The sequence below is a fragment of the Mus musculus genome, chromosome 4, assembly GCF_000001635.26.
Source record: "Mus musculus strain C57BL/6J chromosome 4, GRCm38.p6 C57BL/6J".
Lineage (NCBI taxonomy): Eukaryota > Metazoa > Chordata > Mammalia > Rodentia > Muridae > Mus > Mus musculus.
The window spans coordinates 55,331,469-55,475,647 of NC_000070.6; the positions used below are offsets into that span (position 1 = coordinate 55,331,469).

The 144,179-nt window shown below is 43.5% G+C and overlaps 1 protein-coding gene, 3 long non-coding RNA genes, 1 other non-coding gene and 1 pseudogene across 5 annotated transcripts; 1 reads left to right on the forward strand and 5 right to left on the reverse strand.

Moving 5' to 3' along the window:
- Positions 1-9,759: 9,759 nt before the first annotated feature.
- Positions 9,760-16,734, reverse strand: Gm42290. Its single transcript, XR_881289.3, has 3 exons — positions 16,527-16,734; positions 13,849-14,006; positions 9,760-10,990 (listed from the first exon to the last, which is right to left on the reverse strand). It is a non-coding gene; the product is annotated as a predicted gene, 42290 (long non-coding RNA).
- Positions 16,735-18,573: 1,839 nt separating this feature from the next.
- On the forward strand, positions 18,574-60,769 carry Rad23b (RAD23 homolog B, nucleotide excision repair protein). Its single transcript, NM_009011.4, has 10 exons — positions 18,574-18,959; positions 35,309-35,390; positions 36,577-36,656; positions 38,736-39,004; positions 46,766-46,821; positions 49,521-49,648; positions 51,012-51,147; positions 52,119-52,246; positions 53,942-54,133; positions 58,416-60,769. Exons 1-10 carry the CDS (start codon positions 18,894-18,896, stop codon positions 58,527-58,529), a joined length of 1,251 nt encoding a protein of 416 aa, NP_033037.2. The 5' UTR covers positions 18,574-18,893; the 3' UTR covers positions 58,530-60,769.
- Positions 60,770-60,801: 32 nt separating this feature from the next.
- Positions 60,802-61,665, reverse strand: Gm12516 (annotated as a pseudogene).
- Positions 61,666-62,332: 667 nt separating this feature from the next.
- Positions 62,333-67,917, reverse strand: Gm34290. Its single transcript, XR_390582.4, has 3 exons — positions 67,586-67,917; positions 67,235-67,350; positions 62,333-62,646 (listed from the first exon to the last, which is right to left on the reverse strand). It is a non-coding gene; the product is annotated as a predicted gene, 34290 (long non-coding RNA).
- Positions 67,918-78,974: 11,057 nt separating this feature from the next.
- Positions 78,975-87,374, reverse strand: Gm12505 (predicted gene 12505). The gene is made up of 4 exons (NR_040674.1): positions 87,213-87,374; positions 82,441-82,667; positions 80,339-80,493; positions 78,975-79,187 (listed from the first exon to the last, which is right to left on the reverse strand). It is a non-coding gene; the product is annotated as a predicted gene 12505 (long non-coding RNA).
- A 50,182-nt stretch (positions 87,375-137,556) lies between these two features.
- Gm22150 lies at positions 137,557-137,691 on the reverse strand. Its single transcript, XR_003955499.1, has one exon. It is a non-coding gene; the product is annotated as a small nucleolar RNA SNORA17 (small nucleolar RNA).
- Positions 137,692-144,179: the final 6,488 nt, after the last annotated feature.

The following is a 144,179-nucleotide window of genomic DNA, read 5'->3' on the forward strand; positions in this document are numbered from 1 at the left end:
AGAATTCAAAGCCAGACTAGACAATGCAGAGATTCTAAGACCAGCCTAATCTATATAATGAGAAAATATTCAAAAGAAGAAGAAGAAGAAGGAGGAGGAGGAGGGGGGGAGGGGGGGAGGAGGATGGGGGAGGAGGGGGGGAGGAAGAGGGGGAGGAGGGGGGGAGGAGGAGGGGAAGAGGAGGGGAGGAGGAGGGGGAGGAAAGAAAGAAAGAAAGAAAGAAAGAAAGAAAGAAAGAAAGAAAGAGAGAGAGAGAGAGAGAGAGAGAGAGAGAGAAAGAAAGAAAGAAAGAGAGAAAGAAAAAGAAAGAAATCAGAAAATGAATGGTTCCCATGGGCTCATATATTTGAATGCTTAGTCTTCACAGATGTGACACTCCTTGAGAAGAGTTAGCAGGTGTGGCCTTGTTGGAGTAGGGTTGGCTTTGAGGATTCAAAGGCCCATACTGGCCTCAAGCTTTCTCTCACACGCTCTCTGTCTACAAATATGGATGTAACTCTCAGCTGCTGCTCCAGTGCCTGCCCACATGCTACCATGCGCCCCACCATGATGATAATGAACTAAATCTCCAAAAGTGTCAGCGACCCTCCAGTGAAGTGAATATAGAACAGTTAGATCAAAGCAGAACACAACACCTACAGGACAAACATTCAATCCTGTCATTTCACGGCTGGTATCAAGCACACAGCATCGAGACATGGGTCACAGAGGGCCCTGGGCACATTCATATGGCCTTGGCGTTTGCAGCACACAGAGAAAACCTCTCTTAGGCTGACTCTGTTCATTGCTTATGGCTTTTTCCTGGCAGATATTCTACATTCCTAGCATGTCTAACTTCCTGGAGTCTCCGTAGCTGTTCAGAATTCACCGTCAGAGCTTCCCACTTCACGGGCATCCTTTGGAAATCTTGACTCTGCTTTCTGACACTGCTTCAGCCTCTGACACTTCCTTTAAGATCTTGGTCCTGGCCTCCTTGCCCCCTTAACTTGCGTTCACCATACACATAAAACCAGCACTAAGTGAGCGATGCCAGGATCTGCCCTCAGCCAACTCAAGCAGCAGCTCGTCCCACTTGAACAATGATTGCTGTGGATTCTAAGCGCTTGAGCGCCTCAAAATGGCGAACTTTTCTAGACATTTCTGGCCAGTGACACTATCCAGAGCTCCCTTCTCCAAGCAGGAATTTGAAGTGAGTTTTAAAACAAATCTTTAAACCTTTGAGCTCGAATTGGGTAGAGTTGGCCAGTTTCAGAGATGCCCTCGTTGCATCTTTTCTATTGTTTTTATGCAAAGTACTTGGCTTCTTTTTTTAAAAAATGTTCCCAGTCTCTTTCATAACCATGACTTCCTTAGCCCCAACTTTACACAGGCTTTTATGGACAAACTATAAATCTGTCAAGTCTTTCTGCTCTGTTTTTTGGTTCCTGTTTCTCACTGTAAATCTGGCCCAAACCAGAAAAACAATAGGTATGCCATCCCCCGAGTGCCGTAATGTCTTGACATTTCTTACATTAGGTTAATTAGTTCATAACCCTTAAATTCAGCCTCCCAAACTTAGGATATGGAAAATGTATAGACAAGTTCTTTGCCAGAATATGACACGAACAGTCTTATATCCCGAGTAGAGTTGCTGCTCTCATCTGAAACCTCATGAGCAAAGTCTTCACTACCAGACTCTCGGTCGGCATGCGGTCTTCTGACCTCCCACCAGCCACATACGTCAAGCTCCATTTACAGCATTCCAGGGTTTCTCTATCATATGACACTTTCACAGATTCCTCCTGCTGGCCAGTTCCGAAGGGGGCTGCCGATAAATACTGACCTTACCTACAGGAGGAAAGATTTATTTTGGCTCACAGCTTCAGAGCTTGCTGTCACAGTCTCTGGCTCTGTTGATTCTGGGTCCCAGGTGAGGCGGACCATCGTAGTCATGAGATCACAGGGCAGAGGTGCTCGTGGTGGAACGCAAGTGAGAGAAAGGTGGCCAGGGAGAAAGGTAGGAGCCAGGACCAAAATAAGGACCTACTCCAGTGGTCTCATTTCTTCAACTAGGCCTCACCTCCTAAAATGTCTAACATGCCCCAAAATTGTGCCGCCAGCTGTAGATCAAGCCTTCAATTCATGAGCCTTTTTGAAAATATTTCATATCCAAATCATAAAAAAAGATTTTTAATTAAAAAAAAAGACGCATATAAAGAGCCTGGTAGTATATGTAACATATAGTAGGTATAGTGGGTACATGTAAAAAGGTATAATTTTTTTTTAAGATTTATTTATTATTATACATAAGTTCACTGTAGCTGACTTCAGACACACCAGAAGAGGGTGTCAGGATTAAGGATGGTTGTGAGCCACCATGTGGTTGCTGGGATTTGAACTCAGGGTCTTCGGAAGAGCAGTCAGTGCCCTTACCCCAGCACTGAGCCATCTCACCAGCCCAAAGTTGTTGTTTCATGGTAAAATACTGTTATGATAGTTCCACTAGTCAGTTAGAGAAACTTTTCTGATCATGGTTAGGGTAAGGAACAGGTATGGTGTGAGTTGACAGATTGAGTTACGGTTGATCCTGCCTGAACTGGAGGTCTGAAGGACATGGTATTGTAGAAAATAAGCAAATTCTCACACATTGTTGTGATGACCTATTGGAATGCTGGGGGCATGTGAGCAAAAGGCATTAAAATCCAGAAAATGAATGCAGTAGCATGCCCACTGTTACAATGTTTAGCTTGACTCTCTAGGAAACGGACATGCTCAATAACTATGGAAATACAGGTTTGGACAAACGCTGGTGACTTCTCACTTATAAAAAGTGTCCTGCAGGGGTGGTCAGTTTGAATGAAAATGATCTCATCTCCTTACACGCGTGTTTGAAGACCTGGCCTACAGCTGGCGGGATGATTTGGGAAAGAATAAGAAGCATGGTTTGGTTGGAGGAGATGTGTCACTGGGACTAGGTTAGGGGTGTTCAAAGACCCACACCATTCCCAACGTGCTCTCTGCTCCCTGTTTGTGCACCAAGGCCTGAACTTTTAGGTGCTGCTGCCTGTTGGATGCCATGCTTCTTGTCATGATGGATATGAATTCCTAATCCTCTGGAACTGTAAATTCTGATTGACCACCTCCTTTAATAAGTTGCCTTGGTCAGGATATTTTGCTACAGCAGTAGACAAATAGCTAGTACAGCAGGTTTGTGAAATACTAAATGAATGAAAATCAAACCTGAGACCTATGAATGTATTACTGCTAGGGTACACTGTGTTTTTACACACAAGATCTTAGGAAATCACCCCCAACAACTTTTCAAACTCACTACAAGGTCCTCGGGATGGATAAAAGTCCTGAGGCTTACCGAGTTCCGCTTAGGTATTTACCCTTGTTAGCAACCCAGGCAAAAGCATTAAATCAAGTTTCATTTCAGCTATCCTGCAAGTCCCCACTTAAGGAGCCTTTCTCACAGAGAAAGGTATGGAATGGGAAAGTTATGGAAAGAAAGTCACATGTTGGAGCCTGGAGAGTCCCTAGGAAGGACACAATAATGTCCATGACTGACACCATCTAGTTATATGAGGAAGCAAGTTACAGCTGGGTGTGGTCATGCACACCAATAATCGAAACACTTCAGAGAATGAGATGGGAGGATTACAGTAAACTCAAGGCCAGCCTGGGATAACTGCTAAATTCGAAGTGAGCATGGGATACATATGAATAGCCTATTAGTTAAAAAAAAAAAAAGAGGAAGAGAAAAGAAGGAAGGAAGGTAGGTTGAGGACAGTAAAGATCTATTTGTGCAGAACCTACTGAAGTGGCTGAATGACATCAACTGCTAAGTGTCAAGGAAATAAAAACACACCCAGACAGCAAAGGAGCCTCTGGAGATGCTGTGAAATTTAATAGATAAAATAAAAGATGGCAGGGAATTAATGTTGAAACCAAAAATACAATGGAAAGAGAGAGAGAGAGAGAGAGAGAGAGAGAGAGAGAGAGAGAGAGAGAGAGGAATGATTAGATATACGACGGGTGCTGGCTTTCATTTCAAGGTCATTGTTTCAAAAGTAGGAATGATGGCTATTTGGCTAAGAAGAAAGATCATTTTCAAAGACTGAAAAGAATGTGTTTAGTCAGAGACTAGCTCCTCTGGCCAAAGGATTACAAATGGAAAACAGATGGAAAGGAGGGGAAGGAACCACCTAGACAGAACTGAGATGGGCTTCCAGGTATGACATCAAAGAGGGCCTGGGAAGCGTTTCAAGAGAGAGAGAGAGAGAGAGAGAGAGAGAGAGAGAGAGAGAGAGAGAGAGAGAGAGAGAGAGGTTCTGGGTAGTTCTTAAAGATGACTGGGAAAGACATCACAAACAAGCTGTCCACCCTGTTTTTAAGGTCAGGATTTCTCATCAGCCTAGAGCTCGACCATTGGGCTAGGCTCCCTGGCCCAAGAGCCATAGGAATTCTCTATTTTCTGACTCTCCAGCATTGGAATTACAAGGATATACCACAATGCTCGGCTTTTTTACATATCGTCTAGAGACTGGATTTAGCTCCTCATGGTGATGTGCTGAGCATTTGCTAACACCTCAGCTCCCAATTTTGTGTTTTTGATTTTCCCCCCTTTTTTTCTTTGTTCCTTCTTTCTCTCTTTCCTTTTCTATACATATCTGTTGATATCTGTCTTCTCTCGGCATTGCCGGGCATCAGTCCTCACGACCCCCTACATATACAGAAATTTACAGCTGTTCAGACCCTTTGTATGTAGTAGTATACAGTTACCTGTTACCTGTGACCACACTCTCATGTACTGTAGGTCATCTCTAGGTTACTTGACACTTAATGCTATGTAAATTCTATGTAAACACTTACTATATTTCCTTGCTTAGGAAATAATAACAAGAAAAAGCACCTCCACATATTCATTATGGACAACTTAAAAAAAAAACTTTTATTTTATTTTTATGTATAGAAGTGTTTTGCTTGCATGCCTGTGTGTTCAGTACCCACAGAGGCCAGAAGAGGGTGGTGGATTCCCCAGGATTGGAGTTAACAGTTTTGAGCTGCCATGTGGGTGCTAGGAATCGAATCTAGGTACTCTAGAATTGTAGCCAGTGCTCTTAACTGCTGAGCCATCTCCCCAGCTCCTTGCAATTATTTTTGATCCGCAGCTAGATGAATCTGTAGATGTGGAACCTCATCTATGGTGATGTCTCTAAAATATAAATTCTCTACAAAGCAGATCAAGACCAAGAAAACACACAAGTGTGAGCAACTTTGGCAAAAATCGTCTTATTGTCTGTCACAAGAGTTAAGACTTAGAACAGCCCAGAGTCATGCCAGGACTACAGAGATATCTGTCTATCAACAGAGTTTATTGACTAATTGTCTTTTTCCTATGGGTTTTCTATATAAGGCTTTTGTGATTTTTCCTAATTGACTCCTAACACCCTCCCCCCAACACACACACACACACACAAACACGAACAATCTATATGAACAACTTGCATATTTATATTTCATTTGTCACATGTTAGGAATATTTTAGGTTCGGGACTAGAGACATGGCTTAGTGGTTAAGAACATTGGCTGTTCCTGCAGAGGGCTGGGTCTTCTTCCCACCCCTATGGTAGCTCACAACTGTCTGTAACTCCTGTACCAGGGGAGCTGATGTCCTCACACAGACACACATGCAGGCAGAAAACAAAAGCACATAAAATAAAAATAAATATTTTTTTAAAATAGAAACATTTTAGATTTGTTTCATTTTTCTGTTTATATTCTTATTTGATAATGAGATAATAAATTTCTGGGGTTTTTTCCCCCCTACGGCTTTGCTGGCTTAAAACCAAGATCATTCTGCCTCAGTCTCTTCAGAGTGCTGGGATTATAGGAGATATGAGCAATAATAATAATTTTTTGTAGTTAATTATATTCTGGTTTTTAACATTGGGATGTTCGTTGTCAATCGTAAGAAATTTGATATTTGCTAAACCTCCTCTGCTTCTACAGTTTGTTTTTGTTTGTATTTACTAATATGGCTGATGCAGTATCAATATTTGCATTAGTGTCTTACACCTAGCATAACAGATTACCTCAAGTTGAATGGAGCACATTATGGTTTGAGTCTGAAATTGCCCCCCACAGTCTCATGTTCTAAATGCCTGGTCCCAAGCAGATGATGTGATGTTGGAAGAGAAAGAGAACCTCTGTGTTTTACTATGTTTAGGAATTCATTCCATTCAAAGCTCTCGTGTGTGTGTGTGTGTGTGTGTGTGTGTGTCTGTGTGTGTGTGTGTCTGTGTGTGTGTGTCTGTGTGTGTGTGTCTGTGTGTGTGTGTCTGTGTGTGTGTGTCTGTGTGTGTCTGTGTGTGCCAGAAAGAAAAAAAAAATGTGCTTGTACCCCAGCAGTGGTGGCACAAGCCTTTAATCTCAGCACTCAGGAGGCAAAGGCAGGTGGATTTCTGTGACTTTGAGGCCAGCCTGGTCTAAAGAGTGAGTTTCAGGACTGCTAGATCTGCGCAGAGAAACCTTTTCTCAAACATTAAAATAAACCCCAGGCAGCTAAACCTCTAGAGAGATTTAAAATGCTAATCTAATCACATCTGGTGATAGACTGTTGGTCCCAGAAACCTTTTCTATTCTCTTTAAGATAATGAGCAATGAACTAGGGGTCCTATCCATTTACAAAAATGTATTTTATTTTATTTTATGGACATTGAACTATTACTTTTATGCATCCTCTCTATAACAGCAGTAATACTACCATTCCATTGCCTAGCTGTTCCAGAACAGTCAGGGCTATACAGAGAAACCCTGTCTCAAAAGCAAGCAAACAAACTAACAAAAAGAACACAAGAAATAAAAACAAAAATGTGCTTGTATGTGTTTGAGTGTGCATGATGCAGGTGGGTAGATATTCAGGCCGCTGTTTGTGTGTGGGGGGGGGGAGAGGGGGGGTTTGAGGACAACTTTGAGGTGTCAATTATCTCTTTCCAACTAACTTTACGTAGATTCCAGAGATTGAAGCAGGTCACCAGACTTGCATGGCAAGTGCATTTACCTGCTGAGCTATCTTGCTGGCTCCATTGGTTTCTATTTTAATTAAACAACAATGGAAACTATGTTTATCTTATAATAACTTGAACTTTCAGGGAAGAAACAAAGAAAAATGAGGCAGATACGAATATAAGAGGGAACCTTAAACTATAAAACTAATGTCAACAGTACAAGGGTAGGTAGAGTAGTAGATCAAACTGAATGTCAGGCACTTGTAGATGTAAGACTCTTTTGTCTTTGGTACAAAGCCTAGTCACTACTGCTTGTATGAATGGCACGTATTACACACCACACCTGGTCCTGAAGCTGCTCTTAATTCATACAGAGTGGAACAGCTCTGCAAAACACAAGCAAATTCACACTGCAAAAATACAAATAGCAACATTAGGTCAATAAAAAGGAAACCTGCATTATTCATTTAAAATTTAAGAAGAAGGTTTTTTTTTTTTTTTTTTTTTTAAGTGCTCCAAAGTTTCTTCCAGGAAGCTACAGAGTTATGTAAATTTTTCGGAATTTACTTTGTGAGAAGATGATATTCTAATTCCAATAGAACATTCAGAACATTCTGCCAACACATAGATTAGATAACCAGCTGTGAAAGGCCAAGAGCTGAAGCAGACACCCACCCCCACTTTCTTAGAGCCAGTCAAGGCTTCCTGGCTTTCTGGAACATTCCTCCATCTCAACATTAAAACACAAATCTTTTACTTTTATTTTGTTTTGTTTTCTCTGCTACACACCTCAGGTAGAGATTCAGAGTACTATCTGATATGGCACCCCACATGCAAATATATCCCAATAAATGCTAGAGTTAAATGATAACAAATTAATTAGCAAACACACATGATTTAAGCAAAAGGCCAGCTGTGTTTTTTGGCTAAAGAAAATAAGCCAGGCATATTTAATTTACAGGTAAATTACGTGTCGAAGTCAGCTGTAAGGAAAACTGAGACCCCCTTCTGGAATGAGAAAGAGTGTTGGGGGTTGGGAGCAGAGGGAGGCCGTTTAAACACACTGGACTTTAGCAGACTATCTATTTCACAATGTATTGCCAATAAGTTTTTAACTCTCTTGCAAAACTGATGAGAAAATCAGTTCAAATAAGAAAAAAAAATGTTGAGTTGTATAAACAGTACTGTTTAAACAAAGTGTGTGTGGGGGGGGGGGTATGCCAGGCCTTTGCCCCAGTAGCTGCTGCTGATGCCATGAACAAAACATTTACTATAAGGATTTGTTAAAGAAAATCGTGCAAAGGGGGCTTGCTTGGTTTTTTGTTTGTTTGTTTTGTCTTTTTTTTTTTTTTCAAGACAGGATTTCTCTGTATAGTCCTGGCTGTCCTGAAACTCACTCTGTAGACCAGGCTGGCCTTGAACTCAGAAATCTACCTGTCTCTGCCTCCCGAGTGCTGGGATTAAAGGCATGCGCCACTGTCCCGAGCTAATGTCTCGCCAGCAAGAACACACTCTGACAACCGGATTCTTTTGCAGCAAAGCTTTATTGCTTCATCAGGAGGAAGACCCAGAACCCCGGAAAATGGTGCTGCTTATATACACCTCAGCATGGCATGTCAGCACCTGATTTGTTGCTCGCCCATCGCCTCATTGCTACGCCCCGGGATGGGCAGTGACTTGGCACGAATTCACTCTTGCACCTGCGCACATTACTTGTTTACCAGTTAGGCACAGAGGAAGCCGGTGCCATCTTGTAATGGCGATTGCTCACGGCTCTCCACATGCTACCACACCCGGCAAGGGCTAGCTTGTTTATAGGACTCTTATGTTCATCCTTAAGGTTTCATTGTGCCCAGTGGCTATAGGGAGTAGGCATTGGATTCACTGGGATGAGGAAATATAGGGAACTCTATTTCAAATGGGCAGGGGAAGTTTTAAGTTGAACAAAGGCGATGATATATAACTATGTTTAAAATAACTTACATCAGGTCTGAAACCATGATAAAAGAGTGACTGTTTTAAACTTATCTCGGTTACATTTCCTATGAAAGAGCATAAGTAAACAATTGCTTCTTTTCAGAAAACGATCAAATCACATTGGGTATATCATTGCATTTTCAACTGAATCAGTTTTGCCATCGCTGTACCATCCGAGAACAATACATTAAGAGGAGACATTAATTTTAGCTCATTAATTTGGTTTCAGAGGACTCAGCTTGTGGTCGTGTGGCTCTGTGTTCTAGGCCTAGATAGAATCAGAATAGCATGTTTGCACAAATAGATGGACAGGGGCTGCTCAAATCATGACGGACAAGAAGCAGGGGTGCAGGAAGGAGCCATGGCGGGAATGACCCTGCACGATTCATCCCTAATGATACTTTTCTTCTATCCAGATCCTAGCTCCTAGAGTGTACACCACTTCAAAACAGAACCACCAGCCCAGGTCCATCATTCAACATGTAAGTCCTTGGAGGACATTTCAATTTTAAGCTGTAACATTCTGTTATGAACCTCCAAAGGCTCATGGATTTATACATACATAATAAAATCTATTTAGTCATCTCCAGGAGTCTCCAAATTCTTTTCTTAGTTGGTTGGTTGGTTTGGTTTTTAAAGACAGGGTTTGTGAATTCCTGCCTGTCCTAGAACTCGCTCTGTAGACCAAGATGGCCTTAAACTCACAAACATCCACCTGCCTCTGCCTCTAATGTGCTAGGACTAAACCATGTGCCATCACCGCCCGGCAAGTCTCCAAAGTCATAAGAAGTCAATTGTTGAAGAGTTTATGTCTCAATACTCAAAAAGAAAGAGAAAGAAAAAGAAAAAAATTACATTTGTACCAAGGCTCATGGGCTAGAGAAGTAGCTCAACTGGCAGACATTTGCCTAGCATGCATGAATCCCTGGGGTCCACCACATAAACTGGGTATGGTGGTGTGTGTCTGTGAACACCTGGAGTTTAGGGTCCTCTTCTACAACATAGCAAGTTCAGTGCTAACCTAGACTATATGCAACTCTGTCTCAATATATATAAAACAAGACACAACCATACAAAGTAAATAATAACTTTTAAAAAAGGAAACAATGATGACATAGAAGAAATGGTACAAAACAAGATGCCAATCTAGCAAGGCAATCATCCAATTTTGTAGCTCTATAGTCAACATCTATGACATATGAAAGAATGGTGTAAGCTCTAACAGGCTGGGGCAGCCTTATTCTTATGGTCTTGCCATTTACAGCCCACATAGACGTTGTCATAGACTGACTGTTACAGAATATATGACCACACTGTGAACTCCTAGGATGTATTAAAAAACCTGATTCTTAGTTGTGGTATGGCTCAGCCCTAGCACACATCTTTAAAACAAGCTCTTTCTGTTTATTGTAAACAGGACTAAATAAAGTCAACCTTAGGTCTAGAGGTGGAGCATGCAACCAGTTGAAGGGGAGTGAACATAGAAAAAAAGCACAGAGAGTTAGGAGTCAGGAGGACAGAGCGATGAACAGGAAGTAGAAGGGAGGAACACTTAGTTTGAGCAGTTTCTGAGGTGGAGTGGAAAGGAGATCTTGCTTCTCCATTTGGGACACTGGATGAGGAGGAAGATCAGCTTGCTTTCTCTGCTTCTCTGAGCTAGCAGGCTTTTACCACAGTATCTGGCTTCCAAGTCTTTTTTGGTAAAATCAAACATTTGAGAGTCTGGTAACCACCACAGTTGACTCTATTCATTGACTATAGCCTTCATGACAGACACACCATGTTCTAGGGGGGGCTTCACTGTGGCATAGGCTTCATCTTCACAGATCTGTATGCCAGACTGTCAGGACTTCCTTCAGAGATGTTGGTTTGCAATAAGTTGCTTGATTTGGCACGCCTTCCATTGAAAGGCAGATAGCAGCTTCCATGACCCTGTGGCTCTTGCATTCTATATGCTTGACAAACTAGCACCACCTGGATGGTGACCAGATTGCAGCCATCTTGAGCAGTAGCCAGGCCTCCTGAAACCAACACAGGAGTGGCCTCTAAGTACTTGGATGGCTGAATACTGTTAAATACTTACCTGTATGCTCCTGTGTCCCTGGGTGTCTTGGTTAGGGTTTACATTGCTGTGAAAAAACACCATGACCAAAGCAACTCTTATAAAGGACAACATTTCATTGGGGCTGGCTTACTGGTTTTGAGGTTCATCATCATGGAGGGAAGCATGGCAGCGTCCTCACAGACACTGTACTAGAGGAGCCGAAAGCTCTACATCTTGTTCCAAAGGCAGACAGAAGGCTGTTATCTTCCAGGCAACCAGGAGGAAGATCTCAATGCTAACCCCCACAGTGTCACACTTCCTCCAACAAAGCCCCACCTACTCTAACAAGGCCACACCTCCCAGTAGTGCCACTCCCTGCATTGAGCATATTCAAACCACCACACTGGATGAACTCTCTTCAGAAAGACAGTCTTGCCTGGCGTGGTGGTGCACTCCTTTAATCCCAGCATTCGGAAGGCAGAGGCAGGAGGATTTCTGATTTCGAGGCCAGCCTGGTTTACAGAGTGAGTTCCAGGACAGCCAGGGCTGCACAGAGAAACCCTGTCTTGAAAAAAACAAAAAGAAAAAAAAAAAAGCAAAAAAAAAAAAAAAAAAAAAAAAAAAGCAGTCTTCTCTGGGTTACCTGCATGCTGCCCAATCCCAAAACTTGTGCTCTGCATTTTGCTCCTAATTCTCACTGTAAAGCTGGCCTCCAAAAGCCAGCAATATCCATGCCAAAGCCTAAAGGCTATGCTGTCTTAACATTTCCTCTGCCAAACAATCCCTGTGCGATTTAGATTCAACATTCTGCAAAACCCTCAGAAGCCAGGTGAGCTAGTGTTGCTGGGGCGCACGAGGTGTCCCACAAACCACACGAACACTGTTCTCAGTCAGACAGGGTATTTTGTTGAACACACACCCTAATGCTGATTGATAGATCAGGGCCCTAGCTCAGAATTCTGGGGCTGAGCCACAGCATTCAACATCTTTCTCTGTCATCTTATAAAGGAAAAGAAAGAAAAAGAAAACCACAAAAACCATAGTGAGCTCATATGCAGGTGCAGGAAGTGCAGCCCAGTGGTCAGCTCTGACTCAAGCCATTTTAAACATAACAGACCTTTAATTTGATGGGTTCTACATAAAGCTTTGTGGAATTTAAGATTAACAAACCTCACACAGAGCATAACAGGATATGTGACCAGTATGTCCTTGCTCTAAGTTGAGTTATTTTCTGTGTCAATGACTGGCAGGCATATTACAGCAATGATATGAAATAGCTGGCAGGTATAGAATAAGATAGGTAGCACAGCTACAGCTATGCTAAGGTGGGTAGACCTCACCACTATAAAAGGGCCTATCTCTTGAGGCTTCAATACTTGGGGCTGGGGAGGGACTGGAACATGGCCAGAACATATGTAGAACATATTTCCTCTCCTGAGCAAGGCTGATCCTTTCCACGGGCTTCATGCTCGTAGCAAATGCATGCTCACCCTCATCTGATGCGTTGCATACCTTTTGTTTTTAGCTTCTCTGATTTATCTGATACATACTTTTTAATCCTACTAGAATACAAAATTCTGAAAGGTGGTTTAGTCTCCCTTCTATCCCCGAAGCCAGAACAGTTCCTGGCATGAAGAAATTATAAAAACTGAGCCAGGCCTGGTGCTGCAATCCCAACACTCAGGAGGCAGAAGCAGGTGGAGCTCTTGTGAGTTCAAAGCCAGCTTGCTCTACAAGGTGAGTTCCAGGATAGCCAGGGCTACAAAAGGGAGGGGGAGGGGAGAGGAGGAAAGGGGAGGGGAGGGAGGGAGGGAGGGAGGGAGGGGAGAGAGAGAGAGAGAGAGAGAGAGAGAGAGAGAGAGAGAGAGAGAGAGGAACTGTCACGGGAGTAAATTATTTTCAAGTCTGACACTTTCATCCTGGTACTAAAAGGCAGAGGAAAAAAAGAGGGACTCGGGAGAAAGAGTAGTGCCTTACGTTTTTATCTTTTCAGACTGTTAACTTGTACAATGCACTCCATAAACCATCAATAATCATGTTTACTAAAGAAGCTTAGATAAAAAAGAAGTGTACCAAAACATCTCACTTAGTCTTTTAAATCCTTTCAATATTATCACTACCAAACCTCTTCAGATCTTATACGGCTATTGTTAAAACACTTCGGAGGTCATTCTTGGGGTACAGTTATATAGTTCAGTGGTAGAATGCTTGTGAGACATGCCTAGGCCCTAGGGTCAATCTCTACTAGAGCAAATGATTGTTTAAAAAAATGTTTCAAGCTGGGCGTAGTGGCGCACGCCTTTGATCCCAGCACTCGGGAGGCAGAGGTAGGCAGATTTCTGAGTTCGAGGCCAGCCTGGTCTACAAAGTGATTTCCAGGACAGCCACGGCTATACTGAGAAACCCTGTCTCGAAAAACCAAAAACCAAAACAAAACAAAAAAGTAAAAAAATGTTTCTCTCACCCCCTTTCCTTAATGCTTAAATCTCCGTTGAAACTTGTTTTTGTTTTAGACAGGGTCTCACTTTGTAACTCTGGCTTTCCTTGGACTTGCTGTAGATCAGGCTGGTCTTGAACCAACAGATATGGCCTGCCTCCACCTCCTGAGCACTGAGGTTAAAGGTGTGCTCCAGTGTCACTACGCCCAACTAGAGTATTTCCTAACAGACTCCTGCTTTGCTTTATACTCTTCACTCAAAGCCCCTTGGACCTCACGTACAGTGCTTTAGATACAACTCGAATGCGTCTGACAAAGGTTCTTATGTTGTCATTTACTTCCCAGTTTGAGGCATTATTAAAAAGGGAGAAAACTATTTCAAGTATATTCATACTTACTTTTGTTTTTGAGACAGGGTCTTGCCTGCTGCTTAGCCCAGGTTGGCTTGGAGCTCAAGATCCACTTCCTCAGCTTCCCAGATGGATAATAGATGTGCACCATAACAATGAGCAGGGCCTCGGGACTTTAGGGTGGGGCCTCCATGGGATATTAATGGCTTTATATAAAAAGAAACAGCAGAGACACAGAAACACCCACCCACTCATTGGTTTCAGTGATGCCTCGTACTACTCCCAACATGACCAATAGGAAAATCATTGCTAGATGAGGTATCTAGACCTTCTGTTTGTATAAAACAGAGCCAAAAAACAAACACAACAACAAAAAAAAAACTTTTAAAAAGGTTAATTTCCAAGCCTCAAGCATTTCATCACAGTAATGGCAAAGTAGACTAACACACCTGCATATCTTATTATTAATTCTATTCTCTGAAACCATTTGAGTGGTTTCCAAAACTGACAGTGGTAAGGTATTGGTGGTATAGAGGCACCATAGCTGCCTTCTGAGAATGCTAGTAAAACCCCCTGCACCTTGGTGGCCTTGCCTTTGTTTCAGCCTGGTAACTGCAGAACCTACCTGAGCCTTTGCTGACTGATATTTCCCCTTTACAGCCTTTCTGTTATGCATAAGGATGACATTTTATTATCTAGCATGTGAACTATGGTACCAAACTCCATGTTCCAACACGGAAGCAGTTTTATGAAGTGTGTATACCTTTACAGAACTGAGGAAGTCATAGACCATGACAAGTTTAAGATACATTGGTGGGTACATCAAGAGGCAGGGACAATGAGATGGGGAAGCTCATCTATAGGTGTCACACATCATCTGAAGGCGTTCTTAGGTTTTGGATTGGGACATGCTAGTTACCTCCTAAGTGAATAGATTCTAGAAGGCTTTTATTTCTTCTGAGGTGTTAGTAAGAACACACAAAAGGGCAAGGAGAAGCTGTTCTGGAGGGCTAGAACTAGGCTGAGGTAAGGTAACTAACCTCTGGGCCTGCCACATTCCAGTCTCTGCACAGCACTGAGATTCTAATCAGCTGCTCTCCGCAGACACAGATCCCTTTCCTGACTTTGCCTTCACAGCCAGATGCAGCCTCTCTTCAAAGTGTTGGAGTACAGTAATATGTAGTTTCTCCAGAAATAAAAGAATTACTCCATTCACACACAAAGCCTTTCCCAGTACACCACTCAGGCTGCTGAGGCATTAGCACGGCCGCCATTAGCCTGGCTCCAGAGTTTCTCTCAAAACGACAGCAAGGAGCTCCAGAGACGGCTCAGCAGGGAAGAGCATTTGCTACTCTTCCAGAAGACGTGGGCTTAGTTCCCAGCATCCATGTTGGACAGTTCACAATGGCCTGTCACACCAGCTCCATGAGATCTGTCACCCTCTTCTGGACTCTGAAGTCACCCACACACATGTGGCATCTACTTTGACAAATTAAAATATTATTTGTTTATTTGTTTATTTAGAGACAGGGTCTCTCTGTGTAGCCCTGGCTGTCCTAGAACTCTCTTTGTAGACCTGGCTGGCCTCCCAGAACTCAGAAATCCTCCTGCCTTTTTCTTCCCAAGTGCTGGGATTAAAGGCCCTCACCACCACTTCCCAGCCTAAAAAAATAAAACTTTCCCAGCACTCGGGAGGCAGAGGCAGGCGGATTTCTGAGTTCCAGGCCAGCCTGGTCTACAGAGTGAGTTTCAGGACAGCCAGGACTACACAGAGAAACCCTGTCTTGAAAAACCAAAATAAATAAATAAATAAATAAATAAATAAATAAATAAATAAATAAAATTAAAACTCTTAGAAAAGAACTAATGACAAAAACTAGAGAAGAATCTGAAAAATGAAAAATAGTCATTTAACTATTGGGAAAGACAGAGTTTCAGGCTGAAGAAACCTCTTGCACAGAGGCCCAGAGGACAAAACCAGGTGTTTGAGATGATGAAGGAAAGATGGCCCGAGGACAGCAATGAATAGCAGGGAGACAGAAGACACAAGCTCAGAGGATTTGGCAAGAGTCAGATGATGAGGGTTCTCCAAGGCCAGGGAGAGTTTGCATTTTATTCCAATGTACAACTAGGTATTGTTAGTGTTTGGCTCTTAAATGTCTCACAAAGGCTTGTGTGGTAAAGGTCAGGCTGCCAGCAAGTAGGTAGAGCTATGTGAGGTGGAAGTAAGTTGCTGGGGGTGCTCTTGAAGGGAGTTGGAGACCCCCGTTTCTTCCCTCTCTTAGCTTCTGGGTACCACAAAGCAAGCAGCTCTATGACTGTGCCTTCTTGATACAACATACTGTGTGGCCATAGGTCCAAAACATGAACAAGCATGCCCCGACTTAGACCTCTGAAACCATGAGCTAAGAGACCTTTCCTCTTACGTTGATCACTGTGACATTTTGTCATGCATGGAAGTAAAACGCAAATATAAAGAATGTGACATGGTGCAGGTGCCAGCACGCCTTTGATCCCAGTACTTGGGAGGCAGAGGCAGGCGAATCTCTGAGTTCGAGGCCAGCATGGTCTACAAAGTGAGTTCCAGGACAGCCAGGGCTGCACAGAGAAACCCTGTCTCGAAAAACAAAGAAAAAAACAAAACAAAACAAAACAAAAGAATAAAAGAATGCGACATGGTTTATGTTTTCAAAAGACAACTCTGATCTAGGGATACTGGTACATACCTGTAATCTCAGCACTCAAGAGGGCTGAGGCAGGAGAATTGCAAGTTTCAGTTCTGCTTGGGCTATATAGTTGAGACCCTGTCATAAGAAACAAAATCAAAACTAAAGCCCCCAGTTTAACATTGGGTGCTTTGGCTGCTGGACTGTTGTGGGATTGGATGCGAAGCCTCCTTAGAAGACAGCCACTGCTGATGGTTGTAGACATGGAAATCATGGGGGGAAGTGGGTAAACGTGTGGGTACACAGTGGAGAGTAAATGTGATAAGACCTGACCCTGTTTTGGATGTGGTGGCTAGGCAGCAGGAGTCAGGGAAGAAAGGGACTTAAGGATGATGACGATGTTTGGATCTGAGTACCTAAGAGGTGGAATGTCATGAGTGAGGGGAGAAATGGCTTGAAGGGAAAGCCCATAAGGAAGTCAGTTGCTACCTTTGCCCATGTTTTTTTCCAGCATCTGGTTACGCTGAAAACAGTAATACTGCTTTGCCTTTGGCTGACCCTATAGCTAAAGGGAGAGATCCCAGCTGCCAGTTTTTCAGAGCAAAAGTTGAGCATACCTGGTGACTAAGACTAGTTCCACAGGAAGACAGCCTAGCCGGCAGAGAATTCGATATTTATCATAGTTCAGGGACATACCTTGTCGGTGGAGAGGGGGCTTGGTTAGGGAAAGTTCCATGACAAAATTATATCCTAGCTTCTGGAATCATGAAAATCCAAATAGCGATACTGTAATCATTGATGGTGCTGGCTCAGAGATGGGGGATGCTCATAATTGTCCTCACTGTGGTCTGATGGTAACTGCTTTTTCTTCTTTTTAAGTCTAACAGGGGTCACTGCACTATTAAGAGGCAGCATACAGACAAGCACCTAAAGTGTCACTTACTATTGTGGTGCTTATTACCCGACACCTCTGCACTCTGGTCTTATCGCTGTGTAAATAATCATACAGCTACAGCCAAGCACTTAACTTTGTGTTCCTGACTCTAAGACTTACATGCATTATCCCACCCTCTCCAACCACCAATTAGCTGAGTGACATCTCACCCTTACTGCCAAGGAACCAGAAGCACGTCTACCTATTTTTCTAATATTTACCTTGTACCTACAATGTGCTAGGCTTATTCTGTAGGCTTTGGGGCACAACGTGGGCAAAACAAAATGCATGCCTCTGTGTAGCTTCAGCCTGGGGACCAGAAAAAGAAGAGAAGACACACACGCTAAATACACATAGTGTAGAGTACCCAGAAGGTGATGAATGGTTACTGAGACAAGTGGAGCTGGATAATGAGATCCGAATAAGATACTTTAAGTTGGATAGGCAGGATAGAGTTCAAGAAGGCGACATTTGAGCAAAGATTAAAAGGGTCCACGTGCAAAGGAAAGCAGCGCTTGGGGTGAGGCGGGGGGGGGCGGGGGAAGGGGGTGAGGAGAGGCAACCGCCTAATATCTACCACCAACACCTAAACGAAGCAAAACGATAGAGGGAAAGGCGTGACACAACTAGGCCTCCTTCTTAAATCCGCCTTTCTTTAGAGGTGGGAGGTCCCAAGGCTGGTGAGAGAACACAAGACTGGCAAGCAAGCAGTCCATGGCTGAAGTCAGTCTCAGAATCAGGGAAGCAACCGGCATTACACATGCTCGACTGGCGATGTGCGCCCCTCCTGGGCCGGCCCTCGGCAATCCTTGCACTAAGGCTCCGCCCGCTCCACCGCCCTCAAGGTTCCGCGCTCGCTGAGCCGCAGCCACTGAGCCGGGACTCCACGTAGCCGTTCCCCGGCTACGGGTTGCGCAACTCGCGCCGCTGGGCGGAGCCTGGATGTAGGCGGAGCCACTGCAGGACCGCGGAGCGGACCAGGCCTCCGCGAGCGCCTCTGCTTGCGAAGTGCGCCTGCGCACGCCGGTGCCGCGCCGCACGATATTCCAGCCCCACCCATCGCCCCGCCTCCAATTCCCGGGCGGAGTTCCTGTTCACGCCTGCGCACTGCGTCGCCGCACCCTGCGCCTGCTCAGATCGCCCGAGTCTGGCCCCATCCTCCGGGTTTTTTTCTGGTGGGGGAGGGGTCACGTCTCGGCGAGTCACGGTGATGGCGGCCACCATCCTGTGGTGAGGTAGCGGGTTCTCTGCGTCTCTCGGGGAGTCCCTCGCGCCTCCTGCGGGCCCAGTGGCTGGCGCGTGAGGAAGCACCGCGGGTCGAGCTTACCGGGAAAGCCGCGGGAGCGAGCGGCGGCGCGGCCAGGGGAGACGCGGGGCCCGGGGTGAGTGCGACTCCGGGCGAATGTGACAAGCCCCCCCACCCCCACCGCCTTCCTCCCGAGAGCGCGAGGATCGCGGCCACCCCGGGGCGGCCAGGCCCCGGCTTAGGCACCATGCAGGTCACCCTGAAGACCCTTCAGCAGCAGACCTTCAAGATCGACATCGACCCGGAGGAGACGGTATGCGCCGCCGGGTTAGGGGAGCGCGGGCCCGAGTCGGGGCGGCGCGGGAGGGCCCCAGAGGGGCGTCGGGTCACCGCCGGCTTTGTGGCCGACAACGAGGAAGGCCCGGGGGCAGATGGCGTGGAGCAGCACCGGTCCGCGTGGGCGCTGGTGGCCGCGGCCCGGAGCGCGTGGTCGTGGGGACGGAGGGGGAGGGGAGACCTGGCGGCCTGGGCGCTGGAGCCGGGCCTGACGTGCACAGGTGGGGGAGGGAGGGAGACCCAGGCGAAGCCACCACCCTCCGGCGACATGGCTAGGTGCAGAGGTCTAAGGGGCCGGTTACCCAAGACGGTGGGCCTTAAACGCGCCTAGTTTTGTCTGCAGCCGGGAGGGATGGTGGGGGAAAAATGAATTTTTTGGCCTCTCAGAAGGAGCCCTTTTATTTATGTCTTATTTTGGATTAGTTTTTACGATCCTTCCCCTCGCAGCCACTGAACCCACACCCACAGGTGGATTACGTTCTGAGGCCACGTTGGTGGTGAAGAATTTTGCATTAGAAACCTTCAGATCCGGATTTAAATGCGTTCTTTCGGTCGTCTTGGGAACCTGAACGCTCCTCGGACTCCTAGAATAGTAGTATTTGAAGGGAGGGAGAAAAATATAAAAACTTGGTGTTCTACAGTTAAAAAGCCGACTACTACACTTAACGAGTTCACGTGATAAATTCTAATGCAGTGGTCTCCGGTTTTGCCTGTAAAAAGATCTGTGTTAACTTTAATACAACTTTATGTCAGGAATCTAAAAAATGTCATGCGAATAAAATTTTTTCTCACGTGGAATTATGACGCTATGTCAATAGATTACTGCATATTTGTGTGGGGGGGTTTCCTTCTTCTTCTTCTTTTTTTTTTTTTTTGACTGATTGAGTTTGTAATTGAAACAACCAGGACGTGGTGTTAATTAAATAGATCCGAGATCCGAATTCTATTTGTGGCTCTATAACTCGTTTTCTACAGCGGGACAAACTACCCTGTTTGATTTTCTGAAATGGGAACTGTACCAGCTGAGATGGTGAGGATTAAATGGCATTTAGTTGATTTCTAAATAAGGCCTACTATGTAATCAGTATATGTTTGTGTGAAGACATGGTGTTTTGTTTTACCTATCACATCTAATATTCTAAAGTCTCCTTCAATCTTTAATAAGAAGCCAAGAATTCCCAACCTTTTTGAAATTGTGGCACAAAATAATTTTATAAGAAGTTATTTAATTTCCAGATATCTGCAATAATTCTTGAAAGTATAGAAAAACATTTACATGAGAGCTCTGCAATCTTCACAGAAGCAGTTGTTAACAATTAGTGGACAGAGGCCCTGTAGAATCAAATTTCTTCCTCACCCCCCCCCTTTTTTTTTTCTTTAGGCTTTTGAGACAGGGTTTCTCTGTGTATCTCTGGCTGTCCTGGAACTCAACTCTAGCCCTGGCTGGCCTCAAACTCAGAGATCAGCCAGCCTCTGCCTCCTGAGTGCTGGGATTAAGGGAGTGCACCACCATTTTCTTCTACTACTTAAAGTACAGGGCTGGGATATCAGACAGGTGTGAGACCCTGAGTTCATCTCCAGCACCTTCAAAAGGAGTCACACAGTCATCTCTTAAGTGATGATATGCAAATATGTAAAATGCCTCCTTGGCATTTGGCTCAATGCAGGTGATAAATGATGAGATAAATTGTCCTTACTCTTTGGGCTTTTAATTTATCCCAGAAGCACTAAAACATGGAGAAACATGTTTTGCTTTATTTCTTAATATATGAATGTGTTAGAGTTGTTCAGTAACTTCACACTACTGAAATACACACACACACACACACATACATACATCTGCTGTTATTTTGAGCTAATACTTCCTAACTGCACTTATTGTTTATAACTTTACAATTATTTACAGGGGGTGTAATAGTTTACATTTTTAGAAATACATGTTTGGTCTTTTGTTACTAGAACAAATGTAATTTGTTGCTATTACTGTAATGTAAAAACTAGTATTGTGAAATGTTTTGATTCTATATTCCATGCCTCCCTTTTCACTTGGCTAGGGATCCAGGACAGGGACTTCGGGCTTTATGCATACATAGACAAACTTTGTACCAGTGCTTACACCATAGCCCCTTTATTTATATCTGTAGTGAGTCTGATTAGTGTATAAACACACACATCGTCATACATCTTCTCATTCATTCGAGACAAGTTTTCACTGATCTGGAATTCACAGAAACCACCTGCCTCTGCTTCCCCTGTGCAGAGTTTAAAGCTGTGGCCACTACCCAGTAGAGTTTATGTTAATTGATAATTTTTTGACCCAGTGCTTTAGAGTTCCAGTAAAAAGAAAAAGTAGATGATACGAAATATTTTCTAATTTGTTATAAAAAGTAAAAAGGGATTTTAGAAGTAGATCAGTTTGGGAATTTGTAAGTGAGTCAGCAGATAACAGTTCATGTCACTAAGCCTGATGGCTTAAATTCAGTTCCTTGGACCTGCATGATGGGAGAGAACTGAGTCCAGAAGGTTGTCTGGACATGAGTGAATAAATGAATGAATGAAAATGTTTTAAAGTAGATTTAAAGTTAGGGTTTTAGGAATGCCTGCAATTTACAGACTTAGTCTTTGGAAAATTATATTTTGTGGTTTCAGGTTTGCTTTTAACTAGTTTTTTACTTGAAGGGACTGAGGAAGTTAAGTGACTTAAGCTACCTTGTGTAGAAACTCTTTGGGACGTAACATACACATGAGCTAAGGGCAGCTCTAGAGTGACTCATTGCTGGACCTGCTGGGTGCAGAGGTGGCTCTGCTGGTGGCACCAAGCATAGGAACATGGAAGCAATGGTTTGGGGTTTCTGGGAGCCTTATCACCTAGTTGAGGCTCAGTGGCTAAAGGGCAAGGGCATGTTTTGTTTGCTCTTGTTTTTTTGAAAGCTGAAAGTTTGCCTCTCTGCTTTTTAAAATGGCAAGATTTAAAAACAAAAACGGTATTATATATTTTGCTTGAGTGTTTTTTTTATACTGTTGTAAGTAGATGATTACTGTTAAACCGATAAAGCAAATGTAAGCAGCTTATTACATGCTGATGAATTTTGAAATTTCTAATATAAATTTTTGTTATATTTTTGGCATGGTTGGTTTTGTGTTTTTAGGGTCTGTAGTAACTGTATGGATCAGGCAGGCTTGACCTCAGCTTATGGCTTGTGATCCCCTTTTGGGGTGATGGTGGGGGTCAAACAACCCTTTCACAAGGGTTGTATATCAGACATCCTGCTTATCAGATTTATAACAGTGGCATAATTACAGTTATGAAGTAGAAATGAAAATAATTTTATGGTTGGGTAATCACACTATAAGGAACTGTATTAAAGTGTCAAAGTATTAGGAAGGTTGAAAACCATTGCTTTAAAATTTTGCAGTTTGGTGTCAGTGAACATTTTGTAAGAGATAGAGCAAAGTTTTTAATCCAAGTTCCTGAGTTGATTCAAAAGTCTTGCTGTTGATAAAAACTGTTAAGAGCAGGGCCAGGGATTGAGAGAGCTGGCTAGTCTTCCAAAGGACCCAGACTCAATACCCAGACCCATAGGGCAGCCCAGAACTGTCTATAACTCCAGTTCCAGAGATTCCAACACCCTCACAGACACATATGCAGGCTAAACACCTAAATGCATTTTTAAAAAAATCTCTTAAGAATAGGCAAATTAAAGAAAATCACTTAATGGTAAGTGCTTGTGTAGAAACTGAAATAGCTGAGATGGTGTGATAGCCCTTGACTGGATGGCACTTGGAGGCCAGAAAGGCTCTTCTAGAGAGTACTTGAGGCCTGAATATAAAGCACATAGCAAGGTAAGGAGTCTTTTCTGTGGGGAACCTTTACAGTACAGACTTTAGGATTTTAATAGTGTGTTTGGGGAATCTATAAGTCCAGTGTTTCTGGGTTAATGTGAGGAACTTAGGGCTTGAGGCGTGTAGGCTGTTAACTGGTAGTTTTTCAAAGATAGAAGAGAAGCCTTTTGTAACATTATTTGTGTGCATGCTCTTTGTGTCTGTCTGTCTGTATCTTTCTCTCTGAGCCCATGCCCTACTCTGTGGTTTTGGCTGACCTCAAACCTATGGCAGTCCTATTCTACCTGAGTTCTGGGATTATAGTCATGAGCTACCTGCCTAACTTACTTAGGATCTTTTTACTAAAGGGTACCTGATCTTGTATGGGGAAAATGGACAAGAAAGAAAGCAGGGAGGTTAGCTAGGGCTTGTGCAAAAATTTTAAGCAATTAAACCTTTGGCCAGGGTTGGATATGGAATTGATATATATATATATATATATATATATATATATATATATATATATATATATATATGTATGTATGTATTTTAAAATTGGGTATTTATTTCATTTACATTTCCAATGCTATCCCAAAAGTCCCCCACACGCTCCCCCACCCACCCATGAGATACATTTTTGCAAAGTAGAATTGTGAGGCATTTTTTGTTGGGTAAGCATTGTTAATTTGGTAATGTAAATTTGTGAATACTTGTATTCTTCCCAGGGATGTGAAAGACTGAAAACAGAATTGGGGGTTGGAGTAGGAACATTGCTATTTGTTGAGTCTGGATTACAGAGAATGTTAGATTGGAGATTGTATGGAGATGTGAAAATAGCGAATATTCTCCTTACTTTAATTCACGTGAGTGGATAAGGTCTGTGTCAGTCCTTTCGGGGCCTGGTCTTTGAGAAATATGAGCAGTATCATTTGGCTATACTTTGTAAGTCATTTAACTTGTGTATGTTGGTGATTGTGGGGCTGTGGTAGTAGTAGCGTGAGACTTGGGGTAGGCTAGGATCCTGGAATGCTCTCATGTGTGCAGGAACAAGGTCAGTCAAGGAGCAGGCTTTGAGACGGGGATAATCCAAGGGAAGTTTCAAGGAAAAAAAGGGGGTCAGTTAGATCTGATGCTTCAGAGGTGTAAAGGATTAAAAAACCACACCTGATAGTTAGTTTGGGTGGCTTATAGGTCATTATTGACCCTATGAATAGTATACTAGTAGAAATGGAGCCAGACGCTGGATTGAAGTGAATGGCATGTGCAGAAGTAAAATAGTAGCTATGGATAGCTAGTGTTCATTATCTTTTTTTTTTCTTATTTGTGGTTTTAAAAATAAGTTGAGTGTAGTACTTCTCAGCTTCATAACCTTGGAGGAGTTATAGTTTAAAAAGGAACGTCATATTACAAAAAAAGATTAATATATGTCTTGAAGGAAAGAAAAGTAAATGACCTTAGTTTCCTTATCTATGAAATATGGTCTTGCCTGTATCTTTCCATTTGTTTGTTTATTGTACACGGTGATCTTTATTCTGTCTCAGCTTCCGTCCCATTATTAGAAGTTAGTTCTCAGTGTTACTGGTAACTGCCTGCTTCCCCAACTCCAGTGTATTAGTGACTTTCTGCTACTGAGACAAGACACTCATGACTAAGAGCAGCTTATGGAAGAAAGTGTATTTGGCATATGGTTCTAGAGGGTGAATTCATAGTGGCCACAGAAACAGCATCAGAAGACCAGAGCAGGAAAATGAAAGACCACAGTTCATACACTTGCAGGAAGCTGAGAGTGAACCGGAACTATAGTGAGGCTATAAACTTTTTTGTTGTTATTGTTATTTGGTTTTGTTTTTTGAGACTGGGTTCACTGTATAACAGCCCTGGCTGTCCTAAAACTCCCTTTGTAGACCAGGTTGGCTTCCAACTCAGATTGGCCTGCCTCTACCTCACCTCCCAAGTGCTGGGGTTAAAGGTATGTGCCCTCAAGACTGCTGAGGCTATAAACTTTTTTTTTTTATGATTTATGTTTTGTATATGAGTACACTGTTGCTCTGAGGGCATTAGATCCCATTACAGATGGTTGTGAGCCACCATGTGGTGGCTGGGAATTGAACTCAAGACCTCTGGAAGAGCAGTCGGTGCTCCTAACCACCAAGCCATTTCTCAAGCTCGAGGCTATAAACTCTTTAAGCCCATCCCCACATATGGACTTCCTCCTCAAGGTTCTGCTTCCTGAAGATTCCATAACCTCCACAAACTGCCACCAGCTGGGACCAAGTATTCAACTATGTGAGCCAATCATCTCTCTCTCTCTCTCTCTCTCTCTCTCTCTCTCTCTCTCTCTCTCTCTTTCTGTTTTTCGAGACAGGGTTTCTCTGTGTAGCCCTGGCTATCCTGGAACTCGTAGACCAGGCTGGCCTCGAACTCAGAAATCTGCCTGCCTCTGCCTCCCAAGTGCTGGGATCAAAGGCATGGGCCACCACGCCCAGCTGAGATTTTTTTTTTCCAGGCATTTGATAACAATTTCCCTTTCACTGGCTGTCATTTTTTGTCACTTCTAAGTTTGCCTCTTGAGAGTAGTAGGGTCCGTGAATACTCACATGCCTGAAGCCAGACTGCCTGAGTCAGTCCTGCCCAAATAGCTGATTTGTGACCTTGGGCAGGTTACCCAGCCAGGGCTGTGTCTTCATCACAGTGTGGGAAGTGTTACAAGATAGCCTTTTTGAAGACTTGAAGATTATGTGCGTCTGAAATAATATGTACATAGAGTTTGATGTCAACAGTGCTTGGCAGCATGGCCTCATTCCTGTTTTCAATTGGGAATCCCTGGAATCTGTAAGACTCACCTTGATATTTCTACTTGTAGCAGTCAGGCAAATACTTTGTTGCATAGAATTGTCTCAGACTCATGCCTGCCTGTTTATGGATGTACCATGTAAGACTAGTCTCTGCATGTTTTCACTCTACCTATCTCCTGTCTTCTGAAAGGGTGATACACACCACCTACTTACCTATGTTAGTCACCTTGTGTAGCTGTGACTAATATATCCAAGAGAGTAGCTAGCATAAGAGAGCAGTGCTTATTTCCTTCAAGGGTTCAGAGGATTCACCCCTTAGTTGCTTGGCCTTATGTACTTGGGTAGAAGAACATAATGGCAGCTGGAGCTAGTGGAGGGAGGAAGCTGTTCACCTCATGGAATCAGGAAGCAGAGAATAGAAATTACAGGTTGGACTTTAAAAGGAATGCCCCCACTGACTTCTACCTGAGAGTTTTCAGAATCTCCCTAAATAGTGCTACTAGTAGCAGACTGATTCTAACACATGAACCTGCTGGGAACATTTCAGTCTTGACCCCAGTATCTCTCTCTGCCTTTTTGGTTTCCAGTTTTAGAGTATGCAAATGTTGGTCCCCATATTACCCCGTATAAAACCCTCCTCCCTCTCATCCCTCTTGAATTATGGTTTTGTTTCTTGGTTCCACCTTACAGTAAAACTAAAAAAACATTGTTTTTGTTTCACTCTTTTCTGTGTCTCTCTCCCTTCCAAGTGCCCTAGACAGTGTTAGAGAAGTGTCTCTCACCCCTGCTTTCTGTGTGTCTGTCCACTTGTCTTTTGTCCTCGAGCTCAGTGTTTTTAACTTCTCTTTAGTTTAGAAAGAGAATATCATATACATTACCTGCTTGCTTTAAATAAAGTTGATGTAAAAAATCAGGTAATTTGGTGCATACAAGTATATAGTGAATTGTGGAAGAAATTGTGCTGTTTTTAAAATCAAAATCCAATTTTCATTTCGGCTTGAAAAATTGGATTTTATCTATCTATCCATCAATCCACCCTTCTCCCCCTGCCCTGCTTGGATAAGTAATGTATGTAATTTGCTTTTTAAAGAAATGTGCTAAACTTAAATGTGCTATAGCAGAGTGTGTCCTGCCAAATGATGTTGTGCCATGTGTTCTTTATAAACGCCTGGGCAGTGAAGCCAGTCTCACTTCAACATCATATAAGCTCATTCAGCAGTGGAGGTAGATCTGCTGCTGCAAATGACTGCGATCAAATCTTAGATGTGCAACATGAGGAAGACTATTTCTCATCCCCTGCTTTGGTGGGTTCCCACACAATAAAATGGGTTATTGTTGTTCTTCTCTAACCTTTAAAACCTCTAGACAGTGTGGGATTCACCTTACACACTTTTCCATTTCCATTTGATCTTGTTAAGATCATACATAACATCTGAAATGCATTTTAAAAGCAATTAAATTGATGTATACAGGTTTACTTAGAACATTTTACATAGTTTCTGTGGGAAAAATAATAAAAAATTGCCGATTTAAACTAATAGCTTTTGGGTAATAACGCCAGTGAAGATTGCCTTTTAAAATAATTACATTTATTTATTTGTCTACAGATACCAAAGCTTTGTGTGGGGGTCAGAAGGCAGTCTGGGAATTGGTTCTCTCCTTCTGTCTGTCGCCTTGTGGTCCTGGGGATCCAGCTTTAGGTAGCCCTGCTTGGTAGCAGAACCTTCTATAGCCTGAGCATTGATTACCTTTGTTTACTGTATCTTACTTGAGTTTAGTGGTGCAGTTCCTGACCTCCCACCCCTACTCCACACACACACACACACACACACACACACACACACAAAACCAGGTTTTTTGTGTAGCCCTAGCTATTCTGGAACTCAGTCTGTAGACCAGGCTGGCCTGTGCCTCCCTAGTGCTGGGATTAAAGTTGTGTACCACCGCTGCCCAGCAGTAAAAACCTCATAATCAGTTTTGTTTCTATAATTATCTAGAATCTTTCTTTAGAAGAGAAATTTAGAAAATGCTCATTGGTGCCTATGTCAGGTTTTTTCAGATTCCAGGGATACTACACAAAGAAATTTGGGTAAATCTGAAGTCTTTGGTAAACATATTTGACTTTGGAATTTTTTTTCTGTGTATGTGTGTGTATCTTGGACAGCATGAGCATGCCATGGTGTTTATTGGAGATCAGTGGATAGCTTACTCTCCTTCCTTATGAGTCTCTGAGATCTAACCCAAGTCCTCAGGATTGACCACTGTACCTCCTCCACCCCCCACCCCAGACAGGGTTTCTCTGTATAGCCCTGGCTGTCCTGGAACTCACTTTGTAGACCAGGCTGGCTTTGAACTCAGAAATCTGCCTGCCTCTGCCTCCCGAGTGCTGGGATTGAAGGCGTGGGCCATCACGCCCGGCTTTTTTTTTTTTTAAGATTTACTTATTGTATGTAGAGTACACTGTCGCTATCTTCAGACGCACCAGAAGAGGGCACCAGATCCCATTACAGATGGTTGTGAGCATCATGTGGTTGCTGGGATTTGAACTCAGGACCTCTAGAGGAGCCGTCATTGCTCTTAACCGCTGAGCCATCTCTCCAGCCCTGACCACTACACCTTTACTTGCTGAGCCATCTTTCTGTCCCAGGCAGGGTTCCCTACTGTTTGCAGATGTGTTTCACTCAGGTTAGCTGGCCTGGGAGTACTCTTGTGCATGGGTAGTTTCCTTTCTCCCTTTTTACAGCTACGCTGGGATAACAGGAAGATGCTACCGTGTATAACTGGCATTCCAGGAATCCAAATTCACACTGTCAGGGCTGAGTTGAGGTTATCATGCTTGCTTGTGCTTTTACTCTTTGAGCCATCTTCCCAGACTGCTATTTTAATTTTTAATTTAGATTATACAATGGTAGTTGTCCCCTTTGCCTACTTCCTCTTTTTTAATTAAAAATGCAATTTGCTTGAATATTGCTAATAAGTGTTGAGTGACAAAAACATTTTATTTCAAACTCTAGTTCTCTTTAGTTAAGTAACCTAGGTCTGTCATGGGAAAGTGGGAGCTTTGTCCTTAGTTGAGTGACCTCTTTAGACTCCGGCTTCATAATAGGTTTGTTTTAAAAAGTAAATTGTGTAGCCACTAGGTTTTTTTCCTTTCATGATTTTGTAAACATTTCATTCATTCACTCACTAATACTGCACAATTTTCAAATGAATGTTTGTGCAATAATTACTATCCCAGCTTGATGAGTGTTTAAGTTTGTTTTCAGGTTTTAATGTTAAATGTGTGTATATCTGCCTTGGAAAGACAATGGGTGTATCTCATTTGAGTTGAAGTACTGGCTCATTGAACATTGCTTTTAAAATGTCTGCATCAGTGGTTGTAAGTATTAACAGCATGTTCATAGATAACTTTTATATGACCAGTGTTGTGTGTTGGAGGAGAATTCCTTCTAAAGTGTCTGCCTTGGGCTTGCTGTTGACCAGAAACGTCTTTCCCATATCCCATACAAACCTCTCCTGAGCTGCTTGGGTATCTCCAGGATGGAGTGCCTGGCATCCAGGTAGCATATCTCATGCAGGTGTAATGTAGGTGAGAAGTAATTGCATCCTGTCTTGTTATATGCAGAGAGTTCCAAAAACCTTCCATGCATACATTTCACATTATCCCTGTATTGTAAATCTTTCCTAGGTTACGTGGATACCCAGTGAAATGTAAATGTTATGTATATAGTGAGTATACTTTTTCTCTCAGACTAGAAACTAGTATCTCAGTCATTGTTGAATCTTTTTTTTTGTTTGTTTTCTTTTTTGGTTTTTTGGACAGGGTTTCTCTGTATAGCCCTGGCTGTCCTGGAACTCACTCTGTAGACCAGGCTGGCCTGGAACTCAGAAATCTGCCTGCCTCTGCCTCCCGAGTGCTGGGATTAAAGGCGTGCGCCACCACGCCCGGCTCATTGTTGAATCTTTTAATGTGGAACCTGCAGATGTAAATGGCTGCCACATTGTGAAGCTCACTCTTTCCTGACACATGGCAGGTTTACCACTAGTTAACCAAATTATCAGCTCCTGTCATTTTACTGTTTTACTGCAGGTGCAAGAATATATTGTACCGCTTTTTTAATTTCATTTGCATTTCTTTTTCCTGTTTGAGTTGCATGCTCAGATAATGGGTTTTTCTTTGTTTAATAATGAATGTGTTTAGTATTACTCTTATTCTTTAGCCAAATGGTATAATATTTATACCTAGAACTCTCAGTGTTAGACTCTTAATATTTCTTTTCTTTCTTTTCTTTCTTTTTTTTTTTTTCTTTCAAGACAGGGTTTCTCTGTGTAGCCCTAGCTGCCCTTGAACTCACTTTGCAAAACCAGGCTGGCCTCGAACTCAGAAATCCGCCTGCCTCTGCCTCCCAAGTGCTGGGATTAAAGGCGTGCGCACCACTGCCCAGCTCTTGATATTTCTTAATCATAGTTTTAATTTCTTTTAAGCATGAGTCATAGAGCAGTAAATAATTGAGCCTTTTGGTCTGCATATATTTTTGTTGTAATTCACAAGGGTTTCTGTTTGTTCTTCCTCTGATATACAAAATTAGAAAGTGATTTGTTAGCCTTTAAAATAAAATACATTGCTCTAAATTTCTAAAAACATTGTGTTTATGAGAAACAAAAGGGCTAATGAGAAGAATCAGTGGGTTAAGAGTTTGTCTTAGTTAGGGTTATCAAGTTAGGGTTGTCATAGCTGTGATGAAATATCACTTCAAAAAGCAGCTTGGGGAAGAAAGGGTTTATTTGGCTTGCTTATCCACACCACTGCAAATCTTTCAATGGAAGTCAGGACAGGGACCTGGAGGCAGGAGCTGAACCAGACTCCATGGAGGAGTATCCGTTAGTTTATTAGCTCCTCATGGCTTGCTCAGCCTGCTTTCTCAGAGAACCCAGGACCACCAGCCCAGGGGTAGCACATCTCACAACTGGCTGATCCCTCCCTAGTCAATCACTAACTAAGAAAATTGTGCCTGGCTGGAGAGATGGCTCAGAGGTTAAGAGCACTGACTGCTCTTCCAAAGGTCCTGGGTTCAAATCCCAGCAACCACATGGCGGCTCACAACCATCCGCAGTGACATCTGACGCCCTCCCCTGGTGTGTCTGAAGACAGCTACAGTGTACTTACATAAAAAAATAGATCTTTAAGAAAATTGTGCCTACAGCCCAGTCGTAAGGAGGCATTTTCTTAGTTGAGGCTTTTTTGTCTTTGATGACTCTTGTGTCAAAATGACATAGAACTAGCCAGTACAGTGCTGATAGCGGAAGCATGAGGACCCTCTTTAGCATGTAAATGCCAGGAGAGTGTGGTAACTGTTGACACTAACTCTAGTACTCAGGAGGTGGATTTGGGGGGTCCCTGGAGCTATCTGGCTAGACTAGCTACATCTTTAAGCAACCCTCCATCAGTATGTAAGGTAGACCATAATTGAACAAGATGCTCAATGTCAAGTTGTGGATTTCACATAGTCATAATATATACATGCATATGCACAAAAATCAAAAGTTTTTTTTAAATTGCTTATGTTAGGTGACTATGCATGTTAAGTTTTCCCTTTTTCCCCCCTTTTTCTCCTCACTCAGTATAAATTGTCAGGAATAAGATTCCTGCTTTGTTTGACCATTTTCCTGTTTCCTTTTCTTCACATATTGCTGCATAATATTGTATAGTGTGTTTGGAAGGAAACTTAACATCTGTATTAGTTACTTTTCTGTGGCTGTGATAAACACCATTTCCAAAAGCAACTTTAGAAAGTGTTTATTTTAGCTCATGGTTCCAGAGGCAAGAGCTGGGAAGGAAGGCATGGCATGTCAGGCGGCTGGAACAGGGGTCTGGAACAGGGGGCTGGCAGTTTGCACAGGAAGCCAAGGGGAAAGCAGGAAGTAAGACTATAGTGCTTCAGAGCTCCATCCCAGTGGTCTACTTCCTCCAGCAAGGATACACTTGGGATAGGTTTCATACTTCTCCAGACAGCATCCCCATTGGGGGACCAAATATTCAGCTACACAGGCGAACTTAGCGGGGCATGCTTCATTCAGAGCACCCCAACAGCATGCTGGCTGTTCTCGGCTTTCTCATCTAGCTGGCTTTGGGCAAGTAATTCAGCATGTTATATGCTAGTTCTCAAACTTTATGTCTACCATATGAGCCACTGTACCATGCCTGGCTGTTTTCCCAAAGCAGTCTATGTCAGTACATCACAGAGATACTTGACTCAGTGTTTTCTATGGCACTATTCACAAAAGCTGACTTAGGGAGCCATATGGGGGCTGCCTGTCAACAGAGGTATGTGTAAAAGAATTTCATAAACGTATACCCAATAATTTTTGTCAGCTATAAAAGAACAACTATATTGCTTGCATGACAATGGATACAACTCAAGATAATAGTATTTAAATGACTGAAGTCAGTTTCAGCAATGCTGATAGTACAGGTTTTCTCTCATTTGTGGTTTCTAAATTTGTTGACGATAAATCATATATGTATATAGGGCATGGAAGTAGAGGTGAAGCTGTCTAAATTTTCAAAAAAGACCGGAGGAAAGAGGTGTCCCAAAAGGGAAGCGGTGAGGGAATGTGTCCTAAGTGAACTGTATGCCTGTATGGAAATGTCCTAGTACCATGTGCACTGAATACGTGCCAGTGGGGAAAAGTACAGTAAATAAATGTTCTCATAAGAAGTAAGTAGTAACTTAATGTAGGGATAGGTCACAGCTGTTAAAGAGCTTGTAGACTGAAAAATTGGGACCTACGCTTAGGTTTTATATCACGGGGAAGGTATATTAAATTGGCTAATGACTTGTAATTTATGAGTTTATTGATGCTGAGATTATTGCCTGAGATTTTTTTCTTTTAATGGTGGATTTTAGAACAGAGTTTTGTGATTTTGGGTTACATCAGAATAGCATTTAAGGAAGTGAATGTGACACTGGCAACTGAGAGTGTTTCTAAAATGCACTAAAGCTTGGAGTCTTGGGGAACCGCTTTGGGTTCCAGCTAACTGAGAGTAAGTAGTGTGTCGTCCACCATAGGGCAGACAATTTAATCAACCTTTGCATTTTCATTTCCTCACTTGTAAAACTGAGTGGGTAAAATACCATTATCTTAGTGTTTTAAGTATTGCATTCACGTTAGTATAGTTACATAAACACTCCAGTCTTTCATTTTGGAAAGAACATCTCTATTCACTCATTTTGGGAAACAATCTTGCTATGTAGACCAGGTTAGCCTGTGGCTCTCTATGACTTTGTAGCCCAGATCAGCCTCAAACAGAATTCTCTTGAGTGTTGATATTACAGGTGTCCACCTCTGTGCCCGGCTCTATGACATCACTTCAATTACATAGAGAGGACTAGAGAGATGGCTCAGCAGTAAAGAACCCTGGCTGGTCTTCCAGAAGACTGGTATTAGATTCTCAGCATCCACTAGGTGGTTCATAGCCATCTATAACTTCTGTCCCCTAAGGACTCTACTCTGGTGCCCTCTTCTGGCCTCTGCAAGTACTGTATGCACATGGTGCACAGATACTACATGCAGGTGAAGCACCCATACACATAAAAATAAATTGCACAAAGAACTCTTATCTCTTTTTCTCAGCTAAGTTTTCACGAAAAGCATAGGACCTCTCGGCCTAGACAGTTTCCAGAGGCGGTCTAGGAAATTGAAGAAAATGGAATTTTCCAGTTGATCTTGTCCTTGGTTTTTGTGACTTTAAAGTAATAGAGTTCCATTAAGATAGGAGGGGGAGCCATGTCTGTCTTTTCAAGTCATAAGTCTCTCTACTTTCTGGTCAGATGAAGGAGTAGATTAGACTCATTTTCTAATTCTTTATCAGGAGCCTGTTATCACATTGTTTTAGGAATTGAAATGCCATAAAGGTCATCCATTCCAGCCCTCCATTATAGATGAGGCTGATGGTGAGAGAGGCTGAGCCACTTGCTGAGAATCATTTCAGTGACCTAGTAGCTCTCAGCCTGTGCTGAACTTGGAACTAGCTTGTGAGATGGGCTTAAAAACACTGCTGCTTAAATGGCATTATGTCATTGGTCTTCTGATTGGTTATAATAAAGCATTATAATAAAATTGCCTTTAGCATTGATGTATTTTATTTCTTAGAATGTTTAACTTAAAAGGCTTTTGTTTTCTTTTTTTCATTTAAAATGCTTTATTATAAGTTTTTGAGATCATAACATAATTACATCACTTCCTGCTTCCTTTTTTCCTTCAGTCCCTTCCATTTATTTCTCTTTTTTTTAATTAGATATTTTCTTTATATACATTTCAAATGCTGTACCGAAAGAGGCTTTTGTTTTCAATTGCACTTATTTTGTGTTCTTGTATGCTTGTTTGTCGTGGAGTTAGAGAACAACTTACGGAAGTCCTGTCTCCTCCTACCACCTGTGTCCTGGGGATTTCACCCAGGTCCTCGGGTTTAGCTGCAAGTACCTCTACTTACTAAGCCATTGTGCTAACCTCAGAAACCATGTGCTTTTGCTCTCTTGCTTTTGCTCTCTTGCTTTTGCTCTGCTTGTTCGAGGGCGCTTTCTCTAACTTTAACTCGACTATATATTTCACTCTGTATACATAGAGCAGGCTTGAGCGGGGTTTTTAGTGCTGTGATGAAACACCATGACCAAAAGCAAGTTGGGGAGGAAAGTGTTTCTTTTCTTTGGCTTACACTTTCACATTGTAGTCTATCATCAAAGAAAATCAGGGTAGGAACTCAAGCAGGGAGGAACTTGAAGGTAGGAGCTGATGCAGAGTCCACAGAGGGATGCTACTTACTACTACTGGCTTGCTCCTCCTGGCATCCTTGTAGAAACCAAGACTACCAGCCCAGGGATGACACCATCTGCATTTCTCCCTTTGAATCACTCAGAGAGTCTTTTTCTCCTCATTAATTTATCCACTTTACATCCCAATTACAGCTCCCTCCAGGTCCCCAGTATCACCCCACCCTGGCACATCAAGGTGCATCTTCTCCCACTGAGGCCAGACAAGGCCCTTCAGTTAGGGGAACCAGATCCACGGGCAGGCAACAGATTGAGTGACAGACCTTTCTCTAGTAGTTGGGGGACCTACTGAGGGACCTCAATTGAAGTTCCTCTTTTCAGATAGTTCTAGCTTGTGTCAAGATGACATAAAGCTTGCCAGCTCAAGCTCCTAAAGTGCTGAGATTAAAGGCATGCACTGCCATGCCAGGCAAGGATGCATTTCTTTTTTTTTTTTTTTTTTGTTTCTTGAGATAGGGTTTTATTGTGTAATAGCCACCACTACTGCTACCACCCAGCTAGAAGGCATTTCTTAATCTGAGTGATAAGTTCATAAATTTTGTAAAATCTTTAAATTTTGAAATTTTTATTTTGAAATGATTAAGTCAAAAAATAAAATTTTTTGTTAGATGTTTGTCTGTTGTGCTGAAGATTGAATCCAGGCCTCATGCATGCTTTAGATCTATGTAACTGCACAATAAAGCTCACACCAGAGGTACCTAATGATCCAAGGAGGGTCTCTGAGGAAAATATTAGGAAGACAAGATCTTTGAAGTGCTTGGATGGAGCACGAATTAAAATACACTAGAATTTTGATCTTGCATTCTGTTTTCAGTATATATTGTAATTTTTTGTTTGTTTAGGTTTAATTTTCTTGTTATTTTTAACTTTTCCTATAGGTAAAGGCATTGAAAGAGAAGATTGAATCTGAAAAGGGGAAAGATGCCTTTCCGGTAGCAGGTCAGAAGTTAATTTATGCAGGTATGAATTCAATTCTGAAATGAATTGCCATTTCTTGCCTATTTATTGTCTTAGTTTTAGAAATGTTATCTTAGAAAAGACAGTATTTTCCAGTTGATTCTGTCAGAAACAAGACTGTAGATAACAGGAGTGGAAACAGGTATTTATGGTTTAATACTCAGTCTTCTCTTTACACATTTTCCTTTTGCTCCATGGAGTGATGTTCCTTAGTCTGTGAGCATTGTGGCTGACTTCTGTGCCGTTCAGAAACTGAGCACCATTATTTTAATCTATTAGTAAAGTATGTACTAGTTCACTAATGTGCATGAAATTGTTCCTGTCAAAGAAAATCAGTATGTATTTCTAAACTACCAAAGTAAAAGAATCAAAGTTTGTTGTATTTCAGACATCAAAAGACCTTCATGGTAGTATCAAAAACAAAAAGACCCAAACAAACAAAAAACCAAATTATATAGAATACTTTGAAATTAATAATTAAAAGAGGCCCAAATAGAAAAATGCCCAAGAGTATGACTAGGAAATTGCAAATTTAATTAGCATCATTAATAACCCAGGAAAATAGACTTGATAGCCTCTTGCTGGGCATGGTGGCACATGCCTTTAATCCCAGCACTTTGGAGGCAGGTGGATCTGATCTAAGTGTGTCCTTGAGAGTCTTCCCCTTTCTTATGTATTATGCTTTCTTTCTGCAAGGTTTTGTTTGCTCACTTGGCTTGTTTTGTTTATAAGTATTTTGCTTTTACAACATTGGAACATCTCTGCTTCATCAAGTGTTTGATATTTGAAAATAAGAAGTTGTTCATTCCTTCTATCAGGGAAAAAAATACTTATTTCCCAAAGGTGCCTAGGCAATTGAAATGTTTAATTTTCTTTGCCTTTAAGATATCCTTGTTTTCAGGACTTACTTCAAATTTCTTTGTCTAATAAATCTTTAATACAGTTAGTTAATAAATTAAAAACTAAATCAATTGGTGTTTTATATACTGAAGATGTTAGACATTTTCTTGTAAGACATCTGTGCTTTTAAAGTAGTACATGTCTGTTTATATATTTATCTTATCTGGTTGTTAAAGGGTTTTTTAGAAGTTTTACTTGGTAGAATTAATGTTGCCAAAAAAGTAAGAGTAGTTTCTTTGTAAGAAGAAGCTTAATATGTCTTTAACATTTTTCTCCCCTGAATTATTAGGCAAAATCCTCAGTGATGATACTGCTCTCAAAGAATATAAAATTGATGAGAAAAACTTTGTGGTGGTTATGGTGACAAAAGTAAGTTTCATGCTACTTCTGTATCTTCATGCTTGTGAATCATCTCAAAGGCAGTGACCAATCCACAATAGATAAAACTTACATGTTTCTATAGCGCACAAAGCATGTGTAATAAATAGCATGGTAAACTTACCTGTTTTCCAAAGGAGGTAGGTCTCCCATGGCCCATTATAAAGATATTTAGATATTTGTAGCCGTAAAGTTGTCTTTATGTAAGATAAAACAAAGTGTCATATTTTTAAAAGGGCATTTCTCCCTTGACACCCCCTTAAGAGTTTCTTACTTTTCCTTAATCTGTGTTTACTGCTTTAAAAAGAGGTGCTAGAATAGTTAAGTCACCGTGTGTTTATTTTAAAGTAATCAAGTTAATGTCTTTTGTTGTATAGCTTTTAATATGTAGCCTTTCGGGTTCTAGATAAGGTATGTGTTAGATTTAACAAGCTCGGAGCCAAAAAAATAAAAAAATAAAAAGGCATGAAATGAGTGCAACTTTAGTTTTTAATCAAGAGATAAGAGTTTTATAAAATAAAAAAGGAAAAGTCAACTAAAAAATAATGGAATGACTTATGTTGAACTTGATTAAATATGTTAGGTAATTTTATGAAAATACACATTTTTTTCTAAAGTACAGCTTGAGGGCTGGGAAAGCTCAGCAGTAAAGGAAAAGTAAAGTTTGCCTTGCAAGCCCACGAACCTGAGTTCTGTCCTCTCCAGAACCTTCATTAAACGGATGCTCACACACTGCTGTAAACTCAGTACTGGGAGACAGACAGGCTCCAGGCCACTCAGAGATTTTCTTTTTAAAGGTGATGGCCCTTGAGAGTTGACGAACGTCAGCATTGATTCCTTAAAGAGACTGATTGTATATGTGCTTAAAGGTGGATAATCTAAGAAAGAGTAGTATATTAGTCATCTTTGCTGTAGTAAAATATCCAAGGTATAAGTGTAAAGTAGAAAAAGGTTTATTATTAGGTCAGAGTTTTGGAGAATGGAAGTCCAAGCAGCATGGTGAAGACTGCACAAGGACACCTTGTAGCATGTTGTCACTGTGGTGATACCTGTATTTCTGTCAGTGTGTGTCCTTATAAAGCCACTGGAATTATTCATGGAGGCGCTGCTGTAATGTAATCTAAAAGACCCTACCTTTAATACCACAGATAAAATTTCTTCCTTCCTCATTGGTTTATCATAAGACTTTAGGGTTTATGCCAGATTTGGTGGTACATGCCATTAATCCCAGCACTTTGTAGGCAGAGCTGACTACTTAAGTGAGACCCTGTCTGAAAACAATAACAAAGACTTTATGCTTTAAGTACCTGAGTTTGGGAGGGATCAAACATCAAAAGCACTCTTTTGGTAATAATGAAAATGAGTTAAGTGGATGATTGAAGTTGCTTCATCAAACTAGTCAGTAGTGGAATAAGTGGGAGTTTTCTCCAGAGTCACAGAATAACCATAGCAATAGGAAATGGTGAAATGGATGATGAAAATTAAGTATAGATAAAACAGGATATTATTCAGCTCTAGAGAAAAATGAAATCACAAAATTTTAAGAAAAATAGAGTTAGAATTAAGTTATGCTGAACTCAGTCTCAGGAAAGAAAAAAGTATGCTCTCCCTCATGGATGCGAGCCTGGTATCTACACATTAGCACATGGCAGCATGCAAGTCCTTAGCACCCGGAGCTTTACAGTGAGCAGGAGGGGTTTCCTCCTAAGATACAGAGTGTTTGGAATGTTCGTAGGCAGCCTACTTCAATCCCAAAAAGTTATTTTGCTAATGCTTTTAAGTGGCAATACAATCTTTATAAAGTTACAATTAAGATACATAAGTAAAGATTTGTAGAGAATTATATGGTACTTTTGGGTATGTGTATTCTATATTTAAAACAGTGACTTGTTTGGATTCTTTTCATATTGAATTGTGAAGACTGAAATGAGCGTCTAATGCTAATTGCAGTCGATAGTTAAGATAACTAAGTTATCATAGGTACTTAGACAGAGATGTTCAGTTCACTGGTTATTGGGTTGATTTGTGGCTGTCAGGTGACTTACTTACTGTGCTGTTTAACACATCCAGCCCAAAGCAGTGACCACAGCAGTGCCAGCTACAACCCAGCCATCAAGTACTCCCAGCCCCACTGCAGTCAGTTCTTCCCCAGCAGTGGCTGCGGCCCAGGCTCCAGCTCCCACCCCTGCTCTGCCTCCCACTTCCACTCCTGCCTCCACTGCTCCAGCCTCCACTACAGCCTCTTCTGAACCCGCACCTGCTGGTGCCACTCAGCCTGAGAAACCTGCAGAAAAGCCAGCCCAGACACCAGTGCTTACTAGCCCAGCACCAGCTGACAGGTAAGGGCTACGGTTTAAGAAGGACATCAAAAGTAGCCATATTTTTTAATTTTTAAGAATCAAACCTCTTTCATTTCTAAATGAAATCTGAATCATGCACTTGTGTCTGTTTTTCATGTTTGTGCATGTATATATGCACACTTGTGTGTAGGATGCAGGTTGATGTAATTTCTCTCCCTCTATTGTTCTCCACCTTATTTATTTATTTATTTATTTATTTATTTATTTATTTATTTGTTTGTTTGTTTGTTTGGTTTTTCAAGACAGGGTTTCAGGATTTCTCTGTGTAGCCCTGGCTGTCCTGGAATTCACTCTGTAGTCTAGGCTGGCCTCAAACTCAGAAATTCACCTGCCTGTGCCTTCCAAGTGCTGGGATTAAAGGCGTGCACCATGACTGCCCGGTGTTCTCCACCTTACTTAAGACAGGGTCTTTGGCTAAATCCAAAGCTTGCCATGCCAGTTCAGTTAGGCTGTCCAGTGAATCTTTGATATCCACCACTTACCACCCTCACAGTGCTGGAATTACAGGGGCATGCCTTGGGGGCGGGGGGATCTGAAATCAATTTCTTTTTTTTTTTTTTTTTTGAGACAGGGTTTCTCTGTATAGCCCTGGCTGTCCTGGAACTCACTGTGTAGACCAGGCTAGCCTGGAACTCAGAAATCCGCCTGCCTCTGCCTCCCGAGTGCTGGGTTTAAAGGCTTGTGCCACCACACCTGGCGGCATATGTTTTTTAATGTAGATTTTTATGTCTTTGATTTTTTTTAAAAAAAACTGTTTAACATAAAGCTACTACTTATTTTGACTAGAGATGTTTAAGAAATATATAATAAAAGTAATGACTATAAAGCAGCCAGTCATTATAACAAATAAGCAGTTATTTGTTGTGATTGTGGCCGTTGTTCTGTGAACAGAAGCATCCTTCCATATCAGTGAATAATCCAGTTTTTCGATGCACTATATTTGGTTCTGACGTTTGTTAACTGTGATAAGCTTAGAATGGCATAGTTAAGATCTTTGGTGTTTTCCTCATCTTTAAAATGTGTGGGTCAAAGTCCGACAGTCTAAAGCAGGTGGGAAGTGGCACGTGTGCACAGAGACTGCTGGGGAAGAGTGCAGTGTAGCTGCTTCCTCTGACACCTTTTGTTGAGCCAACAGCTAGCTGTGAACAATGCGGACTCAATTATTCAGAAGTGCTGTCACAGGAGCTGAGTGGTACCTGTAGCTTTTGTATAACACTCTTTGCCACCACCTCCTCGACAGAGCTGCTCCCTCATTACTGCCAAAGTGACTGCTCACTGAGACCCAGTGAGTCAGATGAGAGGGGGGATTGCAGTGAAGATTAATGAGCAGGCTTCTTGGACAGGATTGTGGTTTTGTTTTTTGTTTATTTGCTTGCAGGCAGTGGTTGGTTGGTTTTTATTGATAATGATAATAGCCAAGGCAAATGGTTCTGGCATAGTAATTCGCCTAAAAATCATAGAAGGGATTTCCTGCTTTATCTAAAATATGACTTCTATTACTGCTACTCTGAAACTGGCACTAAGCTATTTTTTGTTTTCTGACTTAGTACAACTTGTAACACCAGTAGCAGGAGCTGTGTGAACTTAGAATCAGAGCCAGTCACAGTGGAAAATGGGCAGTAATTGGAAATGCTTTGAAAGCATGTTTGAAAGCAATTATTTATGGTATTCATGACAATATACACATGTTTGCCCCTTATACAAAGATGTGTTCCAGATGTCCAGTGGGTATGATGTTTTTTCCTTAAATAAACATGCTCCTGATAAAGTGATCAGGCATACTAAGACATTAGTGATTAATGATACTAGAACAATTAAAAAATTACTGGAATAAAAGTTGCATGTGGGCCAGCTATTGTAGCCTATGACTAATCAGGGAGCTCCAGAGGCTGAAGCACAAGTTCAGACAGAGTGGGCCTACAAAGCCAGTTCTTTCTCAAAGAGAAAAGTTGTTTGAGGGGGCATAGTTGCACATGCCTTTAATCTCAGCACCTGGGAGGCAGAGGCAGGTGGATCTCTGTGAATTCCAAGGCCACCAAAGGTATGTAGAGAGACCATGTCTCCAAAAAGTAAGTATTTTGAAGTGTTCTCAGGGGCTGGAGAGATGGCTCAGTGGTTAACAGCACTGACTGCTCTTCTGAAGGTCCTGAGTTCAAATCCCAGCAACCACATAGTGGCTCACAACCATCCGCAGTGAGATCTGATGCTCTCTTCTGGGGTGTCTGAAGACAGCTATAGTGTGCTTAAATAAATAGATCTTTTGAAAAAAGAAGAGGAGGAAGGAAGAAGAAAAGGGTTTTCTTAAAATGTCTGATGGTCCTGTAGATTTGTCAGTCTGTATCTCTTCCATCCCCATTGAGAACATTTATCCCAGCACTTAAAGGAGGCTGCTCCGGGGGATTTCATTCCTTAGCATCATCACCACTCTTGCCTTTGGGGCCATTATTAAATAAAGGTTTCCTAAACAGGGTACTGTGTCACCTTAACAGTAGCTTTGCTAATTGAGACTGCAGGTGGCATATATATATATATATATATATATATATATATATATATATATATAGTATGGATATAATGGACAAAAGATGTTCCTGCAGGTAGAAGCTGGCAGTACAGTATTTCATCATGCTGCTCAGAATGGCACACAGCTTGAAATGGCACACAGTTTATGAATTGTTTCTTCCTGGAGGTTTTAGTAGTTTGAGAAAATGGTTTGACATGTGTTATGGAACACCTTTGTTTTAAATGATCTACTCCCAAATGTGGCTCTAATGTCTGACCCAGACAACTGTGTTTTGGAAGAGTCTAGAATTTCCTGTTTGTTGCTGAGAAAATAGCACAATGCTTAAGAAATATAATTTTTGTGTGTGTGTTAAACTAGAATACTTTTCTTTCAGCATCTGTGGCACCATTGCCTAACTTAAACCCATTTCCCAATATATAGCTAGGATGCATTCTGTTCTCTTGGTAAACATTTCATCAAAGTCTGTGTTCAGAAAGGAATTTAGGAATTTGACAAATTGGTTACCCCAAAATCTAGATACAAATTTAATGTCTTTAGTCAATAGTACAGTGACTTTCTTAATATATTTACAAAGCTCACAGAATGAAAATCTTATATCTGAACAAACATTAATGTGCTAATTAGATTAATTTTTGCATAAACTCAAGCCATTCATCATTCCAAACTGGGTGGGGGGTGGTCATGTGGCCCTCCTCTAGTTGAGGAGTTACTGGCAGTAGATGGTTGCTGGGGAAAGGAGTCATTTTTCAATGGGTAGGGGGCAGTTATAGCCACAGATGGTTGTCCAAGCCCTAATGGATGGCATCACACCCAGGTGCATATAGGCAGTACTGTTAGACTCAGAGGGTTATTTTTAAAAACGGGTTATGAGGGGGGCGGGGGTTGAGGGACAGGTAGGTAATAGCTGAGAGTTGGGTAGATATGATCAAGATACATTAAACACATGTTATATATTTATTAAATATATACATGCATACAGTTTCCAAAGAGTAAAATTTTAAGTTAATGTTTTTAATTCTCCTACAAGTTATGTAAATTAGGAAAGGATCCCTAGTGATCTAGGAAAGCAGACTCTATACTTCTTTTTTTTGTTTGGATTTTTGAGACAGTTTTTCTCTGTGTAGCCTTGATTGTCCTGGAACTCACTATATAGCACAGTCTGGCTAGAACTCAAAAGATACCCTCCTGCTTCTGCTTCTCAAGTGCTGGCACTAAAGGTGTGCTTCTCTATGCCTCTTAGTTGGACTTAATACACTAGCTACTTGAGTGTCATCATTGTTCAGGGGTTTTATGATATGTGCTGCTGAAGCAAGCGCTTCACTTCGCTACTTAGTCTTTTTTCTTAATTGGGTATCTTCAAGGGAGTATGACAGGAGGTCTAGAAAACAGGATTTAAAGTACAACACTTGGTCAGTAGGCATCAGGAGCTATACTGGAGGCTCCCTCTCCATCACTGCTGGCTAGACATTTTTTTTTCCTATGATTTGTTTTGTTCAGGTTAGTTTTGTTCTTCAAAAGCTACCTGTTAGCAAAGCAATATAGATTGTGGTGTTGATCACTGCCATTAAAAAACTGCACTTGTAGCCGGTTGTGGTGGCGCAAGCCTTTAATCCCGGCACTTGGGAGGCAGAGGCAGTCGAATTTCTGAGTTTGAGGCCAACCTGGTCTGCAGAGTGAGTTCCAGGATAGCCAGAGCTACACAGAGAAACCCTATCTCAGAAAAACCAAAAATAAACAAAAAAACCAATGAATATAAAATACAAATAATAAATTTAAAAGAAACTTGCACTTGTGGGCTGGAGATAAGTCTCAGTGAGAGGACCTGGGTTCAATTTCATCGTTTACACAGTGGCTCTCAATCTTCTGTTGCTCTAGTCTTAGGGCCTTCTCAGGCACCAGGCACACCTGTAGTGTTGCATAGCAGTATATGAAGGCAAAATAAATTAGATCTCAAAAGGAAGAAGGAGGAAAGAAAAGTTAATTTCACTTGTGCTTTATGAATAGAGGTCATTATTGATGGTCAAGGACACATTAGAGTCAACCCAAAATTTATCTTACCATTCTGTTGGCGAGGTAGGAGCAGGTCTCCTGGGTGCTGAGAGTACAACAGTGATCCACCACACCCCGTCAGTACTTTCTGACATGGAAAGTGCACATGGAACATAAGTCAAGCATTGTAGAGCAGCGTTGTATATTTTCTAGGAGTATGTCTTTCACAATTTTTATTGCATTTTTTGTATGTGTGCATGAACATCCATGGCATACATGTAGAATTCAGAGTACAGCTTGTGGCAGTTGGTTCTCTGATCCCAGGGTTCAAACTCAAGTCCTCTGGCTTAGGAGGGTGAGGGGGAGTCTTTCTCATCTGGACATGTTTATTAATGTATGGTCTGATACATTCAGTAATGAGTGATTGATTGTCTTTATAGTTAGGAAGAAGCAGTGAGACTGAATCAAGATTGAGGAATAGTGTTTTAAGTATACCTCAGTTTAAAGTCCTTAAAGAGATAATTCATCCTACCAGGTTCTAAACTATCGTGCACTGTGGCAACTAAGAGTTTGAGTAGCTTGACATCAGCATTTGTTGGATTGCTTGGTGGGATACACACTGTAGACATGCATCTAAGTAGAACTCAATGTAAAGATGGATTAATAATGTGATACTCTGTGGGGGAAATACTGTTGATAAATGATGCTTCATCATCTGGAGGTGGAAAACATGGATTCCACATTGTATACTAACAAGAATCAATTCTAGCAGTACAGAGATTTTATGTAAGGTAAAGTTAGAAACTAGTAAAGGATGAGGGGGGAAATAAAGAAAGTTAGACACCAACTACACCGGAACTTGTTTGAGCTTGTTTGATCCACTAGATAGACGAGTATGCATTTGTAGGAAAATGTTCACATAGACCTGGGCATATTGACATGGAATAATCTTAAGTTAAACTTTAGAAACTAGTTGGGAGGGTTTGTGTAGTGGTACATGATTACAGTTCTAGCACTTTGGAGGCTAAAGCAGGAAGATCATGAGTTCAAGGCCAGCCTAGGCAATATAGAAAACAAAACAAAAACCCTATACTAGCAAAACTAAAATAAAGTTATTCTTGAAAGTAGAAACTGGTATATTTGTGATTGTCTCAGTGGGGTAAAAGCCTTGGGCAGGGAAATTACTTAGTTTTTTTTTTTTTTTTTTGGTTTTTCGAGACAGGGTTTCTCTGTGTAGCCCTGGCTGTCCTGGAACTCACTCTGTAGACCAGGCTGGCCTTGAACTCAGAAATCCGCCTGCTGGGATTAAAGGCGTGCGCCACCACGCCCGGCTACTACTTGGTTTTTATATATTCTTTTGAGATCTTTCCTCCTTTACATACTTGCTGTTTTAAGTAGAAACTGTAAACGTTACAGAGCAGGCTTGGTTTAGCTGTGATAATCACTGTGCTTGAGTACAGCTTCTGTTCTTAACAACGTTGGAAGGAGGGATGCTGAGATGGCTCAGTGGGAGAGCCACTAGGTTCCAAACCAGACAGCCTGAGTTTGATTTACTTGCCCTAGCCCAGAGGGTAGAAAAGGAACCAGCTATGATTATATTAATTGTAGTTATATTAGAAACAACCAGTACCACCCACCCACCCCCCAGAGCTCTTGTCTCTAGCTGCATATGTATCAGACGATGGCCTGGTCGGCCATCAGTGGAAAGAGAGGCCCATTGGTCGTGCAAAACTTTATATTCCTCAGTACAGGGGAACGCCAGGGCCAAGAAGTGGGAGTGGGTGGGTGGGGGAGTAGGTGTGGGAGGGTGGGGGGGACTTTTGGGATATCATTGGAAATGTAAATGAAGAAAACACCCAATTAAAAAAAAAGAAAAAGAAGCACAAACATTGAATGCATCTCTCAGTAGTTCTTATATACTGCACTGTTATATAGAATTATGCATACATATACATAGGATATTTAAATGAAATTGTCTATTAAAGTAAAAAGTAAGAGCAAGAAAAAGAAAGATAGAGATTATGGGAAAATATTCATATTGTACACAGTGCACTTTTATGAAAATTCTAAACGTATATAAAACTGATATATTTACAGAATTTAAAAAAAAAAGAGCCAGCTGCTGCTCATTTTCCTTTACCCACTGTGTACTGTGCATATAACAGATACACCTATGAACACACATGCATTTAACTCAAAAACTGAAATTGGAAAGAAGTATAAATGTATGGAGTGCATGTGATAATTTATTCTTTCTGTCACTTTAAAATTTGTAGTAGTGCGGCTGGTGAAATGGCCTAGCAATTGTAAGCACTAGTTGCTCTGTCAGAGGACCTGGGATTCAGTTCCCAGCACCAGCACCTACATGGTGGCTCACAATTGTCTAACTCCAGGCCCAGGAGATCTAATGCCTCTTCTGACTTTCAAGGCACTATACCTGTGGTACACATAGCTACACTCTGAGATACTAAAATTGTAATTGTTACTTATGCTTGGTGTACAATATTTATTTATTATATTCCACCTTCCCTTTCATTGCTCTTCTTCATTCCTCCAGATAGCTTCACTTCTACTTTGTTATGTATATAATACAATCATATATATATCCATGTCTGCATTTCCATGGTGGTTTATAATCTTGTTTGTCAGCCTTTATTTTGAACTTCATTTTCTCAACAGAACAGAAATGTCTGCATGCATGGTTTTGCTGCTTAACCTAGGACCTTATGCCTAAAATTGGTTTTCTTTAGGTTAGCATAGGTTCTATACCCCCACCTACCTTTTTGCTGTATGCTGTATAACTTGTATGCCTTCTTTCCCTATTCATTGTTGAAAGCTTTCATAGAAAACCTCACTGAAAGTTTGCCACCTGTTTGCTTTCTGTATGTGTGCTACTTTTTTATCATGTACTGCTTTTGAGGTTTCTTCTGCTGTGGCTTGATTTCTAGGGTATTCTAACTGCAGTGCTGTTTTCGTACTTAGAGCAAGGTTTTTAAAGGTGTTGTATTTATAGCCCTTTGATGTTGTTCACAATGATGAAATCTCAGAAGTCTAAGATTGAATTTTTTTCCTTAACTATAAATCCTACAGGTACAGCTTTGGACATAACCTCTTAACAGACTGGCTTACCCATACACTTTAATATTTGAAGTATTCTTTAGAAATTAGTTACTGAAAAATGAATCTTGCATACTTTTTGAAATGATTTTTCTAAAAATTCTTTACAGTACACCAGGAGATTCTTCCCGGTCAAATCTTTTTGAAGATGCAACAAGTGCCCTTGGTGAGTGTCTACCATAGAAAACCCGTTGTCCGGTGTGCAGGGTCATCTTGTAGATCACACTGACAATGTCAGCTTCATGACCACTTACATACAGTTAAGCTTCAGAATGATGTATTTATATCCTTAGTGCTAGAGACTTTGATGTGTTCCACCGAATTCTTTAAAATCTCTTACAGTTAAGTACATCCTTTGAAGCAAATTATTTTCCCAATGTGAACATTATGTGGTTTAGTCTGTGGATGGCCTATTATAGAAGAGCCTTTGGAAGACCTTACTGCTTTCTTTTGTGTACCTCATATTTGTTTGTTCACCTCCAGTTTTCATCCACTGTACTGTCTTTCTAGATTTCCAGCTGCATCCTGTTGCTTATATGGGCACATAATGAAAAGGTCTTCTTGCCCCGATCTTTGATTTGACCTGTTCTAATAAAGTCTTTCCCTTTCCCTTCATCTCCAAACTGTCAGCTTTTCCCTCCCATGATTAAACCCCTGATGTACAGTTCATGTTTTTATTGTTTATTGGCTAATACTCCTGTTTCTGTTTTGGTACAGTAGGTAAAAGGCTGGGATAGTTAGCAGCATTCGGACAGCTCTAAAATCTCATGGGATAGCACATTGGTCATGAACTATTTGGGCTTTAGCTCCTTGATACCCTTGTTGTATGTAGAGACAAAAAATGTAGATGTTTTGTTTAAATAGCCCAAGATTGCCTGGGTATACTAAATTCAGAATTTCATCTTTGAGAAACTGTCCTGGGGTAACACTGCTTTCAGAATACTTCCAGACGCATCCGTTCATGAGACTGGAGGTATACTACTTCATACACAGAAAGCCATAAGTTGTAGAGAAGTGTTAGTATAAAATGGAAGAACTAGACAAGAGGATTACTAAGAGAATGGTAAACCATTCTGTGGGTTCAGAGCTAGAGCCAGCTGGCACCTGTCACAGTGTTACTAAAAGTGCAACCTATTCTGGTTGTTACCAGTATCTCCACAATAGAGTGCTTTGGTGTTGTTGATCAGGAGCCAAGTAGATGGTGCTTTTTGCTGCTGCTGCTGCATCTAAACCTCAGCTGCTGGTGATGTTTTTACTTATACACTTTTAAAGAAGCGGCATATTTTGCTCATGTTTTAGTCTATAGAAAGCAGGACAATTTATGACTTAGTCAAGGAGCCAACAAATAGATAGGAATAGTACCCCTTATATTTATATCTGTATGTCACTGGGTCATTCTACCTCAGCTTTATAATCCCAGGGTCTCTGCTCTGTTGAATTTCTGCTTCTTTAATTTCCCATTTGGCTTTTGTGATACCTTTCCTGTTCTATGTATGCCTCAAACCATTCTTCTCAAGCACTCTAGTAAAATACCATTCCTGACTCTTAATTATGTGCTTTCTGTGGTTCTGGTTTAGGCCATAGTTAAACATTTAAATTTTGGTAATGGCTGAATAGCATGCATATGATGTAGGGGTTCCCCACATGAATTGTGTTTTGCATGCAGACTTATTTAAACTTCCAAAGGGAAATCTGCAGCCTCCCAAGTCTTTGTTCACTTACTTGCTTGCACCAGTATGCTTGCTGTTTTCATAGATGACAATATGACTGCTGGTCACTTAAACTAGAGGGCAGAGTTGGGGGTGGAAAAGGGAGATCATAACCAGTGTACTTTCTGAGGTGGCAAGAAATGCAGTGTGGTGCCCAGAACACAGTGGGAAAGAAAAAAGTTTAGACAGAGTTGAGTTGAGAGTGGGATCAGCTTTCATTCAGGCAAGCTCCTATCCATCTGGGAAGATTAGAGATAGCCTGACCATTACTGCTCAGGTACAATACTTGTAACTCCATCCCTGGTACGAAATTTTCCTAACCTTTTTTCCATCAGTTTGAAAATACACGGTGTCAAAAGAAGAAGCTGAAACACAGTCTTATTGTACCAGAAGTGATTGTTTGAAATATGTACAGCAGTGGACTTGGTCTTTTGTGCCACAGCATTTGTCTTTATGTCTCATGCTGTCCTTGACCTTGTGTAGCTAACACTGGCCTTCAATGTACAGCAGCAGCCTTCCAAATGGGATTATAAGAAAGATCCACAGGTGCTGGCTCCCTGCTCTCTTAATAACAGGTTGCCTCTCCTGACCTGTAAATTCCTTCTTGTATTGGTACCTGGTATCCCTACTAGTTTTCTGTTACTTTTGTAAGTTGCCACAAAGCTAGTGTGGTATAAAACAATTTGTTACCTGGCCATTTTTGTAGGTCAGAATCTTTGACATAGATCTTGCTGACTGATACCAAGGAATCAGCAAGACTGTATGTTATTTGGAGACTTGGTAGAGCCTAGTTCCTTATGACTTCTAGAAGCTTTCAGGCCTTTTCTCCACCTGCCAAAAAAAACAACAGCAGAACTCTGGTCCTGCTTTTGTCGTTATTGTCTCTAACCCTGTTTCTGTCCCACTTTTAAGGACCCGGACCCTTGTTGATGACATTGGGTCTATCTGGAAGGTCACTTCCCTTTATCATACATATTTATAGGTTAGGTAGGTTCTGGGGGTTAGAACATGGACTTGGACTTCTTACATTGTTTATTGTCTAGCCTAGCCTAGCAGTCTATGGACCATAGACATTATGCAGTCAAGAACTATGCAGAGAATGTTTGTTGAATGTTCCTGTACTTTTCTTCCCCTTGTCCCCCACACACCGGTTTAGTGACAGGTCAGTCTTATGAGAATATGGTAACTGAGATCATGTCAATGGGCTATGAACGAGAACAAGTAATTGCAGCCCTGAGAGCCAGCTTCAACAACCCTGACAGAGCTGTGGAATATCTTCTAATGGTGAGAAGTGTGTTTTACTTGTCTCTTTCAGACTCTTTCAGAAAATTTAATAGATGAGTTAACAATCCAGTGGATAGCGTCATGCTAGAAAGTTCCCATCCAATGGTAACATTTTGTGTTGTAAGATGGAACCTTCTGGGAAAGATTCTGAAATGATTTATTTAGAGAATGATGTGAGGTGATTTATGAAGTGGTTTTTCTTTGGAGTGGTACCTTTCACACTAGTGAGGCTCTGCTGAAGGTGACTCTGTAATAACAGGCCTTAGATCTGTTAGGAATTACTTAGGGCAAAAGTTTAGTTATCCTCTGAGGAAGCAGCATGAACTTTTTCTGTTTGAGAATTTGATGGACATTCTGGACCCTGAATCTGCTAATAGTCTTGTAATTCCACGTGAACAATAGCTGTTTTGAGTGCTTTAGTGCAGCCCCCATTGGCCACTGCTTTTTCTTCTTTAAGTGAATTTGGCTTTGGTTTAATAGGAAATGAACTCATTACCATCTGTTAAAGTCTAAGAATTTGATGGATTTTTTTTTTTTTTTTTTGGTTTTTCGAGACAGGGTTTCTCTGTGTAGCCCTGGCTGTCCTGGAACTCACTTTGTAGACCAGACTGGCCTCAAACTCAGAAATCCACCTGCCTCTGCTTCCCAAGTGCTGGGATTAAAGGCATGCACCACCACGCCCAGCAAGAGTTTGATGGATTTTTAAATGGGTATAACTGCCATTTGTTTAAATCTTCTGCATCAAAGTAGAAACTCTGAGTGTACCTTTTAAATTGTAATAATTTCAAGATGTGCTTGAAACATAAGAAGAGCATCATTTGAAATGTAAACTATTTACATTACACACCATTTTGTCTATTTGTTTATTTTTAATGTGTGACATTTTCTAGGTGATACTTGTTTAGAAGCACTAGGTCAGTAGAGGAGACTTGGTTGCTTGTCCATCAGTTGCCTGATTCATGCAAACACAGTTCTTTGTGGAACTGTGACATTCACAGTGGAATGTCAGATTATGAAAACCTCTGCAGCAAAAGTCACCTGGAACTCATGGGCACTGAACACCTTACTTACTGATACTCTTAGAGTTTAAGTTGACATGGGTTGTAGCTGTTACTGGATAGTGCATCTGTCTGTCACTGGAAAATTCCGTTGACCAATGCTACCTTGTAATGCAAATGCTACAGTGCATTGTATCTGGGCCACTTGTAAGATTTCATAAGCAGGCTTCTATTGTACACAGACAATGTTCAATAAGCTACAGATGTTTTGCTGTTTCTAATTGTGTGTGTGTGTGTGTGTGTGGTGTGTAGGAGGGAGGGAGGAGAGGGAGAGAGATCTTAAAATTTGGAAATTGTGTTGGCAGGGAATCCCTGGAGATAGAGAAAGTCAGGCTGTGGTTGACCCTCCTCCTCAGGCTGTGAGTACTGGAACTCCTCAGTCTCCAGCAGTAGCTGCAGCTGCAGCAACCACGACAGCAACTACAACAACCACTTCTGGAGGTAAAGTGACAAATGACAAATGGTCTTGAGTTTTTAGTATAAGATTATTTAATACGAAATACTTCAGTGGTTAAGCTTCATTCCCAGAATGCTTGAATAAACCTTATGTTTTTTTTTCTTTACTCACAGTAAAGAGAGCCTCTGGCTTTTAGTGTACACCAGTGTTGTCAAAGCTACACTACTAGTTCACTCTTAGAAACGCCTAGTCACAGATTGAATTCGGTGTCCGTTTTATGTGGATGCCTCACCTTGCTAAGAAAGTATCATTTCAGGCATGGTGTAGAGGCACACTCCTTTAATCCTAGCATTGGGAAGCAAAGGCAGACACATATCTGAGTTTGAGGGAACATTCTCTACGCAGCAGAGTTCTCAAACAGCCAGGGTACATAGAGGGAGAGAGAGGCACTGTCTCAAAAAACGGTGGTGGTGGTGGAGGTGGTGGTGGTTGAGCTGCTAACTTCGAAAAAGCTGGGGTTTTTTGTTTTGAATTGATAGCTTCTTGCTCATTTTGGCAAACAGTTGGGACTCATGAGAAAGAGGAGGCGTTGTTCTGGCTCAGATTTTAGTATTTCCTATTCACCACCTACTAGGTAATTTTGGTCCCTGAGTCTCACTTATTACACATAATTATAGGACTGAATGTCCACAAACATGCTTATGTTTCTTATTTGTGAGCAACTGCAATAATATGACAACCTTTTATTTTGATATAGGACACCATTTTTTGTGTGGTGGCTCACAGGGCATTGTGGGTGGGCTAGCCTCTCAGTGTTCTATCCTTTGCTAGTATTAGTATAACTTGTCTAGAGCAAAGGTAGCAGGCACATTGGGGTTTGGAGAGTTTGTGACTTGCTTTCTCTATAACACTCGAAGGCAGGTCCTTTTCATATATAATGTTTTCTGTCCGAATGGTTTAGCTGCTTGCTGTTACATGTACTTATTGCTATTGTTTTGAAATGTGTGTATTTCAGGCCACCCCCTTGAATTTTTACGGAATCAGCCTCAGTTTCAACAGATGAGACAAATTATCCAGCAGAATCCTTCTTTGCTGCCAGCCTTGCTACAGCAGATAGGTCGGGAGAACCCTCAGCTGCTGCAGGTGACTGATCCATGTTAATTTGGAAAATGGGATTGGAATGTTTTACTTTGTACCACAGTTAAACCCATGGCCTGTGTTCTACGTAGGCATAGTGAAGAACGAATTGAGATAGAACGATTGATCAGCTTACATAGGTTAACTAATTTAGTTTGGGAAAGGCTTACTTCCTCTTCCAGATTCCCCAGGTACATTAATTAATGTATTGGAGAATCTGAGAGGGTGTTTAACTTTGGAAATTGCTTTTCATAAGATTGCTATGAGTGGAACATTGCCTCTTAGAAACTTACCTATGGGCATACTTCATGCTCAGACCAGAAAATAGTTGAGTTTTATACAGCACAGAATAGCCTATTAGTGTGGAAAATACAATATGTACATGAAGAGTAAGTTCTCTACTTAGGTCCATGGTAGCTTGCTTTCTTTTTTAGTTTTTTTTTTTTTTAAAGATGTATTTATTTATTATATGTAAGTACACTGTGGCTGTCTTCAGACACACCAGAAGAGGGCATCAGATCTTGTTACAGGTGGTTGTGAGCCACCATATGGTTGCTGGGATTTGAGCCATCTCACCAGCCCCCCTTTTTGTTTTTTTTTTTAAAGATAGATTTATTATATTTATATGAGTACACTGTAGCTGTGTTCAGACACACCAGAAGAAGGCATCATCAGATCCCATTACAGATGGTTGTGAGTCACCATGTGGTTGCTGGGAATTGAACTCAGGACCCCTGGAAGAGCAGTCAGTGCTCTTAACCATCTCTGAGCCATCTTTCCAGCCCCCATGGTAGCTTAGCTTAGCTTTGCTTTGCTTTCTTTCTTTCTTTTTCTTTTTCTTTTTTAAGATTTATTTATTTATTATATATACACTGTACGTGTACAGATGGTTGTGAGCCTTCATATGGTTGTTGGGAATTGAATTTAGTACCTCTGCTCGCTCTGGTCAGCCCTGCTTGCTCCAGTCTGGCCTAGTCAGGCCCGCTTACTCTGGCCCAAAGATGTATTTACTATTATAAATAAGTACACTGTAGCTGTCTCCAGACAGCACCAGAAGAGGGCGTCAGATCTCATTAAGGATGGTTGTGAGCCACTATGTGGTTGCTGGGATTTGAACCTGGGACCTTCGGAAGAGCAGTCAGTGTACTTACTCACTGAGCCATCACACTGCCCCCCCCCCCCCAGCTCTGTTTGTTTGTTTTTTTCTAGACAGGGTTTATCTGTGTAGCCCTGGCTGTCCTGGAACTCACTTTGTGTAGACCAGGCTGGCCTGGAACTCAGAAATCCGCCTGCCTCTGCCTCTGCCTCCCGAGTGCTGGGATTAAAGGCGTCTGCCAACCCCCCAACCCCCAGCTCTTTAATGTTGTTTTGGGAGTGGAGTATTTTTGGAAGAATTTGTATTTTCTCCATCATTTACCTTTCAGAACTGTTGTGTTTCTTATATTTATATTTTAAGTGATTTCTTAATATAAGAAATCACTTAAAACTAACTTTCTTTCTGACTCTTAGATAGAGCTGGTCTGGAATTGAATTTACTATATGACTCAGCCATGCCTAAGATGATCCTCTGCCTTCCCAGTGCTGGAATTAAAGTGTGACTCCCCGTGCCTGGCTTATCTTTTTCTTGTTTTTATTTAGGTTTGCTTTTTTTTCCACAGACAGTAATTATGTGTTATTTCTTCCATTTCTCCATCACTACAGCAAATTAGCCAACACCAGGAGCATTTTATTCAGATGCTGAATGAACCAGTTCAGGAAGCAGGCAGTCAAGGTGGAGGAGGTGGTGGCGGAGGAGGCGGTGGCGGAGGAGGCGGTGGAGGAATTGCAGAAGCTGGAAGTGGGCACATGAATTACATTCAAGTAACACCTCAGGAGAAAGAAGCTATAGAACGGGTGAGTTTAGGTACAGTTGGGGTTCCTTGGTCACCCTGGCACCTGGGCTAGTGGCTCCTGCTACCATGCAGCTGTGGCATTTCTTTCCTTTGTCCCAGGGACTGCAGTAGAGATTGTTTCTCTTAGCCACATCCCCTGCTTTTTGTCCTTTCTTGGCCCCAGTAACAGCCTCCAGTACCTTAAAGTACTTCAAGTACTAAATCAAGTATGACTAAAGCACTAAACATCCAAACTAATTAAAAATCCTTCATTTCCCATATTTTAAATTTTACTTTGTTACTGTCCCCAAAGTGTTAAATATGTATATGAATTATGTATATAAATTACGTGTGAGTGGTGTACAATAAACATGAGACATTACCCATCTCTTTTGTCGTAACAAGTGGACTGGTACAGCCTTAGGCCCTGCAACAGCCTATGTCTTGTGTGTAATGCTGTGATCAGTAGCTCCATTTCCCCCTCCCTTTTTACATTGTTTCACATTGTTATGAAGTGTTTGGGGATGCTAATCAGATAGAGCCCTGTGTTCTCAGAGACCTCTGCTCTCTTGCTGAGATAAAGATGTGCTTGCCCTTGTCTGGCTTTAATTTTCTTCTGTACTTAGGCTTCAATTGGTTTCTCATTGTAGCTTTTTTCCTTTTCTGTTTTTCTGTGATTATTATTATTATTTGGTCTGTTTTCTTGGTGTTATATAGAACATTACTTAATCCATGTGAAAGTCAGGTTCAGGTCTCCAATTCTTTCAAAGAGCTCACAGGTCGCTCTTACGTGTCGGGCTGTGATCCATCCTGAGTTCTTGTGGTAAGGACTAACTGCCGGTCAGTGGTGCATGGATGTGTCAGGGTTATTTTGGGGCTCAGTTTTAATCCTTTGCTTTATGTTTATCCATAGCCATCGAGGCCAGTCCCTCATTCCCCACCACCTTTACTGTACATTTCCAGGAAGGTTTCAGGCTTTCAGGCTTCAGACAAGTGGTCTGCAATATGAAGTGCATATTTAACATATCAAAGTGTACCAGGCCTCCAGTTTCTCTCAGCATCCCTCAGTCCCTACCTGTTACAGGCCATGACTGGTGTACCCCACTATGTATGCTGAACCTTACAACCCATGGGCTGGGCTTCCTCTCACCCACCAGCTCTTCACTATATAACCCAGACATTTTAGTTCCCTCCCCTCCCCTCTTCTTCTCTTCCCTTGTTCTCCTCTCTGAATTCTCCCCTCCAACACCCCAAATCAATATTTGCCCCCCCCCCTTCTGTCTCCCTGTCTGCATGTCTGCTTCACTCCTGTAAGGTTGGTGAACTTACCCCAGAGCTTCCCCCAATTTGGCTTGAATTGACTCATTTCTCCGGCAGAGAATGACTGATCAGCAAGTGTGAAATCAGAGGGTGTGGAGTGCTGCAATTTTGTTTACAAAATAACTGTGGCTGTTTCAGATCCTCATTCATTCTTCTGTGTAAGCCTCAGGGTCGGCTTGTCCATTTTCAGGGGGTGAACTCTGGCTGAGTGTAGAGCCCTTATTATGCTTACTCTGGAAATGAATTTGAGAAATGTCCTCTATCTTTTCTTCCCCTCTTTTTGGTTTTTGGGCTTGTCATTTGAGCAATCTTGATATAGTAGCCTATGGTGGCTTGGTATGTAGGTGAGGATAACCTTGAAGTCTTGATTCTTCGGCCATCATTTTGCAAGCACTGGGATTGCAGCATGCAATACCCGGGAGGTGCAGTCTTAAGATTGTAGTAAGATCATTTCAAAACAAAACAACTTAATTCTTACCAAGGCATGGTCAGTGATATATTGTAGCTGTAATAATTAAAAATTAAAATTTTAGGCTGGGCGTGGTGGCGCATGCCTTTAATCCCAGCACTTGGGAGGCAGAGGCAGGCGAATTTCTGAGTTTGAAGCCAGCCTGGTCTACACAGTGAGTTCCAGGACAGCCAGGGCTACACAGAGAAACCCTGTCTCAAAAAACAAAAAAAATTAAAATTTTGTATTACTTTTGAGTTTATTTCCTAAGAACTATTCTTTTTGATGCTGTTAGGAATTGTTCTTTTTATTTTCAAAATGTTCATTGTTAGTTGCAGAGAAGAACAGTTTGGTTTTCTGTGGTGATCTTATATTCCCCAAAATCTTGCTGAACTCATTGTTAGTTTATTCCCATGGAGCTTGCTGGTTAGGGAAGTTCCTCTTCAGTGTCAGGGTGTGAAGATTTTGTCATAACAAGTTAAATACTTTCTCTAAGTTTATCAAAGGATCATCTTTCATTCTTACAAGTAGTTTATACTATATGGAAGCATCATTTGCATACCTGGGATAAAGCCCACTTTTTGTCTGTTTTATAACAACTGTTACTTTGTAGTTTCCTGATGGTGGATATATTGTTTCAGTATTGGGGAATTGTGGCCCCACAGAAGGAGTAGAGGGTAGTTTTGGAAGAATTTAAGAATTGGTCTTGATTGTTTAAGGAGCTGGCAGACTTTATTAGTTGCCATCTGGGCCTCGTTTTCCTATGGGAAAGTTCTGTTATTCTTACTTCATTACACTTTTCATTTGTCAAAAGGAATGTTTCTAAATTTTATTTCTTTGCAATTTGAATCTTTAGTTTTCTGTTTTTCCATGATCATCTTAAATGTTTGTCAGTTAATGATTTTTATGTGTGTTTAAAATGTGCTTGTTTTTGTCTTTTATCATTGAAATATTGGTATTTTCTCTTAGTCAACAATACATCCTGAAGTTTCCCCTGCCTCCACTGCTCCCAGCCCAACTCTTTTCAGCTTTTGTTTTGTTTTGTTTTGTTTTGTTTTGTTTTAATGTTACTGGTTTTCTTGTTAAAATTAATTGGTTAGTTTTTCTCTTATTAAGGTAGATTCAATCATTAAAGAAACACACGTTTGCTTGTACACGCTGCATATTTGAGACAGTAATATGTTCTTATTAAACATTTTCTGCTGTCAAGACCAGTTGCCTTACAGTGCTGGTTACTCTCTTTGATTGATTTCCTTGTTGGTGCTCTGTACGATTGTACACTATGACTGACAGTGGTGGCATTGCAGTCTCCAGGTACAGCAGTATTGCTGATTTTTCTTTTTTTTTTTTTTTTTCTCTTTTTTTGTTTTGTTTGGTTTGGTTTGGTAGTTTTTGGCCCCTTGTTATATGTGTCTATTGTGTTTTCATGGTTCCCTTTCTTTGAGTCGTAAAAATGTCCATCTCTGGTAACAGTTTTGTCTAGAACTAAAGCGACTCTAGTTGTCTTTTGGTTATTGTATGCATGATGTTGTCTTTATAATTTTTAACATCTTTGTGACTTTAAGTCTTAAGTCTCTCTGAGGTGTGTCATTGAATTGCCCCAACTCTTTACTATTACTTCAGCTACCCCAATTTTATTTTGGACACAATTTAGATAACAAATTCATTTTTGGAGTTTTTCTATTTTTAATTTATAAATAGCTTCTTTTGCTGAATTGGGGTTGGGTTTCTTGGTTTGTTTGTTTTCTTGTTTCCAGTTCTTAATAGTCTTTTCTGTAGTGTGCAATAGAAAGTTTTTGAGACAGTTGAGGGGGGCATTCATCTGACTGAGAAGTTATAATTCTGTAGAGTAGTCAGTCTACTTGAGAGTTTAAAGGCTTTAAAAGCAGTGTTAGATCTTAAGTAATTTTAATAGTTTTTAAATGAGATTAACTGATATTGGTGATTCAAATATGCTATAAATTTAATAACTACAGTCATCTTCATTTCACAATACATCATTGTACTTTTCTATTATGAAGTGTTGACTAAGGCAAGGAACTGAAGAGCAACATTGAAAGGCAAGCTATGTTAAAAAATGAAACATTGATATTGGGATATAAAGTAAATAATTTTAAAAAAGAAATGAATCCTTTGCTTTTACAAAAAAAAAGTTGTGCAAGTTAAGGTATTTCCACATGCTCTCTCCCTTTCTTAACCCTCCTGTCACTAAAGCCACTTTATACCCATATTTGTTAGTGACCATTTACTTTTAAATCAGGTCAGTTAACTACTGGTTTTTAGTGTAGAAACCAGAATGTACTGTAACAGAAGAGTGCCTGTTAATTTTATCTCCTTAACTCAGAGCATTTTAAAAACCATCTTTGGATGTTGTAAGCGTTCTCTCCACCCTGAGTGTTGAACAGTGAAGGCTGACCTTGTCAAGTTAGTGTCCAGGGGCAGTGTCACAGTCCCTAGGGTATAAAGCAGACTTAAATCACCATATCACCATAATTGACGAGTTGAATTTAATTGCTTCCTTTTTTTTTTTTTCCAGTTAAAGGCATTAGGATTTCCTGAAGGACTTGTGATTCAAGCATATTTTGCTTGTGAGAAGAATGAGAATCTGGCTGCCAACTTTCTTCTACAGCAGAACTTTGATGAAGACTGAAGGGATTTTTTTGTACCTCACACTCACACCAGTGCATTACACTAACCTTGTTCACTGGATTGTCTGGGGTGACTTGGGCTCATATCCACAATATTTGGTATACGGTAGTAGGTTGGTGGGGGTGGGGGTGGGGAGCTAGGATATAGGGCAGGGATACATACAGTTGCATGTCTGCTTCAATTAGCAGATGCTGCAGATCCACACAGTGTAAAATACTATACAACCAAACATCCGCCTTTACAGGTCGTTATTCTTCTAAGCAGTAGGTAACTTTTCCTGGGTTTCATTCTTTCTAGTGTACTAGATCCAGAAATTTAGTGTGATGCCCTGCTTTCTCTTTTCTTTGACTTAACATTGGTTTCTGAAAGAATCTTTGCTACCTAGAACCTGCAGTCTGTTTTATGGCAACACTGGATAATGGCTTTTTGAAATTGAGGGGGAAAAATTGGAGCATCTGTAAACAGAAATGCCAAATTATTGATAGTCATCGTTGCTGCTTCACATTAGTATGAGACTGATGCAGAAGGAAGCCCATTCTTCGTGTTCAGTGCTGGGGATGGGGTGGGGACTTTTCTTAAAACGAAAATAATTACTGCTATTTTAAAATGTCTTGATTATTGAATGTGAGACCCTCTGACATGATTTGAGAAGCTGCACACATAGGCAGAGTCATTTTCCTGTTTACATTGTTTGTTTGGGGAAGATTGGTAGGGGTCTAATTACTGTTCACTTCCTTGTTGTATTGCAGTAAAAGATTTAAAACAACCATTGCATGTTTGCTTTTGATGTATCCCTTTGTGAAATCAGCACTTCTGGGGCCAATGAAGAAACTGTGCAGCATTCACTCCCCTCCCCCCTCCCCTCCCCTCCCCTCCGTAGAGATGTGTTTGATCAGCAAGTCAGGAGTCAAACTGCTGCCTTTAAAAAAACACACAAAAAGCTGATTCAGTTCAAAATTAATGCAAATCTTTCAAAACTGGGTTTCTGATACTTGTGGATGTTTTTCTTCATTAGATAAGAATGTATTACCATTAAATCCATTAGTATTACATTGCTTTCAAAGAGAAGGTGGGTGGAACTATAATTCAGCATCTTTTACTGCATTTAAAGATGGGAGCAAACTTTTGTATGGTTGGGAGATGTGGCTGGAAAGTACTTTGGAAAATATACAATCAAGATATTTCGTCTCATATTAAAAGAGAAATCTCAATCACAGTGTTGGCTTTTATTTGGATTTTGCTCATCTCGGTCTTTGTTTGGAAACTCCCTCATCGACATTGCTATTGGATTGTAAAGAGGGGCCCAGTATCAGTTTGTTGAATTTGTCAAATCTTTTCCTGGACATAAATGAGACTATTGAAGGAAGTAACGTCCCACCGTCGTGATGCTGTGTGAGAAGATGGCTTTGCAGACCTCCTGCGCAGTCTCTTGCACTGTGTCCATCACCACTTGGTGAGGACTCTTAAACTCTCTCCTCATGTGCTTATACCCTGTTCCATGAAAATAAATGAGACCATGATTTTCCTTCATGATGTACCATGTTTAACTTTCATGTATTATTCTGCAAACTTGGTAGGCTGTTGGATGTTATATTGCCCATGTGCTTTACAGTGGGCAATGTGAGATGTCTCAGAATGAAACGGTGCATCTTTCAGGGCAGAAGAGCAGTGGGTTGGGGAGAGGGGTAAGGTCCAGTGGAGTGGGGGAATGCTTCCATTTGTTCTGCCCTCCCTTACTGCCCAGAATGTTAGCATAAAACAACACAGGAAGCTGATAAAAATAGCAGCTGTTGTTTCTCTTTGGAAAGTGACAGCAGAAGTTGGTGGCATGGGACTTTTTGTCCTTGGACACAAACCTGCAGATCCTAGGAGTAATAGTTTCCCCCAAGGACAGCCCAGCCCATGGACCACTTCTTCCTCAGTGGAGATACCACACATGAGTGGAGAGATACGTTAGATAGCTTTGGTAAATATCTTTAATAGAGGTGACTATTGAACTGTTGAATCTTGCATTTGCACAGTACAAGGTGTAACTAGCATCTTTAGTATTTTTATTGTTTTGCTGCTCTATAGGAAATATGAGGAGGCTGAATTTATATTTGTAAATTTATTTTGCCATCTTTAAGTCACATTTTTGTTTCATTGTTTAAAAGTACTGAAATGTTCCACCCTGTTATGTTTTCCTGTACTAGATGGCTAGGATTCCAGAGAATTACTATAAAGTATTTTCAACACACCTGACATTGCATTTCTCATTTTTTAAGATTTTTTTTTTAATTTTTAATGACGAAAACAATATACCTAAAAGTGAAGCTACGGAAAAACCATTTGTTCTTCCCTGTCTTGTATCACTCCTCAAACTTTACTTTGGCCTCCCACTTGGCCTTGTGTTTCAAAGCTGGGTCCCTGAACACATCCTTGTTGACAACGGTTTTTTCCAAGGGGATATCCAGAGTACCTTGTGGGCATGAAGTGTGTAGTTATAAACTTCCACAAAGGACTTGATCTTGGATCACTTGGCAGTTTTCTTCTTGCCCATGGCAGCTGTCACTTTGCAGGGATAGCAGTCAATTCCAGCTACTAGGTCATGGCTATAAGGGTGGTCTGAGGTGCCATTGTCAATGTTCTTCACGATGACGGCTTTGCGTCCTGAGTAGCGTCCAGCCAGGACAGGACCAGCACCACTTGCCCGGGTTTCATGAACTTGTCCATTTCGACAGCAAGCAGCTGGCACCCAGCAGAGAGAAGACACTTCGACTTAAGGATGTTGCTTCCATCACCAGTACTTGGCCTGGATAGAAGTTGGTTGCTCTATCATTTAGGAGGTCAGCTTCAGGGTCCTGGTTCTCAGCTAACACGTGGACTCAACGGCGAAATACCTGATAGGCTGTAAAGATACTTAATAGGTGGCACAGAATTAACCAATTCCTGTTTCTAGTACCCAACCCAAAAGTGATACATCTAACAAGAGAGCAGAGATTGCTTTCTGAAGGTTGGACACTTACTGATCACATCTCTCCCGCCCCCACCCCCCAAATCAGGCTGGAAAGCAGTGCTCATACAAGTAAAATCTGGTTTACCACTCAAGCTGCAAAAGGTCTTTACATTTTTTTTTTTTTTTCCTTTTCAAGACAGTTTCTCTGTAACCTTGGCTCTCCTGGAATTCACTGTATATCAGGTCAGGCTGTCCTGGAACTCAGATCCTCCTGCCTCTGCCTCCCAAGTGCTGGGATTAAAGGCCTGCACCACCGCTGCTGGGCCAGTCTTCATATTTTTAAATGATACATCAGGTTCTGTGGGGTTGTTTGGTGAGCCTGGAGTAACGTCTGTAACCTCTCAGCATTTTGATGTATAGTTTTGTTTTTGTTTTTTTTTTAAGATTTATTTATTTATTCATTGTAAGTGCACTGTAGCTGTCCTCAGACACTCCAGAAGAGGGAGTCAGATCTCGTTACGGATGGTTGTGAGCCACCATGTGGTTGCTGGGATTTGAACTCCTGACCTTCGGAAGAGCAGTCGGGTGCTCTTACCCACTGAGCCATCTCACCAGCCCTTGATGTATAGTTTTAAGTGTATAGTCTGGAACTTACTATGTAAGTCACAGAGATCCATTAGCATCTCCCCACGGGCACTTGGACTAAAGGCATGTGCCACCATGCCCAGTGACTCCTACTCGTTCTGAAATACTGCAATTCAATGTGGCTTTTATAATTTTGCACCGTGCCTGGCATGGTGGTGCATGCCTTTAATCCCAGCACTTGAGAGGCAGAGGCAGGCGAATTTCTGAGTTCGAGGCCAGCCTGGTCTACAGAGAGTTCCAGGACAGCCAGGGCTACACAGAGAAACCCTGTCTCAGAAAAACCAAAACAAATAATTTTGCACCGTTTTTTCAAATGTAGTCCCATATATAATATAATAAATAGATATTTAATTCGCAGAAAAACATGGAACTAAACACTCTGAGAACCCCTTTCAGTTTTGCAGCTGTCCCAGCCAGTTACTAAGCTGCCTTTAGTTTGTCTCAGTGCTGGCCCATTCTTTGATCTTGACTTTGCTGCTTCATATTCCCAGGCAAAGGTGCCAGAAAGTGTTGCTCATCACTGGACTTGGGCTCAAACCTGTTGGGAAAAAAAATGAGGATTGTTACTGTGAAGTGAGCAGTTTATTTCTCCTGATGTTTCTTTGCTTGAAGGGGGTGGCCCTGCCAGGCTTCTGCCCTCCAAAGCTAACCTGTGTCATAGCTAACAAGTTAATGGGGAGTCAAGTTAACATTTTATAAATACCTTGTTTGTCACCTACTCACTTTAGTGTCTAATGATGCCTCTGTATTGGTTATTACTGTCATGGTTGCCGTTGGGGATTTTCAGACCTATTGAATTTGTGAGTTACTGTCCTGTATCTTTCATCTTCCTCCTGGTAATCTATACTGTTCAAGCCTTGGCCTCCTGTTGTGCTCCTTAGTATATAATTTGTTACTATCCTTATTCCAGGGGTGGACTTGTCAGGCTTCAGAAGGTGTGCTGTGCCAATCTGACTGGTTCTTCGATCCCTGGCATGCCTCTACCCTCCTTGCTACTTTGACCACTAATGCTGGAATAGGAGCTTTCTAAAATGTGAAATGAGGACTACTTGTCTCGGTGTCCCTGAAGTCCAAAGTCAGAACACTATGACTCCATAAGCTGTTTTCAGTTGCTCTCATAGCTTATTTAGCACATTTCACATAGGGTAGATGAGCTGATGCCATAGCCCCTGAGCAGACCAAAAGAAATGAGACTCCAGCCATCCTTGGTGGAACCAGAAGGCACAGAGATCGGCAAAGCTCCAATATGATAAATGTCATACTTCTCTCTGATTATTTGAAAGTTGTTTATAAAAAGATTTGTTCTTATGCTTTTTAAAATTATGTATATGTGGCTGGGCTGCCAGCGCTTGAGAAAGCTGGAAGCCTGGGATCTCTTTGAAGTTCAAGTGACAGCAGTTGTGAGCCACCCTGGGAACCAATCTTGGGTCCTCTGAAAGAGCAGTGTTCATTCTTTACCATGGAGGCATCTCTTGAGCCCCTGCAAAAATGATTACTTTTTATTAAAGATGTTTTTAAAAATTCATGTGATTAATTAATTTTAGGTAAATGTTTTTTTAAAAAAAACTTTTTGGAGCTGGTAGCACTGGCCTCCAATCCCAGTACTTGGGAAGCTGAGGCAGGAGGACCATGAGTTCCAAGTCAGCCTGAACTCTTGTTTCAAAACAAGGAAACACGGTGTCTTGACATTTAATGTCGGGTCAGTGGAAAGTGACACAAGCTGAGACCTTGAGGTTTTTGGAAGGGAAAGGAGTGCCTTGGACACATAAATTAATGTTGCCATGGCAGATGGCAGGTTTTCCCTTTCGCACTTAAGTGACTCAGGAAAATGAGATGTTACCTCCTGTCTGCAGAGCCTGCTGGGAGAGCCCCTGAGATGCTCATGGGACTGCAGGAACACCACCACCCCTTTCCCAGGTGGAGGAAACCCCTCAAAACTGCTCCACCAGGCTCCCTGACACAAATTCATTTTCTTTGCTTTTTAAAGAAATGTTGGGGGAGAGGGGCGGCTGGAGAGATGGCTCAGCAGTTAAGAGCACTGGCTGCACTTCCAGAGGTCCTGAGTTCAAATCCCAGCAACCACATGGTGGCTCACAACCCTCTGCAATGAGAGCTGGTGCCCTCTTCTGACCTGTTACCATACATACAGGCAGAACACAGTATACATAATAAATATAACTTACAAAAAAAAGAAAACAACTTAATACCTTATCTTCCTTAGCCAGTCTCTCCTGGTTCCCTTCTGAACATGATATAGAAGCTTGAGCTCCTCCTGCGCTATGCTCCCACCTTGATGGTAATGGTCTGAACCTCTAAACCTGTAAGCCAGCCCCAATTAAATGTTGTCCTTATGTTAGACATTCTTAACTTAATAGTCATATATATATATATACACCACACTAAAGTGTATTTTACTAAGTAAAGGTTAATGTCTTATGATGTGTATGGGATGTTTCTAATTAAATCCGAATAATCAGGAACAATGCAGATACTTGTGGGTTTGTTTGTTTGTTTTTTGCTTGTTTGTTTTGTTTTCTTGTTTGTTTGTTTTGTTTTTCTGTTTGTTTTCTCTGTGTAGTCTTGGCTGTTCTGGAACTCACTTTGTAGACCAGGCTGTTCTCAACTCAGAAATGTGCCTGCCTCTGCCTCCCAAGTGCTGGGATTAAAGGCGTCCGCCACCACCCCGGGCTTGTTTTGTTTTGTTTTTAACCATTATCTGTTCCTGGCTAATGAATACAAATTGAAACAAGTCTTGCTTTTGCTTTGGAGAACACCTTCCAAATGCATATAAATAGCTATGTAACTAAAACCAGTCTTCAGCAGATTTCGAGGCAGCATTCCCCAACTTTTTACAAAGTTGGTCATTTCCTAATTAAGTCCAAACATCTTTAGAAAGGGGGAAATGTTGATAGTATTTGCAGGTCTGTAACATTATATATATATAGTATCACCTTTGATACAAGCTAATTTTATTTAAACCAGAATCAACAAAAATCTTGTTTGCCATTCACAGTCTGAATTCTGGTCCATGAGGTAGATCATGGTTCATTAAAAGGCAGAAGACATTTGTGTTGGGATAGAAACAGCAGTGACTCTCTCGTTAGTGGCCTTTTAAAGGTAAGTCACTAACTCTGCCTCTTCCTACTGGTGGAGCTCTTTTCCAGTCCTGGGTTGCACTGTTGGGTTTTGCAACCCTCCATCAGGGTGTCCTCTTGAAAGCCCCTCCTCAGGCCTCAGGACAATAGCGGACACCCAAGAACTCATGATAGACCGAGCTTGTTGCAAACCACATGAGGCTTTATTCGGGGAAAGCCAGAGCTCTGGGGACGACTCATATCCCACGCAGGGGTAGAGGAGTCGACCTCGAGGGGAAAGAGGTCCCAGTTTTTATAGGCCCTCAGGGGGGTAAAGGAGAAGGGTGAGAGTAGGGGATTTCCAGATCTAAACAATGTCTATTCTCAAGAAATGGGTATGGGAGGGGTACAAGGAAAGAGTCTAATGAAGGTGCAGCAATGGGCACACACCTGGTCAGAACATTGGCAGACACACAGGTTCGAGGAGTGGCCAGAGCATTGTGCACCTCTATTTTTCTAAATCAGTGAAGCTAGTTCTGCTAACACTGACATCTATCTTGCCAATTTCAGGGATTCTGTGACCTTTTACATTCTGTCAGGATCTTTCACTCTCTCCAGATGAGAACTTTGCTCTTGGCATCTATGTTAGAGAATCTGACTTGTTTCCCACCCACACTGACCATCAAGATCTGGTCCTGTCTTTTTTCTTTCTACAGTACAACATTCGGCACACTTCTGAACAGAAATCTCCCCTTTCTCAATGTGGCCCATTTGGTCTGTCCTCAACCCACAACTGTTATGACTCCCAGGTCAGAAGATATCGCTCTCTCTCTCTCCCTCTCCCTCCCTCCCTCCCTCTCTCTCTCTCTCCCTCTCTCTCTCTCTCTCTCTCTCTCTCTCTCTCTCTCTCTCTCTCTCTCTCTCTCACACACACACACACACCTCTTTATCTCTCTAGCTTTCCCTCTACCTCATCTTACCTTCCCTGCAGGGCATCAGGTGCCTGAATCCCAACTGGCCTTAACCTTAAACTCACTGTGTAGCAGCCAATGGTGACCTAGAACTTCAGTTTTCCTGCTCCCACGGCCTAAATGCTTGGATTACAGGCACATACCACCGTACTCAGTTTATGTAGTGCTGGGATTCAAACCTAGGGCTTTTGTGCATGCTAGGCAAACAGTACCGATGGAGCCACGTGCTTGTTCATGGCTTGCCTTAAGCCTCCTCTGTAAACCTTATCCAGTGGACACTTCCACACTGTCTATCCAGGTCTTTGTACACCCTGACATATGTATATACTGACTAGAAATTATCCTGTAGTCCTTTCTCTAATGAACTCCTATGCGCCCTTAAGATCCCACTTGAGCACTGAAGGCTCTGTGGAGGGGTTCGTGTCTAGTGCCAGCAGAGGCTTTGCTTCCTTGCTATACTCTCTGAACAAGCCACAGGAAAACCGCACTTCTGATCATAGTTCTTTGTGTACTTGTTTTTATGTGCAGTGTGTCAAAGTAAAAAACCAAAACTTGCTTTTATAGACAGTGTCTCAAAACAGAAATCAAAACGTCTTCTTTTAGTCATACGGAGGCTGAGGACCCCAAGACCTGTGGATTGAAGTTTTGAGTGCTACTGGGTTGGATTGGTTCACCTGCCACTGAGGAAGGAAACATAAACAACCCAAATAAGTGGTGTTCAGAACAGTCTGAGAAAGGGGAGGGAGAAAAACTACTCATTCTGCCCCGACTCGCCCCCTTGTGGTGAGGGCCAGTTTCGCAGACTCCCGTGAGGTGCACGTGAGGGGGTGGGGGGGGGAGGACTGAACAGGTGAGGAAGAGCTCTGGGGCCTTGGAAAAGTGGGGTCATCTGTCAGGGGAAGGATGCTTGCCTGAAGACCTGGCACACAGCAGGCTCTACTGCGGAAGGGCGGTACCTACAGGGCTGCAAGCTGAAGACAGAGAGAGACACAGACAGAGAGAGACAGAGAGAGTGAGCGAGAGAGCGCTGTGTGTTCCGGCGATCTTAATTAGAATCAGCAGATAGAGGGTGGAAACTCACCCCTGGCTCCTGGCCTCCACTTTATGCCGATCTTTCCAGAGGAGGTGAGGATCAAGGAGCAGTGGAATTTTCTTTTAGTCTTTGAGATGGTCTTAGACCTTTGCCCTAATGCATGCCTGGCGGAAGGAACGCACAGAGGGCTAATGAGATCTGCAATCTAATGGCTGCTCTCTCGCTCTCTCATAGCTCTCTCTTGTTTATATTGCTGTAAATTGCCTGCCAATTTAGAAGAACTAATCTGTTAGTTAAAATACATCCACAGTGACTCAAAGCTCATGCAGTCAGACGCTGGGCTTTGGTGGAGTGGGCATGAGTTCACGACCAGATCCCCCGTCTGGCCCGTGATCCTACCGAAAGTCTGTTATTTCCGTTATCCGTTCCTGGCTCAGCCCAATGCCATCGTCCAGCTGGAGCAATAGCCCTCTTTTGACTATGTGGATTCTTTAGGGAGAGGCGGCTGAGCAAAGTGGACCCAAAGTACTTCCAAGTAGCCACTCTTGTGGCCCGGAAGACGTAAGTAACTCTGTGTATCCATTAGCACCACTGCACTCCTGGCTTGTGGCAAGCCAGGAAATATGCCTTAGGCCTTGTTGGGTGCTCAGAACACTCGTGTACATAGATGCATGCATCCTAAAAGTGCAAATGGCAGTGTGTGTGTGTGTGTGTGTGTGTGTGTGTGTGTGTGTGTGTGTGTGTGTGTGTGTGCGCGCGCGCGCGCATGCTCATGCATGCGCGTTCCAAGGATAAGATAAACAGGACTAGACTTTCAGAACCTTGTTCCTCTGGACATACCTTCCCATCATTCCCCCTTTAAGCCTCAAAGGCTCACCCCACTATCCTTTCCCTCTCCCCAGCTTTAGGGATCTCCGTCAATGCATCAGAGCTTCTCATGGCTAGGGCTCTATGCAACAAGAACCTAACATGACATCCTACAGTGGCCTGGAGTGCTCTACAGCCTTCCGTGCTAGCCTGGTACCCTTACATGGCTCTCCTGTAACATTAGCTCTTGGTGCAAAGCTGCAACCATAACCACCTTTATCTGATCTCTTTCTGCATTAAGGCTTGGAGATCCTCTAGGGCAGATCTTATACCTTTGTGTGTTTGTGTGTGACTGTGTGTGTGTGCACATGTGTTTTCTGTGCACTCCAAGGTGCATTCACATGTGGAGGCCAGAGACCAACATCTGGCATTCTTCTCTCTTAATTTTTTTTTTTTTTTGAGAAAAAGTCTCTCACTGTTTCAGAGAAACTAGCTGGCAAGCAGGCCTCCAGGATCCATGTCACTTTTCATTACACCAGAACCAGGATTAGAGATGAAGGCCAGCGAGTGTAGCTTTTACATGGGGGCTGGGAATATGAACTTGTTTTCCTGGGCTTGCGCAGCAACCTTTACTCATTGAATTATATTCTCGGCCCCCTCTTATGGCTCTAGTGCCTGGATGAATAAATGTAAATTTTTGGAAGCAAAAAAAAAAAAAAAGTCAATGATAAAAGATTTTAAGTGACAGATTAATCACATCCCTCATGGCTTCTATGACCCTCACCTTTCACAGTGAATAAAAGAATAAAATCAGTGACTGCCTTTTCTTTTCAAAGCCCCTGAAATAAAAGGGTGAGTGTTCTGACCAAGCAACTGTTCATTTAGCTCTGACACTGGGGTAAGCTGTTCGTGTCCAGAAGCCTCATGGCTCAGTTTCTTTACTGTTGCTGTGATCAAATACCCAGACAAACACAATTTAAAGGTGAGAGGGTTCTGTTCGTTCTGGCTCACAGTTTAAGGTGCAGTCCATCATTGTGCTGGTTGGTTTTATTGTCAACTTGACATACGCTAGGGACATCTGAGAAGAGGGGACCTGTTGGGGGCTGGGAATAACCTCACAAACCGCTCAAACACAGATCTCAGTCAAATAGGGATGGGTTGTTAGATGCCACACCCACGACTGATCTATCAGGGCCACAGTCCAGACTCAGGAGCTGGCTGTGACATTGAATTAAGATCCTAAAGGGAAGTCTGGGATCTACAAACATCTGTGCTGAGTTATTATACCAGTTAGGTTTTAGGGACAGGGGATTTCCTTAGGAACATATCCTGGTTGTACTTTTATCCTGTTCCCATTGGTTAGGACTTGCCCCATGTGGCAGGGGACTTGCCTTGTCTAACATTCATGTCTTAACATTCATGCCAACCAGAGTGTCAGTTACCATGTACATGCCTCTTTCTGCCAAGTAAGGATGTCAGGTCCCAGGAAGGTCTTGGGAACTTTTACTGGATCACTACTCAAAATGAAATTTCTTACCCTAAATAGGTGCATGTGTGTCTCTCATGTTGGGGTCTATTCCAGGGGAAGCTTATAAAGGCAAATACAATGAAAGCTCACACACAGGTGTAGGAAGTGTTTCTGGGTGGTTGGTTTGGTACCGAGCTTATTGTGGCTAACTATACAAAGTAGTTCTAACTGACTTCTGTTGTGATTGGCTTCCAAGAACACCAAAGCACAGAGCATCCTAGTAACAGCAAATGAGACCATTTCCTTATGACATTAGTAACAGCACAAAATGGTAGGCTAGACAGGTAACAGTTACCTAGACCTTAACTTTTCACCTAGGCCTTAACAGAACCTACACCAAATTAACCTGACAGTAGACAAGTCTCTAAGAGCATTTTCTTGACTAATGATTGAAGTGGGAGGGCCCAGCCTACTCCAAGCGGTGCCACCCTTGGGCAGGTAGTTCTAGGTTGTATAAGAAAGCAGGGTGCGGAAGCCACACAGAGCAAGTGAGTAAGTAGCATTCCTTCATGGACTGTTCTAGTCCCTGCCTCAGGTTCCTGCTTTGAGTTCCTGCCTTGCCTTCCTTTCACGATGGACCACGGTTGGCAAATGTAAGGCAGACAAACCTCTTCTTCTCCCAGCTGCTTTTAGTGGAAGTGTTCTACGACAGCAATAGAAAGCAAATTAATACGATCCTGGTGGGAAAGGGGAAGCGGTGGGGGTGGGGGTGAGGGTGGCTTGAAGCAGTTGATCGCATCATCCCCACAGTCAGGAAGTGATGATGAATTCATTTTACATTATGACATGGTCACGAACCTATGGACAAGTGCAGAAAAGTACGGCTTAAAGATGATGTGTTTGAGCCAAGTTGACAAGGGTGGAATTGTAGTGCCTCACCGGGGTCTGTCATCAAATTGACAGAGTCTAGAACCACATGGGAGATGGACTTCTAAGGGGTTATCTTAATTGCATTAATTAATGGCTGCAATCTAGGACCCTAAGTGTGACCCGTCCAGCAGGTCCAGTTATTCGAGGGTCTCGAGGGGACCTTCTCCTAAGAACCAAATGGGGGGATAGAGAGAGACGAGGACCAAGTGCAAGAAAGACACGGAAACATTCTGAGTGGCATCAAGGTCCCGCTGTATTGAGAAAGGCTCAAGGCTTAAATGCACAAGCAAAAGGGGAAGTACAAGTACTTATCAGCGAAGGGGTGGGGCAGTGGAAATTTTTCTTTTGGCAGTTACACGGGGAAGCAGGAACTTGGTGGTATCAGGGTGTTGTCAGGACATCTGGCGCTGACTTAGGGCTGGAATATTCTGTGGTTGTTCTTGGAACCGTGTGTCCATGGCCCGCTTTTGACCCCCTTTTCTTCTCGGGGTGAGAGGCCCAATTCAGAGATCAGGACAATTGTGTTGTGTTGTGTCTGGCCAGTAGATCACAACCTGGGATCTAGCCTGGAAAGGCATTTTGGAAACCTGGAAGAGAAGAGGGGCTAGGCGGCGAGAGAAAATGATGCAGCTAAGACAGGCATTCTGATCAAAGCTCAATTTTACTGTTCCGCACGCAGTTATGAAGCAGGGGAAGGGGGCCCAATTCCCGCCAATTAGTCTTGGGGTCCAATAGCAGGGTGACCACGTGCACGGCTCTGAACAGCAAAGCAGCACCTTCCAGCAGTGGGCGTGGCAGAACGATTGAGCGGGAAGCTCCACCCCTGAGCAAGCAGGTTTCAGGCTGGGGACAACACTACAGTGTTGTCTTAATGGCTCCCAACATAAGTGGAGAAAGGGAGTTGGGTACTTGGCATGTGCTGGTCGCTGTGGTTGAGGGTGTGTGGCTGGGGCCTTGCTTATGTTCATGACTGGTGCGGGAGCTGAGTGCTTGCATGGGTTCATCACTGTTGTGTGGGGCAGGACATGAATAAACTTACATACATATACATTCATTGCTCTCTGCTTCTTGACCGTGGATGTGATGTGACGAGCTGCTTCAAGTGCCTGCCTCCTTGACCCCTCCTGGCCATGTACCTTGAACTTGAGAGCTTTTCCTTCCTATCAGTTGCTTTCATCAAGGTATTTCTCTACAACATCAGGGGATAGAGAGATGCTTGTGCCCATCCTTCAATAACCCGATGGTCACAGATCATAGCAACTAGCATCTAGCATGCAATGGGTGCTTAATGAAAACTTGTCCAGGAGCAGAGCCTGCCATATGGCCTGTTTATGGTGTCTTCCATCAGAGGGGAGCTCCACCTGGCCACCCTGGAGCTGCTGGAGTATTGTCAACATGTCCCCAGAGGTTCGCTGGGTGTTTCATTCTACCTGACTGAAGAAGCCCCTCATTAGGCAGCTCTATAGGCAGCAGCTAACAGTGAATAACCACTCTTGGGGAAGGGGACTTGGAGTCCTAAGGCACAGTGCTGCCATTAGTATCTTTGGCAATGGCAAGAATCTAAAAGAGATGCTGGAGTTAGGATGTAGGAGAAACTCTTCCCCAGCCTGGGGTGAGCAAGAAGCAGATGGGGCTTTTTTAGGGCCCTGGGTCACAGAGGCAGCAAAGAGGGAGGCATTTGCATTAGAGAAGGAGTCTATGGTCAGGAGAGACCTCCCCCAAAGCTACTCTTGATTGCCTGTTGCTTCAGCAATAGAGGGTAGAATCCTCACTCCTGGCTCTCTCAGACTTTGAGGCAGGTAGTGCTATCGTTGTTCAGTTGATACTTGCTGCCAAGGATCCACCATTGCCACTCCATCGAGGAGGTCTGTCCTGGGCTGACCCCTGCAATGATTGACCTCTACTGGGTAGATCACCATCTCTACAGTCATATGTCCAGGCCAAGCTGTGGGCTCGTTAATTCATGTTTTCGTGTAAAAGGTACTGAGTACAAAGTACCAGGCCTAGTGCTAGAGTGAGTACAGGAACTAAGAGCCCCAAACCTGCCACAAAGAGGATGATAGGCAGTGCTTCCGAGAGTCATCCTAAACACAACAGTAAATGAATCTCAAGCACCAAGATAAGGTCTACACGGGCACTGGCCAAAAATCAAGGAAGGATTCATGGAAGAGGTGATAACGGCCTGGGCCTCAAGGGTCATGTAAGAGTTCACACAGAGGAAATCCCAGCAATTTAAGCCAAAACCAAACAAACAAACAAAACCAGTTTTTGTAGAAAGATACATGAAATCAGCAGACAAACAGAGGACTGGTGTGTACTTGATCTGACTTAGGTCTTTTATAGAATGTGATGTTAGGAAATTGGAGGGGAAGATGGGACAAATTTTTAAGGGCTGTTCTATATTAATCAGTGGGTGGAGTACTGGCCCCATGGCCAGGCCACAAGGCCTCCTTTATTGTTTCTGTGTTTTATCAAGCATCTACTATATTCCAGGCTCAAAGACTAGATAGGACAGGAAAGGACCCAGACCCCCTGTCTCTGAAGCTACGTGCACTCTCACATTTGGGTGCCTATAAATTGGTCAATTGTAGGACACAGATATGTGGGCCGATTTTGTTGGGAAGCAGTGGATGAGCTGGGTTGTAATCCTCCCTGAGAAGATTTGTTTTCTTTTTTTTCTTTTCTTTTCTTTTTTTTTTTTTTTTTTTTTTTTTTTTTTTTTGGTTTTTTGAGACAGGGTTTCTCTGTGTAGCCCTGGCTGTCCTGGAACTCACTTTGTAGACCAGGCTGGCCTCGAACTCAGAAATCTGCCTGCCTCTAAGATTTGTTTTATATTTTCTAAACAAGTAGATGCCCTTTTGCATAAGAGAGATCACCGTTTAGCAACCCAGTCCTTCCCACAGACAAAGCCAGGGACGCAGGGAGTCTCTGAAGCTAGGCTGCATTCTGGGGTCCTGGCCCTGGACTGATTTGTTCCCTTTGCTGGGCGAGCCTAAGGACAGCCAATGGTGTGCCTTCTCAGCCTAGCTCCAAGAGCTAAAATGGAACAGCAGATCCTTGTGGGACAGAACTCAACCTCCGCATCCGGAAGCATTCAGCCAGTACAATCCAGTATTATCTGATTTCTGTTTCTGTTCCAGGAAGGACGGATGAGTCAGGATGGCCCAGGAGAGCAGAAAGAACCCTACCTACAAAGTAACTCAGATCTGAGTTCAAATCCTGCTCTGCCCATATGTTAGCTGTGTGGTCTTAGACAGGCTACAGTTTTCTGACCCTGAATGTCTTCACGTATCGTGATAATTCTCAGTTTTTATTTTTATACTTAGCATATATATATGTACATATATATATGCTTATATATATATATGTATATATATATCAGTTATAAAGACACTGTCACAAAAAATGGGACAAAATGGAAAATCCCTGAAGGCAATTTGGCAGCAGGGCTGTTCAGTGAGATAACAATAGCAGGTTCTACTCTGGGGACCTTCCACCCCCTTCTAACCCCACCCCCACCCCACGCACCACAGGCCTTTGACCAAGATTATAGTAACCAGGCATGAAATCCCTCCCCTGGAGCAGGCTTCAAATCCAATCATAAAGGGTTTTGTTATCCCATAATAATTCTGCTCACTGTTGTACCAGTGGGCACATTTTTGCCTAGCAGGTCAGAATAACAGCATGCAGGGGCCAGTGCTGGGAATGACGACTGATGTCTTTTGTCCCCCAGTAACCCGAATGGCACATTCTGGCTTTGTGAAAGCTAGCCAGCAGAGAGGACATTTTCTGGTTGGTTTGAGGTTGATTCCTTTATGACCTGCAGTCAGTGTGTGCTGAGTTCTTGGTCAGATAAGCTTCTTTTTGCAATAGGCAGCAGTCGGTACAGAGAAGTATAAATGGAAAATTGCTGAGAACAGAGACTGAGTGCTTAGTCTGTGAGCTGGCTAATTTGATGTCAACTTGACACAAACTAGAGTTATTTGGGAGGGAACCTCAATTGAGAAAATACCCCTACCAGATTTGGCCAGTGGGCAAGCTTGTGGGGCGTTTTCTTTATTGATGATTGATGTAGAAGAACCTAGCTCACTTTGGGTAGATCGTTTTGGGCTGTAGAAGAAAGCAGGCTGAGCACAAGCTGTAAGCAGCGTTCCTTTGTGGCCTCTGATGCAGTTCTTGCCTCCAGGTTCCTGTCTTCAGTTCCTATCCTGAGTGATAGTCCCTGGGTTACAAGATCGCAAGTTGCTTTTGGTCATGGTGTAGAAACCAAAACTAAGTCATAAAGGGGACATCTATGTTAACCCCGAAACCATCAATGCTCAGGGAACATCACGGAAGAGGATGCAGAAAGAATGTAAGAGCCAGAGGATGGAGGGACGCTGGGAAATGCTGTCTCCTGGACGTGACATGGTGGCCATTGTACTCAGGAACCCAAGACAGCTGTAGCTACCTGTACAGGATCCAGCCAACCAAAATTCCAGCTTAGGTGGGGGGGGGGTAGAGGGTGTTTCTCCAGACCACACCCCTTACTGAGGAGCGACTGGTAATTGGTAGTTGCTGGGGTGGGCGGGTCTTGTGTTTTGGTGGTCACTGGAAGAATCTCATGCTCCAGTGGATAACAGCACTCCTGTGCACGTGTAGACAGCACTGACTAGACACAGAGGGTTGTTCACAAAAGACAAAGGCAAGAAGCTGGGAGGGAGGCACACTGGTGAAGCTATGAAAAGAGTTGGTGGGGGGGGCATGGAAGTAGAGATGATCATATTTTGTTATATACACACACGCTTGAGAATCTCAAGCATTTGCAGGGGACTGGGTGAACAAATTGTACAGCTCATTGCAGTAAGCTCTCAGGTCCTTCCCTGCTTTACCTTGCTCCACTGTTACAGAGGACACTGTCTTGAAGACTACATTTCCCAGGGTCCATTGCCAGCTAGCCCTGCCCAGGTTTAGCTTCTTCCTCCTCTTCTTTTCATCACCCCTTGTCTTAGTCAGGGTTTCTATTCCTGCACAAATATCATGACCAAGAAGCAAGTTGGGGAGGAAAGGGTTTATTCAGCTTACTCTTCCATACTGCTGTTCATCACTAAAGGAAGTCAGGACTGGAACTCAAGCAGGTCAGAAAGCAGGAGCTGATGCAGAAGCCATGAAGGGATGTTCTTTACTGGCTTGCTTCCCCTGGCTTGCTCAGCCTGCTCTCTTATAGAACCCAAGATTACCAGCCCAGAGATGGTCCCACCCATAAGGTGCCTCTCCCTCTTGATCACTAATTGAGAAAATGCCCCACAGCTGGATCTCATGGAGGCACTTCCCCAACTGAAGCTCCTTTCTCTGTGATAACTCCAGCTGGTGTCAAGTTGACACAAAACCAGTATACCGCTCATCCCCAATATCTGATCTCTCCCTTGGGATCATGTCTCCTCTCTGGCTCTGGTTCCCTGGCCATATCATCCCCCAGTCACTATCCTCCATCACGTTCCCCCATTCTAGTTCCCTGAGTTGTCCATTTCCTTCTTCCCCACTGCTCCTCCTGTATGAGTTGGTTTCTTGAATTTGGACCATATCTTGCCAGTGTGTCCCTAATCTCTATTGGCCTCCAATTTGAATTATTTCTGTTGAATTCATTGCCTGGAGTGGGCTTCCTTGTCTGACTGAGGTCAACATAAGCAGGTGATTTTGGAAAATAAGTGCTTTGAAGGACACCTTTTCATGGAGAAGGACGAGGAAAGGGTTCTCTGAGAAAAGACCTTAGAATCTAGAAGATGAGAGAGAGGCAGCTCTGTAAAGATCCGTGGGAAGTGCCCTGCATGGGAAGAATAGAGGTATCCAGTCAGTGAGGAACTTCCTGCATTCCAGAGGCAGGAAGAAAGGTCTGGATGAGGTGTGTGGAGTTCAGTGATGGAGCACTTGGTCAGTATGCATAAATCATTTATTCTATCCCCACCATCACAAAGACATAAACCAATAAACAAGTAGATAGATAGGCAGACAGACAGACAGACAGACAGAGACAGACATAGATAACTTTTTTACCTATGCAACACCAGAGTTATTTGCTACAATGGGAGGCTCCAACACTTGGGAAAGCTGAAGGGTTTACATACTGCCAAGCAAGAATGGCAGAAGCAGAGGAAGAGATGGTGGCTGTTAATGGGGGTCAGGAGGCAAGTTGGGGTTCAGGTAGAGCAGGGACAGTCAGGATCCCTCAAAAAGTGCCCTTGGGCCCTGAAGAAAGAGTACAGATGCAGTGAGTGTGCCCGAGTTGAGGCCAAGATTGCAGAGGGGCAGAGGTGGGCCTGTGGGGGCCTGGGGAGAAGACAAACAAATCTGGAGGGAAGGTGTGAGTCAGAGAAAGAAACAAGCTGGGAGAGGCAGGCAGAGAGGCTGCCTCTGTGAGCAAGTGACTCTAGCTGTAGGCATTTACATTTCCCAAGTGCAACACCCACCTTCCCGCTCACCAGCTCACTGTCTCCTGCTGTTGATGGTGCAGCAAGACTCAGCTGGCTGCTAATGTCTATGTGTGTATGCCTACTGAGGTCCCCTTGTAGCAAATTCCTACTTTTACCAAGGCAGTGTCTATGTAGAGGGCAGTCTTTTTTTTTTTTTTCCCCAGAAAATTTTAACAGGTTTATTTATAATTGTTATAAAGTTGAACTGTTGAAATGTGTTCACTGAAACATTTTTGCTTGCATCAATGCTTTACATCTTGCATTTCTATTAAAAATTCACACACAGCCGGGCGTGGTGGCGCATGCCTTTAATCCCAGCACTTGGGAGGCACAGGCAGGCGGATTTCTGAGTTCGAGGCCAGCCTGTGCCTCCCAAAGTGAGTTTCAGGTCGGCCAAGGCTACACAGAGAAACCCTGTCTCGAAAAACAAACCAAACAAACAAATTCACACACAAATGAACGTGGAGAAACTGCCAATTCCTGATTCTGTCCCCTATGTTTCCACTTGCAATCATGTGCTTAGGTACCTTTGACCCCATGAAAAAATATCTAACATTCAGAACTACTGATTACAGGAAAAAGAGGAAAAACATTTTTTTTTTTGAGAATGGAATGTTTCCCCTCATAGTGGACTCTTAACTACATTTTCCGCGTATGCGGCGTGCTAGCTGGATATCTTTTGGCATAATTGTTATACGTTTGGCATGGATAGCACACAGATTGGTATCGTCAATACCAGATAGGCCTCACTTGCAGATGTTTTGAAGTCCTGAACAATTTCTCGCACCAGACGCTGAAAGGGGAGCTTGCGGATCAGAAGTTCAGTGGACTTCTGATAGCGTCTGATTTCAGGGAGTGCCATAGTACCAGGCCTGTAACGATGAGGTTTCTTTACCCCTCCAGTAGAGGGCGCACTTGCGAGCGGCTTTTGTAGCCAGTTGTTTCCTGGGTGCTTTACCACCACCGGGGTGGATTTGCGGGCAATCTGCTTTGTAGGAGCCGTGGTATGGATAGACACCTCCTTCCACCCCCCACCCCCCTCACCCCCCCACCCCCCGCGCAAGAGGCAGCGCGAACACAATTGAAAGATAGCTGACACCAAGGCTTTCCCCTATACACACTGAGGGCAGTCTTAATTAATAATCAATCATGAGACAAGCTGGCCTCTGAAATCAAAGGATGGTGGCCCTCTCAGGTTTAAACTTGTCCTGTGTGTTCCAAGACTTATGTGTACTTCCTAGGTGTCTTATGCAAAAGGCACTTTATTATCTTACAGTCCTGTAATCAAGAAATCTGTAATCCAGGTATGGATAGAGTTGCTTTCTTCTATAGGCTGTGAGGGAGACTCTTCCAGGCCTTTGTACCACCTCTCAGGTTTTGCTGACAATCCTTGGCTTTAGAAGCATCATTCTGAACTGTGCCTGTGTGTTAAGATCTGAATTTCCCAATTTAGAAATGCACAGTCATGCTGAGTCAGGACGCTCTACTGATAGTTTTGTTTCTTAAATGGGATCTCTTTATGTAGTGCAGACTAGCTGTACTGGCTGGTTTTGTGTGTCAAATTGACACAAGCTGGAGTTATCACAGAGAAAGGAGCCTCCCTTGAGGAAATGCCTCCATGAGATCTAACTGTAAGGCATTTTCTCAATTAGTGATCAAGGGAGGGAGGGCCCATTGTGGGTGGTGCCATCCCTGGGCTAGGTTCTATAAGAAAGCAAGCTGAGCAAGCCAGGGGAAGCAAGCCAGTAAGGAACATCCCTTCATGATCTCTGCATCAGCTCCTATCTCCAAGTTTCTACCTGTGTGAGTTCCTGTCCTGACTTCCTTTGGTGATGAACAGCAGTATGGAAGTGTAAGCTGAATAAACCCTTTCCTCCCCAACTTGCTTCTGGTCATGGTGTTATGTGCAGGAATTGAACCCCTGACTGAGACACTAGCCTTGCTCTCTCCCTCTTCCTGCTTCAGCCCTCCACGAACTGGAATCATCAGCAAAAGGAGACTGTGTGCAGAGCCCAGGGTATGTGTGCATCTTCTCGCCTGGCCTGAGACTGTGTCTTCCTAATCTTCAAAGACCCTCTTGTCAAGTCGGTTGACTTTGAAAGTACCAGCTATGGAGCCACCACCACAATCAAAGTGAGAGCACGAAGTATGATGATAACTCTGGGGAGTAGAAGGGACAAGGACCTGGGACCTGTGCTCACATGAAATCTATGGGCCACAGGCTTTTCTCATTCTCTATCTTCTCAGGAAGAATTCCATTCCTCTTCAGGTCTCCTACAGCAATCTGCTCCAGTTAAAATACTCCATCCAGCATAGAAGCTTGATGAGACTCAGGAAGTCCCTGAAACTGATCAGATGTACTATTTGTTGGCATTTCGTCTAGGCTCCACCCCACAGTTGCTTGGCAACAGTCAAGTGTGCCTAACTCAGTATAAAAGGGGCTGTTTGCCCCCTCCTCACTCTCTTGCCCCTTTGCTCCTGCTCCCTCTCTCTCCCCATTCCCTCCCCCATCTCCATGTACTCATGGCTGGCTTCTACTCCCTTCTCCCTCTCCTTTCCCCTCCCCTTCTCCCTCCCCACACCCCTCTACCTTTCTCTTGACTCCCCTCTCCATGCCCTGAATAAACTCTATCTATACTATACCACTGCCTGGCTGGTACCTCAGGGTGGAAGGGAACGCCTTGGCATGGATCCACAGAGGCATCCCCTTTCCCCACACCATACTATGCCTGCACCAAACATATTCCTTCCTTCCCTATCTTTTTATAAAACACAACGTTGGTGCTGTGGATACTTCACCAAACATCCCTAATTTCTCTACCTTTTTTATGAAACACAACACTACTCCCCACCCACCCTCACCCCAATTTTCTAAAAACAGCAAGGGCTGCTGAGGAGATGAGACAAGTGTATGAACGAAAGGCTGGAATCCAGCTATTGCTCAGGCCACAATACCCTGCAGCAGCCTTTCTCCTTTCACAGATGGGGACACAGCCTACAGGGACAGGACTGTTGAGTCCCAAGCTGGTAGACTTCCTGCAGCTAGGATCTCTCACAGTGGGGCCTGGGGGTTAAGGGATGGGAGGTGGGGGAGTTCCCATCAGAGGGGTGTTGGTGGCCACACATCCTTCTCCCCACCCTCTTCTCTACCTCCTTCCTGAGAATCAAAGAGCCTTGCTGCAGGCTTGGTGAAACCTCCGCCATCTTATGGAGGGTACAAGAAGGAACTTCTACTTTTGACACTTTTGGGTCTTCATGTCCTCCCTCCATGACCCCACCATACTGTTTGTCTCTGGTGCTGGGGTCTGAGAGTTCCCCCACAAGTTCCCGTCTGTCTGTCTGTCTGCCTGTCCGTCCGTCCGTCCGTCCGTCCGTGGTGTTAAACAAATCTGGCTGCCAATCTGTCTCAGTGTCTGAGACCTTACAGCCAGGCTGCCTGCAAGAGGTCTAGACTCACCAGGCTGCCCAGATGAGATATTTTCTTAACTACTGAGTTACCTGAAAGGGACATAGTGACATTAGCTCTGAGTTTTAAGCTTTCATGAGCTGTCATCCATGCTGGCGTCGCTTTCTGTGATGTAGCTGACTTTTGAATCACTGGTTCCCCAAGTTGGACTTCAGCACTCTCTTTACTTTGATCTGTTGTTGGTTCCCTATCCAGAGTAAGAAGGCGTCTGCTTATATCTCCCAAGAAATAGTGTTCTGTAAAACCAGGTTATGTCTCAGGAAGGTCTCCATTTAGGCATCTCCCTTTCCCCTCCAAGTCTAGATATTTTATTTTTTGAGACAGAGTCTTGTGTAACCAAAGCTGACTTCAACTATGTACGTAGGTGAAAATGTCTTTAAATTCCTGATCCTCCTGTCTCCACCTCTCAAGAGCTGGGATTCCAGGTGTGCTCCACCAGAACTGGCTTCTCTTCTTAGTCTAGATCCTAGATTAAACAACTCTTAACCCAGAGTGCCACCCCTACCCATTCCCCAGAAGAGCTTGTTTGGGCCCCATAGTGGTTCCTTTATCCTCTGCCTGAGGGCAGGAGGCAGGCCATTGGCTGCACAAGGTTGGAACACAGAACTTTTAGGGATAAGATGTCTTTAGATATCATCCATCCTAACCTCTCCTCTCAGAGATGGGAGAATTGAGGTCCCAATAGGAAATTGAAGGGTCCAACACGGTGGAGTGTGCCTGCAACCCCAGTACTTACGATGTTGAGGCAGGAGGATCGGAAGGTCAAGGGTAGCCTTGATGTTATAGCAAGTTTAATGTCAACCTGGGCTACAAGAAACCTTGTCTCAAAATTATAATGTGAAATGAGGATGGATCTTTCTCCTTTGGGGCAACTAGCATTGAGAAAAATTTAACATCTTTACTATGAGAGCCTTGGGTTGAAATAAATGCATAAGGGGAACTCTGGTACTTTCCGTGGGTGACTAGAAACTAACTGAATGGGAATGTACCCCATGGAAAATAAACTCAGGGCTCAGTGTACTCCTCCAATGAATCCTTGGTCAGATTGTTATCACGAATAGAGTGGGCTCTCCATAAATGCGTTGAATGACTACACTGGCCCTTTCTCTTCGTTTTTTCTAACAAAGTCAGCAGGATGGGCTGGTCACATGTCCCAAAGTAGAGCCTAAAGGTAGGAAGAGAGTGTGGTAAATGTCATGCTGGCTGCAGAGATGGGAGGCCCACTCAATCCTGCATGGGGTTTGTAGTGAATGGGGCTAATAGGGAGACCTGAGGACCAACAGATGCGGCACAATGGCTACATAGCTGCTTTTCCCTCTTTTTGGTCCCACTGGCTTGTCTAGACTTCTCTCTGAAGCTGGGTCCTAGTTCCTGGTAACTGCCAGCCTCCATGGTCCTATAGGTAAAGGTATTATTCTTCAACAGATGGCAAGAACAGGCTGTCATTGGTTTGGGAAATAGTCATAGTTACCGAGGTCCTGGGGGCACTAAGGGACAAACTTCTTCGTGTGATCAAGGAGGAGGATGTGTCTTAAGTGTAATTGAATCCCAGTGTGATAATAATTGCCAGTCACTACCTTCTATTCACCATACACCACATGATGTCCGACAGCCTAGTTAGATTAACTAACTAGACTAGACAGCTCTTTAAGACATTCACTTACTCCTGGGATGGTTAACTCTATGTCAGTTTGCCAGGCCACAGTGCACAGATATTCGGTTATGCATTATTGTGAATGTTTCTGTGAAAATGTTTTATGGATGAAATTCATCTTAAAAGGTAGGTTGGTTGCTTCTCTTCTCCCTCCCCTCTGAGTTCACAGCAAGGCAGAAGCTAGCCATCTGCAAACCCAGAAGGGAGCAATCAGCAGGAACCCAGTGAGTTGGTACCTTGATCGTGGACTTCTAACCTATAGATCTATGAGAAATACTCATCTGGGGTTTAAATATTCCAGCCTATAGCATTTTGCTAGGACATCCTGAGCTGACAAAATGATTATTGGCTACTCTCTGAGGCTGCTGGCTTTGCATACTGATACACAGGTCAAGGCTTGGACCTCAGAAGCCATCACCACATATTGGTTGAACAAATAAGTAACAGCATGAGAAGAATATTATTTTCTGAGACAAAGACCTGGCCAGACTGCTGATCTTCGATGGTTACAAGTTCCTGGATGCAGCAGGTGGTAACAGTGGCTCGGAGGAGGTAGGAGTGGAGGCTCAGAGGATGTTCTGGGACTTGGGCCTGACCCAGTTGTCTGGCGACACCTTGATGCCTCTGCTGGAGGAAGGCTTCTGAACAGAACATGTCTCTTTGCCGCCATCGGTATTCACAGCACTCTCAGCAAAGGCCCTGGGAATCTTAGAAGGGTGTCACCTGTTAGCAGAGCATAAGTGTGTACGTGTGTGTGTGTGTGTGTGTGTGTATGTGTGTATGTGTGTGTGTGTTGGGGGTGGTGGTGATATGTGGTGGGTGCTATGTAGTGACTGATAAAATCCTTGAGTGGACAGAAGTGGCAGTAGCTCTGAGTTGTCTTGTGGCCAGCAGCTGTTGCCAGGAGAGCAGGTGAGAAGGTAGAAATTGCCCATTGGTTGGATTTATGCATTGCAATAGTCTTAGGTCCCTGAGGAGGCTTCCAGTCATTGGAAGGAAGAGTTGGACTGTGGGGTAGGGGTGCAGTAAAAGGAATTCATTCAGAATTGGGAGCTTCCCTGATGATCTAAAGTCCGGGGTAGAAAGTAGAACATGGCCCATGTCCATTGTGGGCTGTGGGGAGGGGAAGGATCTGGAATCCATAAGGTCTCCCAGAACTACAGCACCCCAGAAACTGGCTCTATTTAAGAGCTACAAGAAGTTGCTTAAGGCCACCTACTCAGGTGTAGGTGTCAATTTATAGGTATCAATACAAAATGAAGCACAAGCTTCTTAGTTCAAAACTATGACAAATTTCAATATATTAGAACATTGAAATTAAGTGTAAATGTCCCCGTCACAGCAACAAGAGGAACAAATTGACTATTTGAAGATGATCAAGGTGGAACTCTCAGAGGGACAGAGCAAACACTTCATAGTCACAGAGATCTGGGTTTGGGTATCATGTCTAACACACCCACACTGTTTCTCTATGCCCCTTTTCTTATGTATTGTTAAGACAAAATATCCATCCACCCATCCATCCATCTATCCATCCATCCATCCGTCCATCCAGTCAACCATTTTCAAGAACCTCCTGTAGTCTAGGCTGTCAGTGAATTGACTATAAACCCAACAATGACTTTTTATTTCTGGCCCTCCCATCGCTACATCCTGAGTTCAGATGCTGGGTCACTATGCATGGTTTGCGTGGTACCAGCTGGAGAGCAAATCCAGGGTTTTGTGCATGCTGGGTAAACACTCTACTGACCAAACTACCTCCCCAGTCTAAGGTCTCACTTTGTAGCTCAGACTGTTTTGGAACTTACTGTGTAGCCCAGGATAGCCTTGCACAATCGTCCCACCACAGTGTCCTAAGCTGGGATCACAGGCAAGCACCACCTTGCCTAGCCTTTTCCTCCCCAGAGTAACATAGACATGACAAGCCTCTGCAAGGGGTACTTCATCCTCTCCGTTTCATCCCAAATCACTTTCCAATTTATATTTTGGGTCCACGTCTGCCTATGGAAGGACACATGACCATTGTCTAAACCAAACCACTGTGTCCAGGTTGTCATAACCATGTAACTCCAACCTGCCCCATCCAGTGACTCTCAAGACTAGCAGAAGCCTCACACTTCCCAACCACTTAACCTGTGGATGTGGATGGAGCCTGGGAAACAGCAGCCAGGAGACTGCCCACACGTATCTTGTGCTCAGATGAAGTCCAAAGCTAGCTGGAGCACATATGATGCCTAATGATGTCATTTCCATCCTGAAACAGTGCTTGATGCTAAGCTAATGCCCTTCATGGGCTTTTCCTGGCTGACAAAGTCTCGTTTTTTTTCATTAAAAAAAAAAAAAAAAAGCTCCTAACTGATCTGCTTCCTCCTGGGGCTGCTTTGAAGATTTCCACTTAGAGTCTCAGTCTCAGTCAGCTATTATGACATTAATGTAATGAGGGAGAACTAAGCCATTACCACTGCAGTTGCCACTGCGGTTGTTGGCTGTGACTGGCACCGCCTGGCTTGCAGTTGTAGCTCTAGTTGACTTCCAGCTGCAGAGATCTGGGCTAGACCCAGGTGGAGCTCTCCCCAGGGCTGCCTTTGTTTGGAAGCTGTGTCTCAGTGTGAGCCTCTTGTGGTTTCCCTGCATGCTCATCATGCTGAAATTGCAGCCTTCCCAGCTGTTGGCAATGGAGACATCCCAGAAAATGAGGCTGGCTCCGTAAATATTGAACCAAATTATGCAAATGAGTTCAACAACAACTCAGCTGCAGAAAGAGAGTCTGATGGATGGGGCCTGGCCTGGTCTGTAAGACATTCCTTCCCCTTTCTTCTTGTCAATGCTGTTAGTCAAAGACTAACACTTGGGTCCCACTAAAGAGGTGGGCATGTGCTGGGGGGGAACCTTGCTTGATCTAAGTCCCATGAAGAAGGAGAGCTGGAGTTACTTTGGGAGGAGGAGAAGGAGGAAGAAGAGGAGGAGGAGGAAAAGGAGGAAGAGGAGAAAGGCAGTGGTACTCAGTTCTTTCTTTCCTTCCCTCTTCAAAGACACTGACTTGATAACTGAACCTTTAAAGCCAAAATCTGGCAAGGTGATTTCTTACCCATTAAGGATCAGGTGGAACCCTATAGGGATGATGGGACAATGGCCATATCCCCCCTTGGAAGATAACATTTTCATGGATTCCACTGCAGAGAAACCTGGATTTGGGAGATGGGGGTCTGGCACAGGGTGGGCAACTTCAAACTGAAGGACCTTTGTGCAAGTGGAAGGCATGGGTGAGATGAGTTGGAAGTCTCTGGCAATCCAGTGGGCACTTTCAGAAAGGTCCTTGTGCACAAAGGCATTTGCTTAAGGACAGGCAGTTTGTAAGTAGAGCCATGAGCTTACATGAAATAAAGTCAATGGCTGGTGCATCTATTGGCTTTTGGGTCACTGACCACAATTCCCAACAGAAAAAGATCAAGGGAGGAAAGTTTCATATTGATGCTAATCTACATGTTAGGCCATCACAATGGGGAAAGCAGAATATAGGGGTGAGTGTTCCCATTACTGTAAAAAAATTTTTTTCTTTTTTCTTTTTTCTTTTTTTCTTTTTTCTTTTTCTTTTTTTCCAACTGTAGAGGAATTTTAATCCAACAACATGGCTGCTCTGGCAAGGGTTCACATTCAAAGATTGTGGAGAGCTTTTTGGGTGCTGCTTGGCAGGAGTCTGACATTGGCCAAGGACAAGGAAATGGGCTTCAGGCAGGAATGTGACATTGGCCATGACAGGGACATAAGCTCAGGCAGGAATCTGGCATTAGAGCCTGATAAGGAAGTAAGTTTCGGCAAGAATCTAACTTTAGGTTATAATAGGGAAGTAGGTAAGTTGGGAATTTTAATCTCAGGATGCAGTAAAAGAAGTAGGCTTCAGGCAAGATTTTGGGCTTGGACAAGGAGGTGAGCTCAAGTATTTTGATCATTATGACAAGCCCTTTTAAACAACTGTCATGGGAGTAATCATAGGACTTTGCTTACTGCCTTGTTCCTTATTGTACTGCTTGCCCTTAATACTTGCATGTAATTAAAATGGTATAAAAAGCAGATTGGGAAAATTAAATTTGCCTTTAGTCTCAGAATTGACTAGGGTCATGCTACAATGTTGTCTCACTGTGTTTTTCCTTTTTTTTTTTGTTTTTTGTTTTTTGTTTTTTGTTTTTTGAGACAGGGTTTCTCTGTGTAGCTCTGGCTGTCCTGGAACTCACTTTGTAGACCAGGCTGGCCTCGAACTCAGAAATCTGCCTGCCTCTGCCTCCCAAGTGCTGGGATTAAAGGCTGTGTTTTTTCTTTTTAATCCTCACTCCTGCACTGGAGAGCCCCTTGACTGACTGAGCGGGCTTGGTCAAAAGATACAATCCTGCTGGAATGCAGATATGCCACATGTCTTTAATCCCTCTGGCTGGAATACAGACACACTCTTAGTGCACACCTTTCATCCCTAACAATGAAGGTAAGGTTAGTTTGTAGAAGGAAGCAGCCATGTTTGAAAGTGACATCTAATTGAGGGGCAGACACAGTGGCAAATCAGAGAAAGATTTGACAGAATCAGTCAGAAATAAGATACACCCAACTCACACAAGAACAGCACAGCAAAGAGGCTACTTAAGAGAAAGAAGTGTGTGTACTGCATGCGCAGGCACACACACACACACACACACACACACACACAGAGTGCAGTTTGCGAGTTCTGTTCAGTTTGTGCAAGTTTGTGCTGTGCAAGTCAGCAGAGGCAATTGAAGCCAGAGAATAAGGTGAAGAATAAAAATTTTTACTGAACTCTTCTTCACCCCAAAACTCCTCACCCTACATTTTTGAGATAAAGGCCTCCTAGAACAACCTCAAAATGAACCGGGTACATTGCCAAATGATAGGACATGACTCCTTAGTTATGTAGGTTCCTTGATAGGACATGACTCCTTAGTTACGTAGATTCCTTGATAGGACATGACTCCTTAGTTACGTAGAATCCTTTGGCAGAACCCCTTGTCCCTTGGCAGAACTCCCTAGTGATGTAAACTTGTACTTTCCTTGCCCAGTTCTCCCCCCTTTGAGTTTTACTATATAAGCCTGTGAAAAATTTTGGCTGGTCGTCGAGACTCCTCTACCCTGTGCAAAGGTGTATGAGTTTCGACCCCAGAGCTCTGTGTGCTTTCATGTTGCTGCTTTATTTCGACCCCAGAGCTCTGGTCTGTGTGCTTTCATGTTGCTACTTTATTAAATCTTACCTTCTACATTTTATGTATGGTCTCAGTGTCTTCTTGGGTACGCGGCTGTCCCGGGACTTAAGTGTCTGAGAGAGGGTCTCCCCTCGGGGGTCTTTCATTTGGTGCGTTGGCCGGGAATTCGAGAATCTTTCATTTGGTGCATTGGCCGGGAAACAGCGCGACCACCCAGAGGTCCTAGACCCACTTAGAGGTAAGATTCTTTGTTCTGTTTTGGTCTGATGTCTGTGTTCTGATGTCTGTGTTCTGTTTCTAAGTCTGGTGCGATCGCAGTTTCAGTTTTGCGGACGCTCAGTGAGACCGCACTCCGAGAGGGAGCGTGGGGTGGATAAGGATAGACGTGTCCAGGTGTCCACCGTCCGTTCACCCTGGGAGACGTCCCAGGAGGAACAGGGGAGGATCAGGGACGCCTGGTGGACCCCTTTGAAGGCCAAGAGACCATTTGGTGTTGCGAGATCGTGGGTTCGAGTCCCACCTCGTGCCCAGTTGCGAGATCGTGGGTTCGAGTCCCACCTCGTGTTTTGTTGCGAGATCGTGGGTTCGAGTCCCACCTCGCGTTTGTTGCGAGACCGTGGGTTCGAGTCCCACCTCGCGTCTGGTCACGGGATCGTGGGTTCGAGTCCCACCTCGTGCAGAGGGTCTCAATCGGCCGGCCTTAGAGAGGCCATCTGATTCTTCTGGTTTCTTTTTGTCTTAGTCTCGTGTCTGCTCTTGTTGTGACTACTGTTTTTCTAGAAATGGGACAATCTGTGTCCACTCCCCTTTCTCTGACTCTGGAGCATTGGAAGGAGGTGCGGGTCAGAGCCCACAACCAGTCGGTGGAGGTCAGAAAGGGTCCGTGGCAGACCTTTTGCGCCTCCGAGTGGCCAACGTTTAGAGTGGGCTGGCCACCTGAGGGTGCTTTTGACTTGTCACTAATCACCGCAGTCAGGCGAATTGTTTTTCAGGAGGAAGGGAGTCGATGTGAAATCCGACCCCGTCAGGCTTCTTTTTCTCTGTTGCTATCTTGTTTTTGTTTGTCGTTTTTGTCATGAGACACAGACACTGTACGTCGGAGATAAAGTGGGATCCCTCCCTGTCTGTATGTCTGTGTGTCTGTGTGTCTTGTTCACTTGTGTGTCCTCCATTGGACCACCTTCTGATTCTGTTTTGTTTTTGGTTTGTCTGGTTTCAGGTCTGGTCTTGGTCCCAAGGAGTTGACTGATTATCTTGGTTTGGTTTTAGGCCGGTCTCAGGTTCTGGGGCCTTCCCATGGAGACAGGTCCATTTGGGTTGGTCATAGTGACAGTAAGCTTCTCTGGAAATCGCATGTAAGATGCCCTGTATTGGTCTTGCTTGTGTTTGTCATTTCTGTGGTACTGTGATTCTATAGTGGTTGCCTGAAAAACGGTTTCTGTGTGTGTCTTTTGTGTCTCTTTGTGTTCGGACTTGGACTGATGACTGACGACTGTTTTTAAGTTATGCCTTCTGAAATAAGCCTAAAAATCCTGTCAGATCCCTATGCTGACCACTTCCTTTCAGATCCTCAGCTGCCCTGCCTCCCACTCCAACTCCAGAGAGCAGCCAGCGGGTCACAGTGGTCCCGCCCATGGACCTGGAGCCTAGGGAAAAATGAGCTCGGAAATCCGGAGCAAATGAGGAGTGGTCCCTGAGAAGTCAGTGGCCTGGATGCTGTGGCTGCTGAAAAAAAAAAAAGAGAAGAGGAGGCTGTTCGAGTAGCCGGCCAAGAGCGCTGCAGGTTCCCAGGCAGCTTCTCATTCCCCTGTCCCTCCCATCCCGTCTCTTGTTAACAGAAAAACTGCTTTCACTTTAAGATAAGTGCCGGTTGCAGCCAGCTGTGAGAGCTGCACTCCCGTCTCTGCTCTAAAGTTCCCTCATCTCAGAAGGTGGCACCACCCTGAGCTGCTGGCAGTGAGTCTGTTCCAAGTTCCAGTGAGGGAGGCATCCGCCCACTTGGGGCTTCTGTCCAAGGTAAGGAGCACCTGTGAGTCTAACTGCCAGACTCTGATGGGGGTCTCGTCTCTGTGGGACTAGAAAGTGTCCCAACAATCTGACCAAGGTAATAAGAGTCAGACAAGAAGAAGAGTTAAAGAAACATGAGGCTGACAAAGACAGAGACCAAAGTCAGAATCAGAGCTGTACTGTGAGACAAAAAGATAAGAAAAATAAAATGCTGGCCACAAAAGTCAGGAAAATTAGAAAACCTAGATAGTACCTGGCAACAAACGAAAGCTTTTGGCTAAAGATCAATGTGTTTAAGAGATAACAAAAGGGGTGCTAACACAGAAGCTGAGTCCTTAGAAGAGTCCGGTGGCCTACCTGTTGAAGCAGCTAAAAAAAGAGACTGTGTTTCATACTCCTCCACCGACCAGTGCAAAACAAGCTAAAAAGTTCCTGGGCACTGCGGGCTTTTGCAGATTGTGGATTCCAGGTTTTGCTGAGTTAAAGAGATAAACAGCCCTTCGTATATAAAAATAAAGAACAATCTTGGATGGCCTTGGATGCTATTGAGACTGCCCTAATGTTGTCCCCAGCTATGGGACTCCTAGATGTGACTGAGAACAAAGGTATTGCCAAAGAAGTTCTTACTCAGAGATTGGGACCCTGGAAAAGACCTGTGGCATACTTATAAAAAATTAGACCTGGTGGCTGTAGGATGGCTTGTCTGCACATAGTGGCTTCTGGTCAAGGACGCAGATAAATTGACTCTGAGACAAAACTTGGCACATGTCCTAGAAAGTGTGGTTCAGCCCCCATGACCGATGGCTGACTAACGCTCTTGAAAACATTATCCAACCATCCCCCTGACCGATGGACACATTATCAGAGCTTTTTGTTGACTGAACGAGTGACCTTCGCTCCCCCTGCTATCCTCAATCTCACTACTGCCTGAGACTTCACCTACTCATCATTGTGCTGACATTCTAGCAGAAGAAACTCATACTCAAAATGATCTGAAGGATCAGATCAGCCTTGGCCTGAGAGTTTGAGCTGGTACACGGATGGCAGTAGCCTGGAGGTTAAAGGTAAGCGGAAGGCGGGGACAGCAGTGCAGTGGTGGACAGAAAGCAAGTGATCTAGGCCAGCAGCCTCCCTAAAGGAACTTCAGCCCAGAAAGCTAAACTTGTGGCTTTAATACAAGCTCTATAAATGATAAAAGAAAAGTCTACACGGACAGCAGGTATGCTCTTGCCACTGTACAGAGCAATATACAGACAAAGAGAGCTGTTGACATCTGCAGAAAAAGACCTAAGATGCTGTGGCTAAAAAAAATCAGATGGCATATCCAACCGCCCAGGCATCCTAAAGAGCAATGATCCTGACAGTCTGAAGACTATCAAGTTATAGACAAATTAAGACTGGTAAAAGAAACCCTGTATAAAATAGTAGAAACTGAAGAAAAAAAACTAGTCCTCTCATGAGAAGACAGACCTGACATCTACTGAAAAATAGACTTCACTAAAATATGTGTATGAATACCTTCTGGTTTTTGTGAACGTTCTCAAGATGGATAAAAGCTTTTTCTTATAAAACTGAGACTGCTCAGATAGTCATCAAGAAGATTATTAAAAATTTTCCAAGGTTCGGAGTGCCAAAAGCAATAGTGTCAGATAATGGTCCTGCCTTTGTTGCCCAGGTAAGCCAGGGTGTGGCCAAGTATTTAGAGGTCAAATAAAAATTGTATTATGTGTACAGACCTCAGAACTCAGGACAGATAAAAATACTGAATAAAACTCTAAACAGACCTTGACAAAATTAATCCTAGAGACTGGCACAGACTTACTTGGTGCCCCTTCCCCTTGCCCTATTTAGAACTGAGAATATTCCCTCTTGATTCGGTTTTACTCTTTTTAAGATCCTTTATGGGGCTCCTATGCCCATCACTGTCTTAAATAATGTGTTTAAACCTATGTTGTTATAATAATGATCTGTATACTAAGTTAAAAGGCTTACAGGTGGTGCAGAAAGAAGTCTGGTCACAACTGGCTACAGTGAACAAGCTGGGTACCCCAAGGACATCTTACCAGTTCCAGCCAGAGATCTGATCTGCGTACACCTGCGTCATGCTGAGACCCTCAAGCCTCACTAGAAGGGTCCCTGCCTAGTTCTGTTTACTAATCCGCCTTATTCTGTTTTTGTTCCCATGTTAAAGATAGAGTAAATACAGTATTCTCCACATAGAGATATAGACTTCTGAAATTCTAAGATTAGAATTACTTACAAGAAGAAGTGGGGAATGAAGAATAAAAATTTTTACTGAACTCTTCTTCACCCCAAAACTCCTCACCCTACATTTTTGAGATAAAGGCCTCCTAGAACAACCTCAAAATGAACCGGGTACATTGCCAAATGATAGGACATGACTCCTTAGTTACGTAGATTCCTTGATAGGACATGACTCCTTAGTTACGTAGATTCCTTGATAGGACATGACTCCTTAGTTACGTAGAATCCTTTGGCAGAACCCCTTGTCCCTTGGCAGAACTCCCTAGTGATGTAAACTTGTACTTTCCTTGCCCAGTTCTCCCCCCTGTATGGTCTCAGTGTCTTCTTGGGTACGCGGCTGTCCCGGGACTTAAGTGTCTGAGAGAGGGTCTCCCCTCGGGGGTCTTTCATTTGGTGCGTTGGCCGGGAATTCGAGAATCTTTCAAAGGAACCAAAAGCTTAGAACAAATTGTCAAAGTTAGTATGAAGCCAATCAGAGCAATTCAGTGAGAAGCTGAGAGAAGCCAGATTGAATCAGTCTTGAATGAGTCAGCTTGGAGAAAGAGTTTGAGCCAGAACAGTTGAGTTGAACCAGCCAGCCAGTTTCAGAAAAAAAAAAACAAAAAAACAAAACAACAACAACAACAACAACAAAAATACTAGAAAGGGTGAGCTTATTCAGCAGTAAGCCTCGGAGATGATAATTACATCAGGTGAATAAACGTTCCTTTTACACATTACCATGGGAGCAGAGTGGGCATCAGAAGCAGGGGCTAGGCTAAAAGCTTTAAAGATTGGCCCTCTGTGACCTACCTCCACCAGTGAGGCCTCATCTCCTAAAGCTTCTGTAGCCTTTCAAAGTGCCACTCCCAGCTGAGGAACAAGGGTTCAAACACAAGCCTTGAAGCACAGTTCAAGTTCAAAGCATCACAGCTGAGCTGTGTAGACAGTTTGGTCCCCTGTGCAGATCCCAGCCCTTCCCAATCTGTCATTTGAAGGGACAGGACTGTGGGCTCACGCTGCAGAGGCTGAGCAGGGATAGAAGAAGCCCTCCTCTGAGATGCAGATGGCCAAAGAACAGCATGGCAATGAGCCTTCTCTTGTTCCTCCATGGATGACTGGGAGGCTTTATGTGACAAGGGCAGCAGGGCAAAGGGGCTTGACGCTCTGTGTGTCCTGCAGGGTAGTGTATTGAGAGGGGTGTGGGAGCTCTCAGGCAACAATGGCCATGGCCACACGGTCATCAAACATCACCAATGCTTCTGAAATGGAAAGTGAAGTAGATCCACGTATGAGTTCTTTCACTATCTGTCCAGGAGTGGGTAGGAGGAGTCTTCTACCAGTGGGGAGGTATTTTATAATCCTCCCACCTCTGGTGCAGCAAATGACCACAAGCCACAGTAGTTTGAGCCAATGCGAATGCATAATCTTTCAGCTCTGAAGTCAGCTCGCGCCTGTGTCTCTGGGCTAAAACTAGCTGTCTTTAGGGCTAGCTTCCTATTTGGCTCTAGGAAAGAATCCATTTTCTTCCCTTTCCCAGTTCCCAGAGGCTTCCCACATTTCTTATCTTGTGGCTAACATCATTCAGGCCTCTGTGTCCATTGTCTCTGACTTCTTAAACTCTGATCTTCCCATTGCCCTCTTTGGAGACCTCTGTGGTTGGTTTTATTTGGGTCACCAAGAGAATCTAGAATAATCTTCATATCTAAACTTGGGTTTTTGTTGTTGTTGTTGTTTTGTTTTGTTTTTATATTTACTTATTTAATTTGTGTGTTAGGGTGCATGCATGAAGAGGTCAGAGGTCAACTTGTGAGAGTCAGTTTTCTCCTGTTACCACTCAGGTAATTCAGGTTCAGGAATTGAGTTCAGCTAATCATGCATGGAGCTAAGCTTCCTTACCTCTTGAACAAACTTCATGGTCCTAACGTTCTTATTTCAAGAATAACTAGCAACCCCAACTTCTTCTGCCATGCAACCTAATATTCTCACAGGTTCAAGGAATTAGGTCGATATATCTTTGTTTCTTTCTTTTGTTCCCATGTGCATGTCTGTGCACACTTGTGTGTATGTGTGCATATGTGTGCACATGCACCTATAGGCTAGAAGCCACCTTCAGGTGTTGTACCTCAGGTGCCATCTATCTTTTAAAAAAACGTGTTGTTGTTTATGTATATGCGTGTGTTCATATGTGTTGTTTATGTATATGCGTGTGTTCATGTGCAAGTATATGCAAGTGGCTTTGGAGGTCAGAAAAGGGTGCCAGATTCTCTGGAATTGGAAGGACAGGCTGTCATGAGACATTGCACATGGGCGCTAGGAATTGAGCGAAGGTCATCTGCAATAGCAGCAAGCACTCTCAGCCTCTGAACCATCTTTCCAGCCTCCCCACCCTCCTCTTCATCCTCCTTCCTCCTCCTCTTCTTCCTTCCCTTCTATTTTTTTTTTCCTTCAGAGTTTCTCAAGGTTTGGAACTGGCCTGAAACTCACCTGATAGGCAATGCTTGGCTGTCTGACAAACCCCAGGGATCCATTTGTCTCCCTATAGGGTTAGGATTACAGTGTGTACCAGCATACCCAGCTCTTTCTTTTCTAAACATGGCTCTGTGAGGTTGAATTCAGGTTGTCATGGTTGCAGGGCAAACACTTTACCAACTGAGCTATCTCCCCAGACCCAGATATTTTTTTCTTTTAAAGATTTATTTATTTATTTAATGTATATGAGTATACCATAGCTGCCTTCACACACACCAGAAGAGGGCATCAGATCCCATTATAGATGGTTGTGAGCCACCATTTGGTTGGTGGGAATTGAACTCAGTGCTGTTAACCGCCAAGCCATTTCTCCAGCCCCAGGATATGGGTACTTTTATGTTGTATTATTTTGCCTATCACAGACACAGACTAAAGAGAAAGAATGAATGCTGTTGTAATGTAACCCCATCTCTTTCCTACAGGCTGTCAAGTCCAGGGGGAACCAAGTCACATTTGGGAATATTTGCCCTCATGAAAATGAGCAGGAAACACAGCCTGTGAGCTTGGTAACATACTACCCGTGTGTACATGGCACCACATTGCTGCTCTCCCCATGTCCTCTGGTTGGTTAGAGACTTCCCCTTTCCAGTTTTAACAAGAAGCTTACAGACATATTTGCCATATTGCAGACAGGCCACAACAACAACAAAGTGTCTCTCATTTTCTTTCTTTTGTTCTCATCCTTTTTCTCCATAGTCTAAACTTTCCTGGTTTTATAGTTCAACATCCCTAAGTGTTTCCACTTTCAATTCCATGAGATCATGTTTATCTGAAATTCTTCTAACCACAGGAAGGGTAGGCTGGTAAATCCAGGGAACGAATAGCTGTAAGGAAAACTTGGAACTGGGAACTGAGAAGCAGACAAGTTCTACTGAGAACAACGATTCCGCTCCTGTCAATCATCTGTGAGGCACTGAGAGGACTCTCTCCTTTTTTGCTTGACAGAGGTTGTAACTCAGTCGGCTTTGGTTCTCATCTTGGAAAACCCCCGCCCAGTAAGCCCCAAGCCAATCTTGTCTTCAGTTTAACAGTGCCAGGGTCTTTCTTATCTCTGTTAGCTTATCTCTCCCCACACCTGCTCTGGGACACCTGCTACATCCAGTCACTGGAGGGAAGTCATGATTTGGGGAAAATCCCAGCTATACTCACAAGGGCTGTTCTTTGTTCCTTCCTGCTGGTCTGCCTCCTTCTCCTCCTCTTCTTCCTTCTTCCTCTTCCTCTTCATTTCTTTTCCTCCTCATTCCTCTGACTGTTCATCCTTTCACCTTCAGCTCTGATGGTAACTGGTTTATACACAGAACTGGCTCAGACCAAAAGATGAGCAAGTCTAGGTTTTGCCTGTGAGGGGCAAGGGAGAAAACTAAAGGTTTTAAGCCAGGTGCTGGTAGTGCGTGCCTTTGATCCCCAGCGCTTGGGAGGAAGAGGCAAGTGGATCTCTATGAATTGGAGGCCAGCCTGGTCTACACAGAGAAACCCTGTCTCATAAAACCAAACCAAATCAAGCCAGAACGAAACAAAATAAAAACAAAAATAAAAAGCAAAACAAAAAACAATTTACTAGTTTAAAGTGTTAATCAGGAGCTAGGGTGGTGGCACAGTGGGTAAGGGGCACTTGCTAGGCAAGTGTGAGAACCTGGGTTTGTATCCTGATGCCCATGTAAGCACTTACTATGGTAATTCTTCATAGATCTTGAATGGAAAATTCTTAGCTTCATATAGAAAAACAAAAAAATCCAGGATAGCTAAAACAATCCTGAACAGTAAAAAAATTACTATAGGTCTCAATGTCCCTGACTTCAAGCTGTACTACAAATCTAGTCACAAAGGCATCATGGTATGGACATAAAAACAGACATGTTGATCAATGGGATCAAATTGAAGACCCAGACATAAATCCACATACCTATGGACACCCAATCTTTGATAAAGAAGCCAGGAACACACTGGAAAAATAAAAGAAAGAAAGAACATCTCCAACAAATGGTGCTGGTCAAACTGGATGTCTACAAGGAGAAGACTGCAAATAGATCCATACTTATCACCCTGCACAAAACTCAACTCCAATTGGATCAAAGTCCTCAGCATAAATTGAGATACATTGAACCTGATTGAAGACAAAGTAGGGGATGGCCTTGAACTCATTGGCACAGGATAAGACTTTCTGAACAGAACACTGATAGCCCAGGCACTAAGATCAACACTTAATAAATGGAGCCTCATGAAATTGAAAATCTTCTGTAAGGCAAAAGATCCCATCATTTGGACAAAACAGCATCCTACAGAGTAGGAAAAGGTTTTGTTGTTGTTGTTGTTTTGAAACAGGGTTTTTCTGTGTAGCCCTGGCTATATTGGAACTTGCTCTGTAGACCAGAAACTCAGAAATCCAACTGCCTCTGCCTGCTGAATGCTGGGATTAAAGGCGTGCACCACCATCACCTGGCTTAGGAAAAGGCTTTTACAAACTCCAGATTTGATAGAAGAGTAATATCCAAAATATATAAAGAACTCAAGAAACTAGATATCAAGAAAACAACCCAATTTAAAAATGGGTACAGATCTAAACAAAATTCTCAACAGAAGAATCTCAAATGGCTAAGAAGCACTTAATGAAATGTTCAACACCCTTAGCCATCAGGGAAATGCAAATGAAAATTATTTGGAGATTTCATCTTATACCTGTCAGAATGACTAAGATCAGCATCACAAGTAACAGCCCATGCTGGTGAGGATGTGGAGCCAGGGGAACACTCATCCTTTGCTGGTGGGAGTGCAAACTTGTACGGCCACTATGAAAATGAGTACTGTGGCTCCTCAGAAAGACTTCAAGATCTAGCTGTTATCACTCTTGGGCATACACCCAAAGGATGCTTCATCCTACCACAGAGACACTTGCTCAACCATGTTCACTGCTGCTCTATTCATAATAGCCAGACATTGAAAACAACTTACATGTCTCTCAACAGAAGAACAGATAAAGAGAATGCGGTACCTTTACACTTAGTGTTACTCAGCTATTAAAAAAAAATTACATCATAGCCAGGCAGTGGTGGCGCATGCCTTTAATCCTAGCACTTGGGAAGCAGAGGCAGGTGGATTTCTGAGTTCAAAGCCAGCCCGATCTACAGAGTGAGTTCCAGGACAGCCAGGGCTGTACAGAGAAACCCTGTCTCAGAAAAGAAAAGAAAAGAAAAGAAAAGAAAAGAAAAGAAAAGAAAAGAAAAGAAAAGAAAGAAAGAAAAAAAATTAGATCATAAAACTTATGAGTAAGAATTAGAAAAACCACCCTGAGGGAAAAAAACCCAGACCCAGAAAGATTAGTATGGTGCATATTTGCTTATATGTGGACATTAGCCATTAATAGGTGATAAACAAGCTACACAATCTGTAGACCTAGAGGAGTTAGGTATAGAGAAAAAGATGGGGGAGGGACACACTGGGATAAGAAAAAAGAATAGATCTTATGGGTGAACTGGGGGTTGGGTGGGTAGGAATGGGAGAATCAGGTAGGAAACAGGAGGAGACAGAGGTTGAGGGAGATTTAGAATTGAGGAGCATTTGAGGGGTCAAATGGAAACCTAGTGTAGTTAAAATTTTCTAAATTATATGCAAGTGGTCCAAATGAAGTTTCCAGATAATGAGTCTCAACTGGCCATCTCTTGTCACCAAGCAAAGCTTCCAGTAGCAGGACTGGGTTACATCAAAAGGAGGTGTTGGCCAAGGAAGTTTCATGGAAATCCCCAAACAACCCAGCTTGTGGTCAATACAGTAGGTTGCTCTCCATGAACTGACAGCAAGGCCCCACTGCTGAAGACAACACCCACACAACTCACTGAACATAGAGAGGTCAAGCTGGCGCCTAAAAAAGACCCTTCACCCCCAAGTCTTAGTGTCTTTGGTAAAGAAGAGTACTCTTCAGGCTACCAAAAGAGAAAAGTAGACACCAAGAAGCCACAAAATCTCTGATGTATAATCTGTCCTGCCTGCAAAATAGGTTAGGGCAGTGGTGGCACAGAACTTGTGGAAATAACCAACCAATGTCTGATTTGACTTAAGGCCCACTCCATGAGATGGAACCAAAACCTGACCCAGCTTGATTGACCAAGAACTAGAGACTAGGTAGTCCTGAGACTTAGGTAAAACCAATTTATTGTGATCTTAAAAAAATTAAGAATAAAATGTCAGCCGGGCGTAGTGGCACACGCCTTTAATCCCAGCACTTGGGAGGCAGAGGCAGGCGGATTTCTGAGTTCGAGGCCAGCCTGGTCTACAGAGTGAGTTCCAGGACAGCCCGGGCTATACAGAGAAACCCTGTCTTGAAAAACCAAAAAAAAAAAAAAAAAAAAAAAGAATAAAATATCTTTGGATGATACTCTGTATACTCATGATGCTGGATGGTTTTATGTAAACTTACATAAAGCAAGGTCATTTGAGAGTAAGGAGCTTCCAGGGGCTGGAGAGATGGCTCAGTGGTTAAGAGCATTGCTCTTCCAGAGGTCCTGAGTTCAATTCCCAGCAACCACATGGTGGCTCCCAACCATCTGTAATGGGATCCAATGCCCTCTTCTGGTGTATCTGAAGAGAGTAACAGTGTACTCACATACATAAAATAAATAAATAAATCTTTTAAAAAGTGCTTCCATAAGGTCGGCTGTAGGCAAGCCTATAGGGCATTTTCTTCATGATTGATCAGAGGATACACAGCCCATTGTGGGTGGTACCATCCCTAGCTCCTGGGTTTTATAAAAAGCAGACTGAGCAAGCCCTGGGGAGCAAGCCTTTAAGTAGCACACCTCCATGGCCTCTGCATTAACTCCTGCCTCTAGGTTATTGATGTGTTTGAGTTCCTGTCCTGACTTCCTTCGATGTGGAAGTTTAAGCCAAATAAACCCTTTCCTTTCCATCCTGCTTCCAGTCATGGGTTTCTTCACAGCAGTAGTAACCCCAACTAAGACCCTCATACGTTGGTGCCCTATTCAGTCATCATGGGAGAGGCTTCTTCTGTGTCAGAACAAGATCTGAGAATGGAGCTGTGGGAAGAGAATTCGGAGAGCTTGTGAGAAAACTCAGGAAAACAAGACAGGAATCTTGTGATCTCTGTTCCTCCTAACTTGGGTTTGTTCTTGGTGCACTCTTGCCCCTCCCGGGTGGAGAAAATAGGAGTGAGTTTGCTTTAGATTGCCCATTATTTTACTCTTGTTATTCAACAATGTGTTCTAGTCTCCTGTCCTTTGAGTCTGAATATACTTGGAAGTCATGTGAATTTTGCTTTTATGACCTTGCTCTTTTCCAGGCAAGCCTTGCCCTTGTGATTCTACACTGCGTGAACTCATGTGAACTTTGCTCGAGTGACCTTGCTAACTCTCATAATATAAATTGTATGATGCTCTAAATAAAGGTGGTTATTGGAGGTGACTTTAGTCTGCCTCATTTTTTTAGGCTCTATTCTCCCAGACTTATTACACCAACTAGTGATGCCCTCCTGCAGCAAGTGGGAACAAATACAGAGACCCACAGCTAGGAATCTCTGTCTGTCTGTCTGTCTGTCTGTCTGTCTCTGTCTGTCTCTGTCTGACTCTGTCTCTGTCTCTCTCTGTGTCTCTGTCTCTGTCTCTCTCTCTCTCTCTCTGGCTCTTGCTATTAACCCCAGGTTACCCTGCCTGGCCACAAGATTACCCTGACTCTGGACAAAATAGTCAAGTATTTACGATGACTCAGAAACCTTCGACCACTCCAATAACTCATTACAATAATATTTGCATGTAAAGCTGTTTGGGAAAAAAAAATACTGTGTGACACACTGCAGTGTGCAGTGTCACTTCAGTGACTGAATGTGCCATGGAGAGGTGGGAAAGGTGGCAGAATGGAGCAGCATTTGCAAGTGGAGTGAGGAGAGGTGGAACTAGATCTAGGCAGTAATGGCAACAGGTGTCTGAGTGTGGCTGTGATGGACTGGGAGCATGCTGTTGCTACATAGGGTCAGCAGGGTGGTGTCGTGTGCAGCAGCCTGGCTCCACCCCCAGACACTGCCGCCCAGCCGCCCAGTCAATCACCCTGTCTCTGAGCAATGACAGGATGTCCAGGATGGAGAGCAGTTCATTTACTGGATTGGGCCTCCTCAAAAGACCCCCATAGTCTGGGCTATGTTGATGTCTGTGGTCCGTACTGTGGCTTGGAGCTGTGTTGAAGTCTGTGGTCCATTCTGCCACCAGAATCCATGTGGAAGTCCATGATTTGTGTTGTTGCTGGCTGTTATAGGCAAAAAAGCTTCTCTTGCAATGGTGTGGATGACTGCAGACTCACAGTTGAGAACGAGAGACATTGAAGGATTCTACAACAACTCCTTCCCCGCAAAAAGAAGTAGTGTAGACAGGGCAGATAGTCCTTAAAAATTGTGATGGGATGCTGAAGTGTAGCTCTTCCCAGTTGATGGCTTCTGGAGGGAGTGGAGGGGTGCAGTGTGCTCTGTTACTTTTACAGGCCTAACCACTGCGAGTTTGACCATGCTCCAATGAGTATATGGTCAACACAAACTGGGCTTGGTAGGAGTGTGGATTTAGGAGGAATGGGAAACAAGTATGATAGGAGTGGTTGTATGAAATTCCCCAAAAGTCAATAAAAAATACTATGTTGAAAAAATTATATATATATGGTATGGGGAACATATATGTATGTACTATGGTGCATATGTAGAGGTCAGAGGACAGTTTGCATGAGGTAGTTATCTCCTTCCACTACGTGGATTTGGAGGTTCAAACTCAGGTCTCGAGGCTTGGCATCAAGCACCTTTGTCCACTGAGTCATCTCACTATCTGCCCCCCATCTCCCTGCTGCCCATTTATCTTTATCAGGTGGTAAGGAAATGTACTCTGCCTTCTTTTCCAGGATTAAAGGACTTAGAGAAAGCAGGATGGACCCCTATATAACATTAAGCAGCCCTGGAGGAACAGGAGTCCTTCTGAGGCATTTGCAGGGCTTCTGGGAGATACCTGTTCTGGTTAGATTTTATTGTCAGCTTCATGTAGCTAAGCACCCCGTGGGAAGAGGAAGTCGCAACTGAAGGGTTGTTCAGATTTGCCTGTGGTTGTTTGTGAGATGGTTGATTGATATATGTCTTGGTCAGGGTTTCTATTCCTGCACAAACATCATGACCAAGAAGCAAGTTGGGGAGGAAAGGGTTTATTCAGCTTACACTTCCACATTACCGTTCATCACTGAAGGAAGTGAGGACTGGAACTCAAGCAGGTCAGGAAGCAGGAGCTGATGTAGAGGCCATGGAGGGATGTTACTTACTGGCTCGACTGGGCTTGCTCAGCCTGCTCTTTTATAGAACCCAAGACTACCAGCCCAGGGATGGCACCACCCACAATGGGCCCTGCCCCCTTGATCACCAACTGAGAAAATGCCTTACAGCTGGATCTCATGGAGGCATTTCCTTAAGGGAGGCTCCTTTCTCTGTGATAACTCCAGCCAGTACCATATAGGAGGGTCCAGACCACTGTGGGTGGTGTCACCCCTTATAAAACCAGTAGTCTTGGGTTATATGAGGAAGCTGGGTGAGCATGAACCAGAGGAAGCAAGACAGAAAGCAGCATATTTCCATGGTCTCTGCTTCAGTTCTTTTTTTTTTTTTTTTTTTTATTTATTATATGTAAGTACACTGTAAGTATATGACTGTCTTCAGACACTCCAGAAGAGGGCATCAGATCTTGTTACAGATGGTTGTGAGCCACCATGTGGTTGCTGGGATTTGAACTCCGGACCTTTGGAAGAGCAGTCGGGTGCTCTTACCCACTGAGCCATCTCACCAGCCCCTCTGCTTCAGTTCTTAACTTCAGGTTCCTACCTTGAGTTTTTTCTCAGACTTCCCTCAGTGATGGATGAAGGTCTGGATGTGTAAAATGGAATAGATCTTTCCCTCCACAACCCTTTTGGTTGTGGTACTTATCACAGAATGCAAACTAGGACAAGGTGTTGGTAGGAATGAGTGGGACTTCCTTATAAAACACAGTCTGACAGTCTAAAGCTATAGGCAATGAACTGTGTTGGCATGTGGATGGGGAGTGGAGGAAACATGCCTTCCCGCCTTGTGGTTGTAGGTATTCAGTTACTATGGGTGGAGTTGGGAAGCTGCTCATGAGAGATGGGAATGGATAGTGTTGATGATTTTCGAAACCTATGACTTGAAAATGTCCTCCCTGCTGGCTCCTTTCATGGTGCAGGAAGCGGGATTTAACCAACAGGGTACCCTTATGTTGTAATAGTGACCTGGCAAGCAAAGTGTGCCTGTTGGTGGAAAAGGCATGACTGTAAGTAACTAACCACTTTCTGATTGGGTTTGAGGCCTGATCCACAAGGGAGAATTTGTGCCTCATACTGTAGGCCTGGTTAAAAGCCCGTGGCTCAGGGAGGTGGCAAACTTTTGTTTGCTAAATGGACATGCTTGTCAAACCGATATGTATGTATGTATGTATGTATGTATGTATGTATGTATGTATGCATGTGTTTGTTTATTTATTATTTTTCAAGACAGGGTTTCTCGGGGGCTGGTGAGATGGCTCAGCGGTTAAGAGCACTGACTGCTTTTCCGAAGGTCCTGAGTTCAAATCCCAGCAACCACATGGTAGCTCGCAACCATCTATAATGAGATCTGACGCCCTCTTCTGGTGCATCTGAAGACAGCTACAGTGTACTAATGAATAATAATAAATAAATCTTAAAAAAAAAAAGACAGGGTTTCTCTGTATAACCTTGGTTGTCCTGGAACTCACCCTGTAGATCAGAGTGCCTCAAACTCAGAGATCTGCCTGCCACTGCCTCCCAAGTTGTAGGATTAATGTCATGCGTCACCATTACCTCATCCAGCTGACTATCAAATAGATAGCTATATTTGTGCCCATATGTTAGTGCTGTTCCCAGTCTTTCTTTTTGGAGCAGGCAGCAGTCAATGCAAGAATTAATACTGATCCAAGTGTTGAACGTAACTGACTGTAGAGTGCTGGTCCTTAAGTAGAACATTTAGGAACCACCTGACCCCCAAGGCTCATCACGGAGAGAAGGAGATGAAAGGACAGGAAGAGCTCGAGCATAGAGATGAGCACTGTGAAACACTGCCTTCTGGACACGATGTGATCGTTGCCCTCATGAGCTCACAGCAGCTGTGGTTACTGCAAGGTCGAGCCTGCCAACATCTCAGCATGGATGGTGGGGGGATGGAGAAGGCTCTGTCCCAGCTCAGGAGCTATTGGCAATTGATAAAGAGAAAATGGGAAGGGGAGTAGTTTTTCTTCAGGGCTGTGGCTACTGGCATGTTGCATATGCTCTTTTCTGGATGGTTCCCCACACAAGTGCATGCAGGCAGCACTAATTAGACTCAGGTTCTGTTTGTTTGTTAGTTCTAGTTGTTTTAAAGAAGAAATGAAAGTGGGAGGGAGAAACCTTTGGGATGGTGAGGGGAGTAGGAGTGAGGATTAGGATGGAGATGATCAAGTTGCACTCTATACTTGTATGAAATTGTCAAAGAATAAACTTAGAAATCTATTTTGTAGCCGGGCAGTGCTGGCACAGGCCTTTAATCCTAGCCCTGGCAGAGGCAGGAGGATTTCTGAGTTTGAGGCCAGCCTGGTCTACAGAGTGAGTTCCAGGATAGCTAGGGCTACACAGAAAAACCATGTCTTGAAAAACAACAACAAGAAGGAAAGAAAGAAAGAAAAAGAGAGAGAGAGAGAGAGAGAGAGAGAGAGAGAGAGAGAGAGAGAGAGAGAGAGAGAGAGAGAGAGAGGAAGGAAGGAAGGAAGGAAGGAAGGAAGGAAGGAAGGAAGGAAGGAAGGAAGGAAGGAAGAAAGAGAGAGAGAGAAATCTATTCTGTAAAAAGCTGACAGGCCTAGTGGTAAATATTTGTAATTTCAGGAGGCAGGGGGCAGGGGCAGGAAGATTTTTAATTCGGAGCCAGTCTGAGCTACTTATTGAGGTTACATTTCTATCCAATAAACATAAATACATTTGCATGTATGGGTACATAAAATGTGTGTGTGTGGGGGGGAAACTAGTAAGTAGTATTTATAGTGGTTCTCTTAGGGTGAGAAGATTCTAGATGATATTTCTGTGTTCTGTGTTTTATAGTTCTAATTAATGGAATTCTACACACACTATTTGTAAATAATGTAAAATATAATTTTTTTCCTCTGTATTTTTAGTTTAGTTTTGATAATCTATGTTAGATAGATTTATGTCAACTTGACACATGCTAGAGTTGTCTGAGCGGAGAGAACATCAATTTAGAAAACGCCTCTGTAAGATCAGGCTGTACGTAAACCTGTAGAGCATTTTCTCAATTAGTGATTGATGGGGGGAGGCCCACTCCCACCCCATTGTGGGGGATGCTACTCTGGGCTGGTGATCCTGGGTTCTATAAGAAAGCAGGCTGAGCCAGCCATGAGGAGCAAGCAGCATCCCTCCATGGTTTCTATATTAGCTCCTGACTCCAGGTTCCTGCCCTGTTTGAATTCCTGTCCTGACTTCCTTTGATGATGAACAGTGCTATGAAAATATAAGCCAAATAAACCCTTTCCTCCCTAACTTGCTTTTGGTCATGGTGTTTCATTGCAGCAATAGAAACCCTAACTAGGACACAACGACATACATGCATGAGGTATATTGACATTCTTTTTTTTTTTTTTTTTTTAAAGATTTATTTATTAATATATGTAAGTACACTGTTGCTGTCTTCAGACACTCCAGAAGAGGATCTTGTTGCGGATGGTTGTGAGCCACCATGTGGTTGCTGGGATTTGAACTCTGGACCTTTGGAAGAGCAGTCGGGTGCTCTTACCCACTGAGCCATCTCACCAGCCCTATATTGACATTCTAATAACCAACCATCTACCCTCTTATCCACCTCTGAGGGTTTCTCTGTCCTGGAACTCACTCTGTAGACCAGGCTGGCATCGAACTCAGAAATCTGCCTGCCTCTGCCTCCCAAGTACTGGGATTAAAGGCGTGCGCCACCACGCCCCGCGGTTCTCTTTTTCATAACTCCTGTTCCTCTCTGTGCTTATCTCCGTCTGTATGACTATGTCTATATCTCTATGTCTCTGATTCTATCTCTGTGTGTGTATGTGTGTGTATACATGTGTGCACATGCGTGCACATGCTCACGCATGCCATAGCCATGCAAGTCTTATACAGGTAGCCACAGCTGTTGTGTGCTCGTGATTGTGACAGTCACTCCACATCCAGCAACCAGCATGCAGAGCTCCATCCTCCAGCACTTAGCCTTTCCTCTCCCTTTTCTATGATGTTCCCTGGGGGTAGAGGGTGTGATATAGATGTCTCAATTAGGACAGATCATTCAATATCAAAATTCAATCTATAAGACACCCTAAATAGTGACTAACTGATGGGACCTAACAGCTCGAGTTACATTTAAGATTCCTACATTTCCATAGCCCTGTTCTGTATGTGTCTATTTGCTCTCCTAGCTTCTAACTTTCTTTCTGACTCTTTCACTTCCCCTGGCATCTTTAGTATCTGAAGCCAAGTTTGTTGAAATAAAGGCAAATGAATCAAACCCTGCCAACTTTAGAGAATAGATATCAAAGTACTATACAAGATAAATACATGATGGATTAGGAAATATGTATATCCCCTTTCTGTTAACCTAGGAAATATGTATATCCCCTTTCTGTTAACCATTTAATTATTGCTTATTCATCATCACAGCAACTAGACAGAGGAATTGATTTCAGCCATCTTTGATATTTTTTTTCCCAAACTCTAGCATTTGGATATTTTTCATTCTGTCCAAGGTGTATTTGTCAGGGTAAGGGATTGTGAATACCTTACTTGGCAGTTTGTTAACTTGGTAATATTTTTTTGAGACAGGTTCTCACTGTGTAGCTCAGGCTGGCCTAGAACTTGATCCTCGAATCCTCTGTCTTTCTGCCTTCACCTCCCAGAAGCTGAGATCATACCATTGCTCTCCTGGGCATTTGTTTTCATTGTAGCTTTGTAAAATTACAGAGAGGGCTGGGCACTCTGAGCTTCTAGAAGAAGTTCTGTGAGTCCATAAAAAGTTGATACATAAAAGTTGATCTTACAAAACTAAGATCTTGGTGCTGAGGAGACGGTTCAATCAATAAAGTGTTTGCTGTGCAATCCTGAGGACCCGCATTCGGGTCTTAGTGTGCACAAAGCAAATCCAGGTGCACACATCTGTAATCCCCAGGCTGGGGAGATGGCGACAGGAGGCTCCCAGAAGGCAGCACCACAGTGATTCACTCCATCTCCAGGGTTTCCAGTTTTTCCTCTCCCTCCTCCATGATGTTCCCTGGGCCTTAGGGAGCATGACACAGATGTCTCAATCAGAAATGAGCATTCACAATCAAAATCTAGCTCAAATATGGAAGACAGCCTAAAACAAACTAAAAAACTGATGAGTGCTCACATACACTGTGTGTGTGTGTGTCTGTGTGTGTCTGTGTGTGTGTCTGTGTGTGTGTCTGTGTGTGTGTCTGTGTATGTGTCTGTGTGGAGGTCAGAAGACAATTTTGTGGAGTGAGTTCTCTCCTTCCACATTTGTGTGGATTCCAGAGATTTAACTCAGATCACTAGCTAGCTGTGTATGATCCTTATCAGTGAGCCAGATGATGGAAATCACACCAAATTGTTTCATAACCAAGCTTCAAAGATACACACTATAAATCTTAAACTGAACACTAAGCTATCACAATAAAGGGTCAGAGCTAGTAAATCAAAGATTGTGGGGCTGGAGATGCTCAGTGGTTAAGAGCACTTGTTGTTTTCCCAAAGGAACAAGGTTCAATTCCTGGCACCCACATGGACATTTATAATCATCTATAGCCCTAGCTTCAGGAGATCTGACATCCTCCTTTGATCTCTGAGAGCAATAGGCATACAAGCGTTGCACATACTTTTATACAGCGAAACACTCACACATACGAAAAAAAAAAACGAATAAATCTAATCGTTCTTAGATTAAAGATGGAGACAAAATGGAATCTTAAAACATAATTAATAAAAATAATTTTAAAAAGGAAAGAAAACAGATGAGACACAAAGATAATGTATTACAGAGCAGAATATAAATAACCAATAATCAAATATGACGAAACTAAGAAAACTAGAAATAAGTAATCTTTTATATTAAAAGTAAGTTGGGGTTGGAGAGACTTCTCAGTGGTTAAGAACATTGGTTGTTCGTCTAGAGGTCTTGAATTTGGTTCCCAGTATCTACATGGTGGCTAGTAACTGTTCATCACTCCAGTTCCAGTGGATCTGATGGCCTCTTCTGGAATCTGCAGGCACCAGGCACACACATAATGCACATATATTCATGCTGATAAAATAATTATATACATAAAATAAAACAAATGTCATACACACACACACACACACACACACACACACACACACACACACACACAAAATGCTAAGTTGCTTTTTATGATAGGGTCTAACTGTGTTACCTAGTCTGCCCTGGAGCTTGAACTCATCCTACTTAAGTCCTGGGACTATAGAATGTGTCATCACACTTGGATGATTGTAATCTTTAAAGAGTTGAGCATGGTGAGGAGGCAGTGCAGGAGAGGCAGGCTGCAATCGTCAGTGAGGTGGTCAGAATGAGACTTTGTTATAGAGGGCAATGCAGGCCAGGAGGCTGTTGGTTGAGAAGGAAAGGTCGAGGTGTAAGCATGACACACAAACCAGAGAGCTGTAAAAGCAACTTTTATTCTCCTGATGTAACTGTCGTCTTGGAGGCTCACTGCCTCTGTCTGCCAACCCAGCCCTAGTCCTGGAAGCTTCCAGCCTCCATACAATCTAATCTAGGCCTAGAATGTTTGTAACTTCTGAGACTTCCTGCTGAACAAGCTCAACCTTTCTAACTCTTTCTGATCTCTGGCTAGATGGTCAAATAAGCTGTTCTGGCTCAAACTCTTCTCCTAACTGACTGATTCAATCTGGTTTCTTTCTTAGCCTCTGACTGAATTGTTCTTGGCCTAACATTTATCTTTAGCAATATGTTTTAATCTTCTGGTTTCTTCTCATTCTTTGGCTCATTTTGTCTTCACCTGTGTCTAGCTTAATCTCTCTTCCTGTCAAATCTTTCTCTGACTTGCCACTTTGTCTGCCCCTCACCTTCAAACATGGTGCTTTGATCTACAAACTAACTTTACTTTCGTTGTTTGGGATTAAAGATGTGTACTCCTTAGTCTGTATACATGTCTGTATTCCCACTAGAGAGAGTAAAGGTGTGTGCTAAGGGTTTAGCCACACCTGACCTAGGAGCAGGCTTTTTCAGTAAATAACACAACCCCAGGGTTCACAGTATGATCAAATATCCTGCAAAAGAGAGCAGAAAGATCCAAGGTGTGTGGGGTAGAGCAAGTGGAAGAAGAACAGAGGGAGGCCACATCAAGGGATGTACAGGGAACTGGAAACAGATTATGGAGGCCACAATCTTACTCCGAGTGGAACAGGGAACAATTCTGGGTTTCAAGGAAAATGTGGCCTTAGGTGATGCATGCCTTAAAAAGTTCATTCATATTCAGCTTGGGGATCAAACTCGGCAGGATGCAAACATGCAATCAGGAGGGTAAGAGGCTACTCTACAACTCAAGAGAGATATATGAAGGCAGCAGGAAAGCTTGCTTTCCAGATGGATTCTGGCACTTCCTAATCAACTGAATATGGAGGCTGAGAAGGTAGAGAGGCGCCAAAGATGATCCAAGGTAGGCTAGTTTCTTTTCTTGCCCCTGTGACCAAACACTGATGAGAAACAGCTTACGGAGAGTTCATTGGGTTTACAGTGAGGTGATATGGCAGTGATGTCCTGGTCACCTGTGCATGCAGTCAGGAAGCAGAAAGTGGACAGGAAGTGGGGCTGGTCTATAAAACCTCAATGTCTGCTCCCATTGGTCTTCCTCTGAAAGAAAGATGAAATTTCAAGACCTGTAAGTCATATAAAGTACTCAGAAATTGCTGGTTGTTTGTGAGCCTAGAGGCTGCCTGGGGCTGAGAAAAAGAAAAACAAACCTGGGTATGCCCCGTAGTTAAAACATTCCTGGGAACATCTTCACCATAAGATAAGGAGGAATGTGAGGACATAACAGGGCTATCTGAACTGAGTCAACAACTCACAGAACTCTGACACCCTGCACGTACATGTAATTTTTCTGCTGATGCTTGAATAAGCCAATAGTGTGTCACTATGCTGAATTCCACACCCCTAAGCCCCTTACCCCATAAAAACCCCTAGCTTTCGAGCCTCGTGGCCGACATCCATTATCTCCGGTGTGGGATGCATGTCAGTCCTGAGCTCCATAATTAAACGACCTTGTGTAATTACATCAAGATGGTCCTTCATGATTTTTTGGGTGTATGCCGAATTGGGAATTGAGTGGGAGTTTCCTCACTAGGCTCTATCACCTCCAGCTAGGCTGTACCTCCTAAGAGTGCCATAATATTCCCAAACAGCACCATCAACTGGAGACCAAGTGTTGAGACTTATGAGTCCATGTGGGACGCTTCCCATTCAAACCACAACACACAGTTTTTAGCTTGAGTACATGGGAGAGAGGGGCTCCCTTCATCTGAAATCAAGAGTTCCCTGGGTGAAGCAGATTGGCTTCATTTTGGTCTTGCTGAACTTGAAGTGTCTATCAGATGCCCAAGAGAGATGTCAAAAGACTACAGAGTAATGTTGAGACCTATGGGTTGTGACTCCTTTGGGTGGTCCAACAACCTTTAACAGGGGTCACCTATGATCATTGGAAAACACAAATATTTCCATTACAATTCACAACAGTAGCAAAATTACAAAGTAGCAAGAAATAATTTTACAGTTGGGGGGGGGGTCACCACAACACAAGGAACTGTATTAAAGGGTCCATCATTAGGAAGGTTGAAAACCAAAATATAGAGGGATCTAGAATCTGAGAATTATTGGTTTCAAGGTAGTAAGAAAACTAACATTACTGAGGACTGAATGCCAGTAGAAAGGAGGAGAAGAGAGAGACGAGGAAGGACTTATCAGTGAGGGTGAAACAAGGGAGAAAGAGGACCTGAGAGGTGAGAAGGGAGAGAGCATGAGAGAGGAAGGAGGTATTACCAAGTGAGTCCACAGTGAGTAAGTATACCCTATATACTACAGGGCACAGAGTGGGAAGCCTGAGAACCTGCCTGTGAATTTTGTGGCTCAGAAGTCACTAGTGATAAGGACTTGTGCAAGGGCACAGAGACAAGGACAGGAGATGCTCTTTCAAAGACTCGAGCCTAGCATCCTGCTGGCTGACTGATGGCTGTGGTCCCAGGTGAGAGGACAGCGAGGGAATTGTTGGAGCAATGTTCTCAAAAAACAAGTGGGGGCTGTGAAGGGAGGGAGCATAAACCAATTCGTCCCCCGCTTTCAACCATAGTCAATAGACTGGAGTTGTCATTTATCCGATGCTGCAGAGCAGGTGACATCTAAATGATGAGGCACCTCCAAGCCGGGTTCAGCAGGCTCTTGGTTAAACAGGACACTGGGGGTCATTTTAACTCCCAGTGAGCAATGGCATTAGCGGAAGCCTGTGTTCATGTCCCACTCTGTGAAGTGATCTCTCAGCTCTCTTCATATCCGGGGCTAAGCATGCAGGGGGAAAGTCCAAATTAAAGTGTTCCCACAGAGCAGAAAACTGGAAATGGGAGGAGGAGGAGGATCAGGAGAGCAAGGTGAGAAAACCCCGGGAAGTGGCCGCGCGAAGAAAAGGATGCTTAACCTGAAAGTCTGCTAGAGAGGTACACTAAGATAAAGACCGAAGCGCACCCACTGGGTTCAGCTAAAGGAGCCTTTGTCAAGGTGGTTTCAGTGACGAAGTCAGGAGGAAACGAGATTGCCGTGGGCTGAGCATGCGTGGGAGGTGAGGCAGTGCAGACAGCGTGAGAGGACTATTTGTTGAATTCATTTGGCAGGGAAGAGAAGGAAAGCCACAAAGGTCAGGGCGAGGGGAAAGGAGACTTATGTCAGGATGGAGGCATGGGATGTTTCTGTCCTGGAAGGAGTGGAGTGACAGAGAATGAGGTGCGTCAACGAAATAGGTGCCTGGAAGGAAACCGGTGAGACGGAGGGATGAGGAGAGGGAAAGTGGGGTGTGCAGGCAAATTAGGGGGCGTTCGGCAGTAGAGAGAGATGGGCTTCATGTGGTGCAGATGAGGACAAGGTGGACTGAAGGATGTCAGGATGTCTGAGGTATGAGAGGAGACACTGTAGCTTTAGGACAGAAAAGCTGAAATGGCAGGGCAATATACTGGACCCACTGACCCTGATTCACCATAAGCTTAGAGGCTGTTGAAGACCCTGGCTCACTTCGGAAGGAAGAAAGTACACGTGTCAAAGGAACAAAGGGACAGAGCAAACCATAAGCAGGGATCTGACAAAGTGCCACACGGCCTTTCTCACCACCCAGCCCCTACAAAGTAGGCGCCCATACTTGCTCTCTGCTTTCTGTTTTAGTCCTCGGAGACAGTTTTGTTATCTAGCCCCAGCTAGCTTTGAACTCACAGCCATACTCCGTCCTGCCTCAACTTCCCTACAGCTGGAATCAGGCATAAGTCACCAGTCAGGCCTCTATCAAAGTGTGTTGGGAAGGCAGAAATGCAGTCTGCCTTCTAAAAAAGAAACGAGAAGATCGTGAATGACATTGTTTCGTGGTCCCACATGATAGGCACATTTATAACCCCAGCACCTCTGGAGATGGAGAAGGGCCAGGAGTTCAAGGCCAGCTCCCACTAAATATTGTGTTTGAGGACAAGCTGGGTGACAGGAGACCCTGTTTCAAATGCCCCAAAAGGAACCTATGAGAAAATTGAGGCAGTGAGGAGCTTTTTGGAATAAAAGAGGACAAAGCAGAAAGTTCTGCGAATTTAGTAACTCCCGGGCAGTGCAAGGAAGCACTGATGTTTCCTTAATAAAAAAAGATGTACGCGCTACCTCAGGGACGAAGTGTTTCCTTCTTTTGGAGAAGGCTGATTGATGTCCCACGTCATCCATTTTCTTCATTTTATAATATTCCTGTTTATTGGAACAAGCTCATGTTCCGTAGCGTAGCAGTCACTAGGTAGCCTAGGCTGGCTTCCAAGTTATGTTTGTGTTTATGAGTGTTCCCAGGTGCACACCACCACTTCTGCCCACCCCCAGACAGTTCAGAGAAAACCGGGGGAAGCTTCTTGCTCGAGAAGAGCAAACCACAGAGAGAGCACCTGGCCACGCCCACGCCAGTGCACAGAATGACTCAGGCATCAGGTGGTGAAGAATAATATTGGCTCCAGAGTTTGGCAGGCACAGGCACGGACGGAGAGTCGGGACTCTTTTGCTACATGAAGTGCATGGGCCATCCCAGGGTGGAATGTGAGACTGAGGGGTGACTAGCACAGCAGATCTGAGATGAACAGTGAGGGATTGGGTGTTAGAGGAAGATGTGTGTGGGGACGTAGACTGCAGGGCAGGCATGATGGGCCTGAAGCCTGGGTAGCCGTGCCTGGGTTCACGCTATGTTGGCTTTTAAGTTTTTAAGTGAGTTACTTAATGTCAGACAGGGTCTTATATAGTCCAGGCTGGCACTGAACTCACTATATAGCCAAGGATGACCTTAAACTCGTCATCTTCCTGCTTCAGATTCCCAAGTGCTGGCAATAGAGTTTGCCACCATGACTGGCCTCTGGCCGACATCAAACATCTCTGTGCTTACCCTAATCCTCTGATGTAGCTGTTTGAATATTAACCATTATTTTTGGACAGAAGGCCTTACCCTTGCATTTCATTCAGGGCCTTGTGAAGGATGTGGTTGAGAAGGTTGTAAGAATCCAAAAAGGGCTGGGTACCATGGTGCACGTCTGTAGCCTCAGCTACTCAGCATGCTATAGCGGGAGGGTTGTGAGTTTGGATATAGGACCTAGCAACGTAAAAACTCTATGTCTCAATTCCTTGACATAAACAGAAAAATGAGGAACATAAAGAGGAAAAATGCCTGGGCTTAGTAGCACATGCCTTTAATTATAGCAGAGGCAGAGACGGGTGAGGGGAAGAAATACAACTCCCTCCATATATTTATTTACATATTAATGTATTCTCTTAATTGATCTGTTTGTGGGGACTGGGTCTTAACTTTATAGCCCAGCTGGCCTTGAACTCTCCACCCTCCTGCTTTAGTCTACTGAGTACTAGGATTACAGGTGTCTGCCATGCTGGCATATCGCATGTCCAGACCTTCCTCTCTCCTTAGCTGTTATCAACAGTTATGAGTGCATCTCCTCTTCCTCTTGAGACAGTGAAACTCTGTCCTCAAAAAATGTGCTTTCTCTTTATTTTGTATAATTATCTTCAACTGTGAATGTATTAGAAATGGATTCTCACACAGTGATTTCTTTGTCTCTATCATGGATTTTCGTCAGCTACAGAGTCTTGTTTTGTTTTGCTTGCATGTATGTTAGTATGCCATGTGGTGGGCCGCAGATACCCTGGAACTGGAATTACAGATGGTTGAGAGCTACTATGTGGTTGAAGGGACTTGAACCCTGGTCCTCTAGAAGAACAGCTAGTGCTCTTAACTGCTGAGCCGCCCACCCAGACCCTGTGTAGTCTGCTTAATCTTCTCCTGAATTCAGTTTGCAAGGTTTTTTGTTGAGAATTTTTTTAAAGATTTATTTATTTATTATATGTAAGTACATTGTAGCTGTCTTCAGACACTCCAGAAGAGTGAGTCAGATCTTGTTACGGATGGTTGTGAGCCACCATGTGGTTGCTGGGATTTGAACTCCGGACCTTCAGAAGAGCAATCGGGTGCTCTTACCCACTGAGCCATCTCACCAGCCCTTGTTGAGAATTTTTGCATATATTTTTACCAAGAAATTGGTCTGTAATTTTCTTCTTTTCTTTTCATTTTTCTTTTTGTCTGTGTCTGGTTTGATACTAGGGTAATACTGGTTTGTTTTGGTTTTGGTTTGTTTTGGTTTTGGTTTTTCGAGACAGGGTTTCTCTGTATAGCCCTGGCTGTCCTGGAACTCACTCTGTAGACCAGGCTGGCCTCGAACTCAGAAATCTGCCTGCCTCTGCCTTTCAAGTGCTGGGATTAAAGGCGTGTGCCACCACGCCCGGCTTTTTTTTTTTTTTTTTTAAGAATAAATTTGGTAGTGTTTCTTCACTTTCTATTGTGAAAAAATACTTTTGTGAAAAATAATTTATATGATATTTTCTTTATGGGTTTGATAGACTTTGGCAGTGAATCCACCTGGTTTATCTTTTTTTTTTTTAAGACGAATTTATTTATTTATTTATTTATTTATTTATTTATTTATTTATTTATTTATTTATTTATTTATTTATTTCATGTCCCTGTCTTCAGACACAGCAGAAGAGGGCATCAGATGCCCATTACAGATGGTTGTAAGCTACCATGTGGTTGCTGGAAATTGAACCCAGGACCTCTAGAAGAGCAGTTAGTGCTCTTAACCACTGAGCCATCTCTCCAGCCTCCATCTGGTTTATCTTTGAGAGAAGACTTTTGATTATAGTTTTGATCCTGTTGCTTGTAATTGGTCTGCTTAAGTTAGTTATATCTTTTGAATTTAGTTTTAGTAGGTCATATGTATTGAGAAATCTATCCCGTTTTCTAGGGTTTCCAGTGTTTTGGAATGTAAGTTTTTAAAAAATATTCTCTAATGGTGTTCTGGATTTCATTGAAGTCAATTGTAACCACACCCTTTTCACTTCAATTTTGTTAATTTGTGTCTTTTTTCTCTTTCTTTAATTCTTTCTCTCTCTCTTTCTCTTCCTTCCTTCCTTCCTTCCTTCCTTCCTTCCTTCCTTCCTTCCTTCCTTCCTTCCTTCCTTCCTTTCTTTCTTTCTTTCTTTCTTTCTTTCTTTCTTTCTTTCTTTCTTTCTTTCTTTCTTTGTTTTTTTGAGACAGGGTTTCTCTGTGTAGCCTTGGCTGTCCTGGAACTCACTCTGTAGACCAGGCTGGCCTCGAACTCAGAAATCCCCCTGCCTCTGTCTCCCAAGTGCTGGGATTAAAGGCGTGCACCACCACGCCCCACTTTTTTCCTCTTTCTTTTTGTCAGATTAACTGAGGTTGTCAATTTTACTACCATTTTCAACAGATCAGTTCTTGGTTTGGCTGACCTTGTATTGTTCTTTTAATCTCTACTAACTTCTTCCCCACTATCTTGCTGTTTACAGTTGGCTGTTTGTTTTTCAAGAGCCTTCAAGTGCATTGTTAGGTTATTTATTTGAGATCTCTCAGCATTTTAGAAATGGGAGCACTTTTCACTTTCTCTTGGGACTTCCTGGGCTGTAGCTCAGAGTTCTCACAGATCCCATTCTGATTTTCAGTTAATTCTAGGAATTTTTAAATTTGTTCTCCCCGGGCGTGGTGGCGCACGCCTTTAATCCCAGCACTTGGGAGGCAGGGGCAGGTGGATTTCTGAGTTCGAGGCCAGCCTGGTCTACAGAGTGAGTTCCAGGACAGCCAGGGCTATAGAGAAACCCTGTCTCGAAAAACAAAACAAAACAAAACAAAAAATTTGTTCTCTGACTTTTCAAGTGACCCACATTTGTTCAAAACTTAAATAATATTAAAGCCTACAAGTATTTTCTGTAGTTTCTCTTGTTACTTTATATATTGTATTTGTTGAGACTTGATCTATGCCATCTAATATGATCAATTTTGGAGAAGGTTCTATGTGCCACTCAGAAAATTATGAATTCTGTATGTGTTGGCAAAGTATTATGCATATATCTGTTAATCCAGTTGATCCATAGTATACTTTAGCTCTGAAGTTTCTTTGCTGATTTTTAGTTTGGAAAACCAATCTAAATATGAGATTGGGGTGCTAAAATTCCAACTATCATTTTTTCAGGATCTATATGGCCAATTATGCCTTTTAATATTTGTTTTATAAAATTAGGGACTCTGATATATGGTACATAAATGTTTAAAATTATTACATTATTTTTACCCCCATACAATCTCCTCCAACTTTTAATTATATATATTTATTTTTATGTGTATTGGTGTTTCACAGGCATGTATCTATGTCCCATGTGCTTGCAGTGCCTATGGAGGCCAGAAGAGAGTGATAGATGCCCAGGATGGGAGTCCCAGATGGTTATCAGGTGCCGCGTGGGTGTTGGGAATTGAACCCAGGTCCTGTGGAAGAGCAGCCAGTGTGCTCTTACCCACTGAGCTGTCACTCCAACTGCCATCTTTCTCCAACTTTTAAAAAGTTTATGTGTATGAGTGTTTTGTCTCTGTGTGTATCTTTGTCATTAGTCTGTCTATTCCATTTATTTTCATCTGTTCCTTCCTCTACACCAGCTTTCAAGTTGGACCCCTAGAATGTGTCCCCAATTCTTGAAAACATCATTCAAGCCCCTTAAAATTTTCCTTATGTATGCCTGTTTGTGTTATTGTCTCCATTTTGTCCTTCATCCCTGAAATCTCCTTTTCTGTGTGGTCTCATTTGCTAATAATTCTATTAGATGTAGCATGTATTTGATTATCTCTTTCATTTTAAATATTTCTGTTTGGTTGTTTTTCCATGCTTCAATCTCCTTTCTGAAAATTTCATCCATATTCTGGACCTTCTCCTCCAATTTACTAACTGTTGAGGTCACTTTGGAGACTGTCTTGTTGGATTCTTAGATGGCTTTCCTTAATTCGTGTGTGCATCTGACTTTGAATCTTCTATATGGCCCTTTTTTTTTTTTTTTTTTTTTTTTTTCTTTTTTTTTGGTTTTTCGAGAAAGGGTTTCTCTGTGTAGCCCTGGCTGTCCTGGAACTCACTCTGTAGACCAGGTAGACCAGGCTGGCCTCGAACTCAGAAATCGGCCTACCTCTGCCTCCCAAGTGCTGGGATTAAAGGCGTGTGCTACCACTGCCCGGCAAAACTCTGAATTCTTAACATGTCAGCTACCTCTGTGGCTTTGGATTCCTTTATAGTGCAGTTAGTTAGTTGTGGATGGTCATGGGTCGTGGTTGTGTCTCATCCCTTGTGATTTGTATACCTGTTTGAGTGGATTTGTCTTCTAGTGTTAACTTCTCCTTCTTCCAAACCCATTTGATGTTTTGTTTTCTATGACTCTCCCTAGAAGGGTGTTTGCAAGAGGTTCAGCTGGTCAAACTTGGCTTTGATTGTCAAATGGAAGTGATCCTGTCTTGGCTATATGCCAACAGGATCAAGGGTGGGGTTGCAGGCTGATCACTGAGAAGACCAGATGGAGTCAAAGCAGTGGCCACTCTGTGGATGCTCTGAACCTGCTTGAGAGAACACCATACCTGCTGAGATCTGTGCTCTGGCTGAGAGCTGTGGTTAGAACCTTATGCTGAAATCTATAGCCTGACATCATGAGAACATAGACCGCTGGGACCCCAGCCCAGCACTGATCTTTGAGACGCTAGAACCCAAACTTTAGTCTCTCGGGGGACTCTGAAGCTCTGTCCCTGCTGTGACATCTAGGGCTGGAGTCTTGATCACTTGCCTAACATTAAGCCTTTCTTTGAAGGAAGGCATTGTTGAGGCATCAGATATAGAATTCCTGGATCTCTTTCTTGGAGTTGTCCCTTTTCAGCTACCTAAATAATGCTAAGTAAAACAGAGAGAGAGAGAGAGAGAGAGAGAGAGAGAGAGAGAGAGAGAGAGAGAGAATGAACAATGAGACTAGGCCTTCAGCTGTGTCAGGACCAGAGAGCACTTCAAGTTCTCATCACTACAGATCAAACTGTAATGACTTCCCATCACAGTGAGCTATACTTTTGTCTTAAATTGCTTCCATACACCATTTTGTCATATCAACAAGAAAAGTACTAACAGTGTGTGTCTTTCGAGAAGCTGTACTGACAATATAGCACCTGTGACTTGTGTAAATTTCCAGGAACTTGAGATAGGAAGAACGTGGTTTCCACAGGCTTTGCATAAGAAAGGAGGAGAAGGAGGAAGGGGAAAAAAAAAAGAGAAAAGAAAAGAAAAGAAAAAGAAGCTGGGTGTTGTGGCACATGCCTTTAATCCCAGCTCTCGGGAGGCAGAGGCAGGCGGATTTCTGAGTTCGAGGCCAGCCTGGTCTACAAAGTGAGTTCTAGGACAACCAGGGCTACGCAGAGAACCCTGTCTCGAAAAAAAAAAAAAAGAAAGAAAGAAAGAAAAGAAAAGGAAAGGAAAGGAAAGGAAAGGAAAGAAGAAAAGAAAAGAAGAGAAGAGAAGAGAAGAGAAGAGAAGAGAAGAGAAAAGAAAAGAAAAGAAAAGAAAAGAAAAGAAAAGAAAAGAAAAGAAAAGAAAAGAAAAGGAGATCTAACAAGGAGGGGCCACATTGGGATAGTGTTTACCATCTTTTCCTGTAGAAATGTTGGAGTGACTATTAGATAACAGAAGGCTTGTACAAGTGAACTATCTATATCATGGGGAGCAACTGTCGGGCTTAATTCTCATCCAAATGGACAGGAAGGATAATGGCATCTACATGGCTGCTCCATTTCCCTAAATCCAAGAGAGACACTTCTAACTCCATCATAACTCTGCCCCACCAAACCTAAGCGTAGCCTCAAAGCCTGACCTTGCTTCCAACCTGAACACATCACTATGCAGAGCTCCTCAGAGCCACTTCACTTGGCCCCTGCCTTAAGGACAGACTTAGTATTTGGGAACTGATGGAATCTTTCTAATCCCTCTGACTAGCATTTGGTAAACTCTTTTGTGTGTGAGTGGGGGTGTGCTCTGTGGTGCTGTGGTGGCCTCTTACAGCACCTGACCCTCATTGTCTTTTCTTTTCTTTTCTTTTTTTTTTTTTTGTTTTTTGTTTTTGTTTTGTTTTGTTTTTTCGAGACAGGGTTTCTCTGTATAGCCCTGGCTGTCCTGGAGCTCACTTTGTAGACCAGGCTGGCCTCGAACTCAGAAATCCGCCTGCCTCTGCCTCCTGAGTGCTGGGATTAAAGGCGTGCGCCACCACGCCCGGCTTCATTGTCTTTTCTTTGCTGGCTTTTGGACTTCATATATCATGGGCATATGGAGTGGCCTTTTTCAACCTTTACTGTGCAGTCTTGAGTGATGCAGAATCTGACATAGCAGGCCCAGTGGGATCTGAGCTTATGCACAGCCACCAAGCTCACAGGGAGTACTGTGCTCTCTGTTGTCATCACCAAGAAGCAGGAGGACAGAGCACCTAAGTTTGATTCACTGGAGAAGACTGAAAAATTTCAGAGCAACAGGAGTCTAACAGAACTCACAGTGTTCTAGAGAAAACTTGGCAAGATCCTGCAGCCACCTGAACAAGCAAGCGGTCTGGGATGAGGTCATCTCTCCACGCAGAGCCATGTGATGAAACCCACAAGTAGCTTTGAGGAAGATACACATTCTGAATTCCCATGGCTTCAAGTGCAGAGTTGCTCATGGCAGGATGGCTGAAAATGATGGGCCTGGTCATTTGGGAAGCGTGTCATCAAGCTAGATCCCTGGGGAAGTTGTAGAACTCCCTAGAATGGAAACAGGAGAAGAAAGCGTGTGCAGAACCCCAGGAGAATTACCAGGTAGGAGACTGCACCCGGAGCATGGGCAGCTCCAGGTTTTCTAAGCCCCAAGGTGACCTTGGACCTATGATCATCCAGTGAGAGATCCTAAGCAGTCCCCCTGAAGGTAAAGAAAAAATGGTGTAGGGGCTAGAGAGAAGGGCAGCAGTTAACAACACTTGCTGATCTTACAGAGGACTCAGATTCAGTTCCCATGAGACACATGACAGCTCGCAACTGTCTGTAACTCCAGTTCCAGAGGATCTGCTGCCCTCTGCTGCCCTCCACAGGCACCAGGCACACATGTGGTCCATACATACACATTCAGGCAAACCACTCATATACAGAAAATAAATACATCTAAAAACGTTCTAAAAGGAACATAGGCATAATGATGGCTTAGTCTCGTCTTTCATGCACATGTTCCATACCTCGGTTGTGGCTGGTCTTGAGGAATACTTAGATAACTGCCTGAAGGCTAACATTATAATTAGTTACTGAAGTTGAGAGTGAAGCTTGTTGGAAAACAGTTCTCACTACCCAAGTAGAACCTCCTGGGGGGCCTCCATATGGGGTTATGTCACCATGGAAGCAGTGTAGAGTACTTCTGTGGCCTTGGACAAGTTACTCCATTTCTATAGCGTTTGTTTTCCTCCGATGCAAATCTATTGTCAGAAACGACGAGTGATGCATTACTGAAGATCAAGTTCATGTTGTCTCTGGCTTTTGTGTGTGGTAGATGCCTCCCAGGCTTCATAGTGTCCCTGGCCTCTAGCAACACCATGCTGACCATGGGAAATAAGAGCCACTGACCTTCACACAGCCTCTGTGGGGCCACCTTCCTATTTCAATTCCTGGTAGTTTATCACCATCTGGAGCTGGCTAAGAGGAAACCCACTCATCTGTCTCCAAAATACATGGAGGTGGCAAGGCCTACCCTCAGGCTCTTGGGTGAGTCATCCGAGGTCTTACGAGGTCCTGGATTTGGCTGTATTTTGTGGTGTATTCAGAAGAGGCATAGTTACTAGCCTGTGTCTTGCTGTTCTCTTGAGCAATGGAATGCTCTCAAGGGTCCTGGTTGGGGTGTAAGATATTCAAACCTTTAAAGGGCTGGGCAAGTTGCTAGTCATTGTATGTTATACTTGAATAACGTCTAAGTTCTTGGTGCTCACTATAAACAAGGGCAAAGAAAGAAGGATACTGAACTGGTCTTCTGTTTGCATCTACTACCTGAATAGCCCTGCCTTCCAGTCCCTATTACTTGGGGGCAATAGGAAACCCAAGAATTTTGGGTGCCTAGGGAAATCTTCAGGGACAAGAAAATGCTGCTGACCAGAAGTTGAGCTCCTTCCGGTGACAGCCTCTACACACATGTACTGGGTGCTTGGCTTCTCTTTAACATGTGGCTGTAGACACACTTCTGTGCAGTCCCAGTCGTGTGTTCAGTCAATGGGGGAAGGACTTCCACTCCTGCCCGAGAGGACAACAAACATCATCCTAAGGACGTGAACTTCACACTCACCCTTGTTAGCCACAGCCTGGCGGAGCCTCCTTGATTGCTTAGGCATCTCTCTTCTCCCTCAGCCTCCTCATCTTTCGATGCCTCTGTGGAAGCTAGGCTCAGATTGAGCAATGCTGTGTGGAATAACTGGGTCAGATCAAACATGTGCCACGAGGAGGAGACAGTCAGACTGTGGAGGTGACTGTTATCAAGAAGCGGCAAACGTGCTTCGAACTGAACAGGAAAATCAGGAATGTCCACACAGATGACTTGGCAGCCCAGTGCCTACTGGATCAAGTCCAGCTCTACTGGATATGCAGATTTGAATCATCAGGTGCCCACTAGCTCCTCCATCCCCTGATCCTCCGCTTTCTAACATGCATGCTTATGTTCATCCACACTTGGGTTTCTCATGTCTCCTGAAATGTGTTAAGGATCTATGCCTCTGGACCATTTGTATTGTATCCCATTCTTTCTCCCTGCAGTATCCTGGTACATATATGTACATACGTATGTGTGTGTGTGTGTGTGTGTGTGTGTGAAGGCTAGAAACAGACACTAGGAGTCTTTCTCTATTACTTTCCGTCTTCTCTTTTAAAATTTAGATTACATGAATGTATGCGTGTATACATATGTATGTATGTATTTATGTATTTGTGGCTCGGTAGAACGTGGATGCCACAATGTGCATTTAGAGCCCAGAAGACCCCTTTTGGAAGTCGATGCTCTCCTTCCACCATGTAAGTCCTACAGATTAAGCTCAGGCTGTCAGGCTTGGTGCAACCTTTGTCTGTTGAGACATCTTGCCAGTGATCCGCCTTAAAAGAGAATCTCTCACTGATCCCGGAGCTTACCAACGTCGTGTCAATTCATCTGGGCTGCTTGGCACCAAGCCATGAAGATCCTTGAATTTCCACTTCTCCATGAAGGGATTACAGGTGCTTTCTGCCACATCCTTCTTTTTATGTGGGTGTTGGGGATCTGAACTCATGGTCTCATGCTTTTGTGCCATACACTACCAACTGAGCTATCCCCCTAGGTCTATCTATTGCTTCTCCTTCTCTCTTTATATTGTCTTTCTGAGGTGTCCCAAAGACCCCCTGGCATAGCACTCTGTTTCCCCCTCTTTCTCCAAAGCATATTACTAATACTCTCCCACACAATGTGTAGCTCTGTCTCTTAACTCATCAGATTGAGCGACCAAAGGCTGAGCCACGTCTCACTCATCACTGAACATTCAGAACTTGGCACAGGACTTTTGCATGACATTCTCAACAAATGCCTTTCAAACAGATGGATGAATGAATGAATGAATGAATGAATGAGCAATGGTAAGTAAGAAATTAGCTATTGGGGACAAGACACCATGATTGGTGAGATAGGTGTGCTAGTGACCACTGTGTGATTTGAGCTACATCACTTAGCCTGCCCTAATCTCAGATGTCTTTTCTCTATGGTAGGCAGTAGCATCAGCTACATACCTCAATGAAGGTTCAGTGACATAATTTGTTGGGAAACATCTTGAAAGCAGAACAGGGCAGTGTACACACAAACCAACAGTGTACAGTCTACTAGGCTGATCATGTTCCAAGTCTTACTCCCGTGCGAGGTGAGTGTTGGAAAGGAGGCCGCCTGCTCAGTGACCTTGCCAAGAAGCTATCAGCAGTGACTCTGTTTCAGAGAGAGCGTAGAGACAGATGCATGTGCTTATATGGAAATGTGTTTTGAACTAACATAGCACGAGAATGGAATCCTTTCAAAACTCCCTACATCCAGCCTCAATAGCTAATTACTTCTGCCTGGAGGATAGAGCCAGGCATCAGACAGACAAGCAAGTGTTCTCTGTGTTCGGAGAAAGAATTTACAGTAGCTGTAAATGGCACAGGTTAGCCAAGCCATTAGTTTGAAGAGTCCCAAAGTCATCAGTCTGGTCTTGTTACTTACTGGAAGGGGACATGAAGGAAGAGGACACAATTAACCTAACAAACATTTGTTTTGGAATTGATCATAATCTGTTGTCTGTCTTAAACTTTTTCCTATAGACCATATATCTCAGACTGGCCTTGAACTCTCTAACAGCCAAAAGTGACCTTGAACTTTCCAATGCTTCCATATCTTGAATGCTGGGATTTTGGTAATGTGCCACTCTGCCTGGCTTTATGTGAATCTGAGCATCCAACCTAGAACTCTGTGCACATGAGGTATGGGGGACATAAGAAATGTCTCCCATGGGATCAGGTATTTGATACTCACTGTCTAGTTGGGAGTGTTTGGGATGACTAGGAGACGGGCCATGCTGGAAGGGAATTTGTCACTAGAGTAGGCTTTGAGAGTTTATAGCCATGCCCCATTTCCAGTTCACTCTCAGTGTTTCACATTTATAGTTGAAGATAAGTTTATCAGTCTCCTGCTCTGGCCACCTGCTGCCGTGCCTCTTGCACCATTATACACTCTGTCTGGAACCAGAAGCTCAGAATAAACCCAGTCTTCTATAAGCTGCTTTTGATCCTTGTGTTTTATCGCAGCACTGGAAAGGAAACTAATATATCTGTATACTGTATCTGATCACATTTGTTCACAACCCCCCCTCAGACTATCCCCTTCCCTGCTTACCAAAGTCCCTGCTCTTTCTCTATAAAACAAAACAGCCAGAAACATCCCCCCACCCCCCAGAACTGCCCCAGAGGAACACATCAAATGTGTCCACCGCGATCAAATTGGCTTCATCCAAGAGATTCAGGGATGGTTTAATAAATGTAATCCATCCCATAAAACAGACAAACCCACAAGATCATCTCACTAAATGCAGAAAAGGTCTTTCACAAAATTCAACATCCCTTCCAGATAAAAGTCCTAGAGAGACTATTGATATGTAGAACACATCTCAATACAATGAAGACAGTTTACTGCAAGTCCTGGAGCCAATATCAACCTAAATGGAGACAAGCCCAAAGCATTTCCATTAAAAACAGGAGCAAGAGAAGGATGTCCACTCTCCACATCTAGTCAATATTACACTTGAAGCCTTAGAGCAATTAAAAAAAAATTGAAAGAGAGCAAGGAATGCAGATAGGAAAGGAAGAACTCAAATTATCTTTATCTGCAGATGATATAATTTTATACATAAAAGACCCCAAAGACTCAGCAGGAAACTTCTGTAGCTGAAGAATCCTTTAAGCAAAGCAGCGGTTAACAAAATTAACACACAAAACTCAGCCATCTTCCTGTAGAGGAATGATTGATAGCCTGAGAAAGAAACCAGAGAAACAGTACTTCCACAAACTTTAATAAAGCATGTGAAAAGCTTATGTATTATAAATTTTAAGCCATTTAAGAAACACATTGAGAGGCCCACTGGTCAGGCAAACTTTATATGTCCCAGTACAGGGGAACGCCAGGGCCAAAAAATGGGAATGGGTGGGTAAGGGAGTGGGGGGGGGGTATGGGAGGCTTTTGGGATAGCATTGGAAATGTAATTGAGGAAAATACGTAATAAAAAAAAATAAGAGAAAAAAAAAAGAGACAAATTGAGGTGCTGAAGAGATGGCTTAGCCCCTTAAGAGCACTAACTGCTCTTCCAGAGGTCCTGAGTTCAAGTCCCAGCAACCACATGGTGGCTTACAACCATCTGTACAACCATCTGTTTTTTTTTGTTTTGTTTTGTTTTTGTTTTTTCGAGACAGGGTTTCTCTGTATAGCCCTGGCTGTCCTGGAGCTCACTTTGTAGACCAGGCTGGCCTTGAACTCAGAAATTTGCCTGCCTCTGAGTCTCGAGTGCTGGGATTAAAGGTGTGCGCCACCACACCCGGCTTGTACAACCATCTGTAATAGGATTCAATGCCCCCTTCTGGTGTGTCTGAAGATAGCTACAGTGTAATATATATAATTTTTTTTAAAGAAACAAATTGAGGAAGATATCAGAAGATGGAAAAGTCTGCCTTGCTCATGGATTGGTAGGGATAATAATGTGAAAATGGCCATTGTACCAAGAGCAATTCCAACACAATTCTTCACAGAGGTCAAAAAATTTTTTTAAATCTCTCTCTCCCTCCCCCTCCCCCCCCATAAACAAACACACACACACCCTGCAAGGTTAGCTAATGTTATCCTGAATAACAAAAGATCTGTTGGGGAAATCACCATCCCAGAGTTCACATTGTACTATAGAGCTTTAGTAACAAAACTGCCATTGTATTGGCTAAAAAACAGAAACATTGATTAATGGAATAGAATTGAAGATCCAGACATAAGTCCACACACCTGTTAACACCTAATTTTTGACCAAAAAAAAAAAAAGCCAAAAAAATACACACAGGAGGGGCTGGAGAGATGGCTCAGTGGTTAAGAGCACTGACTGCTCTTCCGAACATCCTGAGTTCAAATTCCAGCAACCACATGGTGGCTCACAACCATCCGTAATGAGATCTGACACCCTTTTCTGGTGTGTCTGAAGACAGCTACAGTGTACTTAGATATAATAATAAATAAATGTTTAAAAAATACACACAGGAGAAAAGACAGCATCCAAAAATGGTACTGGTCAAAACTGGATGGTTGTATGTAGAAGAATGAAAATAGATCTGTATTTCTCATCCTACACAAAACTCAACTCCAAATGGGTGTCAAGGACCTCAGTGTAAGACAGGGTACCCTGACATTTCTTAACCAGGCTATTGGTGGCTGTCAGACTGAGCAGGAGTGGGCAAAGCCTATTGTTTGTGTGGGAATCAGTTTGTTTTACCAAATAGCATGCCCAGATGGACACTCCGATATTGATGATCCCTGGCCCTCTTTCAACTTCCACTTAAGAATTTCCGTTTTCTCAGATCCCAGATGTTTCAGAACCAGTGTTTGTTTATCTCTTTAACATGTTTGTAAATCACCTCTGGTGTGCTAAATGCCCTGGAGGTTTGAGCCCTGTACTGGATTCTGCCACAAGGAGATACCACGTCCACAGCTATAGTAAAGGATGTAGTGGAGTGTCCCAGGGGGCCATGGTTTTAACTCTGTAGCCCTGCTACCAACTCCCTGGAGGGCCTTGAGTAGGTACTTCCACCCTCTGATGTTGTTTTTAAGCCTTTAGAACCAAGCTGAACTCTTAATCGCAGGTCCGAGAAATTGGCTGGGATTCTTAGTTGTGGGGTGAGTGGACCATGCCACCAGACAGAAGATATGGTAAGATTGAGTCAGGCTCAAAACCCTGGGAATTCTCATAATTGAGGATGTTAGAACCAGCTCCCAGCCAGGGTCTGCCTGTCCTAGAACATGTAACCGTGACATTCCATTGAGAGGGCCATGACGACTGGTCAAATAGCATAAAAAATTAGAGTTCTCCATGCTAATGAGGTATCTAGATAAGCCCTGAGTGTTTAGCCAATGAGCTTTCCTTCCTGGGCATCCCTTCCTACAAAAGGTATTTAATCCCTTGTACCCTGAGTAAGACTTATGTATTCGCATCCACCATAACAACAAAGCAGTTTGGACAAGCAAGGGTTGCCATGGAGGGAGTTTGGAAGGGGAAGCTTTCCTCTTAAAGATCCACTCTAAATTCTCGGGGAGAAAGCCTCTCTTCCAGCCCCTACTTACTTTCACGACACTCACTGGGAGCCAAACCCGATTCTGCCTTGTGCAGGGCTCAGCCATCCCCTTTCTGCCTGGTAAGTAGGGGAAGTGTGGGTCTACAGACCCTCTTCCCAGCTCCTCTTGGTCCCCAGCAGCCTCTGGGTACACAGGAGATTAGGAACCACAGCATCCTTCCCAGCCTCTGTGGAAACATGGACTGTGTTCCCCCATCTTGAACGTCAGTGGCATGTTATCGATGCTCGGATATGCCCTCTGGGAGGCAGACAAGCAGCCTGATAATTAGTGTTTATTGGACCATGTAGCATTCAATTCTTTTTTCAAATTCAGATGTATCCCTGAACCAGGGGAGAAGAGGGATGGATGGTAGGATGGGTTCAGAGACTATGGAAAGGACCTTAAAGTATTTGAATGAACGTGTCAGACACAGTAACAGACACAGATGGGAGGGAGCCAAGTGATGGCTCAGAGGTTTTCTTCCCTTCTCTGTGAACTGCTCTTCTGTTCCTGCCCTGTCCTCTCAGATGCTAAGGGACAAGAGTGGTTGACATTAGCACTAGTCACTGTTTAATGTTTCTCTGTTTTAACCAGTTCTTCTAGTTGGTGGTGTTGTGTGTCTGTACACATGTGTGGTGGGCAGAGTTCAATGTTGTATGTCTTCATCTCTCTGGTTCCTAGCTGGTATTCCTGATTGTATTTCCACCTTTCATCCCTGGCCATGTCAGCAGTGCCCAGCTTACTCGTCTTCCTGTCTTAGCATCTCTTACATGGACCAGTCTCTCTCTCTCTCTTTCTCTCTTAAAGATTTATTTATTATTATATGTAAGTACACTGTAGCTGTTTTCAGACACACCAGAAGAGGCCATCCAATCTCATTAAGGATGGTTGTGAGCCACCATGTGGTTGCTGGGATTTGAACTCAAGACCTCCAGAAAAGCAGTCAGTGCCCTTAACCACTGAGCCATCTCTCCAACCCTATACCAGTCTCTCTCTCTCTCTCTCTCTCTCTCTCTCTCTCTCTCTCTCTCTCTCTCTCTCTCTCTCTCTCTCTCTCTCTCTCTCTGGTTTTTCAAGACAGGATTTCTCTGTATAGCCCTAGCTGTCCTGGAACTCACTTTGTAGACCAGGCTGGCCTCGAACTCAGAAATCCGCCTGCCTTGGCCTCCTGAGTGCTGGGATTAAAGGCGTGGGCCACCACACCCAGCTGCCTCTTTTAAGCTGCCCCCTTCCTTCCTTCCTTCCTTCCTTCCTTCCTTCCTTCCTTCCTTCCTTCCTTCCTTCCTTCCTTCCTTCCTTCCTTCCTTCCTTCCTTTCTTCCTTTCTTTCTTTCTTTCTTTCTTTCTTTTTCTTAGTAACTTTTTTTCACTCTGTTCTCTTCACACAGGAGGGAAGAGCAGTGAGTCTTATTATTTGATTGTTTTCTGGTAGATTGATTTTTTGGGGGGGGAGTGGTTGGTGTTAGAGACAAAGCTTTGTATAGGCTATTCTGGCCCCTCCTCCCTAAGAGTTGTTTTTGAAGCAGTCTTACTGTTAAAGATACTTTGCTATACTTGTAGACAGGAGCCAAGCATAACCATCCACAGAGAGACTTCCGCAACTGATGGAAACAGATGCAGAGATCCATAGCCAAACACTAGGTGGAGCTTGGGGAATTCTGTGGAAGAGGGGGAGGAAGTATTGCAGAAGCCAGAGGGGTCAAAGACACTGCAAGAAAACCTATAGAATCAATTGACCTGGACCCGTATGGGCTCACAGAGACTAAATCACCAGCCAGGGAGTATGCATGGGACTGACCTAGGTAGGCCCTCTGCACATATGTAACAGCTGCATAGCTTGGGCTTCACGTGGGACTCCTAATAGCAGGAGCTCTCTCAGACTCTGTTGCCTGCTTTTGGGACCCTTTCCCCATACTGTGCTGCCTCTTCTAGCCTCAGTAGGAGAAGATGCACCTAGTCTTATTGCAACTGGACATGCCAAGGCTGGCTGATGTCTGTGGGAGGCCTCCCCTTTTCTGAGGAGAAAGAGTGGATAGGGAGGTGGGGTGGAAGGGAGATAAGAGGAAAGACTTCAAGGAGAGGAGGGAAGGGAAACTGTGGTCAGTTGGGATGTTAAATAAATAAATACCCCCCCCCAAAAAAGAACAAGGTAGAGTCTTATTACGATCCCTGCTGACTTCAAAATTAACCCTCCTACCTCAGCTTCCCAAATGCTGGCATCACAAGTTTTTGTCACCACACTCAGCCAAAGTCTCATTCTTAATGACATGTAAGAGTCTCCTACAGAACTTTAGCCTAGATGCCTGGGTCTTGCTCTCACAGACTCTAATGATTTGGCTGTGTCCCCATATAAGGAGTCTCGAATGCCTTTTGGAGGGATTCTAATGTGGAATTGAAACAGTCTTTCTGAAACTTGAAGGCTAGAGTCTAAACTCTCTAGGGGCATTACTGAACTGTTCCCATGCAGGGCATGGCATCACCCATCAATTACTTTAGTTTTCCAGTTGGTCCCTGTGTACAGGCATGGGGATGATCACTGTCTGTAGCTACAGTATGGAAGATGGATCAGTCTGAAGGAAAAGAAGTGGGGAGGCCATTTGGGAGTCTGATGCTGTGTAGGCAGAGGCAAGATGAAACAAAAGCCAGGGCATAAAGTGACAGAAACAAAATTCTGCTGACTATTATGCCTGCTTTCAAGTCCAGAGGCTCAACTAATAACAATGTTCATTGATACAAATACTTAGGGACCATACTACTAATAATGATGTTCATGGATGCACATACTTAGGGACCATCCTACTCCTTCCAGCAAAGGAGTAAGTTTGTATAGACCAGTGCAACATCTTAAGAATCGCTGTCAGATCAGGAAGAATAGAAAGGGACAGCCTGGTACCACACAGACTTCCAGTAAACCATGGCTCCTACATGCCAGTTCCATAGAGGCTATTATTACAAAGCTGTTTGTTCTCTACCTCTGAGCAGCCATCTATTCTCCACTCTGAGCTCATCAATCTATCCACTGAGGCTGCACCTGCCTACTTCATACCCCATCAGCCTCTTATTTGTCCGTTCACTGTCTCTACATCCCTTTCTTTTTTTTTTTTCCTTTTTTTTTTTTTTTTTTTTTGGTTTTTCGAGGCAGGGTTTTTCTGTGTAGCCCTGGCTGTCCTGGAACTCACTTTGTAGACCAGGCTGGCCTTGAACTCAGAAATCCGCCTGCCTCTGTTTCCCAAGTGCTGGGATTAAAGGCATGTGCCACCATGCCCGGCATCCCTTTCTTTTGGTTGGGACGAATGCTCAATCAGATGGATGCATCTGGCTGTCCTTGGTTAAGTCATTGGGGTGTGAGGCCGTGGAGCTCTTGGACAGGTATGAAAAATTCTCCCATCTACACTTTTTCTACTGGGTCAAGCATCCCTTAGGAACTTTGTTCCTCTGATCAACTAGGACCTTTCCAAGAACCATCTGGTAAGAACAGCATGAGGTCAGAAAGCAGATGTGCAGAAGAGAGCATTTCCAGAAACTTCTGGCTTCCAGATTGATGTCCTGTGGTGAGAGAGAGCCACAGTTCTCTTGAGATCTCTTCATCAGGCATTTTCTTCCAGGATAATGCTTTAGAGGCAATGCAGAGAGAGGTTAAATCTGAAAAAAAAATGCTGACAAGCAGGGCATGTCAACCTCACTTTTGCCTCTTTGAGTTTTTTATTGTTTTGTTTTTGTTTTTGTTTTTAACACCAAAGGCAATCTATTTATTTTGTCATGGTTCACTGTGGAGAGTCTGTGGCAGAATGCCTGGGAAGGAGCTCTGTAAACTGTGAAGAACTCTGGGTCCAGAATGTGTTAGGACTCTAAGTGTAAATGCAAACAAGTGGTGGCTGGCAGTGGGTTGAAGCGTTCCCTTGAAAGGCCAAAGCTGGCCAGGTATTGATTCACCAAGTGGTGCATATGGCTTTCACACAAGGGATCATAATTTATCTTTGGACATCCACCCGAGCTCCTGTAAAACAATGCTGTGCAGGTTGTAACAAATCTAAGATAAAGGCGTATGGGCAAGATACCCAGATTTACAACATACTGGCTGTTGTGTAATTCAAAAATCTGAAACCCAATTTTGGAAAGAATTGTCTGTCTTCTAGCCAAGCAGCAGAGCCAAAGAAAGGCAGAATCCAGTGGAGATGGTTCAGTGACGGCTTCCAGGGTCCAATCAGGGTTGGGACACACTAGTGCCTACTGGGGCAATTGCAGGGGTGATATCAGCGGGGACTCAGATGGGCAGGGCTTCTGAAGGCAGTGGCTCTGTCATATTGGCTCATGGTAGCCATGAAGGTACTGAAGCTTAGGGTCTTTGATTTAGGATTTTTACGGAGAAATTGGGAATCTAGGTGTTTGTATGTATCCTTTATGAAACCTCCATGTTCAAGTGCTGGCAGGCAAACTATGAGACCCTGTGTGGGTCAAGCTAACTAGATGTGCTGACTACTTTTGGCCACCCACAGATAACCTCTGTTTTGGACTGCCTGGGTGCTCATGACAACTAGTCAGGAAGGCTTTAGCAATGCCAGAGCTTGGATGGACCTCACAGCAGACCCTTTAAATCAGAATTTTGAGGATGAAAATGAGATCAAACATTGCATAAGTTAAAGCTGTCTAGGTAATCCCAGTGTTCAGTCAAGTTATCGAATTGGTGTGCTAATTACAGCCTAGCATAGACCCTCCTGGGAGCTCATAAGATGCTCAAAGATGAGGCCAGGAATGTGTGTTTTAATAGAGAACCACAGTAAAGATGCTATGCCTTATATTCAAGGTACCTGTAAATCACACAAGCATCTTATAGAAATGTAGACTCTCATCTAGGCCTGGTCATCTATCCATAGACTCTAGGCCAAAGCAGGAGTGAATTCAAGGTCAGTCATCAAAGACTATGGTTTGATAAAAAAGGAAAAAGAAAAAAAGAAGTGGGAGAGGAAGAGGAAAAAAGGAAAAGAGGCAGAGGAGAAGGAGGAGGAGGAGGAAGAGGAGGAGGAGGAGGAGGAATAATCCTGGCTCTCAGTCAGCTAGGGGTGAGGAATGAGAGACTCTGTATTGCCCAGAGCTTCCAGAACAGTCATTCTCAACTGTCCTAAAGCTGCGACCCTTTAATCCAGTTCCTCCTGTGTGACCCCAAACATAAAATTATTTTTGTTGCTACTTCATAACTGTAATTTTGCTACTGCTATAATTGTAATGTAAGTATCCGTGTTTTCAGATGGTCTTAGGAGACCCCTGTGAAAGGATCATTTGACCCCCAAATGGTGGTTGAGAACCATTTAGATGCTAATTCATCCAACATAAAAAAAAAAACAGTCTGACGCTGGGGAGATAGCTCGGCTAAGAAAGGACTTTACCAAACATCATGAAGACACACTTTCATCTCTAAAACCCAGAGTATAAAAATGCAGAGTGCAGCCAGGCGGTGGTGGCGCATGCCTTTAGTCCCAGCACTCGGGAGGCAGAGGCAGGCAGATTTCTGAGTTCAAGGCCAGCCTGGTCTACAAAGTGAGTTCCAGGACAGCCAGGGCTATACAGAGAAACCCTGTCTCGAAACAAACAAACAAAAATGCAGAGAGCATTGGTGCTTCCCCAGTGCTGGGGAAGTGGAGACAGATGTCCTAGAGCTCTCTGGCCAGTTTGCTTAGCTAAACTGACAATTTCTGATAAAAGTGAGAGAGCCTGTCTAAAAACAAAAAACAAACAAACAAAAAAAGAAACAACAAAAACCCAAGATGGCTGGTTTCTGAGGAATGACACCCAACATTGAAGAACAAGGACATACACAGCACAACCTTGCAAAAACTCAAGAGGGCATCGGTAAAGTGGCCCAAAGGTATTCCCCAAGCATAGTCTAAACAACCACTGTCCTTTAGCTAGTGCATTGCTTAACAAAGTAGCCTCGTAATTCAGGGGTCTTTCCCTTGCTAGGCGATAATGGAACTAAACCCTCAAGGCAGTTCTCCATTACCCATGAATTCAGCTTTAAGCCAAGTTCCTTGCTCCTTCTAGGGTGCTACCTATTGGCTATGCTAAGGGACCATCAGCAAGGGCAGGGTTGCCAGCTTTCTTCTTATCTCAAGAGCTGGCTTTCACCTGTGACTTCCAGCAAATTCTCCTGTCTTCTCTGCCAGTAAACCATTGTTGTTGACCAACCGCCGCCTGCCTGTACCTTCTAAAGACCTTTTCCGTCCCCCCCCTCAGCCCCCAGGGCAATTCTTTTTACAATCTCTCCCAGGCCCTGCAGGCAAGCTTCTGGTCCACCCGGTGGATCTCAGCCTCGGTGGGAGGGAGAGGGGAAATGAAGATAAGCCCCACTGAGCACTTGATTCTTAGTTCACTTTCTCAGCTTGTTCCCTATTCTTCCGTACCCTTTAAAGTCCTCCCAGCTTTTGAATACTAATCACATTCACTAGTCCAAAGTCCTTTGTCATTTTACGCGCTCCCTAGAATAGTCAATTGCATAAAAACAAGGAAGATAATGATCCCTCAGGATCTGAGGGGGAAAGAAAACAGAAGCTAGTGCTTTGACGGGGCACAGTTCAGTTTGAGAAGCCTGTACTCAGGAGGTAGATGGTGCAGACAGTTGTGTAGTTGAGGTCACTAGCTATGAACTTTGAAAATGGTTAGAACAGAACTAGAGGTGCAAGTAGAATGTTTGCCTAGTGTGCTCGGAGCCCTAGGTTCAACCTCCAAAACCGCATAAACAGGGCTTGGGGGTACTAGCCTATAATCTCAGTCTTTCGGAGGTGAAATGAGAAACATTTGGAGTTCAAGGTCCTCCTTGGTTAACTCTGCAAGTTTGAAGTCAGTCTGGAATACATAAACCCTGTCTTTAAAGAAAAAAAAAAAAGCTAGGGTGATAAATTTTAGTAGATTTTACCAAAAATTTCAAAATCCTCTTTATGTTACAAGTTCAAGTGCAGGTATGTCTTCCATCTGCGGACTAGAGCCAGGCTGCTGCACTCAGACTCTGTGACAGCATGCCCTGTGGTGACTCTGTCAGTGAGCCACAAAGCCTTGTTCTTCAGTGCATGTGTGGCTCCCACACTTTCTGTTCAAGATCTCCCACCCTGGCTTTCTCTCAGAGTATGGCCTTCATGCTAAGTCAGGTATTCAAGGCTCTGAACCATCAGAGGTAAGGTAGCTTTCCACTATCAGAGGACAGGTGGCCTTCAAACTGTAGTGGTTTGTTTTTGTTGTTTTGTTTTGTTTTTTGCTCCACTTGTTTTTTTTTGTTTGTTGTTGGTTTTTTTTTTGTTTTGTTTTGTTTTGTTTTTTTCGAGGCAGGGTTTCTCTGTGTAGCCCTGGCTATCCTGGAACTTACTTTGTAGACCAGTCTGGCCTCGAACTCAGAAATCTGCCTGCCTCTGCCTCCCAAATGCTGGGATTAAAGACTTGCGCCACCACGCCCGACTTGTTTTTTGTTTCTTAGCTAGAAGGAACCACCTCCTCTCCACTATGTTCACCAAGACCTTTGCTTTGCTCTCCGGGTATTTGCTCAGCCAGTTAGTTCCCCTTCTCCAGCTAGAATCTGCCCTTCCACTTTCCCCATCCCCACTTTACCACAGTTTTAAAGCTCAGACATCCTCCAAGACTCGGGGCTGCCAGCTCCCAGCAGGACACACTCACCCCTTATGAGGCTTTAGATGCAACTCCATGTTACTCCTTCACATCCTGTGATCGCATCATTCACAGGACTCCAGCTCTTGATAATGGAGAAGCTTCTGGAGATCGGATCCACGCTGACAAAGTCACTGGGTTCCTCTAAAGCATTCAGCAGAGATCCTTGCTCACAAGCGCTCAGGAGGCAAATCACTAACAGAGCCTTTCCAATGCCTTGGCACTTCCAGACTCATCTTTGTTTACTGCAGGCTGAATTGTTTTAGTTTGGCCTCCCAATCCAATTAACTGAAAGTGGCCACTTGAGGAGCTGGACAAAGATAGATCGAGCCAATACCTGGTCTTCAGACCAAGGAGTGTGTGATTGACTAGTAATGTCTGCCATGCGTGTAGGGTTAAAAATGGCAGCAAGCCTCAAATAGATTGACATTTCTGTTTCAGGTGCTAGGGTGAGCAGGGTGCTCACGATATCTTTAGAATCTCTATGCAATTCGTAATAGAATGCCAGGATTAGGAAAAGTGTCTGCTTTAGTATTCTGTGAGTTGATACTCCTTTAGTATTCTGTGAGTTGATACTCCTTTAGTATTCTGTGAGTTGATACTCCTTTAGTATTCTGTGAGTTGATACTCCTTTAATTTGAAGCACTGGAGATCAAACATGGCACTCACATGTTCTACTATTAAGCTATCTGAAGCACACACACACACACACACACACACACACACACACACACAATTTTGGGATACAGCATTGCTAAGTTTCCTAGGCTGATTTTGAATTCACTCCATAGCCAGGTAGCATGGGACTTGCAATCCTTTTGCCTCAGGCTCCTTCCTGAGTAGCTAGGGTTATAGGCTTATGGGAGCAGGTTTAGCTCATACTCTTAGTGAGAAAATTGCACGTAATCTTGGTTAATAAAATTCTGACAACAGCTCTTCTCTAATCCAGTAGCATCCATATGACCTTGTAATGCCAGGGAAATGTTAGCAATCCCCCCAAAACAGACAGGAGCCGATCTGATGCAATCATAATAGGGCCTTTTTATTTGAGCTAGCTCTGGCCCCTCAGTGTACCGCTGTCACACAGGATGGTTTTGGTGATGAGGAGCCCTGAATATCTACAGGGTAAGGCTTTATAGAAAGCTACAAACAGGTGTGTGTGTGTGGGGGGGGTGTTTAAGCATCTAATTGGAGTGCTACCATGGCCTTTAACATAATTGGCTGGTGCTGGGAGTCATATCATAAGCTTAATTTCTGCTTCCCTCTGCATTGGTGGTCGTTAGGCAGGAGGTGAGCTTGTAACCTGGGGGTGCAGGTCTGTTGGGGTAATAACCTGAAGACACTGGTCTTGTTGGGGATGTAACCTAGAGACCCAGGTCTTGTTAGCCTAGAGACTGGAGCTAGGTTTAGGTTTTGTTGGGGTGTAACTTAGAAACTAAGGCTAGGTACTGGCTTGTTAGTCTACCTGAGTTCAAACTTAGGTCAGGTTCTCTAAAATGGAGTCTGGACTTAAAAAGCTTTGGCCTCTCAGCTTCAGTTATAACACACTGGTTACTTTAAGCAAAAAGCACTGTGGAACAGAGAATTAAGTACTTGAAAATTAATTGGGAAAGGGGCTGGGGCTCAGTTGATAGAGTGCTTGCCTGGCATGCACATAGCCCTCCTTGGGTTTAATCCTCAGCTAGTACCACATAAACTAGAGGTGGTAGCTTACAACTATAATCTCGGTATTCAAGATAAGGAGATAGGAAAACCAGGAGTTGATGATCAGCCTCAGTTATATAGCAAATTTAAGGCCACCCTGAGCTATTACAGACTGTGCCTTAAAAGCAAACAGATAAACCAGCATAATTGATAGAGGTGGCTATGATGATGGGCACTTAAAAAAAAACCCTTTTTTGGCTCTTTGTGAATTTCATATCATGCACCCCTTTACCTGATACCTGCCCTCTGCCCTTGCAACCTCCCCCTACCCCCAACAGAGGAAAAAAAAAAAACCTCATTGTAGAAGCTTTAGTGTATCACATTGTGTCCCACATTATACACTTCTGTCCACACGTCTTTGCTTGCAAATGTTCCTCGACTCATTAGTCTGGTACAAGGCCTCCAGATTCTGTTACTCTATCAATACTGGAACCTCACTGGGACTCCTCTAGGATACCCTGTTGTTGCCCTGTGTCATGGAGGTCCTGTAGCTTTGGATCTGTAGGACCAGCTTCATGCACTCCAGCTGTTCATCAATGTATAGGTAGATAATGGTGTGGGCCAGTCCCAAGCCCTGGATCCAGGCCTGAGAGCTACCTGAGCTGGTCAGCCTGCTGCCTCTCACACTTTCACACCCTTGGGGCTGGCTCACTAGCAAAACCCACAACCAAGGCCACTCTACCCTGCTGCCCAGGCAAGATGCTGGTCCTGCTGCAGCCAGTGAAGGGTGTGGACAGCACCCCCTGCTCTCACAACCCTGTTGGGGTCAACTTTCCTACCCTGCACCGGTGGCAAAGGTCAAAGGGTGGGAAGGGGACTCTCTTCCTCCCCTATACCATCACAAACCGGACAAGCGGCAGGGCCAGCTCTCCCACACTTAAGCCCATGGGGTCAGCTCACTCACAAGCCCCACAGTCAGGGCCACCTCTACTGTGCTGCCCCAGTGAGGTGCTGCAGCTGGTGAGAAGCAGCTCTCTCACTCACTCTGATAACATGAATCATGTCTCCTGCCTGCCATAGTGGCAAAGGGAGAGAGGAGGGTGGCATAGCTCCCTTTCCCATCTCTATCAACACATGGCACATAAGTGATGGGTCCCGCTCTCCCAGGCTCACACCCTTGGGGCTGGCTCACCCTTGCCCTCACCACCAGGGTCAGCTCTTATGCTGCCCAGGCAAGGTACAGAGCCTGCTCTTCCAAGTGCTATAGCTGGTGAGGGGCAGGGACAGCTCTCCTGCTCTCATGACCCCTAGGGCCAGGTCTCCCACCTGTAGGTAATAAGGGATGAGGAAAGAGGAGGATACCTCTTTCTCAACCACACTACCACAAAGGAGACGAGTTATCGGGACTGCTCTCCATGCTCATATCCTTGTGGCTGTTCATGTGCAACTCCAGCAATGGAGTGGGGTCAGCATTCCTGTTCTCACGTCCCCAAGGCCAGCTCTCCCACAATGCCCAGGGGTTGGGGCAGTTCTGCACAACCTTCAGACAAGCAGCAGCCCAGACCAGGAAGAACCAACTGGCTTTTGGTGGTAACAGATCCCTGCTGCTCCAGGGCCATGGACCAAGACTGGTGGTCATCTCAGGCTAGGTCCCCTGGCACTGGTTTGTCTCAGGCTAGGTTTTTTTAGGTAATGTTAGGCTACTACTAATCATTCAGAAGTTCACAGGTCAGAACACTGAGCATAGACATAGCCTTTCTCCTCCCTGCCACCTACTGATGCACACGTGACACAGCAGCCACACCTGCAATGTCCCTAGGAGAAGGGACAATGTGCACATTTAATCCCAGTATTTGGAAGGGTAAAGCAGGATATATGTGAGTTTGAGGCCAGCTTGGGATAACAGTGAGCCCATGACTAGACTGAGATACAGAGTTTTAAAATAACATGTTTTAAAATAAATCAGCCGGGCGTGGTGGTACATGCCTTTGATTAAAGGCACTCGGGAGGCAGAGGCAGGCAGATTTCTGAGTTTGAGGCCAGCCTGGTCTACAAAGTGAGTTCCAGAACAGCTAGGGCTATACAGAGAAACCCTGTCTCGAAAAACCAAAAAAAAAAAAAAAAAAAAAAAAAAAAAGAAAAAGAGGGACAGACACAGGGAAGCAGGAAGACCTACTTGACAGTGATGGTCTAGGGGAGGGGACATGCCACAGTTGACCTGTCCAGCTTCTGTTGCAACTGTCATCACCAGATCCCAAGTTCCCAAGTGATGCTACTTCATGGCTCCATCACAATGGGATGCTGCCACACTTTCATCTGGCTCAGTCCACTGTGCGTGTGTGTGTGTGTGTGTGTGTGTGTGTGTGTGTGTGTGTGTGTGTGTGAGAGAGAGAGAGAGAGAGAGAGAGAGAGAGAGAGAGAGAGAGAGAGAGAGAGAGAGAGAGAGAGAGAGATGAGGAGATAGGTAGAGGAGGATGTTAGGTGTTCTGCTCTTTTGTATTTTGAGACAGTCTGTCACTGAACCTGGAGCTAGGATGATAGCTAGCAGGTCCCAGGGAATCTTCTTGTCTGTGCCTGTACAAAGCTGGGCTTACAGGCATGGGTAGCCATGCCTACCTTTTGTACATGGAAATTGAACTTAGGTCCTCATGCTTGCATAGCAAGTGCTCTTATCCACTGAGCCATGTCTCCTGTCTCTCCCTTTTGGGGGATGGGCCATGTCTCACTCTGTAACAGCCCAGGCTAGCTTGGAACTCACTCTGTAGCCTAGGCTGGCTGAAGTCTCATGGTGGTCCTCCTACCCTCAGCCTCCTAAGTGTTGGGATGGCAAGTATGAGCCAAGTATGCCAGGCTGAGACACTAACATTTTTAAAATGGCCTATGCTGTGTAGGTGAATACGTTTCTAGGTGGAATATTATAATTTAATAAACCAACATTTGTTTTCTTTGGATTTCCCGTATTTGTGCTTTATGTTACAATAAACTATTTCTTTTAAGCCAAAAATAAGAAAGCAGATGGAGAGATGTCACTCAATCACATGGATGTAAGAGGCACAACATTCAACCTCCAGGTCCATGGAGAGAGACAGAGACAGAGAGACAGAGACAGAGAAACAAAAATGAAGGGCTGCAAACAGTAGCATCAACAAACACTAAAATGGGGTCAGTGGAATGACACTTATGGGTAAATGTGCTTGCCACCAAGACTGACAACATGAGTTTAATTCTCAGGACCTACACAGAGGAAGGAAGAACTGTCTCCAGCAAATTGTCTTCTGACTTTCACATAAAGCCATTGCTTGAGTATGTGCGTGTATGCAGGCATACACACACACACACACACACACACACACACACACACACAGAGAGAGAGAGAGAGAGAGAGAGAGAGAGAGAGAGAGAGAGAGAGAGAGAGAGAGAGAGAGAAAGGAGTATGTCTCAGGGAGAAAGATGACAATAAACAGAAGGAATGGTGCTGGGCCCTGTGAGGAGTGTAGGACAAGATGCTGCCTTCCACTCTTTCCCTCACCGCCACTCAGCTCTGGACCAAAGGCCCACGGTGTAGAACCCAAGGGCCTTGCTCACTGTGTGTATTCCACAGACTGGTGTGCTTAGAGCATTTGACAGTGTGAGCACATGGATCGTTTCAGTTTTCAAGCTGATATGACTCTGGCCTGTTGCCAAAGGGAAAGATAACACTTTAAAACAAATGTGCTGTCATTGGGAGAAAGGAAAAGACCATTTTCAGCCCGAGGGACACTTCTAGAAGCTCACTCAGTCTCCATGTGATCTCCTGTTTCTGTGCTAATAAGACCCTAATGATTGACAACAGCCAAGGAACTCTGATGTGCCATGTTCAAGGGCTACAGGTGACCACTGAGGATAGTGGGTGGGACTTCCAGGGAATCTCTTGTTTGTTTTCCCGATAAGAAAATAACAGGCTCAACTGGATTATGATTTTATCATTTGTCCTCCCTCCACTTCCTGCCCGGAGGCCCTACAGCTGTCCTTTGAGACTGAGAAAGAGGGTCATACGTTCAGCGTGGTAGAACAGGAGAGACAGAAGCCTGAGACCTTGAAGAGCTCCTTCTGGGATGCAGTGTCCAGACTTCCTGACACACCCCGGGGCACGAACGCTCTTGGTGGTGAAGCCTGTGTGGAGGTGTTCCTGTGATCTGCCGCTCAATGCCCTCAGGGAAGACCCAGTGATTCTAGCAGAGCCTGAAAGCACAGATGTGAAGACTGAAAACTCACTTTGTAACTGGGGGCTTCCCTCTGTCAAGGCATCCAAGAGCCGATTGTGAGAAATCCTTGCTCCTTGCCCAGGAGCAGAAATGGCCTAGCAGGGAGCAATGGGAACTGAATGTGGATTATGAGGCCAAGGAGATGGCTCGGAGGGTAAGTGCTTGCCACACCAGCTCGTGATCTGAGCTTGACCTCCAGCTCCCATGTAAAATGTCCAGCCCAGTGACACAGGCTTGTGATATCAGTGCTGCAGAGCAAAGGCAGGAGAGCTGGGGCTCACAGGCCACATACAGCTTACTTGGAAAACTGGAGGCCTTTGAGAGACTGTCTCAGGATAACACGTGCATCTCTTGTAAGGAACACATACATATGTTGTACTTTGGCTCCCACAAGTACACACACGTGCACATACTCATTCAAACATGTATAACACAGAGAGAGAGAGAGAGAGAGAGAGAGAGAGAGAGAGAGAGAGAGAGAGAGAGAGAGAGAGAGAGAGAGGAGAGAGTCATAACTAATGATTTGCAGGCTTCCCAGTAGACCCCACACTTTCCCAACAGCAGCACTCTGGGGACCAAACAATTAAACAAATGGGCCTTTAGGGATCACTTCCTTGCACTGTAGCAAGGACCAAAACTGGATACCCTGAAGAGTTCACATTTTAAAAGATTCAGGTCATCATGGAGTATTTGTCAGATAGTGTCCTATGTCCTGAAGGTTGGCTGTAATGGAGTAGAGGCCACATAGAGAGAGGAGCAGAGTGGCCAGCTGCTCACCCTGTCCCTGGTCTCCCCTAACTGACTTACACCCACATCTCAGCTCATTTACATTAATACCTGATTCCCGCAGGCATTGCAACCAGTGCCTATTCAGCAATGTTGGGTTTGTAGGCAAATAGTTGAGTTTTAGCCAGGACCAAGGTAAACTACCTCCCTAAAGGCAACTTGACTTTCTAAAAAATGCTTTCATCGTTTCTGAATACCATTTTTATATATTATTCTTAAAGAAATATTTCCATTTCTATTTTAAGCAGAATGGTTAAACATTTCATGTTAGCATTGCTGTAATAGTGAATAATAGACAGTAATCTTTTTAACCTTGAATATAATTTTGCCTCATAAGATCATGTGTTTGAACATTTGGTCCCCAGCTGACAGTGCAGTCTAGGACATTGTCACTGGAGAAAGACTTTGGGGGTTTTTATATCCTGGTGTACTTCCTGTTTTCTCTCTGTTTCCTGAGTACAGATGAAATGTGATCAGCCAGCTTCCTTTCTCTGCCTCCATGCCTTTCCTGACTGTTGCTGGGTCTTCCTGTCACGATGAACTCCACTCTTCTATTCAAGTAAACCTTTCCTAAGTTCCTTCTTGTCAGGGTGTTCAGTCACAGCATCACCAAAGTGTATACACAACTTAGATGTCTGTCTACTGGAGGCGTGGTTAAGTCAGCCTCAATATCTCTATGACAGAGTCCTATGCAGCCATAAAACAAATATGTTAGTTGTAACATCACTCTGGTTAGCAGCTGGGGTGATGGCTCAGTGGGAAAAGAGCTTGCAGTGTGAGCACAAGTGCCTGAGGACAGAGCCCAGGACTCTTGGAAAAAGCTGTTTTTAACAGGATATCTCTGAGTTCCCAGCAATGGGGATCAGAGATAGGAGGATATCTGGGGCCAGCTGGCCGGGCAAGTCTAGATGAATTAGTTCTGGGGTAAGTGATGGGCTCTGTCTTTAAAAATAAAAGTAGAGCGATTGAGGGAAACATCTACCTCTGGCCTACATATGCACACATCAAGAATGCAGATCCACACATACATATAAACACGCATACACCTGTGCATACACACACACACACACACACACACACATACACACACACACACACACACACACACACACACACACACACACACAGACAGACAGACAGACAGACAGACTTGAGTAATGAGACTTTGAAAAAGCTCCCATGTAGAGTAAATGAGAACAATCGGCTGTAAGATAGTATACAATGAGATATTGTGATTTGTGTTTAGAAAACAGAATGGTGTGTTTTTGCACATACGTGCAGGCATATGGGTGGATAGAAAAGGCTGAGGCTGGCACTGTGGTCAACTCTCACCAGCACCCTTGGCAAGATTGGGCCAGGAAAAGGGACAGCACACAAGAAAGACTGTTTGTTTTTTTGTTTTTCAAGACAGGGTTTCTCTGTGTAGCCCTGGTTGTCCTGGAACTCACTCTGTAGACCAGGCTGGCCTCAAATTCAGAAATCCGCCTGCCTCTGCCTCCCAAGTGCTGGGATTAAAGGCGTGCGCCACCAGTGCACGGCAAGTAAGACCGTTTTTGTTGGTATCCCCCAACCCCAACTAACACGTTTGTGTTTATTATTTGGGCCGTTGAAATCAGTTAATAAGACCCGCCAATCCTGCAGTGTGTCTCCTCTTGTACTGAGGATGAAGATGGTGAATGTAAAGAAAGGAACTCCGGGATAGCATCGCATTTGTGAGCCTCTTTAAACTACCATGCCTTTTTCCACAAGAGTCCACGCCTCTGAGATTTCCTGGAATGGTCCCAATCTCATCTGCTTTACGTTCCCACAAATACTCTCAGCCAGACACAAAGCTCTGACTTTAAGCAGGAAAAAGGCAGACACCGTAGACCTCACACAAATGTCCGTTTCTAAGCAACTGTGTATCAAGGATACATCAAGTTCACTAAAAAGATACCCTGGTAGCTCCTGTATCCCAAACAGAGCTCCGTAATGCAGCACCGCTGACTAAAGTAATTCTTGTGGTTCAGAGCACGAGGGGGAATTCATTCAAGAATTTCCACTCAGTTCCAAAGAGCATAATGACAGTACTGTTGAAAATAACCCTCCCGGGCTGTAGTGCCAAGGAACCATGCTGCCTGCAGGGTCTCATGTCATATTTCTCCAGAGGTTGCATGTAAAACTTGAGCCACTGCCCGTTAGTAGCCTTCCGCTCTAGACACATGCCTGGCTCTTTGTGGAGTATCCCAGGCAGGGGCTAGCAGCAGGACTCAGACCTCTGAGTCACCTGAGACAAAATGGGGACTTGAGCTCCAGACACACAAGGAGAGGACTCCTCACAGCCTCGTCCTGCCTGGTGGGCACGAGCCCTGATGGTGGGCAAGCTGTTTCCAGTGGAGGAGTTCAATAAAGTATGGGGGCCCGAGTTTTTCTTACGTGGAGGGAAATAATACAAACAAGATGCCGCTGAGCATACAATAAAATAGCAATTTCCAAAACTATAGTAGCTGGATTGGTGATACATGCCTGTAATCCTAGAATATGGGAGGCAGAGACAGGAGGATTGCCTCACATTCAAGGCAAGATATTAACATGGAATGTCCCCTATTAGGCAGGACTACATATTGAAACCTTCTTTAAAAAGTAAACAAAACCCCTGACAAATAAACAAACAACAACAGCAACGGAATAGAAAGGAAGGGAGGGAGGAAGGACCCCAGCAACAGCACAAATCAAATAGAAAATAACACACTGGCAAGGATGTGAAGGAATTCCTAGCACAAGCACAGACTGGGGGAAGGGTGGGGGGGGGGGCGGCAATGTAAAATGATACAGAGGCTATAGAAATAGCATGTGGTTTGGTTTTTGTTTTTTTTTTAAATATTTATTTATTTATCTATTTAGAAAACTCAAACACAGAATTGTACACGACCCAACAATTCTACTTCTGGTGAGATTGCCAAAAGTTTTAAAAGCAGTAATTGTGCAAATGTACTCAGAGAGATAGAGCTGAGGTAGTGCACGTGTCTACAGGGTGATGAATGGATCAGGAAAATGTGGCCTGGATCCCTAATAGAATTTTAAAAAGAATGAAGTTGTGTGGAGGTCATCCTTGCCTGTTCAATCCTGAGCAACCTTCCTGGCAAAGGATGGACTATAACCTGCTAACCTTGAATACATTATTATAAGGGAAAGCAGCTGACCAACAAAGTGTGGGGGGTTTCTCCATTTATATGAAGATCAGAGTCGTTAATTCGTGGGGAGAGCTTTTGAGGCCACTTCTAGGAATTTGGCCGGAATTTGAC

Bases quoted from the DNA above. Each gene is read 5' to 3' on its own strand.
- Rad23b (NM_009011.4), top strand. From the start codon at position 18,894: ATGCAGGTCACCCTGAAGACCCTTCAGCAGCAGACCTTCAAGATCGAC. The intron at 35,391-36,576 runs GTATGAATTCAA...CTGAATTATTAG, and splicing joins TCAGAAGTTAATTTATGCAG to GCAAAATCCTCAGTGATGAT. The intron at 54,134-58,415 runs GTGAGTTTAGGT...TTTTTTTTCCAG, and splicing joins AGAAAGAAGCTATAGAACGG to TTAAAGGCATTAGGATTTCC.